This window comes from Mobula hypostoma, chromosome 3, assembly GCF_963921235.1.
Source record: "Mobula hypostoma chromosome 3, sMobHyp1.1, whole genome shotgun sequence".
Taxonomy (NCBI): domain Eukaryota; kingdom Metazoa; phylum Chordata; class Chondrichthyes; order Myliobatiformes; family Myliobatidae; genus Mobula; species Mobula hypostoma.
The window spans coordinates 150,141,777-150,259,864 of record NC_086099.1 but is presented as its reverse complement, the minus strand read 5'-3'; the positions used below and the strand labels follow the sequence as shown (position 1 = coordinate 150,259,864).

Genomic DNA, 118,088 nt, shown 5'->3' with positions numbered 1-118,088 from the left:
CTTCCAGATAGTGAAATTGGAAAAGTACCAGTTGGATATTATTTTGAAAAGGGGGTATTAATGAGAAAGTGGAGATCGCCTACAATTCCTGCTAGTGAGGAATGGGAAGTTAATCATCAGGTTGTTGTTCCTAAAATTTACCGAAATGAGATTTTGACTATGGCTCATAGTATTCCTTTGGGTGGTCATTTAGGGGTAAAGAAAACTATGAACAAAGTTTCTAAACATTTTTATTGGCCTAGTTTAAGACAAGATGTGGCAACATTTTGTAGAACGTATCATACATGTCAAATTGTTGGTAAACCTAATCAGGTTACTCCAGTGGCTCCACTGCAACCAATTCCTGTATTTGGTGAGCCGTATTATGAAAGGGAAGTTGCTACTATGACTGTTGTGATTAATAATGAGTCTGATCTTGATGAAAACTTACTAGAGGATTAATCTCAAACTCATTTTAAACCCAACATTATTTCAGCCAGGTTGCCAAATTCAAAAATTCTGGAAAACATTGATGAGAAATTAGCTCATTTACAGCTGGAACAGAGACAGCAGATGAAACAGTTAATTTTTAAGTACAGAGACTTATTTCCAGACGTCCCTAGAAGAACCCCCACTGTACCTACACATGATGTAGATGTGGGAGATGCAAAACCCATAAAACAACATCCATATCGAATGAACAGGGAAAAATGTGAACTTGCTGAACAGGAAATTAAGTACATGTTAGAGAATGATATTATTAGACATTCTAATTCGAATTGGAGTTCACCGTGTGTTTATGGTGCCTAAACCAGACAATAGTATTAGGTTTTGTACGGATTACAGAAAGGTGAATGCTGTGACAAAGACCGATGCATATCCAATCCCTACAGTAGATGATTGTGTGGATAAAGTTGGACAGGCCAAATTCCTTACAAAAATTGATTTGTTAAAAGGTTATTGGTGTGTTCCATTGATGGATAGAGGTAGAGAGATTACAGCATTTGTAACTCCATCTGGGTTATATGAATATAATGTTCTTCCATTTGGGATGAAGAATGCACCAAGTACTTTTCAGAGGATGATTAATAGCGTGATCCAGGGGTTAGAAGATACAGATGCCTATGTTGATGATCTGGTTACAGGGACTAATATGTGGAAAGCACATATTGCGGCGGTGGAGAAATTATTTGAGAGACTTTCAAAAGCTAACTTAACTATTAACTTATCCAAAAGTGGATAAGTGACTTACCTTGGTTATATTGTGGGTCAGGGGAAATTAGCACCTGTTCAAGCAAAAGTTCAGCCAATTTTGGAAGTACCCACTCCCACTGGTAGAAAAACCCTCAGAAGATTCTTGGGTATGGTGGGATATTACAGAAAATTTTGTAAGGATTTTGCAAACATTGCTCTTCCATTAACTAATCTCTTGAAGGAAAATGAGAAGTTTGTTTGGACAGAGTCTTGTCAGGAGGCATTTGATAAATTGAAAGCTATAATATGTAGTCAACCTGTACTTAAATCTCCTGACTTTGAAAAACCATTTTCGTTAGCTGTAGATGCTAGTGATGAAGCTGCAGGAGCAGTGTTGCTTCAAAAAGATGATGGTGATGAAGTTGATCGTCCAGTAGCTTATTTTTCTAAGAAATTTAATGCCCATCAAAGAAATTATTCAACAATACAAAAAGAATTGTTATCTCTTGTTTTAGCTTTGCAACATTTTGAAGTGTATGTTGGTTCTACGCATAAACCGCTCACAGTTTATACCGATCACAATCCATTAGCGTTTTTAAGTAAGATGAAAAACAAAAATAGAAGATTATTAAATTGGAGTTTAATGTTACAGGAGTACAATATTTTGATCACTCATATCAAGGGTAAAGATAATGTGATCGCTGACTGTTTGTCTAGATGTTAAATGTACAATGAAAATTTGTTTTTTTTGGAGTGATATTTTATCATTTGTAACACTCCTACTATACATTAGTTTGTAAAGGGCTGAAAGCTAAGATTGTATTTTTGTGTATTTTGTAAATTTTATACCTTTGTATTTTTTTTGTATAAATTGTTAAATTTTTGTTCTTCAAGAGACCAAAAATTTTTTTTTGGAGGGAGGTATTACATGCTCAAGAAGATCTGTTTTTTTTTGTGAGAATGATGTAATGGTCTCTTGGAGGTCACCTGATGTGATTTTCATAGAAACATAGAAAATAGGTGCAGGAGTAGGCCATTCGGCCCTTCGAGCCTGCACCGCCATTTATTATGATCATGGCTGATCATCCAACTCAGAACCCTGCCCCAGCCTTCCCTCCATACCCCCTGACCCCCATAGCCACAAGGGCCATATCTAACTCCCTCTTAAATATAGCCAATGAACTGGCCTCAACTGTTTCCTGTGGCAGAGAATTCCACAGATTCACCACTCTCTGTGTGAAGAAGTTTTTCCTAATCTCGGTCCTAAAAGGCTTCCCCTCTATCCTCAAACTGTGGCCCCTTGTTCTGGACTTCCCCAACATCGGGAACAATCTTCCTGCATCTAGCCTGTCCAATCCCTTTAGGATTTTATACGTTTCAATCAGATCCCCCCTCAATCTTCTCCCGCCGATGTGATGCCCCGTGACTATATAAGGGTCGACCCAGGTGACGCAGTGGGTTTTGAGTTTGTAGATTTCCAGGTAGAACGTGTTGTGCCTCCGTTTCTGTTGCGTGTTTGTTTTTGTGACGCAGTTTCATTTTTAAAATGGAAGGTGCATTCTCTTACAAGATATTGGATTTGGACTGGAAATTTGTGGCTGGAAGTGCCAATTTACTCAATTCCGACAGTTTTGAAGGGAGAGTGAAGAATTCATTGAAGTGAAGGATCGAGAGAAGTATTCATTGAAGTGAAGGATCGAGAGAAGTCAGCATCGTTTGGCAGTTTAATAAAGGATCGACCTTATTGAGTCTTCATTGAAGAGAACCTGCATTGAGATAACTCTTGCAATAGCGCAATGAGTTCATGCAAAAAGGCTCTCTCTCTAAAGGAATTTAAGGTCAGTTGATTTAAACTGTTTATTTTCGGCATCGGGAATCCCGTGGACGGAACCAGCAGTAAAGGTGCGTCGGTGAAGAAATCTTTCTCCAGGGAAGTCTCTCCCAATTGAATGTGTAAAACTGTTGGACTTTGAAGTTATCGCTTTAAGAACTATATCTGACTGTATCGCTTTAAGAACCAGAGCCGAGTGGAGTTGATGAACGGCTGCATACCTGTTTAACCTCCGGTTAAAGTTTTCCTTTGTTTTTTTTTCCCTTATTGTTTATATGTGTTTAATAAATTTTGGTTGTTTTCATAAAACCTGTCTCGATTAATATTCATTGTTGCCAGTTACGTAACAAGATAAACAAACACATACCAATCCTCGTAGAGGGATCAGAAGTGGAGAGAGTGAGCAGTTTCAAGTTCCTGGGTGTCAAGATCTCTGAGGATCTAACCTGGTCCCAATATATTGATGCAATTATAAAGAAGGCAAGACAGCGGCTATACTTCATTAGGAGACTGAAGAGATTTGGTGTGTCAACAAATACACTCAAAAACTTCTATAATTGTACTATGGAGAGCATTCTGACAGGCTGCATCACTGTCTGGTATGGGGGTGGGGGGAGGCTACTGCACAGGACCGAAAGAAGCTGCAGAGCATTGTAAATCTAGTCAGCTCCATCTTGAGTATTAGCCTACAAAATAACCAGGTCATCTTCAGGGAGCGGTGTCTCAGAAAGGCAGCGTTCATTATTAAGGACATTCAGCACCCAGGGCATGCCCTTTTCTCATTGTTGCCATCAGGTAGGAGTTACAGAAGCCTGAAGACACACACTCAGCAATTCAGGAACAGCTTCTTCCCCTCTGCCATCCGATTTCTAAATGGACATTAAATCCTTGGACACTACCTCACTTTTTTTAATATACAGTATTTCTGTTGTTTTGCATGTTTTAAAATCTATTCAATATATGTATTCTGTAATTGATTTACTTGTTTATTTATTATTTTTATTTTTTTCTCTTCTAGGTTATGTATTGCATTGAACTGCTGCTGCTAAATTAACAAATTTGCGTCACATGCCAGTGATAATAAACCTGATTCTGATTCTGAATCTGATCGGAGAAGAGAGGAGAGTGCACTGTGGGAGAAAGGGAAGGAAGAGGAGCACCAACAGGAGGGGATAGGCAGGTGAGGAGAAGAGAAGAGGTAAGAGAGGAGCCAGAGTGGAGTATGGAAGAAGAGGGAAGGGGGAGAGGAAAAAGTACTGTAAGTTAGAGAAATCATTGGTCATGCCATCAGGTTGGAGGCTACTGAAATGGAATATGAGGTGTTGCTTCTCCAACCTGAGAGTGGATTTATTGCGGCAGCAGAGGAGGCCATGGACCAACTATTTACTGCAGTTGTTTTGTGACTGCAAGCTTCCAATAAATACTAATGAGGTGATGTTGTAGTATACCATTGTAACGTAGGGAAATACTGCATGTAGTACACTTGTACATATTAAGAGCCCGCAAACAGCAATCCATAAATTTGCTTTTGGTGATATTTGGACATGACCTCTTCTATTTTATATTAGAAAAATAATTCTTCAATTACATATTCCTGAGCAGGCAGATGGATTCATCTGAAAGAATGCATTTCTTAAAGTACAGTACTCCATTCAAATACAGTGAAGAGCCAGCTTGATTCGATGCATAACTATAAGGAGTGGGAGCTTGGACCCACACTTTACATTGTACAGTGTAATAAACCAGGGACATATAATTTTTATCTGATTATATACATCATTTAGGACCTGTAAGTAGACTAGATTGAGATAACAGTAAATGTTGTGTTACCCTTTAACTTTCTTAACCTCCAAGAAAAACATTCAAAGTATTCCATCTTGAACATTATAATTTCCATGGAAATTGAACTATTATATGGGCTTGCATTCAAAATAGCATTACCTGTCTAGACTGTAAAACATTTCCAGGAGTTTTATTTGAAATGATCACCTTCTAACTTTGCCTTCCAATAAAATGTACCTGAACAATTTTATATACAAGTGTGTTTTTCAGTATCATACGAACAACTGATTCTGGATCATAAAGCTTCCTGTCGAGGACAGGATTATCATGGTAATGTTGCGGTCAGTCAAACTGATCCTAAGTTCTGCCGCCTTGTTCTCTGTGCCATTTCTGAGACCAAAGTACATTCCTGTTGCAGTGAGACTGCTCATGTCCTGCAAATGTCACTGTTGTGGCCCTTCCAAGACAGAGAAAGTTGTTAATGATGATTAGGTCTCAGGCAGTGGAGAGTAATGTCCTGGGACTGCCCTGTTGACCTTCTGACGTCCTTGAGAAGGCTTTTTCACTATTTCTGAGTGTACCTGATGATCACAAACATTTGGAAACAGTTGAAAAAAATCAAGTACCAAAAACAAATCTTAGCAAAAATTGTAAATTGAAAAATACACAAATGCTGTTAACTATTTAAAAACATAAATACATTGAAATGAAAAAAATGAACAAATAAACTTAAACTTGCCTGTTATTGAAGGTCAACAACTCCACTGGAATAATAGCAAGTCTAAACATCAGCTCAGCAACTTACAGAGTACTCTTGACTCAGTGGTAAAACATCAAATGAACTTGTGTGTATTCCTTATAAAATGCTGGAGGAATATGATTAAGAATAGTCAGCATGGCTTTGTGAAAGGCAGGTCATGCCTTATGAGCCTAAATTAATTTTTTGAGGATGTGACTAAACACATTGATGATGGCAGAGCAGTGGTCCCCAACCACCGGGCCACGGACCGGTAACGGGCCGCAAAGCATGTGCTGCCGGGCCGCGGGTCGCAAGGAAACGATATGATTTGGCAATATGAAATGATATGAGTCAGCTGCACCTTTCCTCATTCCCTGTCACACACTGTTGAATTTTAACGCACGTGAGGTCATCAGTGCCCCAAGACGCAAATGACCCAAGACGTGCAAAGGAATGGGTTCATGACCCATTTGTGAATGTTTCTGGTGAATCATCCATGTGAGCGCGGGAAAAAGATCAACTCCTCGAGCTTGCAAATGACGGTGGGCTGAAAAGTATGTTTGACATAACATCTCTGCCAGCATTCTGGATCAAAGTTAAGGCTAAAAATCCTGAGCTAGCCATGAAAGCACTGAAAACATTGCTTCCATTTCCAACATCATATTGCTGCGAAGCAGAGTTTTCTGCAATGAATGCAATGAAAACTAAATTGCGGAATAGACTGGACATAAGGAACCCCCTTCGAGTATCGTAGTCTCCCATCACCCCTCAATGAGACCGTGTTGTTGCAGGAAAACAAGCCCAGGGCGTCGCCTCTGATCTGGGCTGACATTTACGTGCCGGGTGGCACCTAATTAATTAGCTTGTTCATTTCGGCTTTTTTCTTAAAGATGTGCTGGGTGCTTTCCGGCCACCGCTGTACCACTGCATTCTTCGTGGCCTGGAGGTTTGGGACCACTGTTATAATTGATTTATCACTACGTTCCTGTGAGGAAAATATGCAGTGTGTGTGTTTAATATTAAATTTGTTATAGTTGACATCCCCTATATTCCGGTCACATTTAACACCACGCCCCCACCCCTCCCACCGGGTCAGCCGGTCCGCAAGAATATTGTCAATATTAAACTGGTCCGCGGTGCAAAAAGGTTGGGGACCCCTGATGTAGTGTATATGGATTTTAGCAAGACATTTGACAAGGTACCCCATGCAAGACTTATTGACAAAGTAAGAAGGCATGGGATCCAAGAGGAAATTGCTTTGTGGATCCAGAACTGGCTTGCCCACAGAAGGCAAAGAGTGGTTGTAGGTGGGTCATATTCTGCATGGAGGTCGGTCACCAGTGATGTGCCTTAGGGATCTATTCTGGGATCCCTACTCTTTGTGATTTTTATAAATGACCTGGATGAAGAAGTGGAGGGATGGGTTAGTAAATTTGCTGATGACACAAAAGTTGGAGGTGTTGCGGATAGTGTGGAAGATTGTCAGAGGTTACAGTGGGACATTGATAGGATGCAAAACTGGGCTGAGCAGTGGCAGATGGAGTTCAACCCAGATAAGTGTGAGGTGGTTCATTTTGGTAGGTCAAATATGGTGGCAGAATATAGTATTAATGGTAAGACTCTTGGCAGTGTGGAGGATCAGAAGGATCTTGGGGTCTGTGTCCATAGGACACTCAAAGCTGTTGCACGTGTTGACTCTGTGGTTAAGAAAGCCTACAGTGTTTTGGCCTTCATGAATTGTGATATTGAGTTTAGGAGGTGAGAGGTAATGTTGCAGCTATATAGGACTCTGGTCAGACCCCACTTGGAATACTGTGCTCAGTTCTGGTTGCCTCACTATGGGAAGGATGTGGAAACCATAGAAAGGGTGCAGAGGAGATTTACAAGGATGTTGCCTGGATTGGGGAGCATGCCTTATGAGAATAGGTTGAGTGAACTTGGCTTTTTTTCCCTTGGAGCGATGGAGGATGAGAGGTGACCTGATAGAGGTGTACAGGATGATGAAAGGCATTGATCCTGTGGATAGTCAGAGGCTTTTTCTCAGAGTTGAAATGGCTAGTACAAGAGAGCACAGTTTTAAGGTGCTTGGAAGATACAAGGGAGATATCGGGGTAAGTTTTTTACGCAGAGAGTGGTGAGTGCGTGGAATGGGCTGCTGGCGACGGTGGTGGAGGCGGATACAATAGGGCCTTTTAAGAGACTCCTGGACAGGTATATGGAGCTCAGAAAAATAGAGGGCTATGGGTAACCCTAGGTAAGGACATGTTTGGCACAGTTTTGTCGGCCGAAGGGCTGGTATTGTGCTGTAGGTTTTCTATGTTTCTAACTCTGCGGGCCAGGCAGCAACTATGGAATCTTCAGAATTTGTTGTGTATTACTTTGATTTCTGGCATCTGCAGATTTTCTCTGGTTTGTATGTATTCCTGTCTTGCTGTCCATAGAATGAATGATTTTCTACAGACATACTTGCTAGCCATCCCTGTATTTCAAACCTTCAGACACAAAGTCTACTTGGTGATTCCCTATTCAGTTTTATTTTCTGCATATGCATATTTTCCCCTGCAGGTGGTGCTAGTAGTCTGTAGTTATTTAAAGGAGTAAGCATCATGAAGGAAGGGCTATCATATTCATGCCAGTTGAAAAAGAGGTACTCCACCTAATCCTACTTTCCAGCACTAGGCCCTTTGGCTCAGGTCACAACTCTACAAGTGTATGCCAAACATATTTTTAAATCTGGTGAGGAGTTTTACCTCTACTAACCTTTCAATTAGTGTGTCCTTGAACCCTGCCAACCAGGATATGAAAAAAGAATGTACATTTCTTGTCCATCTACTAATTACTAGAAAGCCTGACTGATCTGCAAATGGAAAATTGGCCCTTCCTCTATATTCTATCCAAGTCCCTCTTAACTTTATACATTTCTTCCCTCGGTTTCAAAGTATGTATGCAGTATACAACCCTGAGATTTATCTTCCCAGAGACAGCCACGAAAGAAGAAAACCCTGGAATCTGTTCATAGAAAAACATCAAACACTCTCCCTGCAATACACAAAAAAAAACAAATTGCACAAACAGCAAACAAAAGAGTGGAAAAACACAGAAGATAAAACACAAAAAGGAAAGAACCTAGGCATACAACAGAAATTCTGCAGATGCTGGAAATTCAAGCAACACACATCAAAGTTGCCGGTGAACACAGCAGGACAGGCAGCATCTCTAGGAAGAGGTGCAGTCGACGTTTCAGGCCGAGACCCTTCATCAGGACAGTCCTGACGAAGGGTCTCGGCCTGAAACGTCGACTGTACCTCTTCCTAGAGATGCTGCCTGGCCTGCTGCGAAGAACCTAGGCAGATTCAGTTCAGCTCAGTTCAGTTCAATCTAGTGCTGTGTCATTCATTAACTGCCAGCTGCCCAGTCAAAATCACCCAAAGTAGCAACAAAAAAGGAGCAACCAGGAACCAGAAACACATCATAACGTGAACTATAGAGACCAATCCACAAACCACGTTGATTAAACCTTGCCCAAGACCCAGGACTCTGGCGCAATTCTCCAGCAGCATCAAGTGAGAGGAGAGAGAACATAGGCACCTTCATCTGGCAGCAACAAGCAATAGGACAGTAGGTGGCGCTGAACACCCATAAAACATAGGAGCAGAATTAGGCCATCTGGCCCATCCAGTCCACTCTGCCATTCAATCATGGCTGATCCTTTTTTTAATCTCCTCCTCAACCCCAGTTCCCAGCCTTCTCCCCGTAGCCTTTGATGCCATGTGCAATCAAGAATCTATCAATCTCTGCCTTAAATACACCCAATGGCCTGGCCTCCCCAGCTGCATGTGGCAACAAATTGCACAAATTCATCACCCTTCGGCTAAAGAAATTTCTCTGCATCTCTGTTTTGAAAGGGCGCCCCTCTGTCTTGAGGCTGTGCTCTCTTGTCCTAGGTTCACCCACCATGGGGAAACATCCTTTCCACATCTATTCTATCTAGGCCTTTCAACATTCGAAAAGTTTCAGTGAGATTCCCCCTCATCCTTCTGAATTCCAGCCAGTACAGACCTGGAGCCATCAGACATTCCTCGTATGATAACCCTTTCATTCCTGGAATCATCCTTGTGAATCTCCTCTGGGCCCTCTCCAATGCCAGAACATTAAGATGAGGGGCCCAAAACTGTTCGCGATACTCAAGATGAGGCCTCACCAGTGCCTTATAAAGCCTCAGCATCACATCCTTGCTCTTGTATTCTAGACCTCTTGAAATGAATGCTAACATCGCATTTGTCTTCCTCACCACTGACTCAACCTGCAAGTTAACCTTCAGGGTGTTTTGCACAAGGACTCCCAAGTCCCCCTGCATTTCAGATTCCTGGCTTTTCTCCCCATTTAGAAAATAGTCTGCACATTTATTTCTACTACCAAAGTGCATGATATGCATTTTCCAACATTGTATTTCATTTCCACTTTCTTGCCCATTCTCCTTATCTGTCTAAGTCCTTCTGCATCCCACCTGTTTCCTCAACACTACCTGCCCCTCCACCAATCTTCGTATCATCTGCAAACTTGGCAACAAAGCCATCTATTCCATCATCTAAATCATTTATATACAGCATAAAAAGAAGTGGTCCCAACACTGACCCCTGCGGAACGCCACTAGTCACTGGCACCCAACCAGAAAAGGATCCTTTTATTCCCACTAGCTGCCTCCTACCAATCAGCCAATGCTCTAAACATGGCAGTACCTTTCCTGTAATACCATGGGCCCTTAACTTGGAAAGTAGCCTCATGTGTGGCACCTTGTCAAAGGCCTTCTGATTCCACACAGCATCCACTTTAGCTATCCTGCTTGTAATCTCAAAGAATTCCAATAGGTTCGTCAGGCAGGATTTTCCCCGAAGAAAACTACACTGACTTTGTACTATCTTGTCCCGTGACGCCAAGTACTCCACCACCTTAACAATTGACTCTAACATCTTCCCAACCATGGAGGTCAAGCTAACTGGTCTATAATTTCCTTTCTGCTGCCTCCCTCCTTTCTTGAAGAGTGGAGTAAAGGCATCTGTTAGTCTTGCGAGACCATGGATCTGCGCCTGGAAAGTCTTCACTCTCCAGGGCGCAGGCCTGGACAAAGTTGTATGGAAGACCGGCAGTTGCCCATGCTGCAAATCTCCCCTCTCCACAACACCGATGTTGTCCAAGGAAAGGGCAAGGGCCGATACAGCTTGGCACCAGTGTCGTCTCAGAGCACTGTGTGGTTAAGTGCCTTGTTGAAGGACACAACATGCTGCCTCAGCTGGGGCTCGACTCACGACCTTCAGGTTGCTAGTCGAATACCTTAACCACTTGGCCATGTGCCCACACTGGAGAGTGGAGTAACATTTGCAATTTTCCAGTCCTCTGGTACCATGCCAGAGTCCGATGATTTTTGAAAGGTCATTTCTAATGCCACCACGATCTCTTGAGCTCCTTTCTTGTAACAGTAACTTCACCCATTTCTCCTCCTTCACATACTACAACATCAGGCATACTGCTAGTGTCTTCCACAGTGAAGGCTGACGAAAAATACCCATTGAGTTCATCAGCCATCTCCTTGTCCCCCGTTTTATTTCTCCTGCCTCATTTTCTAGCAGTCCTATATCCACTCTTATTTCTTTTATTTTTAACATACTTGAAAAAACTTATACTATCCACTTTGATATTATTTGCTAGCTTGCTTTCATATTTCATCTTTTCCCTTCTAATGATGGTTTTAGTTGCTCTCTGTAGTTTTTAAAAACTTCCCAATCCTCTATCTTCCCACTAATTTTTACTTTCTGCTTGCGTTACGTTCACCCCTCGATGATTTCATTCTTCCTCAATGCCTTAATCGGTGAGATAGATGAGAAATGAGAGTCGATCTTGGAGCTGTGCCCTGTCTCCAGGTTTCTGGGCCTTGATGCCGAACTCCTTCAGAGACAGCAGTGCACCAGATCGTTTAGTCAGCCTGAAAACACACCACCAAAATGTAGATCAACAGTAGCAGCACCACAACTGAAGGAAAAAGAAGACGTGAAAGAAGTAGTTTCATGAACTATCTGGAGGATGTCGCCCTTGGTCACATTGTTTGCTGGCGCCATCTTCTTCATCAGCTACAAATAAAATAACCCTAGCTTATCAATTATCAATTCACTCTGTTGCACCCCATTGTAATTCCTCACCCTTCTCTGGATTACATTCCTTTTGCCATATTTATGCCCAATGATCGTCTATGTTCTACTGCACGTTTAAGCATTCCTCTATCAACCTCACAGCCCAGTTTTATCCCATTTGAGTACCTTACTATGCTGTTAACATTTAATTAATTTACTTAGAAATACAGTACAGTGCTGAGCAGGCCTTTCTTGCCCTTTGAGCCGCACCACCCAGCATCCCATCTTTGTAACCCCAGCTTAAACACAGGACAATTTACAATGACCATTAGCGTACCAACCGGTACGTCTTTGGACTGTGGGAGGAAACCAGAACACCTTTAGGAAGCCCATGTATTCTACGGAGAGGATGCCCTTACAGGATGCTGGTATTGAACACTGAACTCCGATGCCCCAAGCAGCAATAGCGTTTCACTGCACGGCACCCATAGAACATAGAACAGTACACCATTGCACTCCCCGTGTCTGCACCGACCATGATGTCAATTTAAATTAATGTCACCTGTTTGCACATGATCCATAACCCTCCATTCCCTGCATGGTCACAGGCCTGTTCAAATGACTTTTAAACATCTCTATCGTATTTGCTTCCATCAGCCGTCCATGCCACTCCTGCAGAGTGTGTTCAATCACTTAATAATTTCAGTAAAAAAAAACTTGACTGCTTCACCTCCTGAAAAGTTTCCCTCTTTCACCTTAAAGCTATGACCACTAATACTTGTCAAAAAAAAGACTTTGGCTATCTATCCGATCTGACTTCCTCATAATTTTGTAAACCTCTATCAGGTTTTGACACTCCAGAGAAAACAATCCAAGTTTGTCCAACCTCTTCTTACAGAAAATAATCTCTAATCCAGAAATACTGTGGTGAAGCTCTTTTGCGCCCTTTCCAAAGCTTCCACATCCTTTCTGAAATCTACTGAGCTGCACTGCACACAATGAAACTGCAGGGGGTGGGAGAATTGGGTTAATGGGTTGAGAGGCCTTCTTGTGTCATATGTTAGCACCTTTATAAGGCAAAAAACTACAGACGCTTGAAGTTCTTGAAAAAGAAAATTCTGCTCCAGACAGCAAAACCTGGAGGAAACAGAGTTAATGTTTCAGGCTGTTGGCATTCCAACATTTCTATTGGAGAATTATTAATCTGAAATTAGTTCATTAGAGAACCCATAGCAGCTGAAACAATGAAGCCAAGAACAGCAAAATGCTGGCCAACAATCTTTATAGCCAGGACTATGAAAACCACAAGAAGGTAAAATAAAAAGGGAAAGTGAAAGGGAATGAATGTTCTGGAAAGTATGAAACTAGGTTATTCTAAAGTTTGATTTTGAATTCTTAATGTTCTCTTTTCATTGGCAAGTTCACTTATGCAGTTAAAATCACTGAATATTATTCACGTTCACAACTAATCACAGCGCAAGATAAGACAATTAAAGGAAGCTTCACATAAAGGAGCAATCATTTCAAATATCTTATTGGAGAATTAAAAGGGATTAAATGCTATATAATAATGGAGCTTCAAACCAAAATGGTGAAATAATTCAACGCTTTTTGGAGTAAATAGGATTTTTTTAAAACCTGTTTTGTTGAACTTAATATCCTTTTATTATAACGAGCCTTCAAATGTTCGTTCTGATTAGAAGTTGCTGCTGTGCTAGTTTTCATAAGTCACAGGGTTATAATGCAGCAACCATTTTCTGCAGGGCCTTGGATTTGTTGCATGGAGAAAGCTATTGGCCTTACCAAGAACTTTTTGACATTGACTGCTTCACCGAAATAAAACACAATGTCCTTATGCATGAATATAGAGAATCCTATTGTCTGAAAAATGACTTTTCAGGATTTAACATTCAAGATTGTTTGATGTCATTTCCAGTGCATAAGCGTAAAGGAGAATGAAGTAACTGTTACTCCGGATCTGATACAGCACAAAAAAAAGCCCACAATAAATTGAGGAACACAATAATAATAATTAATAAATGTAACTACATAAAATAGCTTATATACATTGATTGATTGTCTGCCCATAAAGTGATACTAGGCCCAGTACATAAGGTGACTGATAGGAAGTGTTAAAGTAGTACTGGTTGGGGTTGTAGAGGCATGAATTAGTGGGTGGAGGTGTTGATTAGAATTGGTGCTGGGGGAAGTAACTGCTTTTGAGTCTGGTGGCCCTGGTGTGGCCTCCTTCCTGATGGAAGTGGGACAAACAGTTCATGAGCAGGGTGAGTGAGATCCTTCATGATTTTACTGGCACCTTTCTGTTTGTACGTCCTCAATGATGGGTAGGCTGGTGCTGGTGATGCATCAGGCACTTTTGCCTACTTGCTGTAGTCTTACGTAGTGCAGTTTCCATACCATGCAGAGATGCAGCTGATAGGATGCTCTCTACTGCCTATCTGTAAAATGATGTGAGTATGGATGTGCAAAGTCCAGCTCTCTTCAGCCTCCTCAGAAAGTGAAGGCATTGGTGAGCTTTCCTGATGGTTAGGAATGTGTTCTGGGACCATCAGAAGTTGTGCAACACGTGTACTCCCAGGAGTTTTCCACTGCTGTGTTGCCGACATAAAGATGGGTGTGAGTGGTTCGAGTTCTCCTGAAGTTGATAACCGTCTCCTTAGTCTTGTTGACATTGAGAAAGAGGTTATTTGCCTGGCACCAGGCCTTCAGCACTTCCACCCACTTCTGTAGGCCATCTCATCATTGTTAGTGATGAGCCACACCACTGTCTTGTCATCGGCAGACTTGTCGGTATGTTTGCTTGGGTGTTTGGTGTACAGTTATGTGTGAGCAGAGTGTACAGCAATGGGCCCAGCACACAGCCCCGGGGGGGGGGGGCACCCATGTTGAGACTCATGGGGAAGGAGGAGTGATTGTGCATCCTGACGACATGAGGTTGGTTAATTTGGAAGTACAATATCCATTTGCACATTAGTGTACTTAGACTGAAGTGAAGGAGTTTGTTCACCATGGTTTGCGGACAATAGTGTTGAACTGAAATCCGGAAGCAGCATTCTGACGTAAGTGTCCTTGTGTTCTAACTGTGTCAGGGCCAGGTGCATGGTAAATGCTGTGGCATCTGTCGCTAAGCGTTTTGTTCAGTGTCCGATGTGGCAAGAATGGAGTTGTTGATATGTATCGTTCAAGGGTTTCATGATATGTATCGTTCAAGGGTTTCATCAGTGCCACTGGGCAGTAGTTGTTTAGTTCTGAAAAGGAAAGAAAAATCACCAATATTTAAAAAGAAACACTGAAAATTCGGTAAATGTTTGCTGTAATATTTGCCAGAGAACAAATAGGTCTACAGCCTGTGCTGTATGAGTGCACACAGGAACATTTCTCAAACTATTAGATCAGAAGGATACATTCATGGTTGAATAAACAGTAAACAAATCTATTAATAACACCAGTTGTGCTTGGATTCTGATGCTGGTTGGCTTAATAGAGCCTGAAGTCTTCATCAGGGAAAAATACTAAAAATAGCTATTTAACTGGACTTTGTCCAGTGAGTGTCTTTTTACCAGTATAAGACTTTATCTAGGTATGAGTGTGGATTTTATTTTCATGATGTGACAGAAGCAAACATTCCATTTGGCAAGCCTGGTTCTTATTAATATCAACTTTAACTTTGCACTTGTGTTTGGAAAGGGATAATGTTCTGGTAGGAAGCAGTAAGTTGTTGGTGGTGAAGAACTCCCTTTAGTTTTCTGCATTACAAGCTAGCAGATATATAATAAATGGTCAGTTTTGAGAAACCTGACAATCCCTTGACTACTTGCAATTAATTAAAGAAGAAAACTTAAGACAAAAATTTACAATTGAAGTAAGGAATAGATTTCAAAGTCTAGAAATAGAATCTGTTGAAGATGATTGCAAAAAGACAGAATGTATGGTGATATCCAAAAAGAAGGAGAATCCTATCTGCAGGCTGAGAATAACCAGGGAAGACATAAAACAAGTACAGAACTTTTGCTACTTAGGAAGCTGGGTGATATCAGATGGCAGGTGCGACATGGACATCAAAAGAAGAATAGGGATGGCAGAAGACACCTTTACAAGAATAAGGAGTATATTGACCAATACTAAACTAGGCATGACAACCCGCCTCAGAGTACTGAAATGTTACGTTTATCCAGTTATGTTATATGGCTTAGAATGTTGGACAATATCCAGTAACATGAGGAAACAAATTGTAGCAGCAGAGATGTGGTTTTTGAGGAGGATGCAAAGAATATCATGGATGAAACGAATATCCAACGAGGATATCATGAACAGAGCAAGCACGAAGAGAAATAATGTATGAGATCATAAAAAGACAACGTAACTTCATCGGAAATGTGATTAGGAAAGAGGAGTTAGAATGCACGGTAATTATGGGAAAGATTGAAGGGAAGAAAGCAAGAGGAAGACAAAGACAAATGATGATGGAGACAGCAGCCAGAGAACTGGAAATGAATACCAATGAATTGATCCACTTGACCTGAAACAGGAGTGTGTGGGCCATGGCAGTCAAAGCTCAAACTGGGCATGGCATCTGCTGATGATAATGATTTTGAGAAATAAAACAGCAAGACTACCAAGAGAAGTTGGTAATGACAATATCTTGACATTATAAAATAAGTACGGAAGGATCTATTGGAAATAGGAAAAGGCCAGGATGTAGCCTTGTTAGTCTTCTATTTTCAGTAACTCTTGGAGTGGACGTGCTTCATTCATTTTGGGCCTACAGCCTGATTGAGCTCGTGCTATTTAGTAGTCACATGACAGCATCAAGTCTTAATGACATTAATGCAATGTGACCACAATTCAAAGTTACACTGTGCACCAATGCATACAAATGCTAAAGGCTACAGACAATGGTGGATGAGTCAGTCACAGGTAAAGCTCTCCCCACCATCGAGGATGTCTACTGGAGTCAATGTCTCAATAAGGTGACAACCATTATTATGGACCCCACCAACCAGGTCATGCCTTTGAGATGCTGCCATGAGGCAGGAAGTACAGGAGCCTGAAGATTTACACCTCGAGATTCAACAATAGCTTCTTTCCACTGTCATCAGGTTCTTGAACCAACCTAAAAAACACTAACACTGCCTCAGACTAAACTCCTCTCAACTTGCTGTAATGTAGTTATGTTTATTTTAAAGATAAAGATTAGCTTTATTTGTCACATCGGAACATTCAGAACAATGTGTAGTTTTGCATCAATGATCAATACTGTCCGAAGTTTGTAGTGGGGGCAGCTCGCCAGTGTTACCTACATGGCATGACCAAAACTCACTATCCCTAACCATATGCCTTTAGAATATGGGGGGTAACTGGAGCACCTGGAGGAAACCCGTGCAGTAAAAGGGAGAACGTACACACTCCTTGCAGACAGTGGGGGCGGGGGGGGGGCAGGAATTGAACCCTGATCTGTGATCACTGGCACTGTAAAATGATGTGCAAGTGCTCCACTATCAGTCTGCCCTACTTTATTGTTGTTGTTTAATTATGTCTAATTTATGTCTAAATTAACTAACATTTGAAATGTACTGTGCTGTTGCTGCAAAAGTTAACTTCAATGACATTATATACCCTGGGTATATATGCCCAGAACAATAAACTTGGAGCTATATTTCTCTGTGAAGGATTTTAAAAATCTTTTAAAAAATAATTTATTAGCAGAAATGTTTCTGGTTTAGAAATTTCATCACTTACAATTCTCCACTTGAAACTGGTGATTGACGTTGCCTGAGGAAATTAACTCCTATATCCCGACAGCAGTAATTAGCAGTAGAAAACCAGCTTAACATAGTAAAAATCCTTTTTTTTTAACCTTAAACAGCAGTGATGTTTCAGCTGCTGGACCGTCGAGTCATCAGCCGGGTCCATCCGTCTTCAGACGTTTCATCTCCTAACCCGGAACATTCTGGGGATGGTGGGACAGCAGAAGGTGATCAGTCTTCTCCCTCCGATGGTCAGACATCCAGGTACTATCATCCCTTCGCAGCCGAAGCTGTGGTAAACCATGTATATATGTTGTAACTAGGTTACCTGTCTGGACACACCCCTCTTCTGACTGCCCCTGTGGCTCCTCCCACAGAGTCCTGTATAAAGGTGTTCGCCTTGCCCCTCCCCCTCAGTCCGGGGGCAGACACTCACTGTGGAGGTCGTATTGTACAGCGAATAAAAGCCTTTCAGTATTTTACCAAACCTCAGTCTTTTGGAGTAATTGAAGGTGCTTCAGAAGCCAACTGAACGCTCTCTCTGCTGCTCGGCCCATGGTGTTAACGGCTCTCTTCCTGGTTCTCCCTTGTATCCCTAAAGCTGCCTTCATCTTCCAGAATGACATGGCAGGAAATCCTCTTGCCCCCACTTTGACAGGGAAGTTTCACGCCTGCCAGCTTTGCCACCTGCAGTCCGCCACCAGGTCTTTGTACCTCGCAAGCTTCCTCTCGTGAGCCTCTTGGCATTGGGTCTCCCATGGTACTGTTAGCTCTATCACCATGAGCTTCCTTGCACTCTCTGACAATAGTAGAATGTCTGGTTGAAGTATTGTCTCTACTGTTGGTGGGAACACCAGCTTCTTTCTAAGCTCGACCTTCATCTCCCAGTCCTTTGCCATGCTCAGGATACTATCTCTATGCTTGTTTGTTGCTGCAGCATGTTCCCCGGTCCTGATGAAGTTCGGTTGGCTCTCCTTTTTGTGGTCCTTTTTCCTCTCTGTCTCCAAAGTGTGGGCGAGTGCTCTCAAAACCTGGTCGTGTCTCCATCTGTACCATCCCTGGGAAAGGGGAACCTGGCGTGAAGAAAGAATATGGTCTAGGTTGGCTGGTTTCTGGCACAGATGGCACGTTGGGTCTTCTGTTATTCCCCCAGTTCCACAGATTTGTTGGAGTTGGTAATACACCGTACACAGCCCTCAGTAAGAACTGGAGTTGGAAAGATGTATACTTCCATACGTCATCCCATGTCAACACTATCTGTTCTGTTTCCCACTTCGTCCAGGTCCCTTGGCTCCCCATCTCCACGGCTCGCACATATCTAGCTGCCTCCTCTTTCTTCCTAATCTCCTGCTGGACCAGGTACTGTCTGTCCTCAGGGTTGGCCTCCCTCCACCTGGTTGTTGACTCACATCCTGGGCCTTGTCTGCCCTTACACACTATTCCGACAATGCCTCTGTGATGAAGTCGGGACTCTGCTTCTTCTACTGCCTCTGCCGCCTTCCATTTGCTCCCTGTCTGTATCTTGACTCCTGCTTCACTGACCTTGAAGTTATTGCGGATTAAACTTCCTCTCCGTGCCCTCAATCGGGAGCTATATTTCTCTGTGAAGGGTTTTAAAAATCTTTATAATTTATTAGCAGAAATGTTTCTGGTTTAGATAATTCATCACTTGCATTTCTTTTATAGACTAATTCTCCACTTGAAACTGGTGATTGAAATTGCCTGAGGAAATTAACTTCTATATCCCGACAGCAGTAATTAGCAGTAGAAACCCAGCTTAACACAGTAAAAATCCTTAAATGTACTGTTATTTCTAACAGAACACTTAAAAGAACTTGGAAGACACCTTTATTTCTGGTAAAGAATGCAAATGTTCTCACTTTCTAGGTGTCACTAGCAGGACCACTTACCTGTATCTTCACCAAAACGACTTGCTCTGCTTCCATACGACATGACTAAATTGGAGTATTGTGTGCAGTTTTAGTCACCTACATACAGGTAAGTTGTAAATAAAGCTGAAAAGAGTACAGCAAAAATTTACAAGAAGGTTGCTTGGTCTGAAGGACTTGAGTTATAAGGAAAGACTGAATAGGTTAGGCCTTTATTCTTTGGAATGTAGAAGATTGAGGGGAGATTTGATAGAGGAATCCAAAATTATGAGAGATATAGATAGGGTAAATGTAAGTAGACTTTTTCCACTGAGGTTGGGTGGGACTACAACTAGAGGTCATGGGTTAAAGGTGAAAGGGGTAAAAGTTTAAGGGGAACATGAGGGGAAACTTCTTCACTCAGAGGGTTTTTGAGAGTGTGGAACGAGCTGCCAGTGCAAGTGGTATATGGGAGGTTGACTTCAATGTTTAAGAGAAGATTGGATAGGTAGGGGTGTGGAGGGCTATGGTCCTGGTACAGGTCGGTGGGAGAAGGCAGTTTAAATGGTTTGGCACAGACTAGATGGGCCAAAGGGCCTGTTTCTGTGCTATACTTTTCTATGGCTCTATCTGTTTCCAGTTTCTCCATCTCTACCCTAGCTTATGTACATTGAGGCTGCCAGATAAGATCTATTGTGTCAGGTGCTCCTGATGCGGCCTCCTCAACATTGGTGAGACCCGGCATAAACTGGAGGACCGTTCTGTTAAGCTCTTCCACTCCATCCACCAAAAGCAGAACTTTCTGGTAGCCAAACATTTTAATTCTGATTCCCATTCCCGTTCCAACATGTTGGTCCATGGCCTCCTCTTGTGCTAAGATGAAACCACTGTCAGCGTAGAGGAGCAACACCTTACATTCTATCTGGGTAGCCTCCAACCTGATGGGATGAATATTGATTTCTCCTTCCAGTAAAAAAAATCCTCCCACTCCCTTCTTCTATTCCCCACTCTGGCCTCTTCTCACCTGCCTATCACTTTCCCCAGGTCCCCACCTCCTTCCCTTTCTCCTATGGTCTACCCTCCTCTCTTATCTGATTCCTTTCTCCCCAGCCCTTTACCTTTCCTACCCACCCAGCTTCACCTATCACTTTCTAGCTATTCTCCTTTCTCTCCTCCTATCTGACATCTTCCCCCTTCCTTTCCAATCCTGAAGAAGGGTCTCGGCATGAACCATCGATTGCTTATTCATTTATATATGGTGCCTAACCTGCTGAATTCCTCCTGCATTTTGTATATTGATCTGGATTTCCAGCATGTGCAGAATTGCTTGTGTTTAAAATAAGATCAGTTCTTTCTGAGTGGGTTAACCAAATGATGAAAATCAATCAGTTTGTATATGTAATTGTATTTAGCTTCTAAAAGATGGTTCTTCCTAACTTAGTGTGTTTGCATTTATAGAAATATACACAATAGGAGTTAGTGTCCTGAAAATGGGTAAAGTTCAAAGTACATGCATTAACAAAGTATGCATACATTATACAATTTGAGATTCATCTCCTTACAGGCAGCCACAAACCAAAGTAATCCAAAAGAAACCCATAGAAAAGAAGACTGTCAAACACCCAATGTGCAGAGAGAGTGGGGGAAAAAACAAATCATGCAAACAATAAAAGCATTCACAACAAAAACGAGTCCATAGACTTGGAGCCTGGAGCAGCCAGAGCAGGCTTATAGCCTCAGCCTCAGTTCGGCACAGAGCCGAGTAAACATTGTGGAGCAGAGAGCAGAACTGGCCCAACTCTCGCCTCTTGTCCTGACACCCTGACTTTTCAATCTAACTGGTCTGGCATTTAAGTCATCCAAACACCAGGTCGTTCTTCACACTAGGACTAGGAAAGGTAGTATGACAAAGGGTAAATGTGAGGGCTGTCAGTGGGAGGCCAAACTTGTATGGATTGTTCCTGGTCCAGTTCTACCTTCTACATTTTGTAAAAAGGTTGTCTTCATTGGAATCTACTATTTATTACAGATTGAACACCAAACTTATAAGAGGGCAATGACTTGTACCTATCAATGAGATTATGGTAATGAATGTTTGTATATGTTTCTAGCTCCTTCTAGAATGGAAGTTGAAACATCACCATTTATTGTTTTGTATTTTGTCGAGATTCGATTTGCCTCAAAGGCCACTCTGAATAGAGGGACAGAGTAATCTTGTGGCACATACTCAAAGATCCCTGAAGATTGCAGAATAGGCAGACAAAGTAATAAAAAGGAATATTCCAGTAATTTCCCCCTCCCCCTTCTTTTATTCCCCACTCCGGCCTCTTATCTCTTCTGTTCTCCTCCCCTGCCCATCACCTTCTTTTGATGCCCCTCTTTTCCTTCCCTTTCTCCCATGGTCCACTCTCCTCTCCTATCAGATTCCTTCTTCTCTAGCCCTTTGCCTTTTCCACCTATCACCTCCCAGCTTCTTATTTCATTCCCCCTCCTTCACCCATTTGTCTTCATCTATCACCTTCTAACTTGTCCTTATTCCCCTCTCCCCTCCTCCCCCCGTTTTATTCTGGCATCGCCCCCTTCCTTTCCAGTCCTAATGAAGGGTCTCAGCCCAAAACATCAACTGTGTATCCCCCTCCGTAGATGCTGCCATACCCGCTAAGTTCCTCCAGCATTTTGTGTGTGTTGATATGGAATATTTTGTCTTTATTAGCCAAATCATTGAATATAAAAACAGGGAAATCATGCTGGAACTGTGAAAAACATTAGTAAGTATGGCTAGAGAATTGTTACTTAATAACTATAAGATATAATTGGTCACTATATTAAGGGAAAGTTGCAAAGGAGATTTACATTGAAGCTGCCAGGCACTGAGTACAGTATCATATTTTCAAGGTGAGACTGGATGGGCAGGGATTGCTTTCTTTATAGCAAAATGAACAAGAATAATATTAATTGAGATATCAAATATTGAGAAAGACTGGTTGAATGCAAACAACTTAGTTCCTGTAGCATGGAGTTTAGCAAGTAGTGGACATAGATTTAAGGTAACTGGTGAAGAGATTGAAAGAGCTGTTCATTAACAGGACACATCAGGATGAAGCTCCATGACATGAGTGACCATTGCTACTTAAAGTCATCCTGCAGCTCCAAAAGGGGGAGGGCTTGTCTATGTGATTTCTCCATCACATTTTGGGGGAGGTTCATTCTAACCCATTATGTTCTAAACTTCCTTGTATAGGGTAATCCCAAAGTTTGTTTGATAACACTTTAATAAGAGGGCCTTAAAACATCATATTTAAAGCCAGTACATAAATAGATTATTATTATTGAGTAAGAGATTGTGAAGTGGTTTGAGATATTCCCAAATTTTATTGCAACTCTTGGTGAGAAGTTTCTTCACAACCATTTGATTTGCAAGATCACAAATATAAGATGGGGGGGGGGGTAGGGGAAGAGTTTAAAGATTTACAAGGTAAGCTGTTTTTACACAGAGTGATAGCTGTGTAGAATGTGCTGCTAATTGGAATCACATACAATAACAACATTAAAGAGGCAATTTGAGAGGCTCATGAACATGCAGAGAATCGAGGGATTATGGACCATACTAAGAGAGATGGGATTAGTTAAAATTAGCATGATCAGCACAGACATTGTGGACCGTAGGTGGCCGATCAGGAAAATGGGAGGTGCAACGAGACCTGGGTGTCATTATACACCAGTCATTGAAAGTGGGCATGCAGGTACAGCAGGCGGTGAAAAAGGCGAATGGTATGTTGGCATTTATAGCGAGAGGATTCGAGTACAGGAACAGGGAGGTACTACTGCAGTTGTACAAGGCCTTGGTGAGACCACACCTGGAGTATTGTGTGCAGTTTTGGTCCCCTAATCTGAGGAAAGACATCCTTGTCATAGAGGGAGTACAAAGAAGGTTCACCAGATTGATTCCTGGGATGGCAGGACTTTCATAGGAAGAAAGACTGGATGAACTGGGCTTGTACTCGTTGGAATTTAGAAGATTGGGGGGGCGGATCTGATTGAAACGTATAAAATCCTAAAGGGATTGGACAGGCTAGATGCAGGAAGATTGTTCCTGATGTTGGGGAAGTCCAGAACAAGGGGCCACAGTTTGAGGATAGAGGGGAAGCCTTTTAGGACCGAGATTAGGAAAAACTTCTTCACACAGAGAGTGGTGAATCTGTGGAATTCTCTGCCACAGGAAACTGTTGAGGCCAGTTCATTGGCTATGTTTAAGAGGGAGTTAGATATGGCCCTTGTGGCTACAGGGGTCGGGGGGTATGGAGGGAAGGCTGGGGCGGGGTTCTGAGTTGGATGATCAGCCGTGATCATAATAAATGGCGGTGCAGGCTCGAAGGGCCGAATGGCCTACTCCTGCACCTATTTTCTATGTTTCTATGTTTCTATGTATCCTGTACTGTAGTGCCTTAGGATCTAAACTCTGACACACGCTGGTTATCTGAAATTACCAAATTCAATACTGAGCTCCAAGTGCTGCAGCATGCCTGGGTTAATTTGGGCTTTATTGGAAGAGAGTGAAAGATTGCGGACTGAGAGGTCTGAGTTGGAGTGTGATAGAGAATTAGAGTGACTGTTGACTGCAGGTTAAGGTCATCTTTATAGACTGAAAGGAAGTGTTTTCCAAAGCAATCACCAAGGCTCTCTAATGTAAAGACCATACTGTGCACACAGAATTCAGTACACTGAACTGGAAGAAGTGCACATGATTAGTTGCTTCACTTGAAAGAAGTTTTTAGCCCCCTGGATGGTGCAAGTAACAGAGCAAAAGAGTTGCTGTTGCACCTCCTGCTGCTGTGTGGGGAAGTGCTGTGAGAAAAGGTTTCATAGGGTGCTGGTGATGGAAAAGTAACCCAGGAAGTCATGAGGGAGTGATGGCCTTTGCGCCTTATTGTCTGCCTGCACTGCACTTTTTCTGCAACCGTATTCTGCTTTCTGTTACTGCTTTTGCCATTTGTAGTATCTTTACTTATATTTTGAAATGATCCATGTGAATGTAGAATAGTTTTTCACTGTATCTTGGTACAGTAATAAATCAATTGCCAATTACGTTTGGAATGCAGACAAGTGATGGGTGACAAAGATGTAGTAAAATCTTTTCAAGGTGATGGAAATTGTGAAGGATGAAGGCCTGTGTGGAGAAAGATGAAGACAAAAGGAACCTATATCCATACTATGGGGGTTGGAATTGACAGGAGATGAGAGGAAATGGGCGGAAAGTGGAGTATGCCTAATTGAGAACCCTGCCAACAACAGTGATGGAAGAACTGCTGCCGAGGAAGAAGGAAGGCATCTCAAAAGCACTAGGTGCAAGGTGGAAGAGAAATTTCTATTGCATTCACCCAGAAAAACTGGGAGAATGGAATGGGAGCAGATTGGGTGGAGGTGTAGATGAGATAGTTAAGGAAGTCTGTGTGCTTGTACCGAATATTAGTTGTGAGTCTTTATGGAGGTAGAAAAAATGAAAAGGAAAGGGAGAGTCACAGATTGACAATGTAAAAATAAAAGCAGGGTTCGAATTAGCAGCAAAGAAGCTAAGAGTTGTGAAATTTTGTGCAAGAAGCAGCATCAAACATATTCAACATACCCAGAGCGGAGTTGAGGCCCGAGTAGGACTGAAACAAGTACGTTTTCAGATATCCCATAGAGACAGGCATAGGTTGGACCCATGCAAAATCCCATAGCTTCATCTTTGGTTTGGAGAAAGTGAGTGGAAGTTAAAAAAATACTCAAGTTAAGAACAAGATTAGTCAGTAAATGGGTGTAAAGTTTTCAAAAATGAAACTGAATCAGTACTTGAGGGAAATAAACTTGTCAGATTACATGGATAGAGCAGGGGAATGGTACTAAATGAATTGCTGAACAAGAAGCTGACTGGATTCATTCAGCTAAGTGGTCTCCTCTGTCTTGTTATTTTAGACTGCAGACTTGTCCAAACAGAGTTATAGCAACTACTTGATGAATCCATCCAGTGGGTTATACAGGGAGCACAACAACATGCAAATCCAGCCTTCAGTGCCTGGAGGACATGGGCAAAACTAAACAGGTTGAAGCCAAAAGTTACACTACAAGAATCACATTCCAAATTGAATCTGAGTTGGTATATCAGGAGAGCGGAAAGCCAAGCAAAAGTTTATTGCTATTTGTTTTTACTGGGGGTGTCAGACAAATATCCAGCATAGGCCCTAATGGAAAGAGGGCTGAGAGCTACACTTCACCTGTGAGTCGGCTGGGGTGATATACTGCGTCTGGTGCTCCCGATGCGGCCTTCTATATATTGACGAGACCCGACGTAGGCTGGGAGACCATTTCGCTGAACACCTATGCTCTGTCCGTCAGAGAAAGCAGGATCTCCCAGTGGCCACACATTTTAATTCCACATCCCATTCCCATTCTAATATGTCTATCCACAGCCTCCTCTACTGTAAAGATGAAGCAACACTCAGGGTGGAGGAACAACACCTTATATTCTGTCTGGGTAGCCTCCAACCTGATGGCATGAACATTGAATTCTCTAACCTCTGTTAAAGCCCCACCTCCCCTTCATACCCCATCGCTTATTTATTTATTATGATTTATTTATTTATTTATTTATTTATTATTCTTTCTTTCCCCCTTTTTTCCTCTTTTTTTCTCCCTCTGTCCCTCTCACTATAATTCCTTGCCCATCCTCTGGTTTTTCTTCCTTCCCCCTTTCTTTCTCCCTAGGCCTCCCGTCCCATGATCCTCTCCCTTCTCCAGCTTTGTATCCCTTTTGCCAATCAATTTTCCAGCTCTTAGCTCCATCCCTCCCCCTCCTGTCTTCTCCTATCATTTCAGATTACCCCTCCCCCTCCCACTTTCAAATCTCTTACTAGCTCTTCTTTCAGTTAGTCATGACGAAGGGTCTCGGCCTGAAACGTCGACTGTACCACTTCCTATAGATGCTTCCTGGCCTGCTGCATTCACCAGCATTTTTTGTGTGTGTTGCCTGAATTTCCAGCATCTGCAGGTTTCCTCATGTTTGCCCACCAGTGGAAACTCCTGGCCTATGAAGGAACATTGCAACACTTGAGTTCATTCTTCAGGAGCACAAAGGAATTTAGCATAAATGACTGAAGAGGTGCACCTCATACTAGCAAACTCCCTTGTTAAGTACTGCATACTGCACCTGGGTCGGAAACTGAAGAACTGACATTGGTGCCATTAAGAGCATCAAATTTTACTAAGCCAAAGTGGAAGCAAGTGATTCTCAATCCTTAAGATACTGTCTTAGACGAAGAGAAAAAGGGAGCACTGGATTAACCCGGTGAGAACAAATAATGGCAGCATGCAGAGACACAGCAGCTTCTCTGGCTCCCAATAATGGTGCCAGTTTTAAATCCTTAGATAGTGGTTGAAAGTTTCTAGTCAGGGATTTCAGTCAACCAAAGCTCCATGAATACAGCACCACTAAGCTCTTAGACAAAATTACCTTTAATCTGCCATCAGCAGAGTTAATAGCTTAACATGTTGGTACCTCAAGGGTGGTCATCTTATGGCCCAACCAGAAGCCCTGGCTGAACACAGAGGTGTTTTCTACTAAAATCCTGGGATATTACCAACCTACAAATCTGGACACAGAACATATCTCAGAGCAGCCAGGAGAAATATCATCTTAGTTATCAAGAGGGCAAAGACCACCTACGCACAAAATATTCAGCAACACCTGTCCAATAATTATTTCCGGCATATGTGGCAGGGCATTAAAGGCATTACTGATTATACAAGGAAAAACTGTACCAGTGATGCCTCCCTCTCTGATGCTCCAAACAACTTGCACGCCTCGAAGCCTGCATACAACACAATACCAGCCACGATAGCTCGTCCCCACCCTGTCTGTAACAGCAGCAGGTGTGAGAATGACTCTGCAGAGTCAATCCCCATAAGGTGGCTGGGCCAGACAGCATCCCTGGCTGACTACACAGGGAGTGCGCACACCAGCTCATAGACATCTTCAGCACTTCACTCATCCAGGCTGCTGTCCTCACGTTTCCTATCAGCCACCATCACCCCTGTTCCAAAGAACTCTACACCTTCAGAACTAAACAACTGCCGCCCAGTGGCCAATCAACATGAAGTGCTTTGAATGGCTGAAATGGCAGATATCAGAAACTACATTCCTGCCACACTGCACACTCACTAATATGCTTACCGACAGAACCACTCTACAACAGATGCCATGGCATTGGTCATGCACCTGGCCCTGGCACACCTAGAAAACAGGAACACTTATGTCAGAATGCTGTTGGGCATTCAACACTATTGCCCCACAACCCTTGGTGAACAAAACACCACTGTGCAACTTCCTATCCAACAGACCTCAGAGAGTCAGGATGCACAACCACTCCTCCCTCCCCATCATCCTCAACACAGGTGCCCCCCGGGCTGTGTGCTGAGCCTTTGCTGTACACTCTGCTCACACATGACTGCATGGCGAAATACTTGAGCAATCATATTGTCAAGTTTTATGATGACATGACAGCGATGGGGCTCATCAGCAACAAAGATGAGATGGCCTACGGAGACAAGGTGGAAGAGCTTGAAGCCTGGTACCAGGCAAATAACCTCTTCCTCGATGTCAACAGGACAAAGGAGCTGGTTATCGACCTCAGGAGAACTCAAACCACTCACATGTCCCTTTACATCAATGGCACAGCAGTGGAAACTACAAGCAGATTCAAACTCCTCGGACATCTTGCACAAGCTTTCATAGTACATACATTCTACACAATCAGGAAATCTCACCAATGCCTCTGCTGATTGAGGAGGCTGAAGAGAGCTGGACCATGCACGCCTACACTCACTTCCTTCTACAGGTGTGCAGTACAGAGCATCACTGCTTCGTATGGAAACCGCACTGTGGTGGCCAGAAAAGCTCTACAGGAAGTCAAAACTGCCCAGCATTTAACTGGCACCAACCTACCTGCTATCTAAGGCATACCTGTATATACAGAAAGGTGCTGGAGAAAGGCCAGTAACGTCATGAAGAATCTCACCCACCCTGCTCATGGACTGTTGAATCCACTTCCATCAGGGAGGAGGCTACATAGCGTCCACACCAGGATGACCAGACCCAAAAACAGTTACCCCTCCACATCCCTCACCACCTCTCCTGTCAGTCACCTTATGTACAGACACTACTGTGTCTCACATCACTTTTGGACATATAATCAAACTATGTATATAAGTTATCTTACTTATTCATATTTATTGTGTTTTTTAAATTATTTCACTCTTTGTTTTCTGCAGGTTCACTCCCTCCATGATTCCCTTGTCCATTCATCCCTCCCTACTAATCCCCTTCCTGGCACATACCCCTGGAAGCGATAGAAACATTACACCTGCCCATTCACTTCCACCTTTACTTCCATTCAGTGCCCCAAACAGTCCTTCCAGGTGAGGCAACACTTCACCTGCAAATCTGTTGGGGTCATCTACTGTATCCAGTGCTCCCAATGGGAGACCACTTTGTTCAGTCTTCACTGTGGAAGATTCCAGCAGTATACCAGAAATTCAGGAGTGTCAGGGGGCAGAAGTGAGTGTAGTTGCCATTACTAAGGAGAAGGTACTTGGGAAGTTGAAAGTTCTGAAGATAGATAAGTCATCCGGACCAGACAGATTGCACCCCAGGGTTCTGAAAGAGGTAACTGAAGAGTGGAGACAATGGTATTATCTTTCAAGAATCACTAGATTCTAGAATGGTTCTGGAGGGCTGAAAAATTGGGCATGTCCCCCCCACTCTTTAAGACAAGAGAGTGGCAGAAGAAAGGAAACTATAGGCCAGTTAGTCTGACTTCAGTGATCGAGAAAAATTTGAAGTCATTATTAAGATTGAGGTTTCAGGATAACTGAAGGCACGTGATAAAGTAGGCCAAAGTCAGCATGGTTTTGATAAAGGAAAATCTTACCTGACAAATCCATTGGAATTCTTTGAGGAAATAACAGGTAGGACAGACAAAGGAGAGTAAGTGGAGTGGATGTTAACTTGGATTTTCTGAAGGCCTTTCACAAGGTGCTGTACATGAGGCTGCTTAATAAGATAAAAGCCCAGGGTATTACATGAAAGATACTAGCATGGATAGAAGATTGGCTGACTGGCAGGAGGCAAATAGTGGAAATAATAGGGGCCTATTCTTGTTGGCTTTTGGTGACTAGTGGTGTTCTGCAGGGGTCGGTATTGGGACTGTTTGTTTTCACATTATACGTCAATGATTTGGATGATGGAATTGATACCTTTGTGGCCAAGTTTGCAGATGATACAAAGATGGGTGGAGGGGCAGGTAGTGTTGAGGAAGCAGGGTGTCTGCAGAAGGACTTACACTGATTGGGAGAATGGGCTAAGAAGTGGCAGATGTAATATAGTGTAGGGAAGTGTATGGTCATGCAGCTTGGTAAAAGGAATAGAGGCATAGACTATTTTCCAAAAGGGGCGAAAACTCAAAAATCAAAGGTGCAGAGGCAAATGAAATGTTAGCATTCATTTTGAGAGAAGTAGAATACAAGTGCAAGGATATAATACTGAGGCTTTATAAGGCATTGGTCAGTCTGCACTGGGAGTATTATGAGCAGTTTTGGGTCCTGAATCTATGAAAAGATGTGCTGGTATTGCAGAGGTTCCAGGCCATATTCATGAGCATGATTGTGGGAATGAAAGGGTTAGTGTATGAGAAGCATTTGATGGCTCTAGGCCTGTACTTTCTGGAGTTTAGAGAATGAGGGGAGGTCTAGAAATCTATTGAATATTGCAAGGCCTAGATAGAGCAGATGTGGAGAGAATGTTTCCTATTCTTGGACCGGAAGGCACAGCCTCAGAATTGAGGGAAGTCCATTTAGAACAGAGATGGGGAAGATTTTCTTTAGTTAACACAAAATAATCTGCAGATGCTGGGGTCAAAGCAACACTCACAACACGCTGGAGGAACTCAGCAGGTCGGACGGCATCCGTGGAAAAGATCGGTCGACGTTTTGGGCCGGAACCCTTCGTCAGGACTGTAAGGGGAAGGGGCAGAGGCCCTATAAGGAAGGTGGGGGGAGGGTGGGAAGGAGAAGGCTGGTAGGTACCAGGTGAAAAACCAGTAAGGGGAAAGATAAAGGGGTGGGGGAAGGGAGGCAGGGAGGTGATAGGCAGGAAAGGTGAAGAAAGAATAGGGGAAAACACAATGGGTAGTAGAAGGAGGCGGAACCAAGAGGGAGGTGGTAGGCAGCTGGGGAAGGGGGCAGATTTTCTTTAGTTAATTATACTTAAAGCATAGATTGATAGGTTCTTATTTAGCCAGGGCATCAAAGGTTACAGAAAGAAGGCAGGAGAATGTGGTTGAGAGGGATAATAAATCAGCGATGATGGAATGGCCTAATTCTGCTTCTACGCCTTATGGCCTTATGGTCTAGTCTCAACCCCATCAGTCATTCTTTGCAACATTTACCAGTTTTAAAAAGATTCCACCACCACCACATTTTCCCCTCTGGTCCCATTTTTTTCATTTCAAAATGTTCTTCATGATGCCCTGGGTTGGGTTTCCATTTCCACCAACTACTTTCCTTTTAACAATACTTTCCAATGTAGCCACAGACAATCAAACACATCTATTTCTTCTTCTTCCTTTTCCAACATCCATGGGACCAAACAGATTTTCCAGGTGAATATGTGATTTTTTTGCACTCCTTCTAATCTTGTATGTTATATTCACTGTTCCTTATGTGATTTTCTCTACATTGGAGGAAACAAATGCAGATTGTCTGACTGATCTATGGAGCACCTCCACTGGGTCTGCAGGGCACCTCAGAGCTCCCATTGTCTGACAATTTATTCTCTATCTGATCTATCTGTCTGAGGCCCATTGTACTGTAATAACAATGCTCAATATGAGCTTCAGGAACGACATCTTTGACTGGGCATGTTGAAACCTTCTGAACTCATTATCGAATTTTACAATTCCAGGTTCATACTTTCTACGTCTGCATCAGTAGTTTGTTTTGTTATTGTACTGCTCTTGTGAGATTGGATTAGATTTTCTCTCAATATCATCACAGACTTGCCTGCTGGGCATGTTGTAGGTCTCTGCATTTTCCAAGATTTCACATTCCTTTGTCTGTATCCTCCATCATGGCACGATGTTACTGAGTTCTCTATCTCCTTCCTGTGCTTGGACTGATAGTTATTTAAGATTCGGCCCACTACGGTAGCATCATCTGCAAACTTGTGGATGGAGTCAGAGCAGAATCTGGCCACACAGTCCCAAGTACACAGGAAGTAGAGTAGTGGAATGAGCACCAGTGTCCAGAACAATCATAGCGGAGGTGTGGCTGCCTTTCCTCACTAGTTGCATTCTGTTGTCAGGAAGTCGAGGATCCAGTTGCAGAGGGAGGTGTTGCCTCCAAAGTCTTAGAGTTTGGTGATGAGTTTGCTTGGAATTATGGCATTGAAGGCAGAACTGTAATTAATAAACAATTGTCTAAAATAACTGTCTTTAATCTTCCAGATGCTCCAGAGATGAGTGTAGCACCAGGGAGATTTGCAAATTGCAATGGGTCAAAGTAGTCTGAAAGGCTGGAATTAATGTGTGCCATAACCAGTGTCTAGAAGTGCTTCATGATGTTGGATGTCAGAGCCATTGGTGATAGTTGTTAAAGCGTGTTACTTCATTTTTCTAGCTACTGGGATTATAGTGACCTCCTTTAGGCAGGTGGGAACCTCTGAATGAAGGGGGGAGGGGTTAAATGTCTGCAAATACCCATGCCAGCTGATCTGTACAGGATCTAAGGATGCAGTCCAGGACACCATTCAGGTTAGATGCTTTCTGTGGGTTCATTCTCCAGAAGATCCGCAGTGGTGACTGTGGGTCCAGGTGCATTGGAGGCTACTGGTTTAGGTGGTGACATATCAATCCCTTTCTGTTCATGCATAGAATATATTCAACTGTATGTCGTGTGGTCAGCAATGCTGCCTAACTGAGATTTAGTTTTACAGCTTGTGATATCATGTGAGCTCTGCTGGTCTGGGACATGATTTTGGACTGGTTTAGCATCTAGGCATCTCTGATAGTCTTATGGACATCATATCAACATTTCTTGTAAAGATCAGGTCACCTGATTTGATTGCTGCAGTCCTAGACTTCACTTATGAATCTTCCGGTTCATCCATGGTTTGAGATTTGGGAACACCCAAGACTTGGAGGACTGACTTATAGGGAGAGGTTTGACAGTGTAGCACTTTATTCATAAGAATGTACAAGACTGGAAGGTGATCCTATGGAGGTGTATAAAATCATAAGAGCACAGATAAGGTAGATGCACTCAGTCTTCTGCCAGGGTTGTGTATCAAGAACAGGAGGGCATTGGTTGAAGGTGAGAGGGAAAAATTTAAGAGGAATACAGTTAAGAAGGCACGGGGAGCCTTGCAAGTCCTCACTTTCTGAGGAGATTGAGGCATGCAAGGCTCCCAGGAGCACCATTGTGAGTGTCCTGCCTGGCTGCATCATTGTGTGGAACAGAAGCTGCAAGGCATCAGACCGCTAGACCCAACAGAGGATAGCAGAAACCTCGGAGAGGATTACTAGGATTTCCCTTCCCCTATTTGTGACATTTACCAGGAGTGTTGTAGACGAAGGGCCTGAAGCATTGTTCAGGGTCCCGACCACTCATCCCACAATCTCTTTGGCCCACTACCATCAAGAAGGAGGCCCTGGAGCATCAGGACTAGGACTGCAAAACTGGGTAACAGCTTCTTCCCTCAGGCTGTGAGACTAATGAATACCTTGACACCACAGAGGTCTCATCACTGGGACAGCAAGCTGTTTACTTTTTACTGTACTGTTTACTGTTTACCAATGCACACTGCATGCATTTTGAATTATATTTTATTAACTTATTTACAATAACGTTTTGTTTTATGTGATATATGTGTTGTGAATGCACCGTGGTCCAGAGAAATGTTGTTTTGTTTGGTTGTACATGTGTAGTAAGATGACAATAAACTTCAACTTGAACTTGAACTAGTGGAACTTCTGAGGCAGCTTTTCTCATGCAAAGGCTGCTACCTATGTGGAATGAGCTTTTGGAGGAAGTGATTGAGACAGGCACAATGACAGCATCTAAAAGACAGTTGGACAGGTACATGGACTGAAACAATTTAGAAGGTTATGGGCCAAACGATGGCAAAATGGACTAGCTTGGATGAGCCATCTTAGTCAGTGTGGACTGGCTAAGCCAAAGGACCTATCTCCATGCTGAATACACATCAAAGTTGCTGGTGAATGCAGCAGGCCAGGCAGTATCTCTAGGAAGAGGTACGGTCGAAGTTTCGGGCCGAGACTCTTCATCAGGACTAACTGAAAGAAGAGCTAGTAAGAGATTTGAAAGTGGGAGGGAGAGGGGGAGATCTAAAATGATAGGAGAAGACAGGACGGGGAGGGATGGAGCCAAGGGCTGGACAGGGTCCAACATATTATTCTCCGTAACTTCCGCCCCCTCCAATGGGATCCCACCACAAAGCACATCTTTCTCTCCCCCCCTGCCTGCCTTCCGCAGCGATTGCTCCCTATGCGACTCCCTTGTCCATTCGTCCCCCCCATCCCTCCCCACTGATCTCCCTCCTGGCACTTATCCTTGTAAGTGGAACAAGTGCTACACATGCCCTTACACTTCCTCCCTTACCACCATTCAGGGCCCCAGACAGTCCTTCCAGGTGAGGCGACACTTCACCTGTGAGTCGGCTGGGGTGATATACTGCGACCGGTGCTCCCGATGTGGCCTTCTATATATTGGCGAGACCCGACGCAGACTGGGAGATCATTTTGCTGAACACCTATGCTCTGTCCGCCAAAGAAAGCAGGATCTCCCAGTGGCCACACATTTTAATTCCACATCCCATTCCCATTCTGATATGTCTATCCACGGCCTCCTCTACTGTAAAGATGAAGCCACATTCAGGTTGGAGGAACAACACCTTATATTTCGTCTGGGTAGCCTCCAACCTGATGGCATGAACATTGACTTCTCTAACTTCCGCTAATGCCCCACCTCCCCCTCGTACCCCATCCGTTATTTATTTAGATACACACATTCTTTCTCTCTCTCTCTCCTTTTTCTCCCTCTGTCCCTCTGACTATACCCCTTGCCCATCCTCTGGGTTTCCCCCCTCCCTCTTTTCTTTCTCCCTGGGCCTCCTGTCCCATGATCCTCTCATATGCCTTTTGCCAATCACCTGTCCAGCTCTTGGCTCCATCCCTCCCCCTCCTGTCTTCTCCTATCATTTTGGATTTCCCCCTCCCCCTCCCACTTTCAAATCTCTTACTAGCTCTTCCTTCAGTTAGTCCTGACAAAGGATCTCGGCCCGAAACATTGACTGTACCTCTTCCTAGAGATGCTGCCTGGCCTGCTGCGTTCACCAGCAACTTTGATGTGTGTTGCTTGAATTTCCAGCATCTGCAGAATTCCTCGTGTTTCCATGCTGAATACTGTAACTTTGTGAATCTATTTAAACTAACTGGTTTTCTTCCTCTCCCAGTCTGAAAAGTTAGTCTTCCACAGATGTGACCCTACCTACTGAGTGTTTCCAATTTTTTTCTTGTTTTACTTGAGATTTTCAGCATTGACCATTTTATAATTTACATTCTTGAACCGAGCATGCAGGACTGAAATTGAATAGATCTTTGACATTCCTCAGCATTTTACCGCAGCACTTAATAAAGAACAACTCCCGTGAAATTTACTGTAGTTTTTATTATAGTTTGTTACCATCTTATACAAGATGGGTTGTAAAAACAGCAAAAATGAATGTTAAGATTAATAATTTCCAAAAGTTGATTTTGCCTGAAGCTGACAAAATACATTTAGGTATTCTTTATTTAAAACTGCATTATTATTATTTAAATTAACAGGTTCTTCCAGTTATTGCCAACACAGTGCTATTGAGATTGATTGATATTTCATGGAGGTGGGGTGCAAAACTATGGTGCTTGATTCTAAGGACACATCATTATGCAGTGATATTAAGCAACTATGTCTGTACAGATGGAGTGCTTTTTGAGAGAAAGAAATTTCTGCGTCACTGCAAGAAGAAAGGTCACAATGAAAGAACAAACCAGTTCTCCTGATAAGATGAATGTAACAGTTGCAAATTACAGGTCATGAACACACCCAAATTTCGTAACAATTGGAGAAAACTATTAAGAATAATTATAAGAATAATAGTGTTATCAGTCTCATGAATATATTATCAGAGATAGGATTGTATTAATCAATTTGCTCTATCATATTCTACAGTCACTCATTTTGTCAACATCTCTATGCTCTATAATACTTTCAAACTGAACCCGGATCTTTGATGCTAATTCAAACACTAGAGTAAATAAATTCGGAGTGTGGCATGTGATCTAAGGGATTGTCTAAGGCAGTGCTTAACCAGAATGTTGAGGCAACATGAATTACGTAATTACATCTTGGTACAGTTCCTGAACACATTATTTCTGACTCAGATGCAAATATGCTCAGGTAGTCAGACCATATGTCACCAAGAAAGAATATTGAGAGAGATTGTACATTCCTTATTTAAGTAAAAGAGCAACTACAACATCGTGCTATCCTTATATAGTATTGTGCAAAACTCTTAGGCACACATACATAGCTAGGGTGCCTAACTCTTTTGTGGAGTACTGTAATAATTTTACGTATTGCATGTACTGCTGCCGCAAAAAAATCTGATTTCATGACATATGTGAATGATGATAAACTTGATTCTGATATGGGTCTCTATTATGGGCGGGGAGTGGGAAGATGGCAGGGAAAGGGAAATCATGGTTGGGAGAGGGGATGGAGCAGGAAGCAACAGAGAGACATACTGTAATAATCAATAAACCAAATGTTTGGAATGAATGACCTTGCCTGGTCTCTCAGGACTGGGTGTGTCTGCACGTGCACCACCTCCCATCCCTGACACTCCATCTCTGTCACCTACCCCACATTCCTCCTGTGGTGCTCCACCCTCACCATTCCCAACATCCTTTGCTCCTGACAGATTTACGAGCTTGCTGTCCTTTGCATGTTGACAAATATAGTGCTGTGCAAAAGTCTTAGGCACCCGAGCTATATATACGTGCCTAAGGCTTTGGCATAGTACGTACTGTATGTTTAATGTACAAATTGTCACAAAATTTAAAATAGGCAAAGGAGGAATAGAACAGGAGAGTTCTGCAGGTATAGTTGGGAGTTTTGAGTAGAGAGGAGTGTAAAGGAAGGCAATAGGAATGGATTTCAATGGCACTATGTGCAAGATGAGTAAAGCCTCTGCCATTGCCTTATTAACATCCATACAGACAACAGCCATTGTCTACTTTCATCTATCCCCTCAGTCACCTCTTCAAAAAATTCCCATGGATTTTTCATCCATGACCTCCCACTTCCATTCACAAAACCATACTGACTACCCCAAACAGGCCTTAACTGATAGACCTTGACAAACCATGCTGACTACCCTGATCAGACCTTGACAAACCATGCTGACTACCCTGAACAGGCCTTAACCGATCAGACTTTGACAAACCATGCTGACTACCCTGAACAGGTCTTAACCGATCAGACTTTGACAAACCATGGTGACTACCCTGATCAGGCCTTAACCGATCAGACCTTGACAAACCATGGGAACTACCCTGATCAGGTCTTAACCGATCAGATCTTGACAAACTATGCTGACTATCCCAAACAGGCCTGAACTGATCAGACCTTGACAAACCATGCTGACTATCCCAAACAGGCCTGAACTGATCAGACCTTGACAAACCATGTTGACTACCCTGATCAGGTCTTAACCGATCAGACCTTGACAAACCATGCTCCATGTAGCCATCTAGGAGTTTCTTAAAAGACCCTACCATTTCCGCCTCCACCACCACTGCCAGCAGCCCATTCCACGCACTCACCCCTCCCTGCGTAAAAAAACTTACCCCTGACATCTCCTCTGTACCTACTTCCAAGTACCTTAAAACTATGCCCTCTTGTGCTAGCCATTTCAGCCCTGGGGAAAAGCCCCTGACTATCTATATGATCAATGCCTCTCATTATCTTGTACACCTCTATCAGGTCACCTCTCATCTTCAGTCGCTCCAAGGAGAAAAGGCCGAGTTCACTCAACCTATTCTCATAAGGCATGCTCCCCAATCCAGGCAACATCCTTGTAAATCTCCTCTGCACCCTTTCTATAGTTTCCACGTCCTTCCTGCAGTGAAGCGACTAGAACTGAGCACAGTACTCCAAGTGGGGTCTGACCAGGGTCCTATATAGCTGAAACATTACTTCTCTTCTCTTAAACACAATCCCACGATTGATGAAGGCCAATGCACCATATGCCTTCTTAACCACAGAGTCAACCTGCACAGCAGCTTTGAGTGTCCTACAGACTTGGACCCCAAGATCCCTCTGATCTCCACACTGCCAAGAGTCCTACCAATAATGCTATATTCTGTCATTATATTTGACCTACCAAAATGAACCACCTCACACTTATCTGGGTTGAACTCTATCTGCCACTTCTCAGCCCAGTTTTGCATCCTATCAATGTCCCGTTGTAACCTCTGACAGCCCTCCATACTATCCACAACACCCCCAACATTTGTGTCATCAGCAAATTTACTAACCCATTCCTGCACTTCCTCATCCAGGTCATTTATAAAAATCACAAAGAGTAGGGGTCCTGGAACAGATCCCTGAGGCACACCATTGGTCACTGACCTCCGTGCAGAATATGACCCGTCTACAACCACTGTTTGCCTTCTGTGGGCAAGCCAGTTCTGGATCCACAAAGCAATGTCCCCTTCCTCGATAAGCCTTGCATTGGGTACCCTATCAAATGCCTTGCTAAAATCCATATACACTACATCTGCTGCTCTACCTCCATCAATGTATTTAGTCACATCCTCAAAAAATTCAATCAGGCTCGTAAGGCACGACCTGCCCTTGACAAAGCCATGTTGACTATTCCTAATCATATTATGCCTCTCCGAATGTTCATAAATCCTGCCTCTCAGGATCTTCTCCATCAACTTACCAACCACTGAAGTAAGACTCACTGGTCTATAATTTCCTGGGATATCCCTACTCCCTTTTTTGAATAAAGGAACAACATCCGCAACCCTTCAATCCTCCAGAACCTCTTCCGTCCTCATTGATGATGCAAAGATCATTGCCAGAAGCCCAGCAATCTCCTCCCTTGCCACCCACAGTAGCCTGGGGTACATAAATCCCGTCCGGTCCTAGTGACTTGATGCTTTTCAAAAGCTCCAGCACATTCTCTTCCTTAATATCTACATTCTCAAGCTTTTCAGTCCACTGCAAGTCATCCCTACAATTGCCAAGTTTCTTTTCCATAGTGAATACTGAGGCAAAGTATTCATTAAGTACCTCCGCTATTTCCTCCGGTTCCATACACACTTTAACACTGTCACTCCTGATTGGTCCTATTCTCTCACATCTTATCCTCTTGCTCTTCACAGACTTGTGGAACGCCTTGGGGTTTTCCTTAATCCTGTCTGCCAATGCCGTCTCGTGGCCCTTTCTGGCTCTCCTAATTTCATTCTTAAGCTCCTTCCTCCAGCCTTATAATTTTCCTGATTCCTATCATTACCTAGTTTTTTGAACCTTTTGTAAGCTTTTCTTTTCTTCTTGACTAGATTTACAACAGCTTTTGTACACCACAGATCTTGTACCCTACCATCTTTTCCATGTCTCATTGGAATGTACCTACTCAGAACCCCACGCAAATATCCCCTGAACATTTGCCACATTTCTTCCGTATGTTTCCCTGAGAACATCTGTTTCCAGTTTATGCTTCCAAGTTTCTGCCTGATAGCCTCATGTTTCCCCTTACTCCAATTAAACGTTTCCCTTACTTGTCTGTTCCTATCCTTCTCCAATGCTATGGTAAAGGAGATAGGATTGTGATCGCTATCCCCAAAATGTTCTCCCACTGAGAGATCTGACACCTGACCAGGTTCATTTCCCAATACCAGATCAAGTACAGCCTCTCCTCTTGTAGGCTTATCTACATATTGTGTCAAGAAACCTTCCTGAACACACCTATCAAACTCCACTCCATCTATACCCCTTGCTCTAGGGAGATGCCAATCAATATTTGGGAAATTAAAATCTGCCATCACAACAACCCTGTTATTATTACTCCTTTCCAGAATCTGTCCCCCTATCTGCTCCTCTATGTCCCTGTTACCATTGGGTAGTCTATAAAAAAAAACACCCAGTAGAGTTATTGACCCCTATTCCTAACTTTCAGCCATAGAGACTCCGTAGACAACCCCTCCTTTCCTGCAGCTATGACACTATCTCTGATCAACAGTGCCACACCCCCACCTCTTTTGCCTCCCTCCCTGTCCTTTCTGAAACATCTAAAGCCTGGCACTTGAAGTAGCTATTCCTGCCCCTGCACCATCCAAGTCTCTGTAATGACCACAACATCATAGCTCCAAGTGCTGATCCACGCTCTAAGCTCATCTGCTTTATTCATGATACTCCTCGCATTAAAATAGACACATCTCAAACCATTGGACTGAGTGTGTCCCTCCTCTATCACCTGCCTATCCTCCCTCTTGAACTGTTTCCAAGCTTTCTCTATTTGTGAGCAAACCTCCCTTTCCTCCGTCACTTCAGTTCGGTTCCCACCCCCCAGGAATTCTAGTTTAAACTCTCCCCAATAGCCTTAGCAAACTTTCCCGCCAGGATATTGGTCCCCCTCAAATTTAAGTGCAATCCGTCCTTTTTGTACAGGTAAACTTACCCCAGAAGAGGTCCCAATGATCCAGAAATCTGAATCCCTGCCCCCCACTCCAATCCCTCAGCCACGCATTTATCCTTCACCCCAATCTATTCCTATACTCACTGTCGCGTGGCACAGGCAGTAATCCCGAGATTACGACCTTTGAGGTCCCGCTTCTCAACTTCTTTCCTAACTTCCTGTAGTCTGTTTTCAGGACCTCCTCCCTTTTTCTACCTATGTCGTTGGTACCAATATGGACCACGACCTCTGGCTGTTCTCCTTCCCACTTCAAGATATCATGGATGCGATCAGAAACATCCCAGACCCTGGCACCTGGGAGGCAAGCTACCATCCGCATTTCTTTCCTACGTCCACAGAATAGCCTATCTGACCCCCTAATTATAGAGTCCCCCATCACTGCTGCCATCCTCTTCCTTTCCCTCCCCTTCTGAGCCTTAGGGCCAGATTGTCGCTTCTCCCAGATAGGCCGTTCTCCCCCGCCCCCCCAACAGTACTCAGACAGGAGTACTTATCGTTAAGGGCCATGATGGTCTTTCCCTTGTCACCCTTTCACTGTTCATATAACTGAAGAACCTCTTGGGTCTTTAACCTTGCTTGCCAAATTTATCTCATACCCTCTTTTTATCTTACTGATATTCCTCTTAACTCTGGTCTTGAACATTTTATATTTGTCCAGGGACTCATTCATACCCAGTTAACTAAACAAAATGTCAGCTTCTTTCTTTTTTTCTACCAAAGCCTCAGAATCTCACCAGACAAGGTTCCCTGAATTGGGTATGTCTATCCTTCACCTTAACAGGAAAATGCCATCTCAGCACTTTTGATATAGTCCTTTTAAAAAGCCTCCCACTTGCCATCTGTTCTGTGATTTTAAATAGAATCACTCAGTTGATCCTGCCTAATGATCTCAAAGAGGGAGGAGGGAGGAGAAGATGGTGGTGTGACACAGCCCGTGTGACCGTTCCGAATGAATATCGGTATGTGTAACTAGGGGCCGTGCATCAATCCGGATTTGATGGGAACAGCCGTGAAAGCACAAAGGAACATCTGGAGTAACTTCTGAAATGCTTGCTTCGCTGCTGCTGCTACAGTGCGATCGAGAATCTCTGGAGACGTAGGCCCCAAATCCTCGGCTTTGCGTATCGCCTGTTGCCGGGGCCAGGGTCGAAGCGCTCAGCAGAGATGGTGCTCGGTGCATCGGTGTCGGGAGGTGATCGGAGGCTCAGAGTTTTTCGGATGGACTCGGGTCAGACTGTGGTTGGATGCTTCCAGGATGCTGCATCGGCAAGTTGGCGGTGCTGGAGGTTTACCATCTGCGTGAGATAATGGGACTTTGAGAGGCTCTGAGACTTTTACTGTGCCATGGTCTGTTCTTATCAAATTACAGTATTGCTTTGCACTGTTGTAACTATATGTTATAATTATGTGGTTTTTGTTAGTTTTTAAGTCGGTTTTTCATGTGTCTTCGTGATATTCTGGAAAAACATTTTATCATTTCTTAATGCATGCATTACTAAATGACAATAAAAGGGGACTGCGTGTCCACATAATCATAATCATCATCATAAGATAGCCCTGATCCATTTCATGACTTTAACCTGTGAACCTGTCCTAGCTTTTACCATAACTATTTTAAAGCTATTTTAAAGTGGTTACTGGACCCATATAGCTCCTCAAATGTTCTCAGTTACTTGGCCCACTCTGTATCCTAAGAGGAGGTCCAGTATTGCTTCTTCAAGACTAGGTCCTCTATATATTGTGTGAGGAAACTGTTCTGAACACACCACACAAACCCTGCCCCATCCAGTCTCAGCTGATGATGGAAAATTGAAATCTCCCAGTAGCTCAAACCTACTATTCTCAAAACTACATACAATTTCTTGACATATCTGCTCCTCAGGTTTCTGCTGACTATTGGGGAGTCTGTTATACTCTCAGCTACTCTCAGCTAAATCTCTCAGCTACTCTTATGTATGGTCACAAAATCCCAGTCGCTAGAGGTAATTCACACCCTCAGTTCAACCGCCTTACCTGTTCATCTACATGGATTCAAATTTAAAGCAGTGCACCTATCTGCCCTATTATTCCAAACATGGCTATCCTGATTGCTAGGCTTACACTCTTTGAATGCTGCATGTACCCATCATCTTATTAACTGCATCATCTTCAGTTTTGCTCCCTCTCTACCCCCTCTCCCACTAATCTCCCTCCTGGCACTTATCCGTGTAAGCAGAACAAGTGCTACACATGCCCTTACACTTCCTCCCTTACCACCATTCAGGGCCCCAAACAGTCCTTCCAGGTGAGGCAACACTTCACCTGTGAGTCGGCTGGGGTGATATACTGCGTCCGGTGCTCCCGATGTGGCCTTTTATATCTTGGCGAGACCCGACGCAGACTGGGAGACCGCTTTGCTGAACATCTACGCTCTGTCCGCCAGAGAAAGCAGGATCTCCCAGTGGCCACACATTTTAATTCCACATCCCATTCCCATTCTGACATGTCTATCCACGGCCTCCTCTACTGTAAAGATGAAGCCACACTCAGGTTGGAGGAACAACACCTTATATTCCGTCTGGGTAGCCTCCAACCTGATGGCATGAACATCGACTTCTCTAACTTCCGCTAAGGCCCCACCTCCCCCTCGTACCCCATCTGTTACTTATTTTTAGGTACGCATTCTTTCTCTCACTCTCCTTTTTCTCCCTCTGTCCCTCTGAATATACCTCTTGCCCATCCTCTGGGTCCCCCCCCCCACTTGTCTTTCTTCCCGGACCTCCTGTCCCATGATCCTCTCGTATCCCCTTTTGCCTATCACCTGTCCAGCTCTTGGCTCTATCCCTCCCCCTCCTGTCTTCTCCTATCATTTTGGATCTCCCCCTCCCCCTCCCACTTTCAAATCCCTTACTCACTCTTCCTTCAGTTAGTTCTAACGAAGGGTCTCAGCCTGAAACGTCAACTGTACCTCTTCCTAGAGATGCTGCCTGGCCTGCTGCGTTCACCAGCAACTTTGATGTGTGTTGCTTGAATTTCCAGCATCTGCAGAATTCCTGTTGTTTGCCTATCTTTCTATTCCTGGACTCACAGTTGAGTGATGGACGATTTTCACCAATAGTACTATATAGTCAAACAGCATTTATTTGCAAATAACCTCCTTACCAAGGTGAGGATTTCACTTGCAGTCAGCACCAGACCCTTTTACAATGTGGATCCATATGTGCAAAGATTCAAATAAAATATCAAGGGCTGCAAAATAGAATGACAAAAAAAAACTTTTCAAGTAGTACCAGTGCTTTTGTTGATCTATTATAAGAAAGATATTGGGGAGCCCAATTAAAGACAGAAAGAATTAATAGTTAACAAGCTGACAATGGTTGGTTTAAAGAAGTACATGTATATATTTATTTTCTAACTAAAGGAAACTTACACTAAATTTTATACAGAAGAAATGGTGGTTGAAAATGATAGCATCTATTAAATATGCAATACTTGATTGTTTCCATTTTTAGGACTTGTTTCCAAACCAAAATTGCAGGAGAAACATTGCGGAGACGGTTGCCATGATTTTTCAAACCTCCGCTGATTTAATTTGGATTTTTAAAAAATTATTTGTGTTACTCCATACTGCAGGAGAGAAATAGCACAATTTTGGATGATATCCTAGATTATCACTTGGATTAAGGTAGAGAGAAAATAGGAGATAATCAGAAAGTAAGCAGTTTAATTAGCAGTGAACTATGTCTGTTTAATATGTGTGGGTGGGAGTATTTGCTCACAGGGTGTGTGTGAAGCGTCTAGTGCAATAGTGTAGTAGTGCTTGTAGTTAGTGCATGCTGTATGCCGCATAGTGCTCTCGGCTTGCTGCTCTCTGTTTACAGCTTTTGCCGCTGGCTAGCCTTCTTAATAGAGGGTGAAAAGAGGAGTCGAGTGTGTAAGCCTCCTCCTGCCAGTACAGAGCCTCTCCACCAACAAGACTCCTGCAGGGCCACACACGGAAGCTGCGTATCTTATAGTCCCAGGCTAAACTACAGGGGATCTCGGAGCAGCAGTGGGCCCCAGAGACGTGGCGTGCTGGCCCACCACTGTGTGGACATGCCCTGGCGCCTGTCAACCACTGTCCTAGCTATGGGCAAATAACCCCACTGCCTTGTGGTAAGTCTGTTGAGACATGGCTAAGGGAGCACACCCTGACAGAAAAGCAATGTGCTGGCGGCCCCTTGACAGACCAAGGATCCTGCAGCCTCCCGTAGCTAAGATGTGGGACTGGTTGTCCTGGGATCACCCTTGCCACTGGGATTTACCTCATCATGGTGAAGATAGTGCTACTGGGGATGGCGCACCCCCATGGCACTTTAAAATCTTCCTTGCGCAGGTCTCCACCTCTGCCCACAGTGAACAATACCTGGACCGTAGATATGGTTGAAGTCTGACGGTGATGGGGCATCTGACAATGGGAGCAGGTACGAATGGACTGGGAGCTCCTAGTCAGAACCCTGCACGGCAGCGGCACAGGGTATTTGGTCGCTAGCAGCTGGGACTGAGTGGCATCTGTTTTCAGCAGACCCCTGTGCGACTGAGCAGCCCTATTAGAGACTGCACTGCTCACCCCAATTGGGGAAGAGCCTATAAAAGGTGGCCTAAAAATTGCCCATTCAATCACTCACCTGGATAGGTTACCACGCCTAACGGGTAATTCCACTACTGCCGTCGAAATAAGAAACAATACAACCTAAAAGTAGCAACATGGAATGTAAAGACTCTCCTGGACTCGTATGGCATCTCTGATAGACTTCAACGGAGAACAGCCTTGATCGCTACTGAGCTGAGGCGTTACAACATCAACATTGCTGCCCTGAGTGAGACCAGGCTCCTGGATGAAGGCTCTTTACCAGAGAAAGGGATGGGTTACACCTTCTTCTGGAAAGGTTTCCCCCCAGGTGAACAACATCTCCACGGAGTAGGATTGGCCATCAAGAACACCTTTCTACCAAGTCCCACAGAAGCACCTGTTGGCATTAGTGAAAGACTAATGACCCTCCATATCCCCCGGCAAAGAAATGTTATGCCATGTTTCTCAGTGCCTATGCACCACCTTTACCATCTGAGAATGAGGCCAAGGAATGCTTTTATCAGACATTGGATGAAGCTCTTTGCTGGATCCCTAAGAATGATAAGATCCTTTTGCTTGGGGACTTCAACACTAGGGTGGGACAGAACAACAGGATATGGAGTGGAGTGCTAGGTAGGCATGGTATTGGCAAGGTGAATGCAAATGGCATGAAGCTATTTACTCTTTGCTCTGAGCATAACCTTACCATAACCATCACCATCTTCCAGCAGAAGGCAAAATATAAGACCTCATGGATGCACCCTCCCTCTAAACATTGGCACGTGATCGACTTCATCATTGTGAGACGTAGTGACATCAAGGATGTTCTCATCACCCATGCCATGAGAGGTGCAGAGTGCTGGACTGACCACCGTATGATTGTGGCCAAGCTCCATATGAAAGTGCGTCCCCCCTTGCAGCTGCAAAAACCCAATAAAAAGCGGCTAAATTTCAACTGCCTGAGAAACACAGAAGCAAGAAGTGAGTTTTGATGCATCCTAGCTGAGAAACTAAGGGAGCTGGAACCTTGTCTGAGCTCAGAAAATACCATGGAACAACAGTGGACCTATATCAGCTCTGTGCTCTATGAGGCAGCAGCCCAATCCATCGGCCATAAGAGCAGGAACCACCAAGATTGGTTTGACGATAACGCAGACACCCTCTACAACGTGCTTAAGGACATGCACAAAGCACACCGGGCGACTTTAGATAACCCTTCATCCACCAGCATCAGGCAGCATTGGCAGGCAGCTCGGAGGAAAGTGCAATAGGCAATACGGGCCGTACAAAGTGAGTGGTGGGCTGAAAAGGCACATGAAATCCATTCCTTTGCTGATAATAATTTTTACAATGCTGTCCAAACCATCTACAGCCCAATAAATCGATGCATACTCCCCTGAAAACAGCAGATGGTCTAACATTTCTGAAGAATCAGAATACCGTTCTGCTGAGGTGGGCTGAGCATTTTAACACCCTGCTTAGTCAGGACTCTGACGCAGACCCCACCATCCTGGACAAACTGCCTGACTTTCTTCCTATCCACAACCTCAGTCTACCACCAGCCTTCCAGGAGGTTCTATCAGCTGCCCATTCCCTTAAGAACAACAAGTCCCCTGGCACTGACAATCTCGCTGCTGAATTACTGAAGAACGGAGGGTACATGTGTATGCGCATCCTCTACCAGTACATCACCAAGGCCTGGACTGATGAGAACATGCCACAGCAATGGAGAAATGCAAACGTCATTGTCGTTTATAAGAACAAGGGTGTCAAGGCCATCTGTGACAATAGTAGGGGCATACCACTCCTTTCTGTTGCTGGAAAGGTCCTGGCTAAGGTGATGCTTCAGAGACTCATCAGTAACATCACCGAGTCAATACTGCCTGAATTGCAGCGTGGGTTTAGGAAGAACAGGAGCACGATCGACATGATCTGCAGGAAAATGCCGGGAGCAACATCAGGACCTTTGGCTCCATATGGCCTTTGTTGACCTCTCCAAAGCATTCGACACTGTGCAAAGAGAGCTCTTATGGGATGTCCTCCTCAGGTTTGGCTGTCCCAATAAATTTGTTAACATCCTCCGCCAGTTCCACGATGGGATGACTGCTCGGGTGACCATAGGAGGACAAGAGTCCGAGCCCTTTCTTATACGCACAGGGGTGAGGCAGGGGTGTGTGCTAGCACCAGTGCTCTTTAACATCTTCCTCTTGTGTGTTACCAAGCTTCTCCACAACGAGATCAAAGACAGCAGCGGTGTGGCAGTGGATGTCAGATTAGATGGCAACCGCTTTGACATCAGGAGGCTCCACGCAACCACCAAACTCTGTGGAGAGCGGGTCCTGGAGCTGCAGTATGCAGATGACTGTGCTCTTGTGGCCCATACTCCAGAGGATCTTCAGACTGTCCTTGCTGTGACGGTGAGAGTGTACAGCAGGATGGGGCCGACTGTCAATACCACCAAGACAGAAGTGGTTTGCCAGTGGAGTACCAGTGTCCCACCCACTCTACCTGCCTTCACTGTTGGTAATGAAAAGCTGTCAGTAGTACCGTCTTTCAAATATCTGGGGAGCATTCTCTCTGTGGATAGCGGCATTTACAACGACATCCAGAGCCACATTAAACAGGCATCAGCTGCCTTTGGGAGACTTCGGCGTAGAGTCTTTCAGAACAGGAGCCTCGTCCCTCCACAAAGGTTGCTGTATACCAGGCAGTCTGTGTCACCACCCTCCTTTATAGCTGTGAAGCTTGGGTAACCTACAGCCGTCACATCAAGTCCTTGAAGCGCTTCCACATAAGCTGCCTCCAGCGCATCCTGGGAATTACCTGGCGTGAGCGGGTGCCTCACACTGAAATACTGGTAAAGACCAACTGCAGGAGTATTGAGGCCATGATCACCCAGCGTCCGCTGCAGTGACTGGGGCACGTGAAAAAGATGCCCCCATTTCGGCTACCCCGCAGAGTGTTATGCAGCCAGCTACATCATGGTCGATGCTCAGCTGGAGGGCCGAAGAAGCGCTATAAGGAGCAGATGGAGAATGCTTTAAGGAAGTGCAAGATCAGACCCGAGGACCTGGAGGATGTGGCTGCTGACTGTATCACGTGGCGACAGCTGTGTAGGGACAGGGTTCGTATTCTGGAGATGGAAAGACCAATCAGAAGACAGCAGAAGAGAGCCAGGAGAAATGCAGCCATGGTTGCCACCACTACTACATATACATGTCCCACCTGCAAAAGAGTTTGTGGGTCCAGAATAGGACCGTATCGTCATCAAAGATCTCACCGTTAAAACAGTGGACGTTGTCATCAGATTTCGATGGACAACCGAAGAGAGAGAGAGATGTCTGTTTAATCTAGTTTATGTTTTTGGGATTACCAAGAAGATAATTAATGGAATGCTTTTTGTTTTCCAAATGGATTCTGAGAAAGTACATATTAAGATTACATACAAGAAATTGTTTACATAAATGGGTGTGCATGGCATTGAAGGCTTTTTAAATTTAATTGGAACTTGGTTGGTAGGTTAGTCACAGAGAATAGGAGATAAAGGAGTAATCTGATTGGTGGAGCATGACGTACCCTGTTCCCTCAGACATCTACTTGGGATTTTAAATTTTAACAAATTTCCTAATTATTTTCATGAAATATTAGAGAATTTTATCTGTGGTGTTGCATAATAAGGGACAGTACTTCCCACACATGGAAGTGTGAACCTGTGAAGTGATTTAGCAGATTATGTGAAAAATCAACAATCAAACTAATCAAGCAGAGTTCACAGTGGGTCAATGTGAGTCATCCACATGCAAGTAAGAAGTATTGAACTGTTTTCCAAACGATGAAAAACTTAAAAGAGTAGAGGAACAGAAAAATGTGGGGATACAAATAAACAAATCATGAAAGGCCATGATTTGCATCTTCCTGCTCCAGCACTGTTTATTTTTCAATCACAAACAAGCGAAAATCTGCAGATGCTGGAAATCCAAGCAACACACGCGCAATGACATGTCAGTCCACGGTCTCCTCTATTGCTGCGATGAGGCCAAACTCAGGTTGGAGGAGCAACACCTTATTATCTGGCTGGGTAGCCGCCAAACTGACGGCATGAATATCGATTTCTCAAACTTCTGGTAATGCCTCCTCCCCTCCCCCCCCCAACTTCACCATTCCCCATTCCCTTTTCTCGCTCTCACCTTATCTCTTTATCTGCCCATCACCTTCCTCTGGTGCTCCTCCCCCTTTTCTTTCTTCCATGGCCTTCTCTCATATCAGATTCCCCTTTCTCCAGCCCTGTATTTCTTTCACCAATTAACCTCCCAGCTCTTTACTTCATCACTTTCCCCTCTTGATTACACCTATCACTTTGTGTTTCTTCCTCCCCTCCCTCCACCTTCTTACTCTGACTCCTCATCCTTTTTTCTCCGGTCCTGATGAAGGCGCTCATCCCGAAACGTCGACTTACTCTTTTCCATTGATGCTGCCTGGCCTGCTGAGTTCCTCCAGCATTTTGTGAGCCTGTTTATTTTTCTTTGTTTCTTTTGTTCCCATCGAACTTGCTCTATTCACAGCTTCTCCAGATAGATCAACTGTAGTCAACAAACCTTTGTTTTAATTTCCTACCAGGTACCAACACAACCTGTGCCAATTGGATACTCTTGGACTACATCCCATCACAGATATTAACCATTCTTTTTTTCATTTCCTCTCTTTCCGCAGTTATAAAGAAAGGCTAACAACGATTACTGAGGGGGATGGCCACAGAGGTGCTCTCTACTATCTGAGCTTCCCTTCCCTTCCCTGACAGTCACCCACTTATCTAACTCCTGCAGCCTCGGGGTGACTAACTCCCTGTAGCTCCTAACTATCTCTTGCTCACTTTCCCTAATAAGCAGTAGGTCATCAAGCCGCAGCTCCAGATCTCTAACACAGTCTCTCAGGAGCTGCATCTGGGTGTACCTGGTACAGATGTGGCCATCAGGGAGGCTGGAAGATTCCCAGGATTCCCACATCTGACACACAGAGCAAAGTACTAACCCTACAGACATGCTCTCTATTCCTCAAAAAATGCAAGGAAAAACGGCCCACTTGCCCACTTACCTCACTGAAGCCCAAATGAGCCAAAGCCCTACCACTCTGATGCAGACTACTCCACTCAGCATCCTTTTACGCCTGAATTTTCCCTGCTCTCCAACTCATGACTGGTGCGCTGGTTATGCACGGCAGCTTTTATTTCAGATTTCCAACATCTGCAGATTTTCCCCTTTTAAATCATAATAAATTAGTTGTAATAAAATAAAGTTTAATAGAAGTTCCCAGGAGTAGATTGTCACTCTTTTCCCGAGGGAGGTCAAATCCAAAGAGAAAAAGTAATGTTTCAGTTGTATTGAGCCTAAAATGGAACAGAGATGCATGCTGTTCAGGGTGCTTATTTAAGGAATGATGGTTTAGTCTTGGAAGATGTAATGCATGTTTTCTCGTGTGTCTATGAAGCTTGAAGGATCATTTGCACAGATATGGTATGTACTCCCTTGAACTTACTTATGTGTGATTCAATTGAGACACTTAAAAATATTCACAGAATTGGATGGGGAGAAATTAAGTTATTTTCTTTGTGATTTTAGGACACAACAACATAATCTTAACATTGTAACTAGCCTATCAGGCATGGTATCTGAAAAGAAAATATAATTTAAAGAGAAATAATGAAACTCTTTTCCTCAAAACCCAGTAGACGCTGGCACATTTAAATCTTAAGACTGAAATAGAAATCCTTTTGTGAGAGATATCTCTGGAGCAAAAGGAGGTAAACTGGGTTTGTCAAGTTCAACTGTAATCAAAATGAGAAAGGGAATTAAACACACAGAGATGAATTCTTAATGTTCATGAGAGTGAAAAGCTTCCTAATGAATGCTTTTTTAAAATGGAGTAAGTACAGTAACAGAAGTCGTATATCTTTTCGATAGCCCCAAAGCACGCTGTCTTAATGCTTGTTGCTTGGGATGTACTATACTGGGACTGAAGTTCTCTTGCACCATTAACATTGTGACTTTGGAATATTAATGTGATTTAAATTTGGGACCACAGAAGGGTTAGAAAAACCTGAGAAAGTTTTTAATACCAAATAATCAACTTTTAAATGAATTGTATTTTTGCCAATGAGCTCCTCCAGTGGTTGTATTGATAAATCCAAGGTGTTGCATGTCCTTACAAGTTTCAGTTTTAGGAGCCAATTTTGAACCATTTCGAGTTACGCATTAACATAATAGCACACTGAGGAAGTAATGTGCACTATCTACGTACACTTATTGGCCACTTTATTAGGCACACCTGTACACCTGCAAATATCTAATCAGCCAATCATATGGCAGCAACTCAATGCTTAAAAGCATGCAGACATGGTCAAGAGGTTCAGTTGTTGTTTAGACCAAACGGCAGAATGGGGAATAAATGTGATCAAAGTGTGGAATGATTGTTGGTGCCAGACGGGATTGTCTTTTCACACACAACCGTCTCTAGAGTTACACAGAATGGCATGAAAAACAAAAAAACACATCCAGTGAGTGACAATTCTGTTCGTGAAAATGCCTTTTTAATGAGAGAGTTCAGGAGAGAGTGGCCAGACTGATTCAAAGTGACAGAAACTTTCAAGAGGATGGGTTACAGCTGCAGAAGTCCATAAACATGCTCTCAGTGGCCACTTTATTCGGAGGTGCCTAATAGAGTGGCCACTGAGTGTAAGGGTAACATATTTATTCTTGTGAATCAAGAATTGTTATTTAATCAATAAGTTATTCTCTTCATTCGATATAATAACAATTTAAAAAGAGAATCATTTTATTGTACATGAAACAAGCACAATACAAATTGCCTCCAAAAACTGATATTTTATTATATGTGAAGCAAGATTTCCCTTGAAGTATGATATTAGCGTTTGTCCACAAGTGCAAAGTGCAATTTTGCATAAACAATTCTCTTTTTTTTTACCATTTGAGCAATTTACTAAGTGATGGTAATCCACTGTGATTCAATGTTGTAAAAAAAATTAAAAATGAGAACTTCCAAGTGTGGCAAGTACTTTTTATAGACACCGTATGATAACTGTAGTTTTAAGCCTTTAAAAATAAAACCTCTGCACCGAAGTTTAAAAGGGTGGGAGGTGAACTCTGAAACATGGAAAATTCTTACAGTTTGACAGGGCAGAGGAAAAGATACTAGCTGGGATATCTAGAACCAAAGGTAATGGTTACAAATCAGGTTTGTCCATACAGGCCAGATATCGAAAGTAATTTGCTTACCAAGAAGATTATTGAAATTAATCAATTAAGAGACTGAAAATTCAGCCATTGAACATATTTGCATGATATGTTTAATAGGTTGTTTTGCTATTAAGGGAATCAAGGAATTCTGAGTTGTTATAGGAAGACAATGCAGATATAAAATATCAGCTATGGTTTTAATAAGTTGCAGAGCATGTCATCAATCATCAAATGTCTGTTACACTGCTGGCATTTAGGGCAGCTTTTGCTGTTTCTGTAACAAATTCTCTTTGACCATTCAGGGCTGTTGGCCCTGAGCTGAACCCCCAAACCTGGAGGCCTGGTGGACCATTCTTAGTCTGGCCTCTACTCTTTTTGAACTGTTTGGCATGGATGACCCTACGAAGAGTCAAAGCACAAGCCCCTGACTCCAGCCAACATAGCTCTCCAGGTCATCAAGGCACACAAGCCTCCATAGGTTGCAGAGCACCTGCAGGAGTTGAATGCCCTGCTCATGTTTCCATTTTGATACCCTTTTTGGCAAGGTGTTGGAAATGCCCTCAAACTATTTTAAATCTAGTTCCCCTTTCCTTACTTTGCAATGTATTCAGTATGATGAATGCAGCTTTTGAGACAAATTATTGAAAATATATGTGTGGCATGGCTATCAATTAAATCCTAAAGGATGCTATTAGCAAACTACAAGACAGTTAAAGAAACTAACGTGATTGAGACTCAAGTGCTTAGAGTACTGAAAACACAAACAAAAACTTAGGGTCAAGGAAGTGCATATTTATATACAAATGAAACCAGTTACCCTCTGGTTGTTGGAATATTTAGAAATGCAAATACAAAGTATGTAAATTTTATGTTTACTAAGAATAGAGACCAGCTACTATACTTAGCATTGTGCGGGCCTTTGTGCAAGCAATCATGATGGGTGCACTTATTTCCATGCAATTTGATTTAACAGTATTCCTCATAAAGAAATAAAATCTAACATAAATATATAATTATTCCATGAATAATTTAATAATATGGCTGAAATTATACAGTTCAACAAAAGTTATCATAAAAACATAGAACATAAATTGTGTACAAAAATTAGTTGTTCTTTTTAAGTCAGTATGTTCCAATGCACAATATGTAAACTTATTTGATTTCAATGTTGAAATGCTTCAGAAAACACTGATTATTTCTTCGGCAAAAAAAATTATCTCCAGTTCTGAAGGATCTGACAAATTCTCACCAATGGGAAAAGCATTGTGCTTTGTGATCAAAGCAATCAACTTATTGTGATTGTCTTTGTACCTTATTAATGAACATAGCTAAACAATGTTGAACAGGGACCTGAAAACACAATTTGTAAAGGTAAGTCATCAAAATGTAGGGAACCAACCTAAAATAGCATCCATTACCCTTGCTGGATCTGCTAAGTTCCTCCAGCAGTTTGCTTTCTGAAATTATTATCTATTACTGATATCCAAGATAAATTGCATTATGCTTTAGTTAATATTTTGGCTATAATTATTAAAAATTCAGTAGTTAGATAATTTTAGTTTGTTCAGGCCAATGATCAATTTTATAGGATTGGAGTGAGTGAAACCAAATTGTAGCATCAGTTTCATTTTAAGATGGAGATAATTGTAGAAAAGCTGCAAAACATTTCTGGTCTTTTTATAGTGGAACCAACAGATGGTCATGAGAACTGAAAGAGATATTAATATATAACTTGAATGCATTGTATTGGATATTCACTGTTCAGGGCCAGGAGACTTTTTTTTGCTAAACTGAGCTTTCTGAGCACAGCAGCTGACACTTATAAATGTTAAAGAGTTTTTGAGTAAGTTAAACTTCCAACCAATAATTTTTGTTCAGTGGCTTGTTGTAAACGGAGCCAGTCTTCAGTTCTTAATATAAATGGCAAGCAACAATCAGTTGTAAGTTTTTTTTAAAAAAAGGCAGCTTTGCAAACAAGCACTGTCAGAAGCAGACTTGCTGGCCCCACAGCATGTGGATTTATGGCTCAAAGGGTGCAGTGTAAGACAATGGGTACGTTAACTGAGCTTGTTTCAAACTAGATAATGCTGGCTAAGTTGTTTAGTTCAAGGAAGCTTGCTGGTCAGCTTGATATTATCATTTAGCATATCAAATAGCTGATCTGTTTTTCAAGATTTGTGTGCCTAGAAAGTCAGCTTCACTGAATTAATTGTGGGCATCTGGGTTCTCTGTCTCTAGAAGCTTTCAGACCAACTGTATTAAAAGGTATCTGAAATATAAAATATCATGTGTGTGAAGTCACCCGAGTGGCTGAGAACCAGTATAAATGAAGAACCCAGTCCAAGCTTATTAGGAATGGTCCAGGGACATCACGAAGAATGACAGAAACACAGGGTGAACTACAATCCATTCCTCTGCTTTTGATTTCTACGACAGATGACTGGTTCATCTGCGGCTCATGGGTATGTCTTTTTAGCTCAGATGATTTATACCTATGTTTTGGAAATACTTTGTGTTTTAGAAATGGATTGTAATTTGGAAATCTTATATAAGATAGAAATCTGAGTTTTAAATGTGTTTTAAGAATTTTGTCTGGATTTAAGTGTGTATCACTGAAAATAAATAAAACTCTGTTTAAGCAACACACACAAAATGCTGGTGAAACGCAGCAGGCCAGGCAGCATCTCTGGGAAGAGGTACAGTTGATGTTTTGGGCCGAGACCCTTCGTCAGGACTAACTGAAAGAAGAGATAGTAAGAGATTTGAAAGTGGGAGGGGATGGGGAGATCCAAAATGATAGGAGAAGACAGGAGGGGGAGGGAAGAAGCTGAGAGCTGTAAAGTTGATTGGCAAAAGGGATACAGAGTTGGAGAAGGGGGAGGATGTTTAAACTATCTTTAAACTACTTTGTTAGCTGGATGTATATCCTCCTTGGTTGGAAGACTGACCACTGCTCAAATAGTGGGTATGTGCAGTTAAACTTGCCATGGAGGATGAACAGAGAAGTGAACAAGTTTTGAAGGGTGGGCAGTTACTGTATAACCTCCCTTTATTGAGGGTACCAGTAGCTATCTGTATTTGAAACAGCTTAAGATCCTCTTTTGAGTTTAGAACTTCATGGTCAGTAAACTCAACACCATCACAGCATTCAAGATCAACTGCAATCCTGTCCATAGAAACAGAAATTTCAAGATAATTATCTCATGGGTTTTATTTTCATGGTGTTATGAAAATAATAGAGGATGGATATGAGTTGCTATGACTCCAAATGTTGTTCGCTTCAATTGTTTGCATGATTTGTATTTTTTTCCTTTCTTTTGTGCATTGGATGTTGGTCTTTAATCTTTTCTTTAATTTGGTTCTCGGGGGTTTCTTGCTTTGTGGCTGCCTGTAAGCAAACACATCTCAAGATTGTCTAATTTATACATTCTGAGATAATCAATGTACTTTGAATCTTTTGAAATGTTGAACAATATGGTATGTGGTGGGAACCCAGGATGGAGAGGGGGAATATGGCTTGATCACTATTTTAGGAAAAAAAGTTTTAAATCAACTGAGTTTTTATCTTAAATAAAGTATCACTATTTTCCAGAAAAAAAACATAATGGTTCTGTAATCATTAAATTTGCTGATTCTTCTCACATCTTTAACTCCAACCCAAATTATCTCTGAGGCCGTACATAATTCATTATATTGTTATATTAGCCTTTTAGAGATCTGATAATTTACTAACCTGTGTTGCAATATTTCTTTGGGTGTCAGTTTAGATCCAGTCTGCATATTCAAATAAGTTGATCACAATCTATTTATAGTTTTTAAACACACAGGGCACTGCTTTTGCACATAAACCATTCTAATAGAAATCCAGTATTGCCGCCCCTCCCATGGCACTACAAATTTCTCTCATACATTATTTAAGTGATGTTTTTCCAAATGGTCTCAAAAGCAACCATAATTGACTGATATTGTAATGAACTGTGCAGATAAATAAAATTTGAGATAATGATATGCATTCAACTCCGGGATAAAGGCACACCTTTTGGGAGCCACTGACATATTTGCCAGAGATAAAGTGCATTTATATTTTTCTCAGTGGACAATAACGTATGACACACACCAGTTATAACTGAGTTGCCCAGCGACTCCCTGGCGTGGGCCATGAAGAAACAGAGGGATCTGAAGTGTTGGTTTGAGTTGCCACGATACAGATTAAGAGACGGCAGTTTGTCTAAACCACTTCATGTTCATGACATGGTTCAGGAGTTTGGGGGAAATACCGGGAAAATAAAGCAGATTATAAAACGTTGTACTAATCAAAGTCTATTAACACCCTGATACAAATTTAAAAGTAACTTGAGTGTCTGCGATTGAATACAGTATTCGATTCAATAAGATGATAGGATGGAGGAGGGGAATAGAGTGCTGAGATGTCCGGTTTCCATGTTGAAACAAGATAGGTACCGGGGTAATGACCACAACTGAGGTAAGCCGATTGTTATTGCCTTTTGCCTGAGCTGCTCCAGAAACCTCTCGGAACCCTATATCTTCTGATGCATGTCATTCAGTGTCGGGGGTCGGAAAAAAAAACAATCTGCTGAATGAACTCATCGGGTCAGACACTACTTGTGCAAGGAAATGGGCAATCAACGTTTCGGGGCGAGACCCTTGATTTGGACCAGACGCAGGGCCTTGATTCGAAATCTTGATGGTCCGTTTCCCTCCCCAGATGCTGCCTGACCGGCTGAGTTCCTCGAGCAACTTCAGCTCCAGATTGCAGCACCTGCAGCGAAGTCAGGGATCGGGCTGCCCACCTCGTGTAATACACACAACGCTGTGGGATTTCCCCGGGTCTACGTCCACTTTTCTTCATTGATGCTGCCAGACCTGCTGAGTTCCTTTAGCGTTTTAGGTGCTGCTTCAGATTCCAGCATTTGCGGTCTCTTAAGTCTCCGCTCCCGGCCAGCCCATGAAGCTTTTACAACGACAACGCTGAGTGGAGAATCACACGCCATCCTTTCTCGGCCAGATAATCGCATCCCCGCACTAAATTCCCTGCCTAACACAATCGCTGCGGGACTGAAGTCAATTTAAGACCAGCACTTTCGAATGACAACTCAGATGGCCAACAAACATCCTTACTCCTCACTCAGGATCATTCCTGTTTAAAAAAAACTTATAAAGGCTGAGGCAGAAAAAATGAAGGGCAAAGTTAAAAGCGAGAACGTGAACGTTGGAGGGAGAGGATTAGTTGATTTATTTAGTCAACAAAAAGATGAGGATGTACAACCCCACGAAGGAGGCGATGATAACTGGGGAGCATCATGTTCGCCCGCTTCCACCAGTCGCCTGTCCCACAATGCGCTGTGCTGCGGCTCGGGCTCCGAGTGTGAGGGACAGGGACTTCCTGGCACAGACACAGCACGCAACGGAACGAATCCGGAGCCTCCTATTTATGACTACTAGGTGGGTCTGGGCCGAAAGATACCCGCCCTCCCGCTGCACTCTCCTTGCTCTGCTCCAGTCAGCCAGAGTCGCTTGGACCTTTGGCCGGAATGGGGTGGCTCGGCGCCCCGAGCGCGGCCGCGGTGAGTGAGCTGCAGCTATCATCCCCGCCCCCTTCTCTCTCTCACTCTCTCACTCTCTCGACCTCCCGCAACTTTCTCCCCTGCGGCAGTCACACTTTAAGAAAAGTTTGTAAGTTGCTGGAGCCCAGGCCGCGTTTGCAACACGTAGTTGATGAACCCCTTTCACGGCGGTTCGGCGCTGCTCTTTCACAGCCAGTACCCATTCCTGGCGGTCGTGGGGCCGAAGGCGTGGCAGGTTCCGCCGGCCAGCCTCTCTAAACAAGTTTGAGTTGTACTGCTCAGCCGACGGTACGCGGCGAACGGGTTAACGGGCGCTTGTTGCTTCCGACTGCCTCTTTGCGCTTCTCCCGTTTATGCTTCTGGTGTTGGGGGGTCTGGACTTCGCCCTCAATAGTGTGTTTTCGGGGTTGACAGTCACACTGTAAGAGCTTGGAAAAACTACTGCCAGCAATTCGATGTCATTTTTGAGGCAGTCGTAGTTCCTTAAAGGGTAGATAATGTTTTGGTTCTGTTGCAGCAGTTACCCTGGGAAGAGTGAGGATTTGGATTTACAACTGAAAATTTGTCAGCTAAATTCTGTGATTCCTGCTGGGTCTGAATTAACCGCGGCCCTTGTACGCATACGCCTATATAGTTCTACCAACTCGCTGGGAAGTTTGTTCTGCGTGTTACAGAATGAAAACGAAACGTTCTGTCCTAGGGTTTGCAGATTTCTCGATTTTTTTCAATCACAAATTAATTACAGATTCCCTAAAAGCGAATAGTTAAAGTGTTAAAGAATTGAGCTGATACCCCGGGTAATGGGTAAACATTGAATTCTACATATTATTGCGGACTTAGCGACCAGTGGAAGTTTAGAGTTAATAAACCACATTGCTGGTTTTGTGCCCTTGTTCCTTACTTCATTGTTGGTATAAAATTGTTCATAGTCTGCCTTTTTATAATTACTTTGCGCCCATTATCAGTAAATCAACACCAAACAAGAGAAAATCTGGAGATGCTGGAAATCGAGCAACACACACAAAATTCTGGAAGAACTCAGCAGGCCAGGCAGCATCTGTGGAAAAAAGTACAGTTGATGTTTTGTGCATCCTCACCTTAAAACCACTTTGCCCTTTAAATCGGTCTCCCCTCCCCCCCTTCCAATCCATGTACCTGTTCAAATGATTCTTAAACAAAAACAGGAAGTGCGAGAAACTTCAGGAAAGAGAAGTGCTGTTAATGTTCCTGGTCATGAACCCTTTCTCAGAATTGGGAAAGAGAAAAAAAAATGTTAGTTTTACGTAGTAGAGTAGTCTCTTTTTTTTCCTCCAGCATTTTCAAGTTTTGTTATTCAAGTGTTTTCTGAGGTTGGATTCTTCTTGGAGTTTGGTGTCAGAGAGCTAAGTGGTCTCGGTTCCCTAGAATTCAACATCACCTTTTAATTTGAGAGAAAGGGACCAAAGTATTTAATATTTTAAAATTTACTTAAATAATATCAGTCATTTCATTATATTAGGAATTTCATTTTGACAAGTTTGACAGTCAACTAAGATATTAATTTATCTGGCTGTCAAAACTATAATATTACCTTGTTTTGTAGTTGGGCTGATTCTGCCCACTGATATAAAATGAATTATGATTGCAGGGCTTGATGGCTGCACATCCAATGCAGTGGGATTTCTGCTTACAAAGCTCTCCTGCATAGAGATCTACTGAGAAGAACTGGGATGAGTTCAGCTGCATAAATCACATTTGGAGTATTGAGTTCAGTTTTGGACATCCTACTCTAGAAAATATGCTGTTAAGTTGAAAAGAGTACAGGGGAGATTGATGAGGATAGTGCTGGGACTGAAATGTAAATATATGTATGAGATTGAGCAGGTTGGGACCTTTTTCATTGTAGCATGATCTAATGGAGATGTAAAAAAATCAAAAGCAGCATAGGCAGGGTGGATGCACACAGTCTTGTAAGCTTGGGGAATCAAGAGTTGGAGAGGCTAGGTTTAAGGTGAGAGGGCAGAGATTTAATAGGAACCTGAGGGACAACTTTCTCCAAAGGGTGGTTCGTGTATGGAATGAGCTGCCAGTGGAAGTGGTTGAGGCAGCTACATTAACAATATTTCAAGGGTGCATAGATTGGGAAGGTTTTGAAGGATATGGATGAAATGCAGGCAATTGGGCCTAGCTTGGATGACATGGACTGGTTGGGCTAAATGGCTGTATGACTTTATAACACTATAACTATAAATCAATAATGAACGTTTGTGTACCATGTTGGTCAGCAAGTTATGGGGCATTCAGGCATCTTGATTAGCATTTGAGGTCAAAGGCAGAATCAACACACAGAGACAAGTGAAAATCTGGAGATGGTGGAAATCTGAGCAACGCACACAAAATCCTGGAGGAACTCAGCAGACCAGGTAGCATCTATGGAAAAAAGGCACAGTTGACGCTTTGGGCAGAGACCCTTCGCAGGACTGGAGAGAAAAAGCTGAGGAGTAGATTTGAAATGGGGGTGGGGCGGGTGGGAGAGAAACACTTGGCGATAGGTGAAACTTGGAGGAGGAGGGGTGAAACAAAGAGCGAAGATGTTGATTGGTGAAAGAGACAGAAGGCCATGGAAGGAAGAGAAAGGGAGGGGTGGTGAAGGAGGTACCAGAGGGAGGTGATGGGTGGGCAAGGAGATAACATGAGAGAGGGAAAAGGGGATGCGAAATAGTGAAGGGGGGGAAGGCATTACTGAAAGTTTGAGATATTGAGGTTCATGCCATCAGGTTGGAGGCTACCCAAACAGAAAATAAGTTTCCTCCAACCTAAGTGTGGGCTGATTATGACAGTGGAGGAGGTCATGGATGGACATATCGGAATGGGAAGTGGAATTAAAATGGGTGGCCGCTGGGAGATCATGCTTGTTCTGGCGGGCGGAGTGTAGATGCTCGGCAAAGCGGTTATAATAACACACAGTATGCTTTCACGTGTTTGGGATGTAACAAGCATGTTAGAGCCAATGAATATGTTTTGAGTCAATATCACAGGTTTTGTAGGGTTTGTTACACACCAATGCATGATTTTCTTTTTATTGGTTGAAGGATGAATGTTATATAGATACCTAACTGAATTGAATCGTGTAGGATCTTTCCTGTTGATATGACGAGCTTATAATGTTTCAGCCAAAAGATGGTATCTCTGAGAATGTCACATTTAGTTCATGTCGCACTGTACCATCAGCTGAGAATATACAGTTGGGATCTGAAGTAAGATTTTAATCATTGGTGGCTAACTCTTGAAATAATAGTTCAACTGCTGAGTCAAACTGATTTAATCATAAATATTTAATATTTGCTTTTAATTTTTCATTAAATGTATACACTCAGTGCCCACTTTATTAGGTACCTAATAAAGTGGCCACAGAGTGCGTGTTTGTGGCCTTCTGCTGCTGTAGCCCATCCACTTCAAGGTTCGACACGTGTGTTCGGAGATGCTGTTCTGTACGCAACTGTTGAAACACATGGTTATTTGAGTTGCTGTGACCTTCCTGTCTACTTGAGTTAGTCTGGCCATTCTCCTCTGATCTGTCTCCTTAAGAAGGTGTTTTTGCCCACAGAACTGCCGCTCACTGGATGATTTTTGGTTTTAGCACCATTTTCTGTAAACTCTTGAGACTGTTGTGTCAGTAGATCATCAGTTTCTGTGATGCTCAAACTACCCTGTCTTGCGCCAACAATCATTCCACGTCACTTGGATTACTTTTCTTCCCCATTCTGATGTTTCATCTGAACAACAACTGAGCTTCCTGATCATGTCTGGATGCCTTTATGCATTGAGTTTCAACCACATGATTGGTTGATTAGATGTTTGCATTAATGAGCTGGTGTACAGATGTACCTAATTGGATGGGACTGGGACTGTTAAAATTGGTTAAAATAAGGTACCAGTCTGCTCTTCGCTTCAGGGATGTGGTTGGCCAAGTCCAACATGGGAGAGCTGGGCTTGGGCTTATCCCAAAGGCTCCTCAATGGCACAAGGCAACATCAGTGCAGAAGAGACGACCGGTGGTAGAGGAGTTGAGAAGACAGGAGGAGGCAGAGTGAAACGCCAGGGCCGTCTCAGTGACCAAGGAGGGCCACTGGACTAATTGGGAGAGCCTGGAAAAGAGGAAACTTAGCTGGCGTGACATCTGGGAGATGGAGTGATCTCGGCTAAGTTTTGTCACCAGAGCCACTTATGACTTCCTACCCACACCCCAGAACCTGAACCAGTGGTGGGGAGAAGACCCCACTTGCTCTCTTTGTCAAGCACCTGGATCACTAAGGCCCCTCACCCAGGGGCGGTACACTTGGCGGCATAACCAAGTTCTCAGACAGCTGGCACCAATCTTGGAACAGAGGCGAATCACCACAAATGCTCTCCCACAAACATCCGCGGGAAATGTCCACATCACATGATTTGTACCAGCAGGCCAACCTCCAGAGCACCATACAACATCAAAAGATGTAAGCATTCTGCAGGTTGCTCGGAATTGGAAAATGGATGTGGACTTGGGGGGAAAAAATGCTTGTGTTTCCCCCAGACATTGCGGCTACAACACTCCGTCCAGACATGGTCCTGTGGTCCACAACAGCCAAGCTGACATATGTTGTGGAATTGACAGTACCGTGGGAAGATGGTGTCGAAGAAGCTTATGAGAGGAAAAAGACCAAGTACTCTGAACTGGCAACTGGAGCTGCCCAGAATGGCTGGAAGACCAAGATTTTCCCTGTAGAAGTGGGATGCAGGGGATTCGTTGCTACATCTACGACCAGTCTATTGAAGAAGATGGGGGTGAGGGGTCATTCCCTCCAACAAGCAATCAAGTCCTTGTCAAATGCAGCAGAAGAAAGCAGCAATTGGATTTGGATTAAAAGGAAAGACAACAACTGGGCTGCAAGATGAAGACAGGAAGGTATGGAACTGAGGGGGGTGTATCTAGGACGCCAGGTAGCACCGTTGAGCCCTCTGGAGACATCGTGGGCTTATCAATGAAATGTCAAAGAAGGAGGGTGCCCACCTGATGACCCTGATGACATACCTACCCTCCCTCCTTGTCACCACTCCAAACCCACTGCCAACATCGAGAGTGCCAACTTACCACAGGGATTGAAGCATCAAGTCTTAGTAGCTCGATTACTGTTGGGATTATTCAAATATGTCAACTTCTGTCAACTAATGCAGTTTTCCACACAGTTGGGTCCAGTGGTTTCTTCATATTCTTCAGTGAATATTAATGTCAGTTGGGTGGCAGGGTGGAGATATGTCTCTACCAAAGGAAGTGTAAGGTGCTCCTTCCCTCCGCTAGCCTGCAGCTCACCCTTGGGCAAAGTGTAGCATCTGCTTAGTGCCCCCCTCTCTCCCCGCCCCCCCCCCAGGGATCAGGGTCATATGAAGCCATGGGAGCAGGTAGTGGATGGTCTGATACCAGGCGGACAGTTCCTGAAGAGTATTGATAATGGCTGGGGTCACCCGTCTTGTAAAGGTTCTGCCCAGAAGAAGGCAATGGCAAACCACTTCTGTAGAAAAAATTGCCAAGAATGGTCATGGATAGAGAAAAGAATAAGAACTACAGCGTGAAAGGGGTCTTCCCCACAGGAAGAGCAGGTTAAAGACAGATGGAAGACCATGACTACCCATGTCATACTGCACATGGTGATGATGATACCTTTTAAATATTCCAATTTTAATGACCTGTGTAAGTTCTATTCTTGTAATGCAAAATGCTCTTGAGGAAAGTATCTTGATTTAACTGCTTACAAAAATTAATAACATGCAGAAAATTACCTCCTGGAGCAGACAGACAGAAAAGTCATCACTTGTGCTTCCATCCACACAGGGGTGGTGAACCAATGGCACGTGTGCCCAAGATGACACAGGCATAAAAAATTTGTTACCACCTTCAATTCTTTAAACCCCCACACATAATAAAAAGATACATAATGAATGTCTTCACTGCCAAATGAAGCAGTGAATGATTTTTTTAAATTACCTAAGAGCAGTGAGATGTTTTTACAGGAAATATGCTGGTTTGACACCTGCTAGACAGTTGTGAGAAGAGCTGATGTTGAAGAATACATTTTGAAATCCTCCCAGACCTGATGTGCACATCACTATTTGGATAATAAATGGTTGGGCCAGTTGGTCTTGGTTTTGATCTGTTGATATTTTTCCTCCTTTGGATTGTGAGTAAACACTGGATATTCAGTCATAATAACAATAAGTACTGTTTGTAGTTTAGCACCTCTATGAGTATTTTTTTCACAATAAATATCATATTAGTAAAACAATGTTATTTGTCCATGTTGGCAAAACAATGTTATTTAAATATATTTGCGAACAATTTTTAAATGGTCTTTATCCTTTTCAGTTTGTTCGGAATGTCAGATGCAAAGAAATAAAATCCTTCAAATGATGGGAGAAGCAGCAGAGCCTATCAAGGATGATAGATTGAAAGATTTGGCATGATTTAAAAAGGATAATAAAGCATTATGCAACGTATGTTCCTAAATAGTGGGGTACAGGACTTCCACCATAAAGTGGCATTGTGAAACATGGCTTTGTGATAAAAATGAACAAGAATGAAAAGAGCAGGCCAGGCAGCATCTGTAGGAAGAGGTGCAGTCGACGTTTGAGGCCGAGACCCTTCATCAGTTAGCCCTGACGAAGGGTCTTGGCCTGAAACATCGACTGCACCTCTTCCTATAGATGCTGCCTGGCCTGCTGCGTTCACCAGCAACTTTGATGTGTGTTGCTTGAATTTCCAGCATCTGCAGAATTCCTGTTGTTTGCGTGAAAAAAAAGAATGAAAAGAACACAGTTCTCAAGAAATCAGCAAAAAAAATTCAGATTTTTTGACTGACTTCATGTAGTTCCAACGTAGTTGCTGCGAGCTTTGTGGTTGCAAAGATTATTGCTTAAGGTGGAATTCCACTCAGTGATGGAGGAAATGTTAAAGAATTATGGCTAGAATGTGCTCCTTACCTTTATGATAGTTTTCTGGAAAAGGAAAAGATTATTCCACACATGAAGGATTTACAGTGAACCAAAGTAGAATATTAATGATGGAAGCAAACGTAGCAGAACAACTAAAACTTTCATGTGAATTTCTTACCATTTATCTTGATGAGATCACTGATGTTACATCATCAACTAGACACGCCATTGTTCCTTGATTTTGTAAGGGTGATGAAATCTACAAAGAATTAGTTAAATTGGCAACATTAACTGATTACACCATAGGAGTAAAATAATTGTCTGATGCCAAGTTAACCTTTCAAAAATAGTTTCCATGACAACTGATGTCACACGCAGCATGATTGGTAAACAGGCAGGTTTCGTCAATCTATTTGCAGCAATGATAATACAGGTTTCCCCCGCCATCCGAAGGTAGAGCGTTCCTATGAAATGGTTCATAAGCCGGAATGTCGTAAAGTGAAGAAGCAATTACCATTAATTTATATGTGAAAAATTTGTGAGTGTTTGCAGACCCAAAAATAACCTACCAAATCATGCCAAATAACACACAAAATCTAAAATATCAGCAACATATAGTAAAAGCAGGAATGATATGATGAATACACAGCCTATGTAAGGTACAAATAGTTTTCCACAATTATTGCTTCACTGTTCTCCGTAGCGAAAATCTCACACATGCGCTCTCGGCAAAACCACGGCGCAAGCGCTCTCCAGTAACCTTTAGGCTATGAAGCTGCTAAATCATACCAAATAACACGTAAAAATACACAGCCGATATAAAGTAGAAATAATGTGTGTACAGTGTGGTATCACTTACTGGAATTGGGAAGACAGCGCCGAGCACACTGATGATGGTGTGTTAGGCTGAGTCGTTGGAGGTTGGAGTGGTGCAGTGGCCCCAGCCTCTGGGTCGCCGACCGATACCGATTCGTGGAGAATGCAGGGGTACAGCGGTAGCCAGGATGAACCCAGAACATCTTTAAGAAAAAAGCCGAAACAAACAAACAAGCTAATTAATTAGGTGCCACCCAGTACGTAAATGTCGGCCCAGATCAGAGGCGACGCAATTGGCAATTGCCTCTGATCGGGGCCGACATTTATTTGCCGGGTGGCACCTAATTAATTAGCTTGTTTATTTTGGCTTTTGTCTTAAAGATGTGCTGGGTGCCTCCTGGCTACCGCTGCATTCTCTGCGAATCGGAATCTGTCCGCGGCCCGGGGGTTGGGGTGGTGGGACACTGGGGTGTTGTCTGTTTCCATCAGGGAGGCAAGTCATCTTCTATGCTTGCCTTGATGTCGAAGGTCGAGGTTCATTGTTTGCTGTGGCTGATGTGGAAGGCTTGAAAAGTGACAGTATGCTTGACTGCTTAGCCTCGTGCATTTTTCTATCATACAGTTCTTTGTAAGCACTCAAACCATTCTGCAAATATGCCCTAAACCGATGTACCCTTTCAAAATTAAAGTGGTACTTTATCATTGCAGTGAAAATCTCACGCAGTTGCTTCATGTTCAGTTCCTGGACGACTTCACTTTCGGTCCATTTGCTACTGCATTCGGTTTCGATTGTTATCCTTTCCTCTTCCAATTGTATCAGCTCTTCATCTATCAGTTCTTGGTCATGAGATGCCAAAACCTCTTCAACACCATCTTCGTCAACTTCCACAAGCCGAACTCACTTTGTCCTTACTTCGTTCACCACAATCGAAACGCTTAATTATGACTAGTTTTACGCTCAGTGTAACACCGTTACGAGCTCTTTCAGGCTTTTCCGATACCTTAGAACTCATCCTGCAAACGGCTGCTCACAGGCAGGTGTTTAAACAATGCCAGTGAGAATGCCGTTCCGAATCCAGGGGAGGAGCGGCTGCTCAGGGCGCGCGCTGATTTTTTTTTCGCGCGCTGCCTTTTTTTGTAACAGTGAAGACACCTTCTGTTAGCAAAAACAGGTAACTAATGTAGGTCTTTCATAACAGTGGGGTTTTGTAAAGCGAACATTCGAAAAGCGGGGGACACCTGTATTTGTTCAAAATTCCTATGGTACATGAGATAAATTTTTTTAGAAGGATATCAGCAATTTGGGTGCATGTTCTCAAAAAGGTTTGCCACAGCTGACCTAGAACAATGCAGTATTGCATCTAAAAGCTTAGCTAGTCGTTAAGAAAATCTATATTCTTTTCTTGGGCACCACCTTGGACTTGAGGTTAACCTGTTTCCACTTTGATTTTCCAGGTTCTGAGGTGACTAATAAGGCCATTGTGGGAGCTACAACCACAGATGGGGCAAACATTTAGTGTATAAAGTGGGTGCTGCTTCTACCTTCGTCATCAAGTTTCTGAGTCAAAGTGAATGAGCTCGAAGTCTCAGCGCCAATCTGAGCACTTTAGTTGACTGTGAATGGTCTTGAGCTAGTGATTACCACATCAGTGGGGGTGTTGCTTCTTTTAAGAGAGTTTGAGAATGTTCCTTGAACTTTTTCTCTGATCAGCTGGTAATTAATTGGAATTCAGAAGGTTAGTGCCAGACATGTGAATGATGCACCCTGTTCAACAGAGCTAAGTGTAATTTGAACTTCAGTGATTGGGATTTTGGTCTGGGAGAGGATGTTAATGTTTCAGTGGATTTCAAAGATTTTGCTTGCCTCTATTTCCTTGACATGTCCGGTGTAGTGTGCAGGAAAGTAAGGATCACTGTTGCCTTGTGTACCATGGGTTTTGTTTTATACTTTAAGGATTTAGGCTTCTTCAGCAAAACTCGCATTTCGTGCCAATGGTGGTGGTAAGGTTTAAGGTCTTAATCCTCAAACACGTTTCCATTATTGGCCAAAGGCTTTGAAGATGGTATTGAAACATTGGGTCAATATTTGACAGGAGATGCGTTGTTTCAGGGCTGTTGTTGCACTGGCATGTAGGGCAACAGTGAAGGTCCTCCATCTCTGTCTGTCTGTCTTTGGTCATATACGTCGCACACAGATATAGAAGGATTTCTCATTGCTGTTTCCGTAACAGCTTTTGTTTGACCAGTCAGGGCTGTTAGCCTTGAGCTGAACACCTGAACCTGGAGGACCAGTGGACCACTTTTAGTCTGGCCTCTGCCCTTTGATCTCTTTGGCATGGGTGACTACAAAGAGCCAAAGCAGAAAGCCCTGACTCCAGCCAACATAGCTCTTCGGGTCACTGAGACATACAAGCCTCCAAGCCCTATGACAAGATTGTGGTCCTCTTGGAGGCAGGGCTATTGAGTGAATGCTTTTATTGGATGAGTAGTTTTAATATTTCATATCAAGCTTTGATAGTGTAAGTGGTTTACTGACATTGTTGCTCTTTTGGCCCATTGTTAACATGAGATACAGCGAAGCGGCAGGAATACTAATGCTGTAACAATGTTACTTTTTTTTTCAAAACAGTAGCCCTAATTTCTCAATTTTGCTTCTGCATTTTTACTGAAATGGTGAAGGTGATTGGAGGGCTAGCAATATTTTAATGGATATTTGCAAAACGGGTTAGAAATTAGTTTCCCCACAATGGAAGAGCTGGCGAATTATTGGGGCAGATCTGTAAGATCCCTGAGCAACTCAAAGCTGAATGGCTTGCTAGTGTTTAAAAAAAGTTTCTGAGGGAGTTGGGATACTTAAAATGTGAAGAAAGGATAAGAGAACTGAATCTGTTTTCATTACTGAAGAAAACACTTAAGCAGGATGTGGAATTAAAAGATGTCCAGTTGACATTGAAGAAGAAAGGAGATGAAAGTAATGCATAAGGACCTTAATGGTTTTACAATAGTTGGTACAAAATTCTGTTCTCTTTCCTCTTGTTTTGGAGTCAGCTGGACTTGATGGTTGTGAACTTAAGTTGATCTTCAGGATAGCATAACCTTGGCCTAGATTTCATGCTGGTCCTGGGGAGGTACTCCACTGCTATAAGCCGTATATGCACAGTAGAGAACTTGTGAGCAATCACTACATACTATTTGAATGTGAGGAAACTCCCTTTTATCTCTTTGCTGCTTGAGTGCAGAACATCTGCTGCCTATGTCTACATCACAAGATCAATAACATTTCAGAATTGCTCAGATATGATAACCAACTTTATTAATGAAAGAGCCTCTTACCTCGAAATAAAACCATCTGCTTTCTCATCATTCGGATTTCACTGAATAGCCATGGAGAAGAATCAAGCAGTTTTATGTACATGGTTGTGCATCTTTCTGCTTTGAGCTAATGATATATTTTAAATTCTCTTGATTAGTGCTCACAGGTTGAATTTTATTGAAAAATGCAACGTAGCTGGACTAATTTTGAAGTGATTCCATTGCAAGTTGCACACTGAACTTTGAACCCCTTATCTGTGTGTTCTCTCTTAAGGTTAGTGCAAGGTGAGGCAGAAATGTTGGGTGTTTCAGGCTGACGTTGTCACACCACACAGGACTAAACTAAACATTAACTATTCACGCCATGTTCTCTAATTTGCCATTTATAATTCTGTTTGAATAGTAGGTACTATGTAAACATTGATATGAGCAGTTCTGTAATATCTTTAGTATTAGCAGTCATTTACACACCAAAATGTACTGAGATTAACAGTAACTGGCACAAGGATTCATATTTATAAATTAGAAAATGCTGGAGACAGTCAGCAATCAGATAGTATCTGTGAGAAGAGAGACAGTTAATGTCTCAGTTTGAAGATCCTTTATGTTCTGTTCTGGTGAAAGGTCTTCAGCCTGAAATATTAATTCATTTTTCGCTGCCTGACCTGCTGAGTTTTTCCAGTACTTTCTGCTTTTAGTTCAGCTTTCCGGGGTCTGCAGTCATTTAATTTTCATCCATGTTTATATAAAGATGGCTGTAAAGAGTTGTCCTCTGCAACGATTGTTTGGCTACAACTAGAGATCCGAAACTTGAGGATGGCACGTGAGTGTTTTTTCTTGCTAACATGATCAGGAGCCACACTGACACTGTTAACATCACCAAGCAGGTGAACCTATGGTGTCAATGGGTGCGCTGTGTCACCTGAGCCCACTGCCCTGGAACATCTGTCTGAAATGTGGCTGCCTGGAGGAATTTGTCTCCAGGCTATCACGTGCCTGTTACATGTGAGAACATGCAATCCATGATCTTAACCAAGTCTCAGTGTGGATTGCCATGAAGCAAGTTTAAGTCATCGCCCCAACACTTTACTCAACCCTGCCTGCTGCAGTGTTGCACCTCAGCCCCCAATAATGGGAACTAATGAACTGGGCATATGTAAAGCTGTTTAACCTGGATCACCTACATCATAGTCTCTTGTGTCTCTGTGTACTGTCGCCTCTATCACCTCGATTCCAGATTCATGGTCACCTCAACTTCAGCCATTGAGGTGCAGTACAGTGACGATGCCTGCATACTCGTGTTCAGAGGCCAAGCTCTGTTCACAGAGGCACACAAGAGAATTGGCATTATGCTTAACACTGGCAAACTAATGGTTGAAAGCCAACTACACTTGTAGTATAGCACCATGCCGTGACGAAAGTTTATGATGAAATCCAGAAAAACCTGGACAAACTTACCTTCTCAGAGAGCCATCTTTCAGTGAAGGCAGATGTTGGTGATGAAATGGGTAATGCACTGGTACCGGAAACAAACTACTCTTGGCATCCTCTGCGTGGCTGACGTCCCAGCGTTGATGTTTTGATTACACTTAGTTGGCCCTGTTGGGCAGACAACATTAATTGCTTCTTTGACACCAGACTCCCAAGACAGATACTCGGTGGTCAAGATTGGACTCATAAGCCACTTGAGAGCCCATAAATAGATCAACGGAACGAAGACCATCATCCTCGACCTTGAGGGATAGCCACAACGACGATGACGGTAAGTTCTGGCATGTAAGGAGATTGCCAGGCAGACTGAGAGAAAAAAGATATAAAGCCCTTCTATCCTCTTTGGGAGAAAGACTGTAACATCTCTATGGACTCATGGATGTTCCTGGCCCATCTCCATCAATGGAAAATCTGATAGCATTGAGAGTCTGAAGTCAATTTGCTGGGTGAACGCAGAAGACCTGCAATAACGGAAGAAAGAGTGCACCATCTGAAACTACCAACCACTCTGTCTGATCTGTGGCAAAGTTTGCAGATTCTATCAACTACCTCTAAGCCCATTAAAGTGGAAAGGAGGTAAATCTTTGTTGATCCTGGGGCTGTCCAGGAAGACATGATCAGACTATGTTTTGCTGCTGTTCTGAGACTTTGTCTCTTGTTTGGCTTGGCTAAAATCTACAAGAAGTCTGGCAAGTCCTGGAGTGCTATTTGCTGACTTAAAAGCTCTGCACAAACCACTTGCTGCCAGACACGAGTATATTCATCTGTATTCTCTTCAGATGACTGAGAACAAGCCGAGCCAGGCAAACTCCCAGAGAGAGAGAGAGGAAGAGAAGAGCTCTCAGCACAAAGCCACATCAGAATTGTTGGAAGCAGTACTCGTAGATGAAATTCATTAAGGAAAATTTATGACATGACTGCACTTAGAAAAGTTGCCTTACTGAAATGTACCTTCTGCTGTAGCCACAACTGGTGAGAGCAAAGACCATTTTCAGTGGGCGTTCAAGTGATCATGGCAAGGAACAGTTGTGTGGAGGCCACCTTACATGCGGGATAACTTTGTGGCATCTTGCAGTTGCACGAGAGTGATCATGGACATACTCATTTCAAAGAGGGAACCACATTTCTTTCTTTCCTGTTGAGCTCAACTGGTAAAGAGTGCAATCAGGCTTGTGTGGTTGTTGGTTTATCCATGGTCTATGCAGATTGTCAGTTGACTGCATGTGCAGTAGTTTGTCATTTCTTCTGTGTATGGAACCAAAAGAGTCCGGCAGATGGTTTCACAGTGATTCAGGCAGACCAGTTGTGATATAGGTCTATTCTGAGGTAATTACCTGGCCGATCAAAAGCACGTTGTCTGCAGACTGATAACAATGGGAATTACTGGAAGCACTCCTCAAGGCAGGCGACACCTGTGGGGGGGGGGGGGTGGAATACAGAGCTAACATTTCAGGCTGAGGGCCTTTAATCGGTGTTTTGAGAAAGGACCTTTGGCCTGCAATATTAACTGTTTCTATGACGGAGAGCACTTGGTAAATGGACTCCTTACACATGCCAATCATTCTCACACAAGCATTGCCTTGTCATTCTGCTCTTGGTGCACAGAGTACGCGCACCTCAATGTCTACCCCGGAATATTCTCCTAATGGGTCCTAAGCCAAGCTGATGCACTTGGGTTGGCTTTATGGTGCCTTTCCCGCCATACACGGTGGAATATTCCATTTAAATAGTAATGGGGATGTGTAAGTATACACTGTAAATATTGTTTGAATACTGTAATTAAGGTATACATGCATGCACGTGAGCATTTTTCATTTTGTCATAATCCATGTATCTAACCGTTTCTTTTTCCAAAAATGCTAAATGCTTCTAATAGTTTTGGTTTGAGCAGTTGGAGGAAGGTTACAAAAGATTATTAAGAAGGAAGTGCCTAAACAGCCCTTCTGTCTATTTTCTCACAATTAACTCATTTTGTGTACAATGCACCATTTCACTAGTAGTCCCACAGCTTACTTTCATTTTCACTGGGATATACTACCTTTGCAAGAATTGGCAACAGTACAAACCTTTTTTTTTTAAAAACCATGACAAAATAAGTATTACAAACAGAATTTCAAACTGAAATCATGCCATATTACGTACAGACAGAAATTGGTGCAATCCAATATGGGTCATATTACGATCGAGGAATGTGTTTGTAGACTGGATATTGAACTTTTTACTGTTGGACTTCGGCCATATTCCACCGAGATACAACACTGGGTGGCACGGGAGGTCGTTCCTGCCTGTGGCCATCGAACTTGCAGCTCCTCCCATGGAGGGTCAGACACCCTGAGCCAATAGGCTAGTCCTGGACTTATTTCCATCTGGCGTAGTTTGCATATTGTTGTTTGATTGTTCGTGTTTTTTGTATTGCTATATTTATGCTCTATTCTTGGTTGGTGCGGCTGTAACGAAACCAATTTCCCTCAGGATCAATAAAGTATATCTGCCTATCTATCTAAATTTACTTCCCTTGGTTTCAGTGGTAGAGCCTGCAGGATGTTTTAGTCTAGGCCTCCCCAGTAAATGACGGCAAGTTGTTACACTCGCCACTTCCTTTGCCACACATAATGGCATTGACAGTCTGGTACCAAAGCTGATTCCTGATCAGCAAAGCCTTATGGAGCATATGACCTTTCTTTCTGTAATGTTTCTTTCTTTCTTGCTTCCTAGAAATGCTTTTACAGGTGATTAAAAAGATTAAAATTTAATTATGCAAAATTATTGTAATAGTTAACATATTAAAACACTGAAGCAAGAGAAAACAAGTTATTAAGTACACACAAGTTAATTCAAGTTGTATGCAACTTGCATATTCAAAATATGCAAGTTATCCTTGGAGGCATTCTTCTTAATTTAAACTAATGGAGTTATTCATTCTGTGGCTCATCTACTCTGATGTAGTTTCTGAAATCAGATTTCCTGATTAAATTTTGGAGGATTTCAGGAAGCTGGTGTTTCATTGTATTTGTGTGATTTGGATCAACTGCAAAGTTACCCTGCCAAGATGTAGTGCATCACTCTTGGTGCCTGTCTTTCAGGCAATTTTCTCTGTCCTGTTATTCCTTTGTCATTTAGTTCAATGGTTATGGCATATAGTGAGTCCTGGAGTCAGATGTAGTCATCTTAATTGCTTGCAACATTTCCAAGCTTCTTTAAAATCTGCAGGCTTTGAAATTTTACCCATGGTGGTTGTAAATCTGCGACTTGAACAGCACCTTTTTCCAATCTGATAAATGACCATGCACCATTGCATTTTCTCTGCCCCCTCCCCCTCCCCCCCACAGCTGTATCCATGTCTTTTAATTTTGCTGACTAATCAATTTGTGGTACTTTGTCAGATACCTGCCCACTGGACTAAGGACAATGCTGCTTCATGAAACTGATCATCATTCAAAAAGCCTTTGTTTAATAGAAGGTACTTTTCCAAATTTCAATTAATTTAGCTTTAGATATTTAAAAAAAAACACCACTTGCATTGAGTTGATTTTTCTGGACTTGCCAAGGTTTACTACTTTTTTAATATATACTGGTGTCAGAGACTTAACAAGCTTCCTCTTTGTACAAATATGTTTGAAATCATCTTTATAAATTTACCTTGCACAAATCTATTATCATTGGTGCTTGTGGATATATAGTTTCTTGTTGGAATACCTTAGTTTGCCTTCATTGCCAGAGGGTGTGGCATTAATGTAGCTGAAGACATGGGGAACTTTTCACGTAAAGGGAAGTCACAATACCGTAGTCCAATTGCCACTAACATTTCCTATCTGAGAAACCCGAGGTCTGAGGAGGATGAGCTGTTTTGTTACGTAATTCTTGTTGTAATAGCACTATCCTTTGTGACTGTGCAGAAGCTGGTTCATTTTTGAAGTTAATGCTGCATCATTTTAATTCTTGTGACCTTGTGAAGCAGAACAGCATCATTTGTGGTGGTATCGTGCTTTCCAAAATCAAATCGTAAACTGAAATGAAGGAAATTAGATTTGGAACTGGATGAAAGCTGAAGAAAGGTAATATAAAGCTGAGTTGAAAAACTGTACAATGAGGCAGGTTAGGACAAACCCAACAAAGTGACGTGGAGGCAATAAATAAGTTATGTGAGATAAATTGAGGTACAGTAGGTCAAAGTTAAAAACATTGAGTGTGCAAGCTGGTATAATGCAGAGAAAAATGAAGTAACTGATAGGAGTAATTTTATAAGGAAAAATAATTTGGAAATCAATCTATTGGGATTAAAGCATGAGAAGTTTGGAGAACAGAGGCAATGAATCAGACATAGTATGTGAGGGTGCAAATGCAAGATCATTTGAAGTGTAGCAAGCTGGTTTGACAGAATAGACAAAAACATTGGAAAAGCTGTACCTCAAGAAATGTGTAGGTGAGGATCAAGTAGAGACTGCTAATGCAACAGAGTGGAAAGCATTGCTGGGCATGGACTAAATGAAAATGTTTTAGCCAAAACAAAGAAAATTCTGTATTTAATTTGAAGATTAATATCATTTGTTGCCTTCAGTCATCGTAACTTAATTAAGCTCAAGGTAATTATATTGATAAGAATGGATCATTGTGGTCACAAGATTTTCCAAGTAGGCTAGTGATCCTTGCTGATTGCAAATATATGGCACATATATGCTACTATGAAGGGCAAGCCAGCTGCTAATTATTAAAATTTTTCTTCAACATGATGAACATCAGCAGTGACAACAGTTTTGAAGTGAATAGGCTGCTTCATTATATCAGAATACATAAATTATGGGCATCTTCTGCATTTGGAAATTCTAAGGTTGTTAAGTATTTTGTTCAAAGTTCCAATTCCATTTAAAAAAAAAAGACCTGTCAGGAGCCCACTAACCTGAGTTCTGTGAATGTCTCCCTTACAGAAATTCCGTCTATATTCTATACCCAGATGTCCACAAGAACAGCATTATTGAAGCATCATGAAGATCTCCGTGAAACTAAAATGGTCCTGGCTAGGGAAGAGTTGTATTCTGATCAGTTTACTGTGGATTACTTATGTTATCATTGAACTGTCAGTCTCCACTCTACTTGACTCTGCTGGACAGAGCAATAGAAAGGAAAGGGCGAATGCAGCCTATTTTAGTGACGAGCAAAGTGAGGACCTTTCACGCCCAGTGTATGAAAAACCTGCTGTTGATATGAGCAGACCCGGGGAACTGGGTAAAGCAACACATCTGAATTTGAATGCCGAAGAGAAGTTACAAGAAGAGGAGAGTATTGAGAGATATGCAATTAATGTTTATTTAAGTGACAAAATATCACTACATCGTCATATCCAGGATGACCGAATGTATGAGTAAGTTTGCATTTAAACTCGTGGCGCTGAGTGATTCACTTGCCAAAGGAAATTTTGGGATTGGTTTTAAATCTATTACATGTAGCTCTGCTGGTGTACTGTTTTCTTTGTCCTCCTACTGTGAATGGAATGCATGTTTGCAAATATGGATGGAATTGTAAAAAGCACGTATTGCCAATACAATTCTTCACTGACACAGAAAACAGTGGATGTGTTTTGGTTTTACCAGACTTTGTTTTACTTTTCCTTCTTCTTTCAAGCTGTGTATAAGTATTCAGGAGAAGAGTCACCTGTTCAATGTATCAGAAAATTGTGAAGTAAATTTATGACACTGCTTATGTAACTGTAGCACAGCAAATGAAAAGGCAAACCCTGAAAATATAACTATAAGTTCAAATGCAGGAGATGTCAAATAATAGTCAACTAGCACTCAAGAGTAAAAAGTTTTGAAATTTTGGACATCTACTCTATACTTTGCATGGTACATTCCTGAGGGAGAACGTTGCAAACGATGGCCTTCGCAGAGAAGAATTTTTCAGCTCTCAGTCGTCTTTGATGCTACAATAAATAAAATAGTTTATGCCATCAGAACAGTTTTGTACATTTTGCCAATAAGATCTGTTTCCTTTGATTAACTGGAATAAAGAACTTGCTGCCCTTCTGAAGCACCTTCAATTACTCCAAAAGACTGAGGTTTGGTAAAATACTGAAAGGCTTTTATTCACTGTACAATACGACCTCCACAGTGAGTGTCTGCCCCCAAACTGAGGGGGAGGGGCAAGACGAACACCTTTATACAGGACTCTGTGGGAGGAGCCACGGGGCAGTCAGCGGAGGGGTGTGTCCAGACAGTTAACCGAGTTACAACATGTATACATGGTTTACCACACCTTTTTATAGTAGAAATGTAAACATAAAAAGTGATGTGTTGTATATCAGAGAATACAAGCTGGTCCCAAAATGTGTGCTGTGATTCAATCTGTTGTGCTATTGTTTATTTCTTTGTGAACACGTTGGTCTACTGAGTAATGGGGTGATGGACATCCACGATTCATTCCGAGAATTGTAGAGTTTGGTTGGAGGGATCAGCCAATTCCAGAGATTGATCAGTCCTTTTGTGTTATATCCACTGTTTCCATATCTTGGCCGTCAAAGAAGGATATCTCTGCACTCGTCCCTTCCTATTGACAGTTCAAATGTGGATTCATTAACAGTTTCATTATAGCACAGTTAATTGCTATTTACAAACTAGGAATTTTTCGACTTCTTGCAAAATATGGTAGTTTTCAAGCTGTGCCCTTGTTCAGTTGTATATTTCATAAACTAAAACTAGAAACTGAACCTCCCTTAAGAATATACACTGCTCTTGATCATCTTTATAATCTTGTTTCATTTCAGATGCAAAGCCAAAAAATTTGATTATAGGAAGCTTCCTACGACTTCTGTAATTATTGCATTTTATAATGAGGCTTGGTCCACTCTACTGCGCACAATTCATAGTGTACTGGAAACATCTCCTTCTGTTCTCCTGAAAGAACTCATACTGGTAGATGACTACAGCGATCGAGGTAAGGAACTTGATCATTTTTTCTATATTTTTCATAATATTTTCAAACCAAGAAATACTACCAGGAAGTATCCCATTACAGTTCAAACTGCAATTTATTGCCTCTGCCATTTTGAGGAACTCATTTCTATTTCTTGCAAAATATGTTTTCCTAATAAATCGTGATATTCTACTCCATACATCAGTACTGAAGAGTTTTAGCTAGGGAGGCCTGTGCTGATGTAAATATTTACAGTAAGTGAAACAATAGCCAGCCTTGGTTAGGCCCAAAGGGACCAAGTTTTGAATGTTGTATGATGTAGAACGACTCATGATTGAAAAGTATCTGACTAGGTGAGGGTAGCTTGATATCTCCACGCCCAAGGTTCCTAATTCACTTGGTTTGGATGATATTTGCTAAAATGCCAGGATCTTTGTGTCACCGTGCCGTGGTAGCGTAGTGGTCAACGCGACGCTGTTACAGCTTGTGGCATTCTGGAGTCTAGCGTTCAATTCCGACGCCATTCTGTAAGGAGTCTCTGTACATCCTCCCCGTGGAACGCATGGTTTTATCCAGGTCCTCTGGTTTCCTCCCACAGTCCAAAGATGTACAGGGTAGGTAGATTGGTCATTGTAAGCAACGCACACCAAAGTTGCTGGTGAACGCAGCAGGCCAGGCAGCATCTCTAGGAAGAGGTACAGTCGACGTTTTGGGCTGAGACCCTTCGTCAGGAGTCCTGACAAAGTGTCTTGGCTCAAAATGTCGACTGTACCTCTTCCTAGAGATGCTGTCTGGCCTGCTGCGTTCACCAGCAACTTTGATGTGTGTTGCTTGAATTTCCAGCATCTGCAGAATTCCTGTTGTTTGGTCATTGTAAATTGTCCTGTGATTAGGTTAGGCTTGTTGGGAGTTGCTGGGGCACCGTGGCTTGAAGGGGCTGACAGTCTGCTCCACGCTAAAACACTATATAAGTAAATGCTCAGGATAAGTAAGTTGACTTAAACTGTTTTATATGCTGATTAATACTTCGATTGGTAGAGTAGACCATCCAGTGTCAATGCCTTCAGGTGGGAAGGTTAAAACATTAAGTGATGGTTCCCTACAGGATGTCTCAAGGAGAAAAAGGAATGTTGTCAGGTAGGTAGGTGGTGGTGGTGGAGGAATGGAATGGAGGTTTGGTGGTGGTGGAGGCATGGGGCCTTGGAGGAAAATTTCAAAATGGAAGAAACAGTATTTATTTAAAAATATAAGAACCATTTTGAGGGAGAACATGGTTAAAAAATTGGACGATGCATGATAATAACTCCGTCCCCCTTTTATGTGCACTCATTCTTAATTTTTGAAGTTCCAAGTCCCTTATTTTGCCACCTGATGATTTTTCCCCCAAAATAATGACTCTCCATCGGACCTTGTGATTCACAGATTAGCTGTTGATATGCAAGTTTAAATAGCTATGTTACTGTAATGTTGGTGATTATTGATTCTAACCCAGCTCTCACATGCTGTGAAAATGGTATTTCCAGCATTATTAATCAGTGTGGGTGGGCATCCCAGACATAAAGTGTAGTCTGCAGCAATGCATTAGCCTTGTTTACATGGATTATATCTCTGTTTCTGTATTTAACTATCATAAATCCCTATTCCTTTTTAAATGCATCTCTGCTATTAATCAGCAAATGTCTCAACTTTTTTTGCCACTCCCGACAAATGAAATCTGAATTCTATATTTGATTTTCAGTTGGCCATCTTGAACCCGCTACCCCATGGTTTGGAAATCCCAAACTTTCAACATTAGTCTGCTTGGGATCCCATTTCCCATGCTTCCTTTTAAACTCACTAGGATTTCGTTTCTCCACCACCACCTACCTATGTTTACTGGAAAATATTTTGTACTATGCGAATTTATTTGAAAAAATGGTGAATTAAAAATGTATTGGAATGTAAACCAAAATAACATTGAATGATCTAGAAAATCTATTAGCCCAGCATCATCGAAGTTGAGAGAATGTTGAATTATCAGAGATTCATTGATTGACTTTGATTTTGCTCATCTTTGTTAACAACAATCTGCATTGAAGTTGATAACTTCATGCACAAATATCCCAGGAGGTCATTAAGTCAATGCCTCTGATTGTACGTAGACAAATCACTGTATTCCTATACCCTTATATGAAATTATACTGACCTGAACAAAAAATATTCATGTTAAATTAATTAATTGTTGAATATTTTAGTTTATCTGAAGTCCCAGCTGGAGCAGTATATCAGTAATCTTGAGCGAGTGCGCCTCATTCGAACAAATAAGAGGGAGGGACTGGTGCGTGCTCGTTTGATTGGTGCTACTTTCTCTACGGGAGATGTGCTCACATTTCTGGATTGCCACTGTGAGTGTGTCACTGGCTGGTTGGAGCCATTGCTGGAGAGGTATGTTTGTGCATTCTTGCATATGTATATTGTACATTTGAGATTGTTACCTATTGATTAAGGCTGAATGAAACACAGGCACAGTCAGCAGGAGTTACAGAAGCTTGAAGTCCCACATCACCATGTCCAGGAAAAGCTACTTTACTTCTGCCATTGTGTTCTTGATTCTGCTTGCAGGATCTTAACATATGTCAGCAATAGAGAACTACAGACCACCCTTGCACCTCCATTTGTACTATGGTCTTGCTCTTTCAATGATGTATGATTTAACTTCATGTCTAATTTGTATTTTGTGTGTTGTATACCTGTATGCCGGTGATGCTCCTTGAAGGATGTTTTTCATTGTACCTGCAGCTCATAATACTTGTGCACATGACAATAAATTAGATTTGACTTGACTCACATTGTAGGATTGTGTTGATGGATTTAAATCTTATTTCTGTAAATCTTTTTATTTTTAGGATTAGAGAGAATGAGACTGCAGTTGTATGTCCAGTTATCGATACCGTCGATTGGAACACTTTTGCATTTTACATGCAGACAGGTGAACCGATGATTGGTGGATTTGACTGGCGCCTTACTTTCCAGTGGCATGCTGTTCCTGGACGTGAAAGAAATCGAAGAAAGTCAAGAATAGACCCAATTAGGTCAGAGCTATAATATAACATTTTCTTAAAACATTTTAAATAAAAAGTGGATTGAAACAAATGAAATATAAACTGTTTGAATTTAGAAAGTGGCAGTTTGGAGTTTTATAATACAAAAGTCAATTATCACTGGAATAAAATCGTTAACTTAAATCATTGTTGATCTGGCTTTTTGTTTTTGGAAAATAAATGAAGTAATTAACAACATATAATTTAAAACTGTAGATGTTGCATGTGAAATGGGATGGAAATAAAGAGCTTATTTATATCCGACTCCCAACAGCTGCCTGTGGAAATTGTCATCAGTGATGCAAAGTAAAGCAGGGGAGCAAATGGAACTTGAGAGAACATGTTAAAGGAATGAACTTCATTTAGTATTTTATTTTGGTATAAAATCTTATGACCTGATTTAATATATGAATGCATACCCTATGATGTGTACTCTTTGTTATTGAGACATATTGGTTACTTTTCCATAGCCATTATTCACACTCCAATACGTTGTTCAACTGACGGCTGCTGCTGTTGGGTGAGATTAAATGGTGAATGTTAACAAGCTTTTTGGCTGTGAGTAATGTCACTGAGCAAAGTCCATCTCCATCACCATCAGAATAGCTAGATTAGGAGCAGAGTGATGAATTTCACTCAGTGAATTTGAAATGATTTATGGTGCCCCAGATGCTGCTCTAGTTAACCTCAGCTAACTTAGCACACACTGAGCGATTCAGTCAGAGCTCTTTTGGTCTCTTGTGTTGTAGGTACAGGTGAATATTGAGTGACACTGAATTGTATAATTTCAGAATAGTTAAAATCAAAATGCTTCCTCTTCTTCTCAGCTGTTTCATTAAAAGAAAAACAAAGATAAGTATGCACTCTCTAAAAATTCATGTCTTTCAGGTCTCCAACTATGGCTGGGGGTCTGTTTGCAGTTAGTAAAAAGTACTTTGAATACCTGGGCACCTATGACACAGGAATGGAAGTATGGGGAGGTGAGAACTTAGAACTATCTTTTAGGGTAAGTATTAAGCCTTACAATTTAATTAAAGTTGCGCATTTGATCCAACATTTACATTCTGGACCTTTTTTTGTTACCTTAGATATAGAGGTGCACCTGAAGGTGCATTGTTGGTTCCCTGTAAGCAGCAAACTAATTACTGACAGAGTCGTAGCATGCAAACTGGCCCTTACACCCACATCATCCTTGTTGACCAAGGTACTCATCTAGGTTCGTGCTGTTTGCCTGCTTTTGGCCCATAATCCCTCTAAACCTTTCTAATTACTTGCTGAATCATCTTTTAAATGATGTCATTGTACCTGTCTCAACCACTTCATTTGTGACTCATTCTATGAGTTCTTTCCTCTGTGTGAAGAAGATCACCTTCGGGTCCTTTTAAAATTTTCACCCTTTCTTCTTAAACCTATGCCCTCTAGTTTTTGATTTCCCTTCCCTGTGAAAACAATGAAGTGCTTTCATTCTATCTCTGCCCCAAGTGGCCTTGTACACCTCTGTAAGATCACCTCTTAGCCTCCTACGACTTGGGCAGTCTAGTCCTTGTAATATTCTTACATAAGAACATAAGAAATAGGAGCAGGAGTGGACCATCCGGCTCATCGAGCCTACCCAGCCATTCCATAAGATCATGGCTGATCTGTCCGTAAACTCAGCTCCATCTACCTGCCTTTTCCCCATAACCCTTAATTCCCCTACTATGTAAAAATTTATCTAGCTGTTTCTTAAATATATTTAGTGAAGAAGTCTCAACTGCTTCCCTGGGCAGAGAATTCCACAGATTCCCCACTCTCTGGTAAAAACAGTTTCTCCTCATCTCTTTCATAAATCTTCTCCCTTGAAACTTGAGGCAATGTCCCCTAGTCCTAGTCTCACCTACTGATGGAAACAACTTTCCTACTTCTATCTTATCTATGCCTTTCAAAATTTTGTATGATTCTATAAGATCTCCTCTCAGTCTTCTGAATTCCAGAGAGTACAGGTTTCCCCCGCCATCGGAAGGTAGAGCGTTCCTATGAAATGGTTCGTAAGCCGGAATGTGGTAAAGTGAAGAAGCAATTACCATTTATTTATATGGGAAAATTTTGTGAGTGTTTGCGGACCCAAAAATAACCTACCAAATCATGCCAAATAACACATAAAACCTAAAATAACAGTAACATATAGTAAAAGCACGAATGATATGAGAAATACACAGCTTATATAAAGTAGAAATACTTTTCCACAATCATTGCCTGAACTGCTCTCCGTAGCGAAAATCTCACGCAAGCGCCGTTGGCAAAAACACGGCGTCAGCGCTGTCCAGTAACCTTTAAGCTATGAAGCTGCCAAATCATACCAAATAACAAGTAAAAATACACAGCCGATATAAAGTAGAAATAAAGTATGTACAGTGTAGTATCACTTACTAGAATTGGGAAAGTGCAGAGCACACTGATGATGGTGTGTTAGACTGAGTCGTCAGAGTTTGGGTGGTACAGTGGCTCCTACCCTCTGGGCAGCGACCTGATACCGATCTGTGAAGCATGCAGCGGTAGCCGGGAGGCGCACAGCACATCTTTAAGAAAAAAGCTGAAATAAACAAGCTAATTAATTAGGTGCTGCCCGGCACGTAATTGTCGGCCCAGATCAGTGCCGATTGCCAATTGCATCGCCTCTGATCTGGGCCGACAATTACGTGTCGGGCGGCACCTAATTAATTAGTATGTTTATTTCGGCTTATTTCTTAAAGATGTGCTGTGTGTCTCCCAGCTACTGCTGCATTCTCCGCAAATCGGTATCTGTCTGTGGCCTGGGTGTTGGGGTGGTGGGACACTGGAGTGTCATCTCATCATCTGTTTCCATTAGAGCAGGCAGCTCATCTTCTCCTATGACTGCCTGCCTCGATGTCAAAGGTCAAGGCTCGTCGTCTGCTGTGGCTGATGTGGAAGGCTTGCTTGACTGCTGAGCCTCGCGCATTTTTCTATCATACAGTTCTTTGTAAGCACTCAAACCATCCTGCAAATATCCCCTAAACTGATGTACCCTTCCAAAATCAGAGTCGTACTTGATCATTATTCATTCGGTTTCGATTGATATCCTTTCCTCTTCCAATTGCATCAGCTTTTCATCTATCAGTTCTTGGTCATGGGATGACAAAACCTCTTCAACATCATCTTCGTCATCTTCCACAAGCCAAACTCACTTTGTCCTTACTTCGTTCACCACGATCAAAAAGCTTAATTATGTCTAGCTTTATGCTAAATGTAACACCCTTATGAGCTCTTTCAGGCTTTTCCGATACCATAGAACTCATCTTGCTAACAACTGCTCACAGGCACGAGTTTAAGCAATGCTGGCGAGAATGCAGTTCCAAATCTGGGGGAGAGCGGCTGCTCGGGGCGCGTGCTGATTTTTTTTGCGCGCTGCTTTTTCCGTAACGGTGAAAACACCTTCTGTTAGCGAAAACAGGGAACTAATGTAGGTCTTTCGTAACAGTGAGGTTTCGTAAAGCGTACGTTCAAAAAGTGTGGGACACCTGTATAGTCCCAGGCGACTCAATCTCTCCTCATAGGTTAATCCTTTCATCTCTGGAATCAACCTGGTGAACCTTCTGTGCACTGCCTCCAAAGCCAGTATATCCGTCCTCAAATATGGAGACCAGAATTGCACACAGTACTCCAGGTGTGGCCTTACCAGTACCCTGTATAGTTGCAGCATGACCTCCCTGCTCTTGAATTCAATCCCTCCAGCAATGAAGGCCAACATTCCATTTGCCTTCTTAATAACCTGTTGTACCTGCTAGCCAACTTTTGGTGATTCATGAACAAGCACTCCCAAGTCCCTCTGCACAACAGCATCTGCAATCTTTCACAATTTAAATATTAATCTGCTCTTCTATTATTCCTTCCAAAGTGGAATATCTCGCATTTACTGACGTGTATTCCATCTACCAGACCTTGGCACACTCACCTAATCTATCTATATCCCTCTGCAGACTCTCTACATCCTCTGTACAATTTTCTTTTCCACTCAGTTTAGTGTTATTGGCAAATTTTGCTATGCTACACTCAGTCCCCTCTTCCAAATCATCAATGTAAATGGTAAACAGCTGCGGGCCCAGCACCGACCCCTGCGGCACCCCACTGACCACTGACTGCCAACCAGAGAAACATACATTTATACCAACTCTCTGCCTTCTATTGGTTAACCAATCCACTATCCATGCCAATACACTTCCTCCGACTCCATGCATCCGTATCTTATTTATAAGTCTCTTGTGTGGCACCTTATCAAACGCCTTCTGGAAATCCAAGTATACAACATCCACCTGTTCCTCTCTATCCACTGCACTCATTATGTCCTCAAAGAAGTCCAGTAAGTTTATCAAACAGGACCTGCCCTTTCTGAATCCGTGCTGCGTCTGTCTAATGGAACCACTCCTTTCTAAGTGTTTCGCTATTTCTTCCTTAATGACAGCTTCAAGCATTTTCCCGACTACAGGTGTTAAGCTAACTGGCCTATAGTTGCCTGTCTTTTGCCTGTATCCTTTTTTAAAAAGTGGCATGACATTTGCTGTCTTCCAGTCTGCTGGGACCTGCCCAGAGTCCAGAGAATTTTGGTAAATGATTATCAACGCGTCTACTATAACCTCCACCAATTTCCTCAGCACCCTGGGATGCATCCCATCAGGACCAGAGAACTTATGTACCTTCAGACCCTCTAATTTGCTCATCACTATCTCTTTAGTGACAGTAATTTTATCGAGGTCCTTACCTCCCATTTCGTCCATAACATCATTCTTTGGCACATTAGATGTGTCCTCCACTGTGAAGACTGACACAAAATAGTCGTTCAATGCCTCAGCCATTTCCTTATCACCCAATATCAATTTCCCCTCCTCATCTTCCAAGGGACCTACGTTGACTTTAGCCATCCTCTTCTGCTTTATATATTTATAAAAACTTTTGCTGTTTTGATATTTTGTACTAATTTACTTTCATACTCTATCTTCCTTTTCCTTTTTTCTTGTTTAGTTGTTCTTTGTTGCCTTTTAAAGTATTCCCAATCCTCCAGTCTCCCACTACTCTTTGCGACTTTGTACATATGAGCTTTTAATTTGATACTATCTTTTATTTCCTTAGTTAGCCAAGGTTGGCTGTCCCCACACTTATGGTCCTTACTTTTGATTGGAATATACTTTTGTTGAGCACTGTGAAAAATTTCTTTGAAAGTATTCCACTGTTCCTCAACTGTCCTACCAAATACAGTAGCCTGTGCTTCCAGTCCACATTAGCCAACTCCTCCCTCATCCTGTTGTAGTCTCCCTTGTTCAAGCATAATACACTAGTTTTAGATCTAACTAGTTCATCCTCCATCTGTATACGAAATTCAATCATACTGTGATCACTCTTTTGAAGAGGATCCCTGACTACAAGATTGTTAATCTTACCTGTCTCATTGCACCGGACTAGATCTAATATAGCATTTTCCCCTGTAGGTTCACTGACATGCTGCACAAGAAAGCCATCACGAATGCATTCTATGAAGTCCTCCTCAAGACTTCCTTGACCAACCTGGTTCACCCAATCTATGTGGAAGTTAAAATCCCCCATGACAACTGCTGTTCCGTTCTTACAAGCCTTAGTTATTTCTTGGTTAATTGCCTCTGCCACTGCAATGTTTTTATTTAGTGGCCTAAAGACAACTCCCACCAGTAATTTTTTCCCTTTACTATTCTTAATGTCTACCCATTCTTGTACACCTTTTCATTCTTTCCAGTTTAGTGACATTTTTCCTACAGAAATCTGTACTCAGTACTTGAAGTGCAGCCTCACCAATGTCTCATACATCTGCAACGTAACATCCCAAGTCCTATACTCAGTGCCCAGACTGATGACGGCCACCATAAGATATAGGAGCAGTATTAGGCCATATGGCTGATCGAGTCTGCTCCACCTTTCCATCACAGCTGGCTCATTGTCCCTTTCAACCCATAATCTTGCTTTCTCCTTGTAATCTTTGACATCCTGGCTAATCAAGAACTTATCAACCTCCACTTTAAATATACCCAATGACTTGGCCTCCACAGCTGTCTGTGGCAATCAGTTCCACAGATTCACCACCCTGTGGCTAAAGAAATTCCTCCTCATCTCTGTTCTAAATGGATATCCCTCTAATCTGAGGCTGTGCCCTCTGGTCCTAGACTCCTTCACTGCAGGAAACATCCTCTCCATATCCACCCTATCGAGGCCTTTAAATATCTGATAGGTTTCAATGAGATCTCCCTCTCCCCCCCCCCCATTCTTCTAAACTCCAGTGAGTACAGCCACAAAGCCATCAAATGTTCTCATAATGTTAACCCTTTCATTTCAGGAATCATTCTCATGAACCCCTCTGATAACTCCCCAATATCAGCACATCTTTTTTTAGATAAGGGGCCCAAAACTGCTCACAGTACTCCAAATGCTGTTTGACCAATGCTTTAAGAAGCCTCAGCATTACTTCCTTCCTTTTGTGTTCTAGTCCTTTCAAAATGAATGCTAACGTTGCATTTGTCTTCCTTACCGCTGACTCAACCTGCAAGTTAACCCTTAGGGAATCCTGCACAAGGTCTCCCAAGTCCCTTTGCACCTCTGATTTTTGAATTTTCTCCTTCCTTAGAACTTTATTACACCTTTATTCCTTCTACCAAAGTGCATGACCATACACTTCTTTGCCTGTTCTTCTAATGAGCCTAAATCCTCTGCGGACTTTCTGCTTTTTCAATACTACCTGCCCCTTCACCTTGTCCATAAACTTAGTCACAAGCCATTAATTTCATCATTAATCATTGACATATAGCCCCCTGTATTTCCACTCTTTGCTTCTTGCCTGTCAAGCAATCTTCTATCTATGCTAATATCTTTCCTGGGCTCCTACCTTGTTAAGCAACTTCATGTACAGCTCCTTGTCAAAGGTCTTCTGAAAGTACGAGTAAACAACATGCACTGATTTTTCTTTGTCCACCCTGTCAGTTATTTCCTCAAAGAATCCCAATGGATTTGGCAGGCAAGATTTTCCCTTCAGGAAACCATACTGACTTTCTATTTTATCATGTGCTATCAAGTTTCTGAAACCTCATCCTTAATAATGGACTCCAATATCTTCCCAACCACTGAAGTTAGACTAACTGTCCTAAAATTTCCTTTCTTCGGGCCTCCATCATTTCTTAAAGACTGGAGTGCTATTTACAATTTTCCAGTCTTCTGGAACCATTCCAGAATCTTGGGATTCTTGAAAGGTCGTCACTAAAACCTCCACAATCTTTTCAGCCACCTCTTGCAGAACACTGGGGTGTAGTTGATCTGGTCCAGGTGACATCTATCTTCAGGGTTTTCAGCTTCCCAAGCACCTTCTCCAATGAGGCTCACTTCTACCCCTTGACGCTCTCAAATTTCTGGCATAATGCTAGGGTATACCACAATGAAGACGGACTGAAAATACTGACTAAGTTTGTCTGCCTCTTCTATGTCCCCCATTACCAACTCTCCAGTGTCAATTTCTAGTAGTCCAATATTCACTCTCACCTCTCTTTCACTTTAATATTTGAAAATATTTATTGTATCCTCTTTTATATTAGCTTTCCTTTGCATTTGGTAGCTTTTCTCTGCTTATGTTTTTTTATTTGCCTTCTGTTCATTTTTAGAAGCTTCCTAATCTAATGTCCAATTGATTTTTGCTACATTGTATGTCTTTTGTTTTTATTCTATTTTTGACTCCCTTGTCAGCCACAGTTGCCTTATTCTCCCTTTAGAGTACTTCTTCATCTTTAGGATTTACATTATCTATCCTGTGCCTTCTGAGTTGCTCTCAGAAACTCCAGCCATTGCTGTCCCGATGTCATCCTTGCTTTTATTTCCTTTAATTCAACTTTGGCCAGCTCCTCTTGCGCATGTCTCTGCAATTCCCTTTACTTCACTATAATACTGATACATCTGACTTTAGCTTCTCCTTCTCAAACTGCAGGGTGAATTCTATCATATTATGATCACTGCCTCCCTAAAGGATTTCTTTACCTTAAGCTTCCTAATCAAATCTGTTCATTACAGAACACCCAATCCAGTATTGTCTTTCCTCTACTTGGTTCAAACACAAGTTTTCCTTAGAAAGCCATTTCATAGGCATTCTACAAATTCCCTCTCTTAGGAGCCAGCACCAACCTGATTTTCCAAATCTACCTGCGTGTTTAAATTCCCATGATTATTGCAACATTGCCCTTTTGACATGCATTTTCTACCACCCATTGTAATTTATATTCCACGTCTTGGCTACTATTTGGAAGCCTGTATATAACTGCCATCAGGGTCTTTTTACCCTTGTAGTTTCTTAACTCTACCAACAAGGATTCTAGGTCTTCTGATCCGATATTACCTCTTTCTAAGAATTTGATTTCAATTTTTCCCAACAGAGTTACCTCACCCCATCTGCCTACCTGTTTGTCCTTTCAGTACAATGTGTATCCTTGGACATTAAGTTCCCAGCTGTGATCTTTTATCAGCCACAGTTCAGTGTTGTCCACAACATCATACTTTCCAATCTCTATCTTTGTTACAAGATCATCTGTCTTATTCCGTCTACTGTGTGCACTCAAGTATAACACGTTCAGACCTGTGTTTAGCATCCCTTTCGATATTGCCTCCATGTTATGCTTCAGTCCATCCCACAGACTGCAGTTTTTCCCTCATCTGTCTGTCCTTCCTCACTACACACTCCATCTGCTTACATACCAACTGCCCCATCCTCAGCCCTATCATTCTGGTTCTGATCTCCTGCCAAATTAATGTAAACCCTCCCCAAAAGCACTAGGAAACCTACCTCCAAGGATGTTGATCCCCCTCGAGTTCAATGTAATCCATCCTTTTTTTTTCCCTTCCTGTTTTTTTAGCTTTCCATCTAACTTCCTATATTCTCTCTTCAGGACTTCATTTCTTTTCCTACTTATGGCATTGGTACCCATATGTACCACAACCTCTGGCTGCTCAGCCCCTCCCTTTAGAATGCTGTGAATCTGATTCTAGAAATCCCTGACCCTCCCCAGTTCTCTGCAATCGCCCCCCAACAGACAAGTCCTGACAAGCCTGTTTGGCTTTCAAAACTGGCATGCAAACTCCACAGAGGATTGTCTCCAACTTATGCCAAATTCTTCCTTCTGCATACTGTCTGCCTATGATTCAGTTAGAGTGAAATTTAAGTTTATGTAGCGCACATGAGTATATCAATATCTTGTCTTATTGATTGTTCTCATGTTGTAGAAACATAAGGCAAAGAAACAGGCCTTTAGGCCCACCTTAAATATTCTGTTCACTCATTTTACCTCCATCCCATTGAACGCTATTAGCAGATTTGCAATGCAATTATATTTCCCTACAGAATTATGTTTGCTTGTGATCCACAACTTTTGTAGATGAGTAACAATGAGGACTGAAACTTATTACTGTTGTGTTTGACTGAAGCTTTCCGCCTTAAATGTAATTATCCACTGCTAGTATAATGCAAGTCTTTACTGTAACAATATAAAATGTCTTCAATTTGAAATGTCAACTCTGATTATCATCTCATCTGTGCGGTATAACTCTCTGACTCAGTGAAATAAATCGTATTTGCTGAATATCAGTATTTTCTGTTTTTGTCTCAAGTTCCCACCATCTGCAGTTTGTTTTATTTTTCACTGTTAAGGTGTACCCTGTTGCTGTGCTGGAGCCTTCTGCTATTATTGCCAATAACTGATCTTGTTCCATCAAAAATACTTCTTTCTTGTCCCTATGGTATCCCAACAGGATATAATACCCATGTTTTTAAGTACAGTCGGCCCTCCTTATCCGTGAGTTACGCATGCGTGAATTCAACCAACCGCGAATGGAGAAAACCCAGAAGTGCTCTTCCAGCACTTGTTGTTTGAACATGAATAGACTTTTTTTTCTTGTCATTATTCCCTAAACAATGCAGTATAACAACTATTTTTCATAGCATTTACATTGTATTAGGTATTGTAAGTGATCTAGAGGTGATTTAAAGTATACGGGAGGATGTGCGTAGGTTATCGTGGATCGGGACCAAAAAAACCGGAAGTTCTCTTACTAAGTAAGTCGGAACAGGTACATCCGGTATTATTTAGTGTCAGTTAGTCAAATGTTTGTCTTAGTATATAGTATATATTATACCTTTCTATGCATGTAAAACACTTAAGAAACGTATGTTTCAGCGCCGGGCTTGGGAACGGAAGTTCCCAAGTTCGATCCAGTGACAGAGCGCTCCCGAGCGCATTCTCCATCCGTGCCGGGTTGATGTGGAGGATCAAAAACCCAAAACCCCAAAACCCAATAATTAAACCACTGTGTTGCTTAGTAATAATTGTAGCTTTCATCGGGGCAGGACCTTTCTCACTTTATCCTTTAAAATTTTTCCAATCGTTGACCGACTGTAGCCTAACACTTTTCCAATGACCGATGGCATTTCACCTCTTTCTGATCACTATATTATTTCCACTTTATTCTAAATCATGATCGTGATTAATTTCGTGAACAGAAACGCTGCGGATTCAGAGCTCCACCGCCTAATGTCCACCGCACTGAGACAGGTTAAATAAGGTCCAGCGTTCCGCTGGGTCCTAAGGTCCTCTACATTTAGACAGGTTGAATAAGGGACTTGAGCATCCGCGTTTTTTGGTATCCGTGAGGGGTCCCAGAACCAATCCCTCACGGATAAGGAAGGCCGACTGTACTTCCTTAGTGATTTTGCAGTTCCTTGAACTAACTCTCTTCTGATCTCCTTGTACTTTACCCTCATAACCTGTGGGAATGGGACAGATCAGAGTGCTATATTAGGATCTTACATAATGGCTTCATTTGATGCAACAAAGATTAAATTCTATCCAGATATGTGGACACCCTTTATTCTATCCTCCTGTGGCCTTCTCTCTTCTACTTGTGTGTGTTTTACCATTCACGCCTTTTAGTCACTTACAGTTCCACTTATTTCTGCGTCTTCCTCTGGAAGAAGTTCTTTCCCCAGCATATTACAAACTCCACGTCTATTCTTTGGCCCATTGTTTGTTGCTGCAACTGTTTCTGCAGTTTTGATCTGGTGAAACTTTAACTTCCACTCCATGTTTGCTATCTGGGTTTGACTCCAGATACCTTTAGATTTATTGCATGTACTTTGGACTGGCTACACCCAGATCATCAGTGAGTTATGGTATGGAGGGGATCAATATAATTATTGATTCAGTTTTATTGTGTTATCATCTGGATCCATGTGTATGCTTCAGTTTTCCCTCTTCTCATTCTCGGCTTCCTTTCATCGCCTACCCGGATATGGTAATCTCCGAATTCTTGTATTGCTGCCATTGTAAAACTACAATCCAAGATGATCAATTATAAAGCAGGATGAAATACAATAATATACTAAGACATCAAGTAGTTATACTAGTGCAAATTCAGGGAATTTGTATTTTGCACTTTGGCATGGGGTTTTAACAAAGAGCTAGTACTTTGCTAAATTGATTTTTTTAGCAAAATTAACATCACGGACTTGGCAGGATGAAGGGCCTGTTTTCTGCTCTGACTGTATAGAAGTCATAAGGAAATTCTAGACATAGAGAGAATTAAACCTTGTAACTGTTTTGAGCATCCTGGGATTCAGAGAAGTCAAGAAATTTGTGTGTTGTCCATAACTGGTTGCTTGGGTTTAATGGGGCGCTCTGATAACCAAGGCTTGAGCCTAAGCTGAGTGTTAATGGAACAGTTTTCACAACATGACGTAATTCAACTCCACCGTTTCTGGCTCTGATTTTTGGAACATCCCCGCTTGCTTAAACTTGTTTTACCCTTGGCTGCCTAGCTCAGGAATTTTCACTGAAACATTCCTTTATCCCTAACAGCTTTTTAAAAATTATATTTTAAGGCCCTAAAATGGCCTTAAGATGGTGTTATCATTTTTTAATAACTATAAATATTATCAAAAGACTGACAAGCACAATGGGTTGAATGGTCTTCATTCCATAGTTTGATTGCGAGTACCTTGCTAATGATAAATTCTGTGTTAATTTGTTTTAAATTGTTTCAAAGGTTTGGCAATGTAAAGGCTCCTTGGAAATCCATCCCTGCTCCCATGTCGGGCATGTTTTTCCAAAGCGTGCTCCATACGCACGACCAAATTTCCTCCAGAATACTGTTCGAGCAGCTGAGGTGTGGATGGATGAATACAAAGTACATTTTTATTACCGAAATCCTCCTGCAAGAAAGGTAATGAACTGTGAGGTGCCAGTATTTGTGATCACCTACTTATTTCACAATGGATCTTCATTATCTGACAAAGTGGAGTTATTCCCCACAATGGATCATGGAGCCATTAATGATAATTGGTGCAATCGATAGGGGAACGGAGACCTATAATGAAACCAAGGTCAAGGAAACTGGAAAAGCTAGTAACTAAGGCACTATAGTATTCAAAAAGGTTGTTCTATATAAGCAAAATGCCAGATAATTTGGATGGAAAATGAAGGTTAAATTTCTGTTTAAATTATATTTAGTTTGTCATTTATAGATTATCATGTCAGACTCCAGCTTTAGCACTGGCTGTTTTAAAGAATGAAGCAGGAGAAGTTAATCTGTATGAGATTTAGAACTGTTTGCTACAAACGTTTTTCTTTCATTGCAGGAAAAATATGGGGATATTTCTGAAAGAAAACTCCTCCGAGATCGTTTGCAGTGCAACAGTTTCAACTGGTATTTGAAGACAGTATACCCAGAATTGCATGTACCAGAGGATCGTCCCAACTGGCATGGAGCGGTAAACAGAAGCATAATTATTATTTCTGTTCAATCCATTTCTGTTGGTTAAGCCGCTCTTTGGCTCCTGTGTTTTAGGTGGAAGGTTTTTTTAAAAGCTGTTTAGAAAGGCAAGGAGCTAGAAATAATGGTTAACTTATTCAGAGATTTGAGGACAAACTGAAAAGCCTCTTCTGCTATAAAAAGAGGATGCATTTGTGAAATGATTGAGGCTTGGACCTTAAGACATAGCGCTTGAGTTGGTCCATTCAGCTCATTAAATCTACTCTGCCATTTGGTCATGGCTGATTTATTTTCCCTCTCATCCCTATTCTGCCTTACCCATGCAACCTTTAAACACACTTAGGAACAAGAATGATCAACCTCCACTTTTAATATACTCAATGACTTAGCCTCTACAGATTCATCACCCTCTGACTTAAAAAAAAGGCCTCTTCATCTCTGTTCTAAAGGGATGGCCTTTTATTCAGAGGTGCTATCCTCTGGTTCTAGACTCATTATTGCAAAGATTCTCTCCATATCCAACCACTCAAGGCCTTTCAATATTCAGTAAGTTTCAATGAGATTACCCCTCACTCTTTTAAAGTCCAGCGAGTACAAGCCCAGAACCATCAAATGCTCCTCATAAGTTAACCCTTACATTCCCAGGATCATTCTCATAAGCTTCCTTTGGACCCTCTCCAATGCCAAACATTGTTTCTTTGATATGGGGCTCATAACTGCTCACGATACACCAAATGGCAGACCAATGGCAGATAAAGCCTCAGTACTACATCCTTGTTTTTATCTTCTAGTCCTCTCGCAATAAGTGCTAACACTGTATTTGCCTTCCTTACTACCAACTCAACCTGCAAGATAACCTTCAAGAAGTCTTGCACTAAGACTCCCAGGTCCCTTTGCACCTCAGTTTCTGAATTTTCTCCGGATTTAGACAATAATCTAAGCCTTTAACCCCTGTAGCAAAGTGCATGACAATACACTTCCCTACGCTATGTTCCACCTACCACTTCTTTGCCCATTCTCCACACTTGTCTGAGCCCTTCTACAGACACCCTGCTTCCTCGACACTACCTGCCCTCCACGTATCATCGTATTGTCAGCAAGATGATGAGAAAGCCATCAATTCCATCATCCAGATCATTAACATACAACGTGAAAAGTAGCAGACCCAATTCCATACCTGTGGCACACCGCTAGTCATCAGCAGCGATTCAGAAAAGGCCCCCTTTACTCCCACTCTTCGCCTTCTGCTTGTCAGTCAATCTTCTGTCTATGCTAGTACCGTTCCTGTAATACCAGGAGTTCTTGTTTATCAGCCTCATGTATGGCACCTTGTCAACGGCCTTTTGTAAGTCCAAGTAAACAATATTTATTGACTCTCCTTTGTCGATCTTGCCTTTTACTTTCTCGAAGAATGCCACAGACTTGTCAAGCTAGTTTTCCCCTTAAGGAAACTATGCTGACTTCAGCCTATTTTGTTATGTGCCTACAAGTACCTCCGAAACCTCTTCCTTTGTAATAGACTCTAACATCTTGCCAACCACTGAAGTCAAGCTATAACTTCCTGACTTTTGCCTCCTCTCTTCTTTAAGAATGGAGTGTCATTTGTGATTTTTTTTTCAGTCATCCAGAATCTAGTGATTCTTGGAAGGTCACCACTAAAGTCTCCACAATATATTCAGCTACCTCTTTCAGAACCCTGGTGTGTTGTCCATCTGATGCAGGTGATTTAGAACTTTCAGCTTCTCCTCCTTAGTAATAGTGACTACACTCACTTCTGTCCCCTGACACTTTGAATTTCTGGTGCGTTGCAGATGCCTTCCCCAGTGAACTCTGATGCGAAGCACAAACACCTTTGCTTTGACCCCAATTACTATCCCACTGGTGTCGTGTTCCAGTGATCCAATATTCACTCTCGCCTCTCTTTTACGCTTTATATATCTGAATAAACATTTGGTAATCTCTTTTATATTATCAATTAGCTTACCTTCATATATCATTGTTCCTCTCCTTATTGCTTGTTTGGTTGTCTGTTATTGTTTTTTAAAAGCTCTAGCTTCTCATTAATTTTTGCTGTATTATTATACCTTTTTGCTTTTATGCAGTATTTGATTTCCCTTGACTTGGAAGAATTATTTAATCTGCAAGTATAACAACACACAACAGAGTTTCCATTGGCGCAAAACTAGAACATTCTAACATATTTTATGCTATTGTTTGTCTCCTATGAGTCACCAAATCTAATCTTACTTTCTCATTCTCTTCCCACAGTCTTTTTAATGTTCCCCCTACTATGTTAAGCTCCACCAGGCCGCTCAGTAATGGAATATTTGAGCCCAGCTGAAGTTCTGATTCAAACTGTCTCCACAAGAAAGTATTCCTCTGTGTCCATAATGTTGCCCAACTCATTCTGTCTCAGCTCCTATGTTGCAGAAATCGTTATTAGTGACTCTAGTGTTTGCTCCCTTTATTAAGCTTATGCAGATACTGGAAATATTTAAGTCATAGAGCATAGCATCACAGAAACAGGTCCTTCAGTCCATCTAGTCATGCTGACCTAATCTTTTGCCTAGTCCTGACATACTGCACACAGACCATATCTTTCAAACCCTCCCATTCTTGTACCTATCCAAACTTCTTTTAAATGTTACAATTGAACTTGCATGTATGACTTCCACTGGCATCCTGTTCCACACTCGCACCACCCTCTGATTGAAGAAGTTTCCTTGAAATTAATTATTAAATCTTTGATACCTTTAAAGTATTCTCCTCCTAAATATTTAAAAATACAGTTCAAATTCAGGGAATTTGTCTTCTGGGCATGTGTTTCAGTGTCTGTAACTCAGGAGTGGTGCAATTTTAGGGAAAAGTATTTTCAGAGTGTGTTTGCTACAAGTATAATTCTCCCTTACAATGGGTTGATGGAATTGTTTGACGGGCCAGATAGTCTCCTCCTGTGTCGTAAGGAGATCCGAAAATGCAATATTATTCTGTACTCAAGGTCACAGAGGAGAAATCGGCCGGGTATTCATTTTCAGAATCTGAAATTTCAGAGGAACAAAACAATTGAGTGGCATCCAATCCAATTGCATAGATTTTAAGTGCAAAGTAACATTTGATAACCACTAGTGAAGTAGAAGTGAAAATACCACAACAGTTTTATTTTTAGCATAAGGACAGGCTACTTAATTTGATCCTTTAGTGTTTACTTCAATAACTGATGGAAATATAAAACATGCCATTTTGGGAATAGATATGATGCCCTCCTTCTTCAAAAAATAGGCCTTCCTTTCCTCCACATTTGCTGCCCTCATCCACATCTCCTCCATTTCCTGTCCTCGCTCCACCTTCCTGGTAAAATTCTTGTCCTTACCTACCCCCACATGAACCTCTGCATCCAGCACATCATTCTCTGCAACTTGTGTCATCTTCAACCAAACACATCTTTAGCTCACCCCCCCCCACCACCACCACTCTCTGCTTTCCACAGGATCACTCTCTCTAAGATTCACTTGTACTTTCATTCTTCCCCACTGATTTCCCTTCTGGCACTTTATCCATGCACCTGCCCATTCACCTCCTCCCTCAATACTAATGAGGGCTCCAAACAAATCTTCCAGGTGAGGCAGTACTTCATCTGTGAGTCCTTAAGGGTCAACTACTGTATCCGGCGCTTCTGGCGTGGACTTCTCTACATTTATGAGACCCGACGCAGATTGGGGGACCGCTTTTGTCGAGCACCTTCACTCCATCTGCAACAAGCAGTGTGGCCAACTATTTTAATTCCAAACTCCAATCCCACACTAACATGTCAGTCCATGGTCTCCTCTACTGCCACGTGAAAACTACTCTCAGACTGGAGGAACAACACCTCATTCTGACTAGTTAGCCTCCAATCTGATGGCAAGAGCATTGATTCTTCTGACCTCTGGTAATTTTTACCTTCCCTCCCTCCCCTTGAATTCCCCACCCTGACTCTCCTCTTACCTATTCTCTACTCCTTACCTGCCTGTCACCTCCCCCTAATGCCCCTCCTCTTTCCTTTTCTCCCATGGTGCATTCTATCCAATTGGATGCTGCCTTCTTCAGCCTTTTACCTTTTCCACCTGTCACCTCCCAGCTTCTCACTTCAATCCCCTCTCCCACCCACCTACCTGGCTTCACCTGTCACCTTCTGGCTTGTACTCCTTCCCCTCCCTCCACCTTCTTATTCTGCCGCCTTCTTCGTTTCTTTCCAGTCCCGATGAAGGGTCATAGCCCAAAATGTCAAGTGTTTATTCCCCTCCATAGATAGTTCCTCCAGCATGGATTATGTGTTGCTTACAATAGCTTTCTTTATCTGACAGTTTTTAATAATGTGGCACTATTCTCAGATCCGCTCAGAAGGGGTTCATTCTGAATGCCTGGATTACAATGCGCCAGATCATAGTCCTACAGGAGCTCACCTGTCTTTGTTTGGATGCCATGGTCAAGGAGGTAATCAGGTAGTTATTCAGATCTTGGTTCTCCCTCATAGTGCAATGAGATACACACTCAGTCGTCGCGTTGTTAGGTAGAGGAGTGGAACCCGGTGCGGTCTGCGGCTCCTGCTGTAGCACAGCTACTGCAGGTTCATTCAGCTGTGCATTCTGAGCAGCTCTCTGCAAACCACTGTCGTAACACATGGTTACTGTCACTCTCTTGTCAGCTTGAACCGATTTGGCCATTCTCCTCTGACCTTTTTAATTAATAAGCCGTTTGCATCCCCAGAAGTGCCACTCACTGGTATTGTTTTTTGTACCATTCTCTGTAAGTTCTAGAGACTGCTGTACGTGAAAACCCCAGTATCAACTCAAACCACTCCTTCTGGCACCAAAAATCATTCCATGGTCAAGGTCACTTAGAATACATTTCTTTCTGATGTTTGGTCTGAACTTCTTGACTGTGTCTGCATGTTTTTATGCATTGAGTTGCTGCCCACATGATTGGCTGATTAGATATGCATTAACGAGCTCGTGTACCTAACATAGTGGCCACTGGGTATGTATTTTATAAAATGTCTTACATGTGTTAAATGCAAAGGTTTGTGGTCTTTCACCAGTAAATATTATCATGCCCAATGTAAGACAACAATGGGTTAATTTTTATTGAAGAGGTAATATTGCCAGGTGCAGAAAATCAATAAACATCGATGTAAATTTGGGGTTCCTACTACAGAGCAAGGAATGAGGAATTGTTAATGAACTGTTGATTATATTCAGCTTAGCTCTTTAAAAATGTCATCATCAATTACCTCGACTGCTATTTTGTATTATGAACAGACCAGTAATACGTTGTACTGAGATTTCCCTTGTAGTTATGGTTATGTACATGTGATCCCTATGAATTTAGCTGTTATTCCTGAGTAAGGTTTTGAAGGTAATAGGCACATTCAGTTTGCAAATTATTGCAAGTATTTTTTTCTATACCTCTGTCAGGTATGACACCCAGCTGCCTTTTAATATAGCACCCTCTCGGATGTTTCAAGTTTGAGTTTAATTGTTATTTAAGCATGCATGTAAAGACAGGCAAATAAAACAATGTTCTTCTGGGGCTGAGGTGCAAAACACTGTACTAACAGTCATACACAGAGCAAGGCACGTGTAGCGCATATAATCATGATAGCAGTAAAAGATCTAGTCACACAAAAAAATTCGCCCAAGTGATGGCGTGCAGATTGGTGATGCATGGGATGTTGTCCTGGAGCCACATTTCTACAAGAACAAGCCTGCAGCAGTTCTTCATCATGCACTAGCGCAGCTGCAGTTAAACATAATCCAGCTTGTCTTCTACCGAGCAAACACTGGAGGGCAGCACTGATGGAAGCGGCCAGCCCCGAACCTAATCACGTCATACTACCCCTGACATCTCCACCCCTGGGTGGCTGCAACAGCTGTTCTGCATCAAATTTAATATTCTCAGATATATTTAAAGTGCAGCTGCTGTTGTGATATAATAAATACACCAAGAATATTCTCATGGCAAGCTCCCACAGCCAGCAGTGTCAAAATGAGCAAATATTGTTTATTATTGTTGATTAAAGGAGAAATATTTGCCAGGGAATTTGTTGATAACTGCATCCAGCACATCTGCCCCCACTCTGTCTCTTCTTCAAAATGGTAACTTGGGATCTTTTATCTGAGTGGCAGATATAGCCGTGCTTTAACATTCTAAGTGAAAGTGGCATGCTGACATGTCACCCGTAAGGTTTGTCTTTGAGTAGCTGAGCAGGAATGAATCCAAAACCTCATTACTTGAGTGAGGCTGCTACCAAATAAGTCGCCTCTGACATTCAAATCCAGAATTAAAGGATAAAAGCTAGAGTTTCTGATCAATTAGTTTCACCAGCTTAATATCCAGTCTACACCTGATCATAATGTGCAAAATGACATTGATAGCTTTTCAAATGAGTAGATTTTGTTTTTTTTTTGTGTGGTGATCTGAAATATAATTTGTGACTTTTTCTTCAGTGGTATCTCAAGTTTCAGTTGGCAAAGTTTCTTGTTTTGCACCTGCTGCTTGGGAGCTCCTCCTGATGACCCACCTGCAAAGTTAATTGAATTTTTATAATCACAGTGTTACACATCATTAAAAGCATGGGAGGACTAATGATTTTGCCAGTGGTTAGGTAGCTGATATTCAGTTATGAAGCATGAGGGAATCTTGCCAACAAGAACTGTGCTTGTAATCAGATTTACCATGAAATTGGCAAGATTATTTTGTAAACTGATTTGAAAAGGGAGCAGTTCATCTGGAATATGTGCAGTCCTGGACAGGTTCATGGATGGAAAAGGTTTGGAGGGGTGTGGGTGACTAGCTCGGATAGATATCTTGGTTGGTATTAATTAACACATCTGCTTTGTGTTGTATAGAACTATGACTTGAGCATAAGTTACTCAAATGGTACATCATTGCTTGGAAATGGATGTGTTAGCAGAATTTAACTGTAAAATATTTCTTAATATGTAGCATCTCTGGAAGACGCCTCAAAATATTCCATATTAAGGAGAAAGAGAAGTTGAATATGGGTCCTCCCCCAGTTATGACAGGGTTCAGTTCCTCTGAACCGTTTGTAACCTGAATAGTTTGCTGATCCCATATGCTGTTGCTAACCAAGTTCCAACATCGCAGAAGATGCCTGCAGTCTTGTAGTAGCCGGCAAATCCATCCTGCCAGTCTTCCAATGCTCGTTCATACGATTGTGTTGTAACATAATTAAAGGAAATGGAGACTAGCAACTGATGACAATATGTATTTAACACTCTAACATAATTGGGTTGAAGGCTTGGAAAAAATATTTTGAGGATCTTGCCAATATTTGAAAAGAACAAGACAAGACCACCACTTAAGGGTTTTGAGATCTTCTCCTGATCTTTATTCCTGTGATACAACTCATGATTGTCATAACCTCATGCAGTGTCCTGGGATATTACTGGAATATGGGTGTGAATGGAAGCAGAACGAAAGGAGGGGGAAATATTTTGGATTGATTTAGTATATTAAAAAAACCATTGTACCATGAACAAAGTGAAGATGCCCTAATGCACAGATATGATCTTAGACCCAATTTTACTTCTGTTTAAAACAACACAATACAAATCGTAGAAATTATAGAATATCTTGCCATTTATTATGGCAATGTTGATACAATCCATGAAAATATTTTCAATTTTCATAGTTTATTATTCTGCATAAGTATTCTTAATAGCAAGCCCTTTACATGATAGGGAAAAGGAATATGGTGATCATGTTTCAGAGTCAACAAACTATCTTTGCATCAGCAATATAAATTTGTACGGTATCGTAATAATTAAATGAAGATATTCAAGTTACAAGTCTCCTTTCTTGCTTGTGACCATTTGCAGATGTTGACTGGTTCCTTGTTTTTAAAAATTGTAAACTGAACAACAATGTGTCTTTAAATTGTCAAACCATATATGTGACTAATCTACGAGCACTGGCATTAGAGGAAGACTGAGCAGCATTTTTACCATTGTATTGACTGAATCTCAGATGTAATGCACATTGAGATATCAAATTATCATAAATTTTGCAAACATAATATACTTAGGTCAAATGAGGAATTTAATCAAATGTGCCAAATAATGGGTTGTTTTGATGTAATTTTAAGACATTCAAATCTCGCTAAGTGAACCTGTCAGCCATACTTAATTGTATTATGTACATAATCATATTACATGTGTAATGGAGGTAAAAGCCACAATAGTGTCACCTCTTGTGATGATTCTTGGATCTCTCTTCCAGTACATTAGATTCCAAAAGATGAAGTTATTTTTCCGGAGATGAACAGAAAATAGTGAATTAGTAGTGCATATTTTGCAATATATTAGTTGATAATAACTACTACAGAATATAACATCATTATGACTGTAAGCAACCTCAATAGAATAAATGTTTCTTTTTAATTCTGTATGTAAATTATATAACTGTAATAGAGGAGTTATTGATTTTACTACTTTCAGGACATGTTTTACATGCACATTTTTCTTTAACAAAATCAGTATTTTGAATACACGTCCAAAAACGAAATTCGATTTAATTCTGTGACTGAACTGTGCGCGGAAGTAACTGAAGGACAGACCACCATTGGAATGAAGTATTGTCCAGCTGATGATTCTCCTGTTCCAGAATCCATTGTATGGGAATTTAAACCTGTGAGTAATTAAGATTAACAATAAAGAAAATAGATAGAAGAATATACATCCTCTTCGCTAGATCACTCTAAACCCCTCTCACCCATTGTGTTTGGTATTCCTTTAAAGATGCACAGTAGGTTAAACTGTTAGACAGGGAAGCATGTATGTAGTCAGAATACTATGCCTTTGTTTTCTAACTTGGCTTCTAAAAGAGCTGCATGTCAGAGAGATGGGTGTTTATTTAAGATTTGTTCTGTCATGGTCTTTGTAAATTTAAAAACAAAGCTGGATCCAACATAATGCAATGGACCTAGGAATGTGGGCTTAGCCAATTTCATGCATGAGCACACATGCGGCATATATTACTTTGCCTTACAATGCAAATACACTGAATCAATTCAGTATGCCTAATGAGTCAGAGGAAGGAGTGGTCCATCAGACAGAAAATTATATGATCACTGAATTTTATGATTCTACATTATATTCAGTCTTCCAAATATCAAGATTCTCATCTTTAATATGAGCCTAGCGGGGGAAGTGTATGTTATTGGTGTTAAGCAGGCTTCTTGAGCAAAATGATTATTAGTGAAAGTTATAGGAGAATGGATAAGACTTTAGCATGGTGTATTGGGAAGCTCTTTGAATATAAACTTTTTTACTACAAATTAACGTTGAGGAGACGGAAGATCATTAATGTAAAAATTATATCTGAATGCAATCTAAAATTATCAATAAAAATGATTGACGGTTATTAGTAAAGAATGATGAAGGAATATTGCTTTGGAGACTAGAAAAATTAATTGTGTGGAGAGATGTAATACTTGTGCTCCTCGGCTGCTTAATTTGTGTGATCTACTTTTGGGGATAGAGTCAAACTTTTTACTCCTCTGAAGCCCTCACTGATAGTATCTCCTTCCATGTCTCATTTATATCTGGTTCCCTGTCTCCTTTCTAATTTTCTAAGTTCACATTAGAAACTAATGGCCTTAAACTAAATACACAAGATTACTTATGTGAATAAGATACAGTAAATAGGTTTATTTTCTGCTATTTTTGAATTAGGAAAACTTGATTCAGGTTTGAAAACCAAAAGTGGAAAATATAAAGTTTCTTGGTACTTGCATCCCAGAAAACTATTTCCATTACTCATTTACAACATAATTAATCTGTAAATTCTATTTATCCACCTTGCCTCTATTGCCTGCTGAATTACAATCTATCATTAAAGGAGATGAAAATTACAATACAGGGGATTCTAGTTAACTGGGGCACATTGGGGCCAGTATATTTTGGTAATTAAGCAGCTGCCCCAATTAGCCTAAGTTTCCTAGAAATAGTTAAAAAGGTATATAAAAGTCAAACTTAGTAACAAATAATATATTTAAATGAAATCCAGATCAAACTAGAACACTATCAATAGCACTACAGTACTGTGAAACTGTGAACAAACATGATAAAATCTGCAGATGATGGAAACCCAAAGCAAGCCATAAAATGCTGGAGGAACGCAGCAAACATCTATGGAAAAGAGTGATGTTTTGGGTTGAGATCCTTCATCAGGACCGAAAAGGAAGAGAAGTTAAACTAAGATGGTGGGGAGAGGGAAGGAAGGAAGTACAAGGTGGTAAGTGATAGGTGAAACGGTGAGGAGGTGAAGTAAAGAGCTGGGAAGTTGATTGGTGAAAAAGATAAGGGGCTGGAGAAGCGGGAATCTGATAGAAGAGGACAGAAGGCCATGGAAGAAAAGGAAGGGGGCGGAGCACCAGAGGGAGGTGATGGGCAGGTAAAGAGATAAGGTGAGGGAGGAAGTCTTGCTGAGCACCTTTGCTCCATCTACCATAAAAGGTGACATTTACTAGTAGCCACACATTTCAGTTCTGCTTCCAATTCCAATTCCATTATGTCAGTCCATGGCCGCCTTTACTGCTGCAATGAGGCCACAGTTGGGTTAGAGGAGCAACACCTTATATTCCACCTGGGTAGCATCCAACCTGATGGAATAAACATCGATTTCTCAAACTTCCGGTATCGGCACCCCCCCGTTCCCCCCCCCCGTCCCCGCAGTCCTTCAGCATTCCTGTTTCCCTCTCTCACCTTATCTGCTTACCTGCCCATCACCTCCCTCCGGTGCTCCTCCCCTTTCCCTTTCATCCATGGTCTTCTGTCCTCTCCTGTCAGCTTTCCCCTTCTCCAGCCCCTTATCCTTTTCACCAATCAACTTCCCTGCTCTTTACTTTGCCCCCTCCCCACCTCTTGGTTTCACCTACTAACTTACATTTCTTCCTCCCCTCCCCCCACCTTCTTACTCTGATTTCTCCTCTTCCTTTCTGGTCTTGATGAAGGGTTTTGGCCTGAAAGGTCGACTGTTTACTCTTTTCCTTAGATGCTGCCTGACCTCAGAAGGTGACAGATCAAGACTTGGTAATTATTGGTTAAGTGGGTCAAAAGACCTTCTCGAACAGAGCAGCATTTTTATTTATTTGCCTTTATGCAGGGGTGCCATGGTAGTGTAGTGGTTAGCGTGATGCTATCACAGCTCAGGGCGCTGGCGTTCAATTCCGATGTCATCTGTAAGGAGCCTTGTCTGTTCTTCTGTGAATTGCGTGGGTTTTCTTTGGATCCTCTGATTTCTTCCTGCAATCCAAAGGGGTGCCCGTTAGTAGGTTAATTGGTCATTACAAATGGCCCCGTGATTATGCTAACGGGGGTTTCTGGGCAGTGCTGCTCGAAGGCCATAAGGGCCTATTCCATGCTGTATCTTAATAAGTAAAATCTGCTTCTAATCTTTGCCTGTCCCTCATCTATTTTTCCCCTCACCCCCTCCCCGCAATCACCTGCCTGACATATTTCACCCCCTCAGTCCACCAATCCCTTGTTCTCCTGTCCCACCACCATCTCTCTCTGTGCAAACTATCTCCCTTCAACCCGAAACACTGACAGTTCTCTCTCTCACACACACACACACACACCCCACCCACCCACCGAGTTCCTCCCACAGGCTATCTCTGTAGATTCCAGACTCTGCAGTCTCTTGTGTCTCCTCTTCACTTTGTGCTAGATTTTAACAGGGATAATTTAATGGGCTAAAAGTGAAAAGGGATGGCATCTCAGTATTATATCCCTTAACAAACTTTACCAATATTAAACATTCTACCTATATAGTGTCATCCTTTTATAGCTGGTGATTCACAAAAATAGTTTAAGCAACAGGCAAGCACAGTGAAAGGCAAATTACATTTGAGGTTCAAAAATGGCTTCTGAAAATGGAACGTTTTTGTTGGACTTTGGTCTTTTGATCCACAATGAAAATTTGAAGTAAAAAATGGTATATTTGTGACTTTCTAAAAAATATTAAATGTAGAATCAGAAATTAGTGCTGAAGGAATGTATTGTAATTATCAGCATAAGCTGAAACATTCCACTCTTGCTATTTTCCGCTATCGATGGACATCTTTATATTCCTTTTCATATAGTCTCCTGTGAAAAGTAATTAGTGAACAATTTATGGATTTTTTTTGTGTGATTAAACACTCCATGTTCCAAAAAGCCACTCTGTGAGGGGGGTGGGGGTTAGAATATTTGAACTGTCCCTTCATTTTTCAGTAGATAATGCTGAGTCTGCTTTGGTATTGCTACTGCTTGTAAGTGCAGTGATTAAAGATTGTTTTCCATTTGCAGGAGGGAACAATCTTCCACCCCAAATCTAACAAATGCATTAGTGCTTATCGAACAGCCGAAGGAAGGATGGATGTTGAAATGAGACTTTGCAATTCACAAGACAGTCATCAAATCTGGCATTTTGAATAGAACCATCAGCCACAATTTTGCAGAGTAAACTCTGGTGATTCTTTAACTTTGCCTGTCAAAGTGAGATTAGTGCTGAAGTTAATATTTAACACACACAAGCTAAATGCAAATTGTATTACATCACTACTGTGCCTTACAAAAACGATATTCTGGTGGGGAGGTTAGGGTGGATGTAGACATTTTTCGACTTTGAATGTTAGTCATTCTGCATGTTTGGTTTTTTTTACGCCTGATTCTTGGCTTCAGTGTATGAGATTTTATTTTTTTCCTCTCTTCCCTCGCCACTAATCAAAATGTTTTGTGAACATGAATGAGTCTATGTTGCTACGTATTTGTAAAAACTGGTATGATTTGCTTTCTTTTAAAAAAAGGGAAAAAAAGATTGCAGGCTTCAATCAAGAGCTAATGAAACAATTTCACTGTTTCAGAATGTAAAGAGAAAATTTAGCTTGAATTTCTACTGAATTTATAAAATGTGATTTAGCACACAAGTTATGAAAATGTTAAAAAGGGTTGTGTGGTTTGATAAGCACTTACAATGCAGGAGCAAAGGGACAGAATATCTAATGCAGATTAAAAGGCATGAAATTAACTGCTGTATTAGAATTTTGTAAGAATAAATTATCATTGTTTTAAAAATGAATAAACCCTTGTGTTGATTATCAGTCCGAAGATTGAGAAACAGTGACTAATATTTTTTTTTAAGAAATCCAAGATATTTTAACTTGATGGTCTTGCATAAAACTGTACATTTTCAAAATATGTTATTTGTTACCGACCGGGGTGTGAATCCAGAAAAAAATCAGTAGTTTGCATTATTTTTGTCTGTTGGTTGTTCTCAGTTGATAGTTAAATCGGTGTCACTGTGTGAACAATATTGAGATGAGCATTCGGTACATGATGACAGATGAGAAGAGTTTGTTTATTCTTCTCATCTTCTCATGTGAATATCAAGTTCATGCTTATAGTCATTTGGCTGTACATATATACAACTAAATGAGCCAATATTCCTCTGGACCACAGTGCACCCACAATACATAGTGCACATCACACACACAGCACATAATACAGGTATCACACACGCACCCTATTATCACAAATAGGTTAACAAAATATAATTTGAAATGCATATGAAGTGTGCAGCACAGGTATACCAAAAACAGTACAGTAAACAGCTCACAAACAAGAGCAAATCTGCAGATGCTGGAAATCCGAGCTACACACACAAAATGCTGGAGGAACTCAGCTTGTCACAATAAAGACAACATTTTGGCCCGAAACATTGACTTTATTTTTTTCCATAGATGCTGCCTGGCCTGCTGAGTTCCTCCAGCATTTTGTGTGTGTTGCACAGTAAACAGCTCGCTGTCCTAGTGACAAGACTTTGCGGTGGCGAGATATTCATTAATCTTACAGCTTAGGGGAAGAAGCTGTTTCCCAGTCTGGCAGTCCTAGTCCTAGTACTTCTGATAAGATGGCGGCACGCTCAGATGCAGCGGCCTCTCTAGGTACAAATAAAGGTATAATTGTTCATTTTTTACGTCCCTTTTACAATAGCATAACACTGCAGGTTATCAAGAACATTAAGTACTACATTTGTACAAGTCTACCCCTCAAGTGAGTTGCTTGATAAAGGTCGAGATGGACTTGGTGGAGTCTGTGTTGCAGCCTGCTTCAGCCACCCAAGGAAGGAGTCAGATGCAGCGTGCGATGCAATTGATGGTCTTGGATGTTTTTGCTGTGATTTCAAGACCCTTTTGCATATTGATAATGTGGAGTACTGCAAGTTTGGTTCACTGGTTCATTGCAAGACTGACAGCAGGGGTGCTGTGTGGCCTCGTGCTGCAGGGTCGCCAGTTGCAGCCACCCATGGGAGGAGACGCTGTAGGCAGCGTGGCATTGCATCCATGCTGGGTTGGGGGCTGGCCTCTCCCATTGGTGCTGCCCTGCAGTGTTCACTCAGGGGAAGACACGTTCAATTACGCTCGCCTGTGGCTGCACTTTTTTTTAAGCATGTAATGACTGGACTGTGCGGGCTTCCTCTTGCTAACAATGTCCCATGCACCATCAATCTGCAGGACAAGACAATCGGGCACATGGGTTTTTTTTTGTGTGACTGTATGTGTACTGCTATCTTGTATGTGCCGTGTGCTGGATATGACTATTGGTACTGTGTTTTGAACTTTGGCCCTGAAGGAGCACTGTTTTGTTTGCTGTATCCGTGGGTATTCATGTAATATTGAGTGACAACTGAATTTGATGCTTCTGTTCCTTCTCCTTGACAGTAGTAGGTCAGAGATATTGTGGGATGGATGGTAGGAATACTCAATGCTTTGAGCCCTTTGTAAATGTCACAAATACAGAGGAGGATGGAAAAGCAGATACATATGGACTTGGGTCACTGATGTTAGAACAAGCTTGAGAGCTCAATGACCTTCTCCAGATCCCATAACTGAGTACAGAACAATAGGGAACAATGTTATCATCCTCCTGTGTGGAAAAACAACTGTTTACTCTCCTGTAATATAGAAAAAAACTACAGCCCTTAGGCCCACAATGCTGTGCCAAACATGTACTTACTTTAGAAATTCCCTAGGGCTACCCATAGCCCTCTATTCTAAGCTCCATGTACTGATCCAAGAGTCTCTTAAAAGACCCTATTGTATTCGCTTCCACCACAGTTGCCGGCAGCCCATTCCATGCACTCACCGTTCTCTGTGTAAAAAAAAACTTGCCCCTGACATCTCCTTTGTACCTACTTCCAAGCACCTTAAAACTGAGCCCTTTCGTGTTAGCCATTTCAGCCCTGGGGAAAAAGCCTCTGACTATCCACCTGATCAATGCCTCTCATCACCTTATACACCTCTATCATGCCACCTCTCATCCTCCGTTGCTCCAAAGAGAAAAGGCTGAGTTCACTCAACCTATTCTAAGAAGGCCTGCTCCCTAATCCAGGCAACATCCTTGTAAATCTCCTCCGCACCCTTTCTATAGTTTCCATGTCCTTCCTGTAGTGAGGCGACCAGAACGGAGCACAGTACACCAAGTGGGGTCTGAGCAGGGTTCTATATAGCTGCAACATTACCTCTCAGCTCTTCAACTCAATCCCACGATTGATGAAGGCCAATGCACCGTATGCCTTCGTAACCACAGAGTCAACCTGTGCAGCAGCTTTGAGTGCCCTATGGAATGGACCCCAAGATCCCTCCGAACTAATTTCACATCTATTCTGCCATTCTTCCTTCGAGTTTCAATCTTGCTGGCCTGTTTATTATATCACTATTCAGCATCTAAAAGTCCATCAGTTCTCCCTTTGCTCATTTCAGAAGTAACAATCAAGTTAAGCTTTACATATTTGTGCTAGTTTTCCATTATTATTCCCTCAGTTTAATCCACTATTAATTTTATACTCATTATTATTCCCAGCAGTTATATCATCATCCAGTTTAGAATGGCTGGTGGGAGTTCACCGAGTTTCTCCTTGTATCATTTTAAATCAGGATGCATTATTTCTTCAGTTTCTGTCTTCCCTTTGTTTCTGAGGAGAACTGGAAGATTGCAGGTGGATTTTCTGCAGTTTCTTCCCTTTCTTCTCTCTGGACCATATGACATTTACTTTCGTCACAGTTTTTCTTTCTTGTAGCTCCTTATTTTATTAACCTGATCAGAAACTCCACTATCTTCCTTGATACTCATACAAAGTACTTGTGTGATATCTCCACTATGCGCTCTGCTCCCCAGGGCATAATGGAGATATTATAGAAGTATCTTTGTTTTTTTTTAAATTGGCCATATACTTTTAGTGCATTTTTTCTAATTAATTGGAAGAGCATGCTTTAAAGCTCCCTCTTATTTAAGATGCTTTTTATTTACTCGTACTAATGCAGGGAACCTGAGCTTTAGGCCCCCTAGGTAAAGGTAGCCAGTCTGTGGTCAAACCATTTCTCTAAAGGCAACCCACTGTTCACAAACAGTTTTGCCTGGTAATCTCTTCATTGTAATTTACTGTGCCCAAATGCATTTTCGTGTGTGCATTGACACCGGAACCTCTATTGTTTCTTAACTCTGCCCATAAGCATCCTGTCCTTAAATCCACAACAACAGTGGTAGGGAACATGTTAAGCCTATTATGGAACATGTGACTATCAAAAGGATTACATAAGGTCAATATGAACTTATGAAAGTAAAGTAGGGTGCATTTGGATTTTCAGAAGGCTTTTGACAAAGTTGAACATAAGTGCTGAGTGTATAAAATCAAAGCACACTATTTGTGACTAGTATACTGACAGATATTTGGAACTGGTTTGCTATGGCTACTGGGGAGAGTTTAAACTAAATTGCTGGGGTGTGGGAACCGAACTGAAGAGACAGAGGAAGAGGTGGTTGGCTCACAAATAGAGAAAGCTTGTACACAGTGCGAGAAGGAGGTTAGGCAGGTGATGCACTCAGACCGATGGTTTGAGATGTATCTATTTTAATGCAAGGAGTATTATGAACAAAGCAGATGAGCTCAGAGTGTGGATCAGTTCTTGGAGCTATGATGTTGTGGCCATTACAGAGACTTGGATGGCTCAGAGGCAGGAATGGTTACTTCGTGTTTCAGGACAGGGAGGGAGGCAAAAGAGGTGGGGGCATGGCACTGTCAGTCAGAGATAATGTCACGGCTGCAGAAAGGGAGGAAGTCATGGAGAGATTGTCTACGGAGTCTCTGGTGGGTGGAAGTTAGGAACAGGAAGGGGTCAATAACTCTACTGGGTGTTTTTTATAGATGACCCAATAGTAACAGGGACCGAGGAGCAGATAGGCAGACAGATTCTGGAAAGGTATAATAATAACGGGGTTGTCACAGTGGGAGATTTTAATTTCTCAAATATCGATTGGCATCTCCCTACAGCAAGGGGTTTAGATGGGGTGGAGTTTGTTAGGTGTGTTCAATAGACAATAGGTGCAAGAGTAGGCCATTCGGCCCTTCGAGCCAGCACTGCCATTCACTGTGATCATGGCTGATCATCCACAATCAGTATCCAGTTCCTGCCTTATCCCCATAACCTTCGATTCCGCTATCTTTAAGAGCTCTATCCATCTCTTTCTTGAAAGCATCCAGAGACTTGGCCTCCACTGCCTTCTGGGGCAGAGCATTCCTCATATCCACCACTCTCTGGGTGAAAAAGTTTTTCCTCAACTCTGTTCTAAATGGCCTACCCCTTGTTCTTAAACTGTGACCTCTGGTTCTGGACTCACCCATCAGCGGGAACATGCTTTCTGCCTCCAGCGTGTCCAATCCCTTAATAATCTTACATGTTTTAATCAGATTCACTCTCATCTTCCTAAATTCCAGTGTATTCAAGCCCAGTCACTCCAATCTTTCAACATATGACAGTCCTGCCATCCTGGGAATTAACCTTGTGAACCTACACTGCACTCCCTCAATAGCAAGAATACCCTTCCTCAAATTTGGAGACCAAAACTGCACACAATACTCCAGGTGTGGTCTCACCAGAGCCCTGTACAGCTGCAGAAGGACTTTCAGGAAGGTTTCTTGACACAATATGTAGAGAAGTCTACATGAAGAGAGGCTGTACTTGATCTGGTATTGGGAAATGAACCTGGTCAGGTGTCAGATCTGTCAGTGGGAGAGCATTTTGGAGATAGTGATCACAATTCTATCTCCTTTACCATAGCATTGGAGAGGGATAGGAACAGACAAGTTTGGAGAGTGTTTAATTGGAGTAAAGGGAAATATGAGGCTGTCAGGCAGGAACTTGGAAGCATAAATTGAGAACAGATGTTCTCAGGGAAATGTATGGAAGAAATGTGGCAAATGTTCAGGGGATATTTGCTTGGATTTCTGCAGAGGTACATTCCAATGAGATAAGAACAGGATGGTAGGGTACAGGAACCCTTGTGTACAAAGGCTGTTGTAAATTTAGTTAGAAAGAAAAGTTTACGAAAGGTTCAAAAAACTTGGTAATGATAGAAATCTATAAGATTATAAGGCTAGCAGGAAGGAGCTTAAGAATGAAATTAGGAGAGCCAGAAGGGGCCATGAGAAGGCCTTGGCGGACAGGATTAAGGAAAACCCCAAGGCATTCTACAAATATGTGAAGAGCAAGAGGATAAGACATGAGAGAATAGGACCAATCAAATATGACGGTGGAAAAGTGTGTATGGAACTGGAGGAAACAGCAGAGGTACTTAATGAATACTTTGCTTCAGTATTCACTACGGAAAAGGATCTTGGTGATTGTACTGATGACTTGCAGCGGACTGAAAAGCTTGATCTTGTAGATATCAAGAAAGAGGATGTGCTGGAGCTTTTGAAAAGCATCAAGTTGGATAAGTCACTGGGACCAGACAAGATCTACTCCAGGCTACTGTGGGAGGCAAGGGAGGAGATTGCTGAGCCTCTGGCGGTGATTTTTGCATCATCAATGGGGACAGAGAGATTCCGGAGGGTTGGAAGGTTGTGGATATTGTTCCTTTATTCAAGAAAGGGAGTAGGGATAGCCCAGGAAATTATAGACCAATGAGTCCTACTTTAGTGGTTGGTAAGTTGATGGAGAAGATCCTGAGAGGCAGGATTTATGAACATTTGCAGAGACATAATTTGATTAGGAATAGTCAGCATGGCTTTGTCAAAGACAGGTCATGCCTTACGAGCCTGATTGAATCTTTTGAGGATGTGACTGAACACATTGATGAAGGTAGAACAATAAATGTAGTGTATATGGATTTCAGCGAGGCATTTGATAAGGTACCCCATACAAGGCTTATTGAGAAAGTAAGGAGGCATGGGATCCAAGGGGACATTGCTTTGTGGATCCAGAACTGGCTTGCCCACAGAAGGCAAAGAGTGGTTGTTGACGGGTCATATTCTGCATGGAGGTCGGTGACTAGTGGTGCGCCTCAGGGATCTGTTCTGGGACCCCTGCTCTTCATGATTTTTATAAATGACTTGGATGAGTATGTGGAGGGATGTGTTAGTAAATTTGCTGATGACACAAAGGTTGGTTGTGTGGTGGATATTATGGAGGGCTGTCAGAGGTTACAGCGGGACATTGGTAGGATGCAAAACTGGGCTGAGAAGTGGCAGATGGAGTTCAACCCAGATAAGTGTGAGATGGTTCATTTTGGTAGGTCAAATATGATGGCAGAAGATAGTATTAATGGTGAGACTCTCGGCAGTGTGGAGGATGAGAGGGATCTTGGGGTCTGAGTCCATAGCTCAAAGCTGCTGTGCAGGTTGACTCTGTGGTTAAGATGGCATATGGTGCATTGGCCTTCATCAATCATGGGATTGAGTTTAAGAGCCGGAAGATAATATTGCAGCTATATAGGACCCTGGTCAGACCCCACTTGGAGTACTGTGCTCAGTTCTGGTTGCCTCACTGGAGGAAGGATGTGGAAACCATAGAAAGGGTGCAGAGGAGATTTACAAGGATGTTGCCTCGATTGGGGAGGATGCCTTATGAGATTAGGTTGAGTGAACTCGGCCTTTTCTCCTTGGAGTGATGGAGGATGAGATGTGACCTCATAGAGGTGTATAAGATGATGAGAGACATTGATCATGTGGATAGTCAGAGGCTTTTTCCTAGGGTTGAAATGGCTAGTACGAGAGGGCACAATTTTAAGGTGCCTGGAAGAAAGTACAGAGGAGATGTCAGGGTTAAGTTTTTTATGCAGAGAGTGGTGCGTGCATGGAATGGGCTGCCACGATGGTGGTGGAGGCAGATATGATAGGGTCTTTTAAGAGACTCCTGGACAGGTATATGGAGTGCAGAAACATAGAGGGCTATGGGTAACCCTAGGTAATTTCTAAGGTAAGGACATGTTCAGTACAGCTTTGTGGGCCGAAGGGCCTGTATTGTGCTGTAGGTTTTCTATGTTCTATGAAATATATTTGGAATAGTTTTCCATGGTACAGAGCAAATGGAAAGCACCACCTGAAGTACACAAAGTTATGAGTGACAAAGAAGGGGTATATAATAAGTATCCTTTTTCCCATGCAGAACCGTCTAAGACTAGAGAGCATAGGTTTAAGGTGAGGAGAAAATGTTTAGAGAGGATCTGGTGAATTTGTTTCTCATTCAGAGAGTGGTTTCAATCTGACGCATTGTCTCAGAAAGTGGTGAAGATAGGTACTCATACAACATTTAAGAAACATGTAGATCAGGTTTTCTCAACCTTTTTGCCCTGGAGGAACCCTTAAAATAAATTCCAAGTCTCAGAGAGCCCCTGCATAAAAAATTATATTTAGAGCTCACGGTATGTTAGCATGATCAGTAGGTTATAGATATAATAATCCAAAAATAATTGTCAATGATCTTTTGAGTAGAGAATTAATTTTTAGCCAACTTTTCTTGAAAAAAAGCAGATAATTAAGCTTAGCTTACCTTTCTTGAAATTACTCTTTCTTTCTCTTTCATAAATTTTAAAAACTCATAAGGCAAACAAAATAAATTTCTCAATTCTGGGTTGAACATGAGATAAGCACACATGGAATTCACCTTCAGCTGAAATATAGATGATTTCTATTCCTGCTCTTGATGCTTGTTAAACAGGAAAAAGCTTGCTCACACATGTAAGAAGTTGGAAACTGTACAAAATGTTCATTGGGTTCCTATGAATGGCAGGATACTTTTCTTTCATAGAAATCCAGAACTTGTCCACTGGCAGGTCAATAAATCTAATCTTAAGTGCACAATCAGACCGCAGCTCACAAAATTCTTCCTCTTTTCTCAAAGTTAAGTTCTCAGGCTGAGCAGAAACTGTAGAGAAAGGTTCCCTCACCCAGTCATACACATATTGAAAGGGAGGAAGAATTTTTTTCTGCAGTTCTTCCAGGTGGTTTTTATTAAGTCTTGTGACTTTCTGATATCCTTCCTCACTCTCAGGCCCAAGCAGCAGTGGAAACATTTCAAGAATTATTTTTGCAGCGTGATTTTTCCAAAGATCCAGTTTCCTTTTAAATTCAAGAATCTTGTCACTTGAAGTCAAAACATTTTCTCAGGGCCTTGCAGGGACTTGTTCAGCCGGTTCATATGATGAAAAATGTCTGTTAAGTATGCTAGTTTCTGCGGCCATTCTTCATGTTTGAAGTTCTTAGAAAAATCTAGTCTACTGTTTTCTTGAAAGTACTCCTGCAATTCACCTTTCAGCTCTAACACCCTGTTGAGAACTCTTCCTCTGCTAAACCACCAGATTTCTGTATGTAGTAGGAGACTGGTGTGCTCTTTGTCCAGGTTTTCACACAGTTCTTTTTAAACATTCTCGAGTGAACTAATCTTAAAGCTACTAAATAACTTGCTTTCTGAGTCATTTTACTGTGACTTTATTTTCAAAAGTTTTAATCTGTTTGTTTTGAGATTCCAATAGTCATTCAAAATAATCAGCACTTTTACGTGTCATATGGATGTGATTTGTAGTTAAGTGTCTTTTCAATTTTGCTGGAACTATTGCTGCATTTATAAAGTTGTTTGCTACAGATTAGGCACAATGAATAGGACAACTTTGATCACCAGTCCATGTAAAACCCATTGATAAGCAGCTTTCATTGTGAAGATATGGTATTGGCTCATTACTTTAGTCCCACTCACTGCTTTTGTTTCCAGGACCCAAAGAGGCTAGTTGACTTCTTCTGCAGCAACAGGAGGTATCGGGTCTCTGCTGTGATCCTGAGTCTTCTGATTACGGAGGGTGGTCTGAAATTGGTGTGTGCGTGCACCTGGCTGGCGGCTCGTCACCTCAGGAAACTGCAGGGTTACCTGTAGAACGACCACCCTCCGAGATGGCATGTGCCGGAGATGCACGTTCTAGGCCAGCAGGAGGGCACGCAGCTTCCAGCAGACTGCATCAGTGTCGCCGCTTTGAGGGAATTGCCTTGCTTTTACCACGGCTGTTGAGGGCATGGGGTCTAACCTCATCCAGATGGGGTGCTCTAGCTGTGAGGGGACTGGTCCCCATACTATCACGGTGGGTGTCAAGGGGGCTCAGGGAAGTAGAGGGGTTCCGGCAGCACCACCAACTGATGGGCCAGAAGTGCTCATCAGATCCAGGCCTTGGGAAACCATGTGGGAGAGGGTCCTACACAAGGTGAACTGTCTCACAGGGATGCCCACATTGCCCATCCATGACGCTCCTGTTTGGGCTGCTCTTGCACACCTTTCATTTCCTTGCCTTTGTATGCTGACCAGACTTGCCTTGGTGATTTGTTTAACTATCTGGTAGTGGAGGAGGTCCCCAGCAGAAATCTCTTTATTTAGGGGTCCTTCCCCCGTACCTTGGGGACCTGGGGTGGAACGTGCAACAGATCTTCAAGCAGGTTCACTGACACACCGTCCACCTGTCCATTCTGTGGCCAAGAGGAGTTAGTGTACCATGCAGATATGGAGTGTGACAGGTTGCAGCTCGTTTGAGTATCTAAAGGGGCTGCTGCTCAGGTTCTGGTTGCACTGCAGCCCCGCGATCCTGATATTGGGCACCCAGTACGGAAGGGAGCGGGATGCAAGGAGGATCTATTGGTGGGCGTGTTCCTAGGCCTGGCCAGGAAGGCCATTCACAGGTCTAGGTGGTGGAAAGTTGAGGGCTCTGCCAGGGCTGACTGCCTGCCCCCCTTCTGAGGATACGTTCGTGCCCAACTGTCCTTGGAGACGGAGCACGCGGTCACAATGGATACAGTAGGGACTTCCGGGAGTGGTGGGTCCCCCAGGAATTCTACTGTTTTATGAACAGTAATAATCTGTCTTGTAAATACTGTACTTAATATTTGTACTTTGTGTATTTGTTGAGTAAATAAACTTTTATAGCTTTGTAAAAAAAAGATGGACTTTTTTTGTGTCTGCTGTTGCACCAGTGCAGTGAAATGACTCAGAAGATTGTAATTCTTCATCATTAACCTTATCAGGCTTGTCCGTAGGCCGCCTAGAATCATCCTCTTCCATCTCACTCCTCTTCTTCAAAAATCACCCACTAGACCATCTTTAGAATGAAAATTTCCCTCCAATTTTCTACTACACCAGTAGAGTTTGTTTGCTTCCATAAGTCCCATGTGGCGTGTAAAGGGAAGGTGGGGGAAGTAATTCGGGAGGGAGAGGCTGATGTCACAGCCCAATTTGGGCGAGTCCATTCAATGCTCGGAAAACGCACTTTACGCTCAACAGTCTACTGTCCTCCCTTCCATGCAATACAGCATTCACCAATTATCAATAGACTCCCCCATCTCATGTTAAAAACTGAGAATGGACTCAAGCAAATTAACATGGTCCAACTGCGTACTGTCATATTGGGCTGAGAGACCTCTAACGAGATTGCCAATGGGGCTGCTCGATCACTGCCCACCACTGCGAGCGCTAGCACTGTGCTTTGCGTGAAGTTCAAAAACGATGTTTATTTGTTTAACTCGCGATTATCTTGTGGAACCCCCAGCGACCTCTCATAGAATCCCAGTTGAGAAACCCTGATCTAGATGAACACTTAAATTGAGAAGTCATTTAAGGCTATGGACCAGCTGGGGGAATAAGGGATTATACTTGATGGTAAACACGTACATGATAGGCCAAAGGGCCTGTGTCTGTGCTGTGTAAGTCTGTTTCTCACTCAGAAGGAAACAGACAGTGTAGAGTAAGTAATACACCTGTAATAATGAATGCTACATTGAGATGGGCGTGGTTGAGATATTCATTAAGAGAGGTGAATTTCTTGTTTGTAATTATCTTGAGTATTTGAAATCAGGGTATGCAGCACAGGGTATGCATCTTGCAAATCCTTGGACATACAGACTTCAGTTTGATTAAATGGCACTGAAAGGAATGGCAACAAGATATTTCTATCTTAGTTTAAAATAGGAGATTTTAAATCTCTCATTAAATTTCAAATTGAGGAAAGGAGATGGGTTTTCATGAAAATAAGCTGGGCCACAGGGAACGAGTTCTAGGTGGAAATTGAATTGTGCCCGTCAAAACCCCACCAAGTGCCTATGATTTTGCACATGGATGATAAATCAAGAGAGTGTGATTCTGACTATTGCTGTCTGAAATATTAAACAGCTAAATGTTTCATTCTAGCTCAGAAGGATTAGAGAAGCATTCATTATGGTGGAATCAAATAACACATCGTTGTTTGCTTATCAATGGGTACCCATTGTTACATATATTGACATCTTTTATTAAGTAAGTGCATGAGTCAACTATAGAATGTAAATATGATATCAAGAACAACCGATACCACTATACACAACGGAGTATCCATGTTGGACTTTGGTTTATGGGTGTGACTGAGCCAGATGTGCCATATATAACCTGATATCTACTGTTAGATTCCCAAGAAATAAACAGTCCAGCTTAGAACAGTGGTCCCCAACCTCCGGGCTGCGAAGCATGCTGTGGTACAGCGGGAGCTGGGACACACCCACAACATCTTTAAGAAAAAAGCCAAAATAAACATGCAAGTTAATTAGGTGCCGGGTGGCACATAAATGTCAGCCCAGATCAGAGGCCTTTTCTCGGCAATCACCTCTGATCTGGGCCTACATTTACATGCCGGGCGGCACCTAATTAATTAGTTTGTTTATTTTGTTTTTTTCTTAAATATGTGCTGGGTTCGTCCCAGCTACCACTGCACACCTGCATGCATCGCGGCCCGGAGGTCGGGGACCACTGGCTTAGAACATAAGATCATAA

At 42.1% G+C, this 118,088-nt stretch overlaps 1 protein-coding gene across 3 annotated transcripts; it reads left to right on the top strand.

The window, feature by feature from the left end:
• Positions 1 to 57,352: 57,352 nt before the first annotated feature.
• poc1bl (POC1 centriolar protein homolog B (Chlamydomonas), like) lies at positions 57,353 to 106,083 on the top strand. Of its 3 annotated transcripts, XM_063043850.1 has the most exons (13): positions 57,354 to 57,569; positions 73,517 to 73,593; positions 74,874 to 74,961; positions 75,059 to 75,492; positions 76,891 to 77,060; positions 79,274 to 79,463; positions 79,925 to 80,110; positions 81,008 to 81,125; positions 92,207 to 92,383; positions 92,799 to 92,930; positions 97,303 to 97,413; positions 101,470 to 101,622; positions 105,283 to 106,083. In XM_063043850.1, exons 4-13 carry the CDS (start codon positions 75,116 to 75,118, stop codon positions 105,409 to 105,411), a joined length of 1,743 nt encoding a protein of 580 aa, XP_062899920.1. In that variant the 5' UTR covers positions 57,354 to 57,569; positions 73,517 to 73,593; positions 74,874 to 74,961; positions 75,059 to 75,115; the 3' UTR covers positions 105,412 to 106,083. The 3 variants fall into 3 exon arrangements, with proteins under 3 accessions (XP_062899921.1, XP_062899920.1, XP_062899919.1); XM_063043849.1 differs by lacking the exon at positions 74,874 to 74,961 and having other exon boundaries at positions 57,355 to 57,569; XM_063043851.1 differs by lacking the exons at positions 74,874 to 74,961; positions 101,470 to 101,622; positions 105,283 to 106,083 and adding an exon at positions 99,917 to 101,422 and having other exon boundaries at positions 57,353 to 57,569.
• The last annotated feature ends 12,005 nt before the right edge of the window (positions 106,084 to 118,088 follow it).

Excerpts from the sequence above, each read along its gene's own strand:
- poc1bl (XM_063043850.1), top strand. The coding sequence starts at position 75,116 with ATGAAGATCTCCGTGAAACTAAAATGGTCCTGGCTAGGGAAGAGTTGT. Across the intron at positions 77,061-79,273 it reads AGATGACTACAGCGATCGAG|TTTATCTGAAGTCCCAGCTG; the intron begins GTAAGGAACTTG and ends TGAATATTTTAG. Across the intron at positions 80,111-81,007 it reads TCAAGAATAGACCCAATTAG|GTCTCCAACTATGGCTGGGG; the intron begins GTCAGAGCTATA and ends CATGTCTTTCAG.